This window comes from Coregonus clupeaformis, chromosome 15 (genome assembly GCF_020615455.1).
Source record: "Coregonus clupeaformis isolate EN_2021a chromosome 15, ASM2061545v1, whole genome shotgun sequence".
NCBI classification, from domain to species: domain Eukaryota; kingdom Metazoa; phylum Chordata; class Actinopteri; order Salmoniformes; family Salmonidae; genus Coregonus; species Coregonus clupeaformis.
Genome location: NC_059206.1, coordinates 1,559,982 through 1,704,160, shown reverse-complemented (window position 1 = coordinate 1,704,160; position 144,179 = coordinate 1,559,982). Strand labels below are relative to the sequence as shown.

Sequence of the window (144,179 nt, the reverse complement as noted above, 5' to 3'; positions counted from 1 at the left end):
AAAGCGACTTACAGTCATGTGTGCATACATTTTACATATGGGTGGTTCCAGCCGGAATCAAACTCACAAGCCTTGGCGTTGAAAGCGCCATGCTCTACCAACTGATCTGCACAGGACCAAGTTCTATGTTGGAAAAAGTTGAGTTCTAAGCACTGTGGCCTCAGATGGTCTTTGATCAAAGCTGTTCCATGAAGTCATTCGTTTTTAAAAAGGGCCATTCAGATCAGTCCTGTTATGATTCTATAAGAGGATTAGAACATGCTTGTCCACTTCAGATCTTCTACACACTTCAAAGTGAACAGTAGAACACAGCTCCACCAGTTGTTCTTGTACATTATTCAAAGACCATAGAAACTAGACTAGGCGGGAGTGTGTGTGTGTGTTGTGTGTGTGTAGTGTGTGTAGATGAGTCTTGCCAGCATATCAGATGCCGCTTCTGTTTTTCGTATCATTCTTGTTTTGAGGCTACTTGGCTACCTCATGTATTCAGGCCACCTGTTGTCGAGCTTTGAGTTTGATGTTGTTGTTGTTGTTGTTACTGCAGTAGGCTAGATCAGGGCTGGCTTCCTAGATGTCACCTGTGTGTGTGCGTGTGAATACCTCAGGAGAGAGATCACTCAGGAGGGAGATGGTTCCTGGTCTCCTAGAAACCATGGATGGGTCGGCGTGACCTGGCTGTTGTTGGTTTCATCACCATCATAAGAGCATGGTGGAAGATTCAAGCCATGTTAGTTAAAAGTCATGTTGGTTAAGGGCTTTGTTTTGCCTCCGAAAAATAGGCTATACGAGGAAGACTGCCACAGAAAAACAATCCTCATTCAGCATTTACCCTCAAGCTTCTACTTGGGCGTAAATTAACAGTGTCTACCCCCAAGCCATAAGACTGCTAAATAGTTAGTTAAATAGTTAACCAAATAGCTACCAGGACTATCTGCATTTATCCTTTTTGCATGAACTCATTTGACTCATCACATACGCTGCTGTTACTGTTTATTATCTATCCTGTTGCCTAGTCACTTTACCCCAACCTATAGTTGAAGTCGGAAGTTTACATACACTTAGGTTGGAGTCATTAAAACTCGTTTTTCAACCACTCCACACATTTCTTGTTAACAAACTATAGTTTTGGCAAGTCGGTTAGGACATTTACTTTGTGCACGACACAAGTAATTTTTCCAACAATTGTTTACAGACAGATTATCACAATTCCAGAGGGTCAGAAGTTTACATACACTAAGTTGACTGTGCCTTTAAACAGCTTGGAAAATTCCAGAAAATGATGTCATGGCTTTAGAAGCTTCTGATAGGCTAATTGATATCATTTGAGTCAATTGGAGGTGTACCTGTGGATGTATTTCAAGGCCTAGCTTCAAACTCAGTGCCTCTTTGCTTGACATCATGGGAAAATCAAAAAAAATCTGCCAAGACCTCCGTATTATTTTTGTAGACCTCCACAAGTCTGGTTCATCCTTGGGAGCAATTTCCAAATGCCTGAATGTACCACGTTCATCTGTACAAACAATAGTACGCAAGTATAAACACCATGGGACCACGCAGCCGTCATACCGCTCAGGAAGGAGACATGTTCTGTCTCCTAGAGATGAACATACTTTGGGGTGAAAAGTGCAAATCAATCCCAGAACAACAGCAAAGGACCTTGTGAAGATGCTGGAGGAAACATGTACAAAAGTATCTATATCCACAGTAAAACGAGTCCTATATCGACATAACCTGAAAGGCCGCTCAGCAAGGAAGAAGCCACTGCTCCAAAACCGGCATAAAAAAGCTAGACTACGGTTTGCAACTGCAAATGGGCACAAAGATCATACTTTTTAGAGAAATGTCCTCTGGTCTGATGAAACAAAAATAGAACTGTTTGGCCATAATGACCATTGTTATGTTTGGAGGAAAAAGGGGGACGCTTGCAAGCCGAAGAACACCATCCCAACCGTGGGGTTGCAGCATCATGCTGTGGGGGTGCTTTGCTGCAGGAGGGACTTGTGCACTTCACAAAATAAATGGCATCATGAGGAAGGAAAATTATGTGGATAAATTGAAGCAACATCTCAAGACATTAGTCAGGAAGTTGAAGCTTGGTCGCAAATGGATCTTCCAAATGGACAATGACCCCAAGCATACTTCCAAAGTTGTGGCAAAATGGCTTAAGGACAACAAAGTCAAGGTATTGGAGTGGCCATCACAAAGCCCTGACCTCAATCCTATAGAAAATGTGTGGGCAGAACTGAAAAAGCGTTTGCGAGCAAGGAGGCCTACAAACCTGACTCAGTTACACCAGCTCTGTCAGGAGGAATGGGCCAAAATTCACCCAACTTATTGTGGGAAGCTTGTGGAAGGCTACCCGAAACGCTTGACCTAAGTTAAACAATTTAAAGGCTACCAAATAATAATTGAGTGTATGTAAACTTCTGACCTACTGGGAATGTGATGAAAGAAATAAAAGCTGAAATAAATCATTCTCTCTACTATTATTCTGACATTTCACATTCTTAAAATAAAGTGGTGATCCTAACTGACCTAAGACAGGGAATTTTACTTGGATTAAATGTCAGGAATTGTGAAAAGTTTAAAGGTATTTGGCCAAGGTGTATGTAAACTTCAGACTTCAACTGTATATGTACATATCTACCTCAATGACCTCATACCTTACACATTGACTCGGTACTGGTACCCTGTGTATATAGCGAAGTAATCGTAACTCATTGTGTATTTATTCCTGGTGTTATTATTTTTCTATTATTTCTCAGTTTTCTCTCTGCTATGTTGGCAAGGGCCAGTTAGTAAGCATTTCACTGTTAGTCTACACCTGTTGTTTACGAATCATGTAACAAATAACATGAAGTGACCATTTTGGGGGGGTTCAGTCCCCACCATCTTCGTATTCCATAATGATCCCGTTTGGGACCAGGTCTAAACCCTCACACCTTCCAGGGAGTGGAGGTGAGTTCACCGGTAATAATTCAGTGTCACTCGAGCCGACTGTGTCACAGCGTCACAGCTTAATGATGTGGCAGGCCTGGAGGCTGGAGCAGAGCTGTAACGTCAGTCTGCCACCCTACCCTCTTTCTCACACACACAAGCACATACACACACACGCGCGCACACACGCACACACGCATGCATGCACACAAACACGCTCTCTCTCCCTCTCTCCCACACACTCTCTCACACTCTCTCACACACACAAACACACACACACACATACACACACACAATAGGAAAGCTAGTCTGCCACCCTACCCTCTCACAGACTTCTGTCCCTCAGACCTTAATAAGGACACAGTGTCCGACACACCCTCTGTGAATCACCTAGTTTCTTATCAAACTAAACTAGAAAGAAGGGTTATCTTATTCTTATCAGTTGCAGCTCAATACACTGGTTTTCTACCTCTCAAACACTCCTTCATATTGCCTACCGCTTCCTTTTTCGCATTCAATAGATTTAGTGTTGGGTGGTTATGCTGAAGTGGTTAGTGCCTATCATACTGTTGATAACATACACTACATGATCAAAAGTATGTGGACACCTGCTCGTCCAACATCTCATTCCAAAATCATGGGCATTAATATGGAGTTGGTCCCCCCTTTGCTGCTATAACAACCTCCAACCTTCTGGGAAGGCGTTCCACTACATGTTGGATCATTGCTGCAGGGACTTGCTTCCATTCAGATCATTAGTAATGTTGGGCACTGATGTTAGGCGATTAGGCCTAGCTTGTTCCAATTCATCCCAAAGGTGTTTGATGGGGTTGAGGTCAGGGCTCTGTGCAGGCCAGTCAAGTTCTTCTACTCTGATCTCGACAAACCATTTCTGTATGGACCTCGCTTTGTGCATGGGGGCATTGTTATGCTGAAACAGGAAAGGGCCTTCACTAAACTATTGCCACAAAGTTGGAAGCACAGAATCATCTAGAATGTCATTGTATGCTGTAGCGTTAACATTTCCCTTCACTGGAACTAAGGGGCCTAGCCCGAACCATGAAAAACAGCCCCAGACCATTAGTCCTCCTCCACCAAACTTTCCAGTTGACACTATGCATTGGGGCAGGTGGCGTTCTCTTGGCATTTGCCAACCCAGATTCATCCGTCGGACTGCCAGATGTTGAAGCGTAATTCATCACTCTAGAGAACGCGTTTCCACTGCTCCAGAGTCCAATGGCGGCGAGCTTTACACCACTCCAGCCGACACTTGGCATTGCGCATGGTGATCTTAGGCTTGTGTGCGGCTGCTCAGCCATGGAAACCCATTTCATGAAGCTCCCGACGAACAGTTCTTGTGCTGACGTTGCTTCTAGAGTCATTTTGGAACTCGGTAGTGAGTGTTGCAACCAAGGACAGACAATTTTTACGCGCTACGGACTTCAGCACTCGGTGGTCCCGTTCTGTGAGCTTGTGTGGCTTACTACTTCGTGGCTGAGCCGTTGTTGCTCCTAGATGTTTCCACTTCACAGTAACAACATGTACAGTTGACCCGGGGCAGCTCTAGCATTCAGAAATTTGACCAACTGACTTGTTGGAAAGGTGGCAACCTGTGACGGTGCGACGTTGAAAGTCACTGAGCTCTTCAGAACGGGCCATTCGACTGCCAATATTTGTCTATGGAGATTGCATGGCGGTGTGCTTGATTTTATACACCTGTCAGCAATGGGTGTGGCTGAAATAGCCGATTCCACTAATTTGAACGGGTGTCCACATACTTTTGTATATATAGTGTAAGTGGATTTGTGCTTGTGTCACGACTTCCGCCGAGGCTGCCCCCCCTCCTGGTTCGGGCAGGCTTCGGCGTTCATCGTCACCGGAGTACTAGCTACTGCCGATCCCATTCTCATCACTCCACTTGTCATGTCTTGTCAATCACACACACCTGGTGCTCATTCCCCTAATTACTATGTGTATAAGTGTTCCCTCTGTTCCCCTTGTCTTTGTGAGTGATTGTTTTGTTGTGAGAGCGTGTAGCTCGGTTGAGCTACATTTCACTGTGTCATTGCCAAGGTGGATGTTTTCCCTTGAACAGTTTAGTTTGACGCTTGGGGCGTTTGATTTATGCAAACGGATTAAACTCTGGACTTCGGTATTTTACCTCCTGCGCCTGACTCCTTCTTTCACACCTCGTCACAGCTTGGAGGATTTCCCATTTTATGGTGGAGTTCATTGTGATTCCTCCTTCATAGACAGATTATTATTCATTGAAAATAGCCATGCAAAAACAGCCATTCTGAAATATTAAAGTGTGGTTGCCTTAGTGTTCTTATTGGTCCATTACATTTTCCTTGTTCATGGGTCATTTTCCTTGGTTCAATAGCCTGTATCTGGGGGTCAGTGAGCAGTCAAATAGCTCTGACCTTACAGCCAGCCAGGCCTATGTTGTTGCTCTTCATAATGCTGTGTGTGTGTTCTGTGGCAAAGTATTGTCAACGATCACCAAAGCTCAGTGTACAACTCCTAGCCAGATTAGGGCTGGTCTCTGTGACGTGTTGATGTCCGTTTGTCCGTCCTCAACTTTTCCGCATACGCTATACAGCCGTGTGATTGGCGTCTTTCATGTGGGTATCAGGTTCATTTGTATCCCACCCTTCTCGTCTTCAGAGAGAGGCCTCCACCTTCCCCGATACTAATTATGGAAGGAAACAAAATCCCCCACCTGAAGGAGGGCGAGAGAGAGAGAGCGAGGAAGGAAGCAGAGAGAGGAGAGAGAGAGTGTGATAAAAAGAGCAAGATGGGTAGAGTGAGAGAGGGGGTGAGAAAGTGAGAGATGGAGAAAGTGTGGGGAAAATGAGGGTGAGACAGAAGAATCAATCAACAGAGATTTGTCAAGAGAGTGGGAGAGTTAAGGATAAAGAAGAGAGAAAGCGAGGGATGGCTTGTCTTTGAGTTGTAGCTGAAGAGGCAGTTTGCTCTGCTGGGTGAAATATGGGTGGAGGAGTGGATCATTCCCACAGTCAGAGAGATGAAGGAGGGGTGTATCTCTCCCTCTCGCTCTCTCTATCCCTCTCTTCCTCCATCATTAGCTCTGAAGGGCCTCTCAGAATCCATGAAATGGAGGAAACGTCTGAAAACGAGTGAAAATAATCAAAAGGCTTTAGCGTGAGGAAGAGTAGAAAAGAACCTTTCAGACACACATTTTCTCCACAAGCAAGAGAAAGTGTTGAATCCTTATGCTTGAATTCTCCAGCGTTGCATTATTATGGCTGTTCAGAGAGGGGAGGTAGTAGTAAGTAGGTTATGAATGGTGGCCTTGATGAACAGTCACAGGAATGTGTTGATTGGCTGTCCATCTTCTTCTCCTTTCCTTTGTTCTTCTCAATAGTTAGAAAACCAATGAAAACAATGAATGATTTCACACAGTTAAACCCTGTCCCCCCCTCTCTCTCTCTCTCTCTCTCTCTCTCTCTCTCTCTCTCTCTCTCTCTCGCTCTCTCCTCAGGGCCAGGTGGAGATCCATGCTGTGTTGCAGGTTCCAGATCTGGACCCGGAACCAGAACAGACAGAGTTCTACGTGGTTCTAATAGGTTCCAGGCTATCCCATGTTACTGTAGCTAAGAGAGCGGAGGATGGAGAGTCTCTTTGCTTCACAGTTCCTGGTGAGTCCCACCATCTATAGTGTCCACTGGTCCCAGATCAGTCTGACTGTCTCACACAGAGTTACTGACTGAGGTTAAAACAGAACCCTTAGTTTGATACAGGGTCACTGACTTCCAGTTATCATTAGTTCCTATTTTATTATAATTTCAGGTCAACATAACAGGGATTGTAATAAATCAGTAGATAGCAGCAGTTTGCCTAACCTAATAAAGGCATGTTGCTGTATCACAAGCTTCAGTAGAAATCATATTTGGGAGCAGAAAACTGTTATTGCTGTACAGTGTCCATATTAGGAGAGCGTCAATGTCAGCAGGACTTGTGTCAGTCTCATCGGTAGTTGGCACCGTATTGTTGTCATATTTGATCCTCAGTTGTCTGTTCATCTCCTCTCCTCCACAGGTCACGACCTCCAAGAGACTGCCTCTGTCACAGTGTATCGCCACACAGAGGGTGGAGCCAAGCCCTGTGGAGGTGGGGCCTCCCTGAAGTACGTCCGTGATTTGCCACAGGAAGTGGCCGAGTACCTGCTAGCCAACAGCGACTGTTTGAGTCCCCAGAGCCACCTGGAGGTTCTGAGGAGGGTCTCAGCAGCTCCAGGGGAGGGGGACAGGGAGGGTAACAGGAGCGCTGGTCCAGGAGAGGAGCACTATCTGGGGCAGACAGACCAGGAGGAGGAGGGGGGTAGAGGTGGGAGACCCAGACCTGATCCACAGGTGGAGTGTCGTCTCAGGGAGATGGATGAGAGGATAACCCAGGCCATGGCTAACATGGACTACCCTCCGGAGTGGAGCGGCAAGGCCAGCCAACCTAGAGAAGGTAACCAACCATCCTACTTGGTTAACACAAGTAATACTAGTGCTTACACCCCAAAAAGTATGTAGTGACACCAGTGCTGCTGTGGAAAAGCCCTATGACTAGTGTAGTGGGGTCAGTGAGTTGTGTGTTGTGATGGGTAGAGAATCTGACCCTAAACAGCTTGTTTTGGAGCAGTTCCAGCAAGTGTACTAGCTTTCCCAGATGATTTCCGACACCTTATAACTTGAGACATTTTGTACACATTTCTGCTTCGCCTATAGGCCTATGTCATATACAGTGGCTTGCTAAAGTATTCACCCCCCTTGGTATTTTTCCTATTTTATTGCCTTACAACCTGGAATTAAAATGGATTTTTTGGGGGTTTGTATCATTTGATTTACACAACATGCCTACCACTTTGAAAATGCAAAATATTTAAGACAAAAAAACAGAAAACTTCAGCGTGCATAACTATTCACCCACCCAAAGTCAATACTTTGTAGAGCCAGCTTTTGCAGCAATTACAGCTGCAAGTCTCTTGGGGTATGTCTCTATAAGCTTGGCACATCTAGCCACTGGGATTTTTGCCCAATCTTCAAGGCAAAACTACTCCAGCTCCTTCAAGTTGGATGGGTATGAAAAAAAGAAAAAGTATGCACTCACTAAGTGCATGCACTAAGTTGCTCTGGATAAGAGTGTCTGCTAAATGACTAAAATGTAAAAATGTTCCGCTGGTGTACAGCAATCTTTAAGTCATACCACAGATTCTCGATTGGATTGAGGTCTGGGCTTTGACTATGCCATTCCAAGACATTTAAATGTTTCATTTTACATTTTAGTAATTTAGCAGACGCTCTTATCCAGAGCGACTTACATTTAAAATGGTAGTCATTTAGCAGACACTCTTATCCAGAGTGACTTACAGGAGCAATTAGGGTTAAGTGCCTTGCTCAAGGGCACATCGACAGATTTTTCACCTAGTTGGCTCGGGGATTAGAACCAGCGACCTTTCGGTTACTGGCACAACGCTCTTAACCATTAAGCTACCTGCCGCGACAGAGGCAGTCGTGACCTGTGGAGGAGAGGAGATGAACAGACAACTGAGGATCAAATATGACAACAATACGGTGCCAACTACCGATGAGACTGACACAAGTCCTGCTGACATTGACGCTCTCCTAATATGGACACTGTACAGCAATAACAGTTTTCTGCTCCCAAATATGATTTCTACTGAAGCTTGTGATACAGCAACATGCCTTTATTAGGTTAGGCAAACTGCTGCTATCTACTTATTTATTACTTACAGGAGCAATTAGGGTTAAGTGCTTTGCTCAAGGGCACATCGACAGATTTTTCACCTAGTTGGCTCGGGGATTAGAACCAGCGACCTTTCGGTTACTGGCACAACGCTCTTAACCACTAAGCTTCCCCTTAAACCACTCAAGTGTTGCTTTAGCAGTATGCTTAGGGTCATTGTCCTGCTGGAAGGTGAACCTCCGTCCCAGTCTCAAATCTCTGGAAGACTGAAACAGGTTTCCCTCAAGAATTTCCCTGTATTTAGCGCCATCCATCATTCCTTCAATTCTGACCAGTTTCTCAATCCCTGCCGATGAAAAACATCCCCACAGCATGATGGTGTTCTCGGGGTGATGAGAGGTGTTGGGTTTGCGCTAGACATAGCGTTTTCCTTGATGGCCAAAAAGCTCAATTTTAGTCTCATCTGACCAGAGTACCTTCTTCCATATGTTTGGGGAGTCTCCCACATGCCTTTTGGCGAACACCAAACGTGTTTGCTTATTTTATTCTTTAAGCAATGGCTTTTTTCTGGCCACTCTTCCGTAAAGCCCAGCTCTGTGGAGTGTTCTACAATTCTGAGAGAAAATGTTGCAGTTTTAATTTTAATTTCCTGCAATTCTATGCATTTCGCCATGGAAAATGCTTTGTATTTTTGCTTAAACATAATAAAAAAATCTATACTGCTAAATTAATTGTTTGGGGAATTTTCAATTCTGCCTGAATGTCTAGCTTTTATTTTGGTGATTATTAGTTGTCAAAGATTATATTATTTAAAAAAGATATAGGTCCACTGTCTTTTTCTACATACTTTATATCTGGTTTTAGTCGTTTACGTTTACATAAAGTGTTTTTCCATCCATCCATCTATATACTGTATATATAGAAATCTTTACCCGGCCCACCCAAGGATATCAATGGCAGAAAAATCCCTGCATTTCAGATAGTGACATGTACTGTATTCTGTTGGTAGGTAATGTGAACCAATGGAATGTGTAGAAATGTAGTAAACTGATGCTGGCACTAAGACCACACTCAACAAGCTATATAGGGCCATAAGCCAACAAGAAAATGCTCATCCAGAGGCAGATCTCCTAGTGGCCATTGATTTTAATTCAGGAAAACTTACATCTGTTTGACCTAATTTCTACCAGCATGTCACCTGTGCAACTAGAGGGAAAACAATTCTAGATCACCTTTACTCCACAGAGACGCATACAAAGCTCTCCCTTGCCCTCCATTTGGAAAATCTGACCATAACTCTATCCTCCTGATTCCTGCTTACAAGCAAAAACTCAAAACAGGAAGTACCAGTGACACGCTCAATTTGGAAGTGGTCTGATGAAGCAGACGCTAAGCTATAGGACTGTTTTGCTAGCACAGACTGGAAAATGTTCCGGGATTCATCCAATGGCACTGACGAGTTTTCCACATCAGTCACTGGCTTCATTAATAAGTGCATCGACCGTACGTATATATCCCAAACAGAAGCCATGGATTACAGTCAACATCCGCACTGAGCTAAAGGCTAGAGCTGCCACTTTCAAGGAGCAGGACACTAACCCGGACACTTATAAGAAATCCTGCGACGAACCATCAAACAGGCAAAGCGTCAATACAGGACTAAGATTGAATCCTACTACACCGGCTCTGACACTTGTCGGATGTGGCAGGGCTTGCAAACTCTCACGGATTTCAAAGAAAAACCCAGCAACGAGCTGCCCAGTGACACAAGCCTACCAGACGAGCTAAATGCCATCTATGCTCGCTTTGAGGCAAGCAACACTGAATCATGCGTGAGAGCACCAGCTGTTCCGGAAGACTGTGTGATCACACTCTCCGTAGCTGATGTGAGAAAGACCTTATACCAGGTTAACATTCACAAGGCTGCAGGGCCAGACGCAGTGCTTAATTTCAGCCGGAACATGCAGGAACAGGATCCGGCACCTCTCAGTTTTGGATTGTTAAATTCCGGAACCAATTTGCTCGGATCTGGTACCTCACCTGGCATGACATTTATTTTCACTGTTTTCAATGTAAAAATGTCAATAAAAGTGATCAGTGTTAATTTGAGTTGCCTCCTATGTAATTGTCCTGCCCCTTAACAAACGTAATGTGAAAACGTGCCTGATATTCTAAGAATTGATTTGTGTTGGGCCGGCTTGGGTTTATGGTTTGCGCAACATTTTAGCCTAGAGACCAACGCGTGGCCATTCCTGTGGTGAGAAAGAGAAGAGCGCCTGAATCTCTCACATAACTACATTGAGATTCAATGAAAGGCCTATAATTTAGCCACAGCTTATTTAAAAAGAAATGCCTAGCTGTGGATTGTGTGTAGCCCAATCACAAGGCATAACCTACAGTCGGGAACTCGCCGCAAATCTGTCAGCCAAAAGAGGCCTTTCGCAATATTTCAAATACAAATGGCTCCTGATGAAAAGAGAATACTAATTAGTCTGTAGGCTACCAAAATATTTTATCAATTTCCAAATAGGCCTATTGAGCGAACAGCATTGTTTTACAAAGTAAACCAAGAGAGAGATAGGCTTTTGGCACGAGCGCATCAGCCATCGCCAGTGAGTGAGCTGCGCATCAATGGGTGAATCAGTGAAACTGGAAAGAGTTTTATAATTTCCTCCTCATATTGTACAATATGTGTGTCTCCACAGACCTAGGCCTAGGCTATTGGTGGATTGAAGACAAGGTCGTTTTTATTGATCTCAGATTCTCAGTTTGTCAGTGTCAAAGTAGCCTGTCATTTCGATCATTTGTGCGGTATTAAAAAAGATTCAGTCATGTAAAATGATGTAGAATTGCAAGAAATCTATTTATAAAAGGCTAAACTTTTCTTGGACCCTAAGCTACAAAACAGTTTCCCCCATGTGTGCAACTTCTGCAAGCGCCTCTACACTACTGCTCTATGCCACTACGCAAACGTGATGATAATGCATTGAATGCTTTATTATAAAGGGGATTTTTAAATGTGTTTTGGTACCTCAGAGCCCCCCAGGTCACCCCCCTATCGCGCTCACGTTTTGTTCCAGCACCTCCCGATTTACAAATTAAGCACTGGCCAGACGGATTACCAGGACGCGTACTCAGAGCATGGGCTGACCAGCTGGCAAGTGTCTTCACTGACATTTTCAACCTCTCCCTGACCCAGTCTGTTATACCTACATGTTTCAAGCAGACCATCATAGTCCCTGTGCCCAAGAACGCCAAGGTAACCTGTCTAAATGACTATCGCCCCATAGCGCTCACACCTGTAACCATGAAATGCTTTGAAAGGCTGGTCATGGCTTACATAAACACCATCAACCCAGACACCTTGGATCCATTACAATTCGCATACCGCCCCAACAAATCCACAGATAATGCAATCTCTATTGCACTCCACACTGCCCTTTTCCACTTGGTCAAAAGGAACACCTACGTGAGAATGCTGTTCATTGACTACAACTCAGTGTTCAACACCATAGTGCCATCGAAGCGCATCACTAAGCTAAGGTCTCTGGGACTGAACACCTCCCTCTGCAACTGGATCCTGGACTTCCTGATGGGCCGCCCACAGGTGGTGAGGGTAGGGAACAACACATCCGCCACGCTGACCATCAACACAGGGGCCCGTCAGGGGTGCGTGCTTAGTACCTTCCTGTACTCCCTGTTCACCCACGACTGCGTGGTCGCGCACGACTCCAACACCATCATTAAGTTTACTGATGACACGATGGTGGTAGGCCTGATCACCGATGACGATGAAGACAGCCTATAGGGAAGAGGTCAGAGATCTGGCAGTGTGATGCTAGGACAACAACCTCTCCCTCAATGTCAGTAAGACAAAGGAGCTGGTTGTGGACTACAGGAAACGGAAGGCCGAGCACAACCCCATTCACATCGACGGCGCTGTAGTGGAGGGAGTCTGTCACGATCGTCGAAAGGAGTAGACCAATGCGCAGCGTGGAATGCGAACATACTTTATTATATTCACCACACGAACAAAAACAACAAAACGATACGTGAAGTCCTTGGTAACAAACACTAACCATACACGGAACAAGATCCCACAAAATACCAAATGCACACAAGGCTGCCTAAGTATGGTTCCCAATCAGAGACAACAAGCAACAGCTGATTCTCGTTGCCTCTGATTGAGAACCACCCCGGCCAACATAGAAACACAATGAACTAGATCCTGAACATAGAAACACAAAACATAGACTCTACACACCCTGGCTCAACATAACAGAGTCCCCAGAGCCAGGGCGTGACAGAGTCGAGAGCTTCAAGGTCCTCTGTGTCCACATCACTAAGAGTCTATCATGGTCCAAACACACCAACACATTTGTGAAGAGGGCACGACAACGCCTCAATACATACATTGAGGCGTTGTCATGCCCTCTGTAGCTCAGCTGGTAGAGCACGGCGCTTGTAATGCCAGGGTAGTGGGTTCGATCCCCGGGACCACCCATACACAAAAATGTATGCACGCATGACTGTAAGTCGCTTTGGATAAAAGCGTCTGCTAAATGGCATAATATTATATTATGTTATTATTATACACAATGTTTATATACTGAACAAAAATATAAACGCAACATGCAACAATTTCATTGATTTTACTGAGTTACAGTTCATATGAGGAATAAATAAATTAGGCCCTCAATCTATGGATTTTACATGACTGGGAATACAGATATGCATCTGTTGGTCACAGATACCTTAACAAAAATGGGCTTCACAATGGGCCTCAGGATCTTGTCACTGTATTTTTGTGCATTCAAATTGCCATTGATAAACTGCAATTGTGTTCGATGTCCATAGCTTATGCCTGCCCATACCATAACCCCACCGCCACCATGGGGCACTCTGTTCACAACGTTGACATAAGCAAACCACTTGCCCACACAACAACATATACGTGGTCTGAGGCCTGTTGGACATACTGGCAATTGGCATGCTGACTGCAGGAATGCCAAATTCTCTAAAACGACGTTGGAGGCGGCTTATGGTAGAGAAATAAACATTACATTCTCTGGCAACAGCTCTGGTGGACATTCCTGCAGTCAGCATGCCAATTGCACGCTCCCTCAAAACTTCAGACATCTATGACATTGTGTTGTGTGACAAAACGGCACATTTTAATGTGCCCTTTTATTGTCCCCAGCACAAGGTGCACCTGTGTAATGATCATGCTGTTTATTTCGCTTCTTGATATGCCACACCTGTCAGGTGGATGGATTATCTTGGCAATGGAGAAATGCTCACTAACAGGGATGTAAACAAATTTGTGCACAACATTTGTGAGAAATAAGCTTTTTGTGCGTATGGAACATTTCTGGGATCTTTTATTTCATCTCATGCTGAGGCCTACAAACTCCCCCTCTCCACCTACAGAGATACCCTCAGTGTTGCCAGGTCCAGCTACTTATCCAACATCATCATCAACTCCAATAAGAACTCCCAGACTCTGTTCTCCTCTGTCAACAACCTATTCGTGCCCCTCCAGTCTGGCTTCCACCCCCTCTACATTACTGAAACTGCACTACTCAAAGTTGTCAATGACCTCCTCACCTCTGCTGATGCTGGTGCCCTCAACATCCTGATTCTCCTCGACCAGAGTGCTGCTTTTGACACAGTGAGCCATCAGATCCTCCTCACCAGGCTTGAGGGTCTGGGTGTTGAGGGCACCGCACTCTCCTGGCTACAATCATACCTCACAAACAGGACCCACTAAATCTCCCTCAATGGCCACACCTCAGACTCAGCTGCAGTTATACAGGATGTCCCCCAGGGCTCTGTGCTGGATCCCTTCCTCTTCATCATCTACATCCTCTCACTTGGTCGGATCCTCCGTCACTTCAACCTTGACTTCCAATGCTATGCCGATGACACCCAGATCTACCTCAACACCAAATCCCTCCTCAACCCACCTCTGACCCACATTGAATCCTGCCCCTCTGCAATAATAACATGGATGCAACATAACTTCCTCAAGCTCAACAGTGATAAAGCTGAACTCCTCCTCATTGGCACCAAATCCACCCTCACCAAAGACGACACTATTGTCTCTCCCTTCCCCCGAACGCACAACCTTGGTGTCATTCTGGACTCTACCCTCTCCTTTGACCACCACATAAGACAGACTGTCAAATCCTCAGTCTTGCACCACCGCAACATTGCTCAATTCAAACGAAGCCTACATGCACACAAAACTCATTATCAAGTCTATTTAACTTCATCAAGCTAGTGAAAGCCCGGGATAAGAACATTAGTTGAACCTACTGTGTCTATATCATACTGAGAAGGCAAGGGTGAAGGAGGGGATAGAGAAAGGTCTCCACTCTCTACAGTGTACATACAGACCAAGTTCACCCACAGCTTCTTACATAAGAGTGGTGATTGTGTTTGGTGAATCGTGCCGTTGAATGCTTGCCTGTCTCGTCGGAAAGGTCACGTATTGTCTGTGTGCCTGAGTGTCAGTCCCCATTAGGGGACAGGAATCTCAGTTGGCTCTGTCGCTCTCCTCCCTGTCTTTCCCTCACTCACTCTCTCTCTCTCTCTCTCTCTCTCTCTCTCTCTCTCTCTCTCTCTCTCTCTCTCTCTCTCTCTCTCTCTCTCTCTCGTCCCTCTCGCACCTTCTCAGAGCTTCAAGTTCCTTGGTGTCCACATCACTAAGGAATTATCATGGTCCACACACACCAACACAGTCGTGAAGAAGGCAAGACAACGCCTCTTCCCCCTCAGGACGGTGAATAGAGTCGGCATGGGCCCTCAGATCCTCAAAAAGTTATACAGCTACACCATTGAGAGCATCTTGACTGGCTGCAACACCGCTTGGTATGGCAACTGCTTTGCATCCGACCGCAAGGGGATACAGAGGGTAGTACGTGTGGCCCAGTACATCACTGGGGCTGAGCTCCCTGTCATCCAGGACCTCTATACCAGGCGGTGTCAGAGGAAGGCCCTAAAAATGGTCAAAGACTCCAGCCACCCAAGTCATAGAACGTTCTGTCTGCTACCGCATAGCAAGCGGTACCGATGCACCAAGTCTGGAACCAACAGAACCCTGAACAGCTTCTACCCCAAAGCCATAAGACTGCTAAATAGTTAGTTAAATAGTTAACCAATAGCTACCCGGACTATCTGCATTAACCCTTTTTGCATGAACTCATTTGACTCATCACATACGCTGCTGCTACTGTTTATTATCTATCCTGTTGCCTAGTCACTTTATCCCTACCTATATGTACACATCTACCTCAATTACCTCATACCCCTGCACATTGACTCGGTACTGGTACCCTGTTTATATAGCGAAGTAATCGTTACTCATTGTGTATTTATTCCTTGTGTTATTATTTGTCTGTTATTTTTCTTTTTTTTCTCTCTGTATTGTTTTGATTTGATTATATAAAAACAGAATTTGAAAAGCTTATGCAAATTAGACATTCAATACATCTGATGTCTCTAATATTTTCTCTGTAAATTAGTTAATTTACATTTTCAAAAAATTATTTTAGTTTACTAAACGTTGACCTGCAAGGTACACTACATGACCAAAAGTATGTGGACACCTGCTCATTGAGCATCTCATTCAAAAATGATGGGCATTAATATGGAGTTGGTCCCCCCTTTGCTGCTATAACAGCCTCCACTCTTCTGGGAAGGCTTTCCACCAGATGTTGAAACATTGCTGCGGGGACTTGCTTCCATTCAGCCACGAGCATTAGTGAGTTTGGGCACTGATGTTAGGCGATTAGGCCTGGCTCGCAGTCGGCGTTCCAATTAATCTCAAAGGTGTTCGATGGGGTTGAGGTCAGGGCTCTGTGCAGGCCAGTCAAGTTCTTCCACACCGATCTCGACAAACCATTTCTGTATGGACCTCGCTTTGTGCACAGGGGCATTGTCATGCTGAAACAGGAAAGGGCCTTCCCCAGACTGTTGCCACAAAGTTGGAAGCACAGAATCGTCTAGAACGTGATTGTATGCTGTAGCGTTAAGATTTATTTTCACTGGGACTAAGGGGCCTAGCCCAAACCATGAAAAAAAGCCCCAGACCATTATTCCTCCTCCACCAAACTTTACAGTTGGCACTATGCATTGGGGCAGGTAGAGTTATCCTGGCATCCGCCAAACCCAGATTCGTCCGTCGGACTGCCAGATGTTGAAGCGTAATTCATCACGCCAGAGAACGCATTTCCACTGCTCCAGAGTCCAATGGTGGCGAGCTTTACATCACTCCAGCCAACGCTTGGTATTGCGCATGGTGATCTTAGGCTTGTGTGTGTCTACTCTGCCATGGAAACCCATTTCATGAAGCTCCCAGTGAACAGTTTTTGTGCCTACAGTTCCTGGTCCAGTAATTGGGTCAGGGTTAAGTGGTACATCGTCAAGCATTTGTGGTACAGTAGTGGTAAGTAACCGTGGCAACGAACACGGTGTGAGACAGACATGGAGAGAATGTTCAAGTGTAGGACAGCGATTCAGAATGAAGAGATATGGAGCTATCAGGAAAGAATAGGCTCAATGACCATTGACTGACTATTCCCTCTCTTTTTAAAACCAATTAATTCAGTGTGACAAAGGGGAATAGGAAGGATGTGTGTGTGCTCTGCCCTGCTGGCACCTGGTCCCTCCAACACACTGGCTTTATTAAAACACGCTGAGCAGGTTTAGAGGAATACCTTGTGCTTGTGGTGTGTGTGTGTGCCTCATAGCTAACGTGGTACTTTCACCGACACAGCCCTAAGCTACAAGTCAGTTAAGAATACTCCTCAATGCACAGGAGACATGCGGAAATGCTTATGAGTTGTTATAATAACTAACACCTGTGTGAAGTACCTGACCTGCTTTGTTGGTATGCATTCTACATATAAAGTCTAGACTTCACACAGCATGACACCCACCTGGATTGTGTGCTAGCTACAGTAGGCCTAAATACAGAACCGTCTATGTGCAGTATATATCATTGATATGTGCTAGCTGCATACCATGTACTGTGTTTGTGCAGTCAGAGTGTATTTGCTTACATTCATACCTGACCTGGAGCCATGATAAGTGTGTTTAGGTCTAGAGAGAGATGTGGAGTATGTAATGTATACAGTAAGGATATTGTGTGAAGGATAACAGGTTTAGGGATGTATGGTGGAGATGTTAGAGGCTACAATGTTCTTACATTTTTTTACATTTTAGTCATTTAGCAGACTGACTTACAGTTAGTGAGTGCATACATTTTCATACTGCCCCCCCCGTGGGAAACGGACCCACAACCCTGGCGTTGCAAGCGCCATGCTCTACCAACTGAGCTACAGGGGATTCTTATATGGAGGGCTTGTCACCTCTGTCTGTCTTCATCTATTTTAGGGAACACAGTGTTTAGTTAAGTTTATTAGAATCCCCATTAGGTACTGCACATGCAGAAGCTACTCTTCCTGGTGTCCACATAAAAAGTACAGAACAGTTATAGACAATAACAACATAAGATATTACATTAAATTCTAAATAAAATATATAAATAAAATAAGAGTTATATATAGAAAGACCCCAAGCGACAACAAAAAATAATATTTACACTTTATTCATATATGCAGTGCATTCGGAGAGTATTCAGACCACTTGACTTCTTCCACATTTTGTTACGTTACAGCCTTATTCTAAAATGTATAAAATATGTTTTCCCCCTCATCAATCTACACACAATACCCCATAATGACAAAGCAACAGGTTTTTAGAAATTTTTGCAAATGTATTAAAAATAATAAACTGAAATATTACATTTACGTAAGGATTCAGACCCTTTACTCAGTACTTTGTAGAAGCACCTTTGGCAGCGATTACAGCCTCACATCTTCTTGGGTATGATGCTACAAGCTTGGCACACCTGTATTAGGGGAGTTTCTCCCATTCTTCTGTGCAGATCCTCTCAAGCTCTGTCAGGTTGGTGGGGGAGCGTCGCTGCACAGCTATTTTCAGGTCTCTCCAGATATGTTTGATCGAGTTCAAATACGGCCTCTGGCTGGGCCACTCAAGGACACTAAGAGACTTGTCCCGAAGCCACTCCTGCATTGTCTTTGCTGTGTGCTTAGGGTCGTTATCCTGCTGGAAGGTGAACCTTCGCCCCAGTCTGAGGTCCTGAGCGCTCTGGAGCAGGTTTTCATCAAGGATCTCTCTGTACTTTGCTCCGTTCATCTTTCCCTTGATCCTGACTAGTCTCCCAGTCCCTGCCGCTGAAAAACATCCCCACAGCGTGATGATTCCACCACTATGTTTCACCGTAGGGATGGTGCCAGGTTTCCTCCGGACTTGACGCTTGGCATTCAGGCCAAAGAGTTCAATCTTGTTTTCATCAGACCAGAGAATCTTGTTTCTCATGGTCTGAGAGTCCTTTAGGTGCCTTTAGGCAAACTCCAAGCGGGCTGTCATGTGCCTTTTACTGAGGAGTGGCTTCCGTCTGGCCACTCTACCATAAAGGCCTGATTGGTGGAGTGCTGCAGAGATGGTTGTCCTTCTGGAAGGTTCTCCCACCTCCACAGAGGAACTCTGGATCTCTGTCAGAGTGACCATCGGGTTCTTGGTCACCTCCCTGACCTCCCCCGATTGCTCAGTTTGGCCAGGTGGCCAGCTCTAGGAAGAGACTTGGTGGTTCCAATCTTCTTCCTCTGTGCTCTTGGGGACCTTCAATGCTGCAGACATTTTTTGGTACCCTTCCCCAGATCTGTGCCTCAACACAATCCTGTCTCGGAGCTCTACGGACAATTCCTTCAACCTCATGGCTTGGTTTTTGCTCTGACATGCTCTGTCAACTGTGGGACCTTACATAGACAGGTGTGTGCCCTTCCAAATCATGTGCAATCAATTGAATTTACCACAGGTGGACTCCAATCAAGTTGTAGAAACATCTCATGGATGATCAATGGAAACAGGATGCACCTGAGCTCAATTTCGAGTCTCATAGCAAAGGGTCTGAATACTTATTGAAATAAGGTATTTCTGTTTAATACATTTGCAAAAAATTATAAAAACCTGTTTTTGTTTTGTCATTATGGGTTATTGTGTGTAGATTGATGATAAAAAATAAACATTTCATCAGTTTTAGAATAAGGCTGTAACGTAACAAAATGTGGAAAAAGTCAAGGGGTCTGAATACTTTCCGAATGCACTGTACATATTTATATTCTTATACACAGTACAGTTAAATTAGATCTTTAGAAAGGGGAGGCGCTGTTATACAATGTTTTTTATCTGTTTTTTAAAGCTAATCTTGCTTTTCTCCCGAGTAACCTCAGGTGGCAGAGCATTCCATGATGACATGGCTCTATACATGATTGAGCTACACATTAAATCTGTTTTTGCTTTCAGTTTCTCCTTAACCCTCAACCATGAAAGACTATCATGCATGTTGTTGATGTTAGTTCAGTGGGAGCAGTTAAGGGCAAGGCATGCTGCTTTGTTTTGAGCCAGCTGCAGCTTTGCTAGGTCTTTCTTTGCTGCACCTGACAGTATTACCGGACAGTAATCAAGATGGGACAAGATCAGAGCCTGATCAACTAGTATTGATCTTTGTTTCAAAAACACAGAACATATTTTTATAACAGACATAGCTCTCCCCATCTTCACAACGACTTTGTCAATATGACTTGACAATGATAACTGACCATTCAATGTTACTCCTAGGAGTTCAGCTTCTTCAACTTGTTCAATGGTCACATCCTTTGTGCACAACTCCAGCTGAGGTTTAGGTCTAAGACTCTCTGAGTCAGTGCGGTACAAGTTGAGTGCTCTTCCCTATATGCATGCTGAAAGTCAGTAGTTAACTAGCATTGTATTTGTTCAAACAATTTCCTGTAAGGGTTGGTGTGAGTTGTGACCCAGGTGCGGTGCAGGATAGACAGTAGGCAGTAGGCAGAGATGGTGAAAACAAGGATCTTTACTGGTGGTCCCGAAGCCAGGATACAAAACAATGGACTTAACACAATAAAAGAAAGGTGGAGCAAATAAGTCTCCAAAAACAGGCTGACAGCCAAAATACGAAATAGTAACTACGACTGAAGTAATAAAGAAACAGGGAGAACACTTCTCGAGTACCTGTACATACTTCTCCGATCAGACACTGATTAGTACTGCTGAGCATAGAGAAACTAGCAGAGAGAACTGAACAAGGGAACACAGGGAAGTGAGGGCATAAATACACAGGTGAACAGGTAGACACAGGTTACACCAATAGGATGATGATTAGTCCAGACTGTGAGTAAGGAGGTGCCTAAGGTTGTCGAAGGTTGACACCTAGTGGGTCGCTCCGGAACTGCGACCCCCTCCTGTAACAATTTCCTCCATCAGTTTACCAAGAACAGGCAGCAAACGTATTTGTCGGCTGTTAGAGCCAGCAAAGGGTGCTTTACTATTTTTAGGTAGTGGAATTACTTTAGCCGCCTTCCACGCCTGTGGACACACACTCCATTAGGCATTGGTTAAAGACATAGCAAATAGGGGTGTCAATACAGTCTGCTACCATTCTCAATAGTTTCCCATCTAGGTTGTCTATACCTGGTGGCTTATCATTATTGATGCATAACAATCGTTTTCCCACCTCTTCCACACAAACTTGACCAAATTCAAAACAGCAATCCTTCTCTTTCATTATTAGATCTTCAATAAACAAATATGATGGTTCACTGTTCAATGTTGTCATTTCACTTCTTAGTTTGTCCACTTTATTAGTGAAATAGTCATTCAAATGATTGGCTATATCAAAAGGTTTTGTTATAAATTACCCATCAACTTCAATGAACGATGGCGATGAATTGGGTTTTCTGCTCATAATATCATTTAAGTTGCTCCAAAAGTATTTTTCCACTGTTTTTTTGTCATTGATCTTGCCTGCAATGTTATTAACATTGTCTTCAATTGTATTTTACTCTTTCTCTCTCTCTCTCTCTCTCTCTCTCTCTCTCTCTCTCTCTCTCTCTCTCTCTCTCTCTCTCTCTCTCTGTCTCTCTCTGTCTCTCTCTCTCTCTCTCTCTCTCTCTCTCTCTCTCTGTCTCTCTCTGTCTCTCTCTCTCTCTCTGTCTCTCTCTGTCTCTCTCTGTCTCTCTCTCTCTCTCTGTCTCTCTCTGTCTCTCTCTATCTCTCTCTCTCTCTCTCTCTGTCTCTCTCTGTCTCTCTCTCTCTCTCTCTCTCTCTCTGCTCTCTCTCTCTCTCTCTCTCTCTCTCTGTCTCTCTCTCTGTCTCTCTCTCTCTCTCTGCTCTCTCTCTCTCTCTCTCTCTGCTCTCTCTCTCTCTCTCTCTCTGTCTCTCTCTGTCTCTCTCTCTGTCTCCTCTCTCTCTGTCTCTCTCTCTCTCTTCTCTCTCTCTGTCTCTCTCTCTCTCTCTCTCTCTCTCTGTCTCTCTCTCTCTCTCTCTCTGTTCTCTGCTCTCTCTCTCTCTCTCTCTCTTCTCTCTCTCTCTCTCTCTCTCTCTCTCTCTCTCTCTCTCTCTCTCTCTCTCTCTCTCTCTCTCTCTCTCTCTCTCTGCAGAGCTCCAGCCCAGGGAGGCTCTCCTCCACCTCTCAGTCCGTCTGGGTTTGCTCCATCTCTCCCGCTTCCTGATTGGTCAGCCCAAAGGTCAGAGGGCACTGACCATGCCCAATGAGGAGGGGGACACGCCCCTCCAGCTGGCTCAAAGGAGAGGAGACCACTCCCTCTTTATGGCACTCGCTACGTGAGTCTCCGCCTCTTTTCAAATCAAATCAAATCTAATTTTATTGGCCACATGCGCCGAATACAACAGGTGCAGACATTACAGTGAAATGCTTACTTACAGCCCTTAACCAACAGTGCATTTATTTTTAATAAAAAGTAAAATAAAACAACAACAAAAAAGTGTTGAGAAAAAAAGAGCAGAAGTAAAATAAAATAACAGTAGGGAGGCTATATATACAGGGGGGTACCGGTGCAGAGTCAATGTGCGGGGGCACCGGCTAGTTGAGGTAGTTGAAGTAATATGTGGGTAGAGTTAAAGTGACTATGCATAAATAATTAACAGAGTAGCAGCAGCGTAAAAATATGGGGTGGGGGTAGGGTTGGGGGGGCAGTGCAAATAGTCTGGGTAGCCATGATTAGCTGTTCAGGAGTCTTATGGCTTGGGGGTAGAAGCTGTTGAGAAGTCTTTTGGACCTAGACTTGGCACTCCGGTACCGCTTGCCGTGCGGTAGCAGAGAGAACAGTCTATGACTAGGTTGGCTGGAGTCTTTGACAATTTTGAGGGCCTTCCTCTGACACCGCCTGGTATAGAGGTCCTGGATGGCAGGAAGCTTGGCCCCAGTGATGTACTGGGCCGTACGCACTACCCTCTGTAGTGCCTTGCGGTCAGAGGCCAAGCAGTTGCCATACCAGGCGGTGATGCAACCAGTCAGGATGCTCTCGATGATGCAGCTGCATAATTTTTTGACGATCTGAGGACCCATGCCAAATATTTTCAGTCTCCTGAGGGGGAATAGGCTTTGTCGTGCCCTCTTCACAACTGTCTTGGTGTGTTTGGACCATGATAGTTCGTTGGTGATGTGGACACCAAGGAACTTGAAGCTCTCAACCTGTTCCACTACAGCCCCGTCGATAAGAATGGGGGCGTGCTCAGTACTCTTTTTTTTCCTATAGTCCACAATCATCTCCTTTGTCTTGGTCACGTTGAGGGAGAGGTTGTTATCCTGGCACCACACAGCCAGGTCTCTGACCTCCTCCCTATAGGCTGTCTTATCGTTGTTGGTGATCAGGCCTACCACTGTTGTGTCGTCGGCAAACTTGATGATGGTGTTGGAGTCGTGCCTGGCCATGCAGTCATGGGTGAACAGGGAGTACAGGAGGGACTGAGCACGCACCCCTGAGGGGCCCCCGTGTTGAGGATCAGTGTGGCAGGTGTGTTGTTACCTACCCTTACCACCTGGGGGCGGCCCGTCAGGAAGTCCAGGATCCAGTTGCAGAGGGAGGTGTTTTGTCCCAGGATCCTTAGCTTAGTGATGAGCTTTGAGGGCACTATGGTGTTGAATGCTGAGCTGTAGTCAATGAATAGCATTCTCACGTAGGTGTTCCTCTTGTCCAGGTGGGAAAGGGCAGTGTGGAGTGCAATAGAGATTGCATCATCTGTGGATCTGTTGGGGCGGTATGCAAATTGGAGTGGGTCTAGGGTTTCTGGGATAATGGTGTTGATGTGAGCCATGACCAGCCATGACCAGCCTCTTTTCATCACAAAGATTATATCAACATCATGTTTATGTATTTATTGCCTTTATTTAACCAGGTAACTCATTGAGAACACAGTCTCTTTTACAATAACGACCCAAGAGCAATCATTTGTGTGAGTGATGATTGTTATAAGACTGAAAATGGCCAACCCAATCAGATAACTAATACATACCTTTCCACTTCACTTCCATACAGTCCCCCTGTCCCTCAGAGGTCTCCCCTTATCGGGGTGTCGTGTATATGGGCAGATAGGACCCGTGTACTGAGGGTCTGTCCTGGGTCTGGCTCCCTCTCCCTCTCCCTCACCTTCCTGGGGGGCCCTGAGAGCAGTGTTCTGGGCAACATCCTGGTCCTCAGAGAGAAACTGACGAACCACAACATCCTCAGACAGGTGAGATCAGGGCCTGTATCCAAAGTGTGGTAGTGCTGATCTAGTATCAATTTTGCCTTTAAGATCATATTAAATAAGATTACATGGACATGTGGGGACCTGATCCTAGATCAGCACTCCTACTCTATGCTTTGTGGATTGGGACCCAGAATTCAAAGCAGTGTTCAGTTTTTAGCTCAAGGTATTTTTCTGTTCAGGTGAGTCCAGTGGATTATGGAGGAAAACATTGTGTAGATTTTAAGGAAAAACTAAAGCTGACTTAATTCTCTACTGTAGTACAATGTAATACAACTGTCAGTGTTTGATCTTGCTAATATGTTTTCTAACTAATGCTCACATAGTTTGGCTAGTTCTTGTTCATACCGGTGGATCTTACTTATGCAGTAAATCTGGTATAATTATAGGTTGTAATGTGGATGTTACACACACTGAGTCGTAAACATGATCACAGATAATTGCCCTGTTTCATCAACTAACTGTTGAATGTGGTGGAGGCTGCTGAGGGGAAGATGGCTCATAATAATGGCTGGAACAGAGTAAATGGAATGGCATCAAACAAATGGAAACCATGTGTTTTATGTATTTGATACCATTCCACTAACTCCGCTCCAGCTATTACCATGATTCCGTCCTCCCCAATGAAGTTGCCACCAACCTCCTGTGGTTGAATGACAGATAGCTACCACAGTGACATTAATATGACTGTTGAACGATTAGGTTGCATAATGTTGTTGTAGCAACCTATTGCTGTGTTTTATTGTAATGTTTACAACTATGAACGTTTAAGGACGAACTGTAACTGTGTGTATCTGCTAAAATACTTAGGCCTAAAGGAAGTGGAAATGTAATTTATTCATTCATGTTTTACTGTAATCAAACCTTTATAATATAATGAATACATTGACATTGAAGTTCATAGATTATGTTACCTACAGTATTAGTTTATTATTATTATTAAGAGCATGTTGTCACGGAGCTCCTGTATTTGTCACAGATCTCAGCACTGAGAGGTGATGTTCAGATGGAGGACAGTTACAGAGTGGACGTCCATACAAGTGATGCCAGTGACGGAGGTGAGCGTGAAACACCAAACTCAGGATTGTGACTTTAATCTGGTGATAATAGCCTGTTCCTAGATCTGTTTGTGCTTTTGCCTACTCTATTGTCATTGTCAAGCTAAACATTGGCATGACAATTCCATAAGGAGTTTGGAAGAGAGCAGAAACAGACTGCCACATAGGCTATGGGATGAGCAGTGATGTAGTGGTTCCTGGAGTAGTGGGTATACTCAAATGTTGCCAAACATTTCCCAAACGGCCCGCCCGGCGAAGGAAAGTCACTCTGTGTGAAAAATTATATGAGAAACAGTGACATACACTCTGAATGACCTAAAATGATAAATCCCATATTGGTCTCTCACAGTCAGGCCAACCCAAGCTGTACTGTTCAAGTAGACTAATAGTAGGCCTACTATTGAAACAGATAAATGAGGCTGTCAACTGAGTCAGAAATACACAGGTTTCTAATTTGTCATTTTAGTCATTTAGCAGATGCTTATCTCAGTCACATTAGTCTTCACATTTTTCCTCAATAAAGTAACTATCAGCAAAGTCAGTGCTAGAAATGGGGGGAAAAGTGCAAGTGTTAGTTCACAAAAGGCAACAACAACATTGGATGTTATAAATCCATAACAATGCTTAAACCACATCAGGAGACCACTTTTGAGGTCTGGGAAAAATCTAAGAAATGTAGATTTTTGAGTGTAGTTACCCTTTTAATGGGCACCTAGCTCTGTTGTTTGGTTAGGTGTTTCTGTAGCACATGAGATGGAATTTGCAAACAAATGGCCACTGGATTGATGGAAATATTCATGATATCATAGGTTTTTGGGAAAGCCTTTCCATCTACCAGAAAACGGTTAGGTCTATTATTAGCATCGCTATATTTTTCCTGTTCCTTAATAGTTTGAAACCTGAACATTTATTTCATATTATGAGGCAGGTCTTACCTTGTTTCAAAATAGCCTATAGCCAAAATCCCACCATAGAAACGTGGAGGCAATTATTTTTATGAAGACGTTCTCCTGTTCTAATGGTTTTCTTTCAACTTTCTTTCATTGTTTAGCAGCCAAAGGCATTATCCTAGTCAGATTAGCAACCCATGATAGCTGTTGCATCTTTAGATCTCCGCTCTTTCTAACAGATATTTCAATCTCTGCCCATGAAACCGCTTGCATTTTAGAATGGTGTTTTCCCACAAATTGAATTTTGGAACGTTCGCGCATAGGCCTACCACCGTGTGCACATTGCTGCACCTACAATGTGAATAAATTATATTTTAATCAACATTTTAAGGTAAACATTCTGATCTGTTCCATCAGCCTTATTAATTGATACAGCATATACCTCCACTACACTACTTTGATACGCATCGTGGGGATTAAGAAGTGAGTATACGCAATGCCCACTGAACAATAAGTGGGTATACGGCGTATACCTGCGTATACCCTCCACTATACCACTGGGGATGAGTCTTTTCAGCAAACTCTGTTCAGAGAGTCATGGTCTCAGTCATGGCTCTTTCTTTGGGTCCACAAACAGCACTATTTACTGGTGGACAGGTTCAGTTGCCACAAATAGAATGCAAAGGCCAGGCCATGAACAGTGTTTGCACATAGGACACAGAGAGAAGAGCAGAGTCCAGTCCAAACACACACATGCATGCACCACACCACACAGCACCCAGCCAGTACACAAATGTCAGCAAGTTGCGTGCTACACAGGATACACACTGCACAGGGACAATGAGAGGGAGTCTATATGAGAGCGACTAATGAGGCAAGGGGGAAGAGGAGAGAAAGAGAGAGAGAGAGAGAGAGAGAGAGAGAGAGAGAGAGAGAGAGAGAGAGAGAGAGAGAGAGAGAGAGAGAGAGAGAGAGAGAGAGAGAGAGACAAAGGATAAAGGGAGCGAGAGGATAGAGAGAGAGAGAGAGAGAGAGAGAAGAACGAGAGAGAGGTGAGACAGAGAAGGAGAGGAGAGGAGAGAGAGAGAGAGAGAAAGAGAGAGAGAGGAGACAGAGAAGGAGAGATGAGAGAGAGAGAGGTGAGACAGAGAAGGAGAGATGAGAGAGAGAGGCGGGACAGAGAAGGAGAGATGAGAGAGAGAGAAAGAGAGGAGACAGAGAAGGAGAGATGAAAGAGAGAGAGAGAGAGAGAGAGGGGGGAGACAGAGAATGAGAGAGAGAGAGAGAGAGAGAGAGAGAGAGAGAGAGAGAGAGAGGGGGGGGCCTTCTATGCCATCAAAAGGAACATAAAATTCAACATACCAATTAGGATCTGGCTAAAAATACTTGAATCAGTTATAGAACCCATTGCCCTTTATGGTTGTGAGGTCTGGGGTCCGCTCACCAACCAAGAATTCACAAAATTGAGACTCTGCGTGCAAAAATATCCTCTGTGTACAACGAAAAACACCAAATAATGCATGCAGAGCAGAATTAGGACGATACCCGCTAATTATCAAAATCCAGAAAAGAGCCGTTAAATTCTATAACCACTTAAAAGGAAGTGATTCCCAAACCTTCCATAACAAAGCCATCACCTACAGAGAGATTAACTTGGAGAAGAGTCCCCTAAGTAAGCTGGTCCTGGGGCTCTGTTCACAAACACAAACAGACCCCACAGAGCCCCAGGACAACAACAACAACACGATTAAACCCAACCAAATCATGAGAAAACAAAAAGAGAATTACTTGACACATTGGAAAGAATTAACAAAAAAACTGAGCAAACTAGAATGCTATTTGGCCCTAAACAGAAAGTACACAGTGGCAGAATACCTGAACACTATGACTGACCCAAATTTAAGGAAAGCTTTGACTATGTACAGATTCAGTGAGCATAGCCTTGCAATTGAGAAAGGCAGACCTGGCTCTCAAGAGAAGACAGGCTATGTACACACTGCCCACAAAATGCGGTGGAAACTGAGCTGCACTTCATAACCTCTTGCCAAATGTATGATCAAATTAGAGACACATATTTCCCTCAGATTACAGAGATCCACAAAGAATTAGAAAACAAACCCAATTTTGATAAACTCCCTTATCTACTGGGTGAAAAACCACAGTGTGTCATCACAGCAGCAATATTTGTGACCTGTTGCCACAAGAAAAAGGCAACCAGTGAAGAACAAACACCATTGTAAATACAACCCATATTTATATTTATTTATTTTCCCATTTGTACTTTAACTATTTGCACATTGTTTTGTTACAACACTGTATATATACATAATATGACATTTGAAATGTCTTTATTCTTTTGTAACTTCTGAGTGTAATGTTTACTGTTAATATTTATTGTTTATTTCACTTTTGTTTACTATCTACTTCACTTGCATTGGCAATGTTAACATACGTTTCCCATGCCAATAAAGCCCTTAAATTGAATTGAAATTGAATTGAATTGAGAGAGAGAGAGGGGAGACAGAGAATGAGAGATGAGAGAGAGAGAGAGAGAGAGAGGGGAGACAGAGAAGGAGAGATGCGAGAGAGAGAGAGAGAGAGAGAGAGAGAGAGAGAGAGAGAGAGAGAGAGAGAGAGAGAGAGAGAGAGAGAGAGAGAGAGAGAGAGAGAGAGAGAGAGAGAGAGAGAGAGAGAGGGGAGACAGAGGAGAGATGAGAGAAAGAGAGAAGAGCAGTGAGTACAAGAGACTCAGAGCAGTTGCTGCCGCCTCAAAGACACACACACTGCCGATCTCTCTTGTTTCTGGTAACCATAGCGACGGCAGGCTTGATATCAATGCGTACATAGATAGACAGGAAGTCTATCTCAGTATCGACCTCATCCCCCAGCAGCCCCAGCCAGACTGGAGGGGAACACGATAGATCTATAGATCTGTACTAGGAAACAACCTATCTCTTCCTCATATGTTGCTTTAGCTCTGCTGCTAGTGAAGCAGAGTCAGGCTAGCAGTGATTCCAGCATGTTTACTGGAGAAGTCATCTGTTTCTTCTTGTGGCCAATCACACTGCTTATTTAAAGGGTGTTAGAGGGTGATATAAGAATCATTCTCCTCCTCTGCAGGTCTGGGCAGGGGGCTGCCACTGGGAGACCTCACTCTCGTGGATAGTGTGAGTATATCAGTTTGCTCTTCTTTTCAAATGAAATGACCTGGTACATCAATGAGTTTGATGTGTGTGTGTGTCTGGATCTGTTTTTCTCTGTGTGTGTTGTGTGAGGGTGATGAGAGTAAGTATGCGGTGTGCATGCATTTTTTGCTCTTTCTCTGGGAAAGCTTTTTGCCTTATTGTGTGTGTGTGTGTGTGTTTCATTATGACGATTCGAAGGAGCAGAGCTCCGCTTATGGACTGCCCACATGCATTCACTGCATCCTCTCATATACAGTGAGGGAAAAAAGTATTTGATCCCCTGCTGATTTTGTACTTTTGCCCACTGACAAAGACATGATCAGTCTATAATTTTAATGGTAGGTTTATTTGAACAGTGAGAGACAGAATATCAACAAAAAAACGCATGTCAAAAATTTTATGAATTGATTTGCATTTTAATGAGGGAAATAAGTATTTGACCCCTCTGCAAAACATGACTTAGTACTTGGTTGCAAAACCCTTGTTGGCAATCACAGAGGTCAGACGTTTCTTGTAGCTGGCCACCAGGTTTGCACACATCTCAGGAGGGATTTTGTCCCACTCCTCTTTGCAGATCTTCTCCAAGTCATTAAGGTTTCGAGGCTGACGTTTGGCAACTCGAACCTTCAGCTCCCTCCACAGATTTTCTATGGGATTAAGGTCTGGAGACTGGCTAGGCCACTCCAGGACCTTAATGTGCTTCTTCTTGAGCCACTCCTTTGTTGCCTTGGCCGTGTGTTTTGGGTCATTGTCATGCTGGAATACCCATCCACGACCCATTTTCAATGCCCTGGCTGAGGGAAGGAGGTTCTCACCCAAGATTTGACGGTACGTAGCCCCGTCCATCGTCCCTTTGATGCGGTGAAGTTGTCCTGTCCCCTTAGCAGAAAAACACCCCCAAAGCATAATGTTTCCACCTCCATGTTTGACGGTGTGGATGGTGTTCTTGGGGTCATAGGCAGCATTCCTCCTCCTCCAAACATGGCGAGTTGAGTTGATGCCAAAGAGCTCGATTTTGGTCTCATCTGACCACAACACTTTCACCCAGTTCTCCTCTGAATCATTCAGATGTTCATTGGCAAACTTCAGTCGGGCCTGTATATGTGCTTTCTTGAGCAGGGGGACCTTGTGGGCACTGCAGGATTCCAGTCCTTCACGGCGTAGTGTGTTACCAATTGTTTTCTTGGTGACTATGGTCCCAGCTGTCTTGAGATCATTGACAAGATCCTCCCGTGTAGTTCTGGGCTGATTCCTCACCGTTCTCATGATCATTGCAACTCCACGAGGTGAGATCTTGCATGGGGCCCCAGGCCGAGGGAGATTGACAGTTATTTTGTGTTTCTTCCATTTGCGAATAATCGCACCAACTGTTGTCACCTTCTCACCAAGCTGCTTGGCGATGGTCTTGTAGCCCATTCCAGCCTTGTGTAGGTCTACAATCTTGTCCCTGACATCCTTGGAGAGCTCTTTGGTCTTGTCCATGGTGGAGAGTTTGGAATCTGATTGATTGATTGCTTCTGTGGACAGGTGTCTTTTATACAGGTAACAAACTGAGATTAGGAGCACTCCCTTTAAGAGTGTGCTCCTAATCTCAGCTCGTTACCTGTATAAAAGACACCTGGGAGCCAGAAACCTTTCTGATTGAGAGGGGGTCAAATACTTATTTCCCTCATTAAAATGCAAATCAATTTATAACATTTTCGACATGCGTTCTTCTGGATTTTTTTGTTGTTATTCTGTCTCTCACTGTTCAAATAAACCAACCATTAAAATTATAGACTGATCATTTCTTTGTCAGTGGGCAAACGTACACAATCAGCAGGGGATCAAATACTTTTTTCCCTCACTGTAGCTGTGTGTGGCTATCTGATCTATGTTTATTTTCTGTTTTGTAAAATAGGTTTTTGAAGATCAGCTTGTTCTCTCTCTGGATGATGATGAGGAGCTTCCAACGTTACAAACAGGTACAATCTATTGATCTGTTTATCTCTCTCTCTGTCTCTCTCTGTCTCTCTCTCTCTCTCTCTCTCGCTCTCTCTCTCTCTCTCTCTCTCTTTCTTCTTTATTCTCTCTCTCTCAGTCTCTCTCTCTCTCTCTCTCTCTCTCACACAACTTGAAATTGTGTTTTTTACATTGGATAAAAACAGAGACACAGAGCTACAAAATGGTATATCATACACTGAATTTGAGGAACAATATGAAATTAATTCTGCTTTGACAGTTGATAAACTTGTAACCTCACTTTTGAGAAAATGGCCTTTGAATGTTTTGGTACCTACTGTAGAGCTCTTCTTTGTCTACACCCATTCAACATCGTTCACACCCTCTTAAGCTTTAGCCCCTCCCATCTCTTTAAGGGTTGATCCGAGCATTTTGTCCTTCAACAGCAGTCAAGCACCCAAGCTAACTGGCTAGCGTTGGCTAGCTTGCTAGCTACTTCCAGACACAACAGCTCACTCACCATTTTACTCGCCCTAGCGGAGCTGGTTAGGCTGTTTTTATGTTATCCAGAGCGTTGGTGACTGCAACTGTGCTGCTGGCAACAATTTACGCTTTTTTGCCAACGTTTACTGACACCTGCCATATTCAACGGGTGTTGAGCGTTTGTAAATTCGTCAGTTATTCTGCGCACTGGCACACTCAGACGAGAGTGCTCTGAAATAGTAGATAGCCAGAGCAAATTTACCAGCTACGTCTATCAACAGTTGTCGCAGTGACATTCTATTGTTTAGCTAGCTAGCTAAACAATGAACCATAATCCCAACTCATGACATTACTACCCTGCATGAATCTGCAGGTAGCTAACCAACCAGGTCCAATGTTAGCTAGCTAACATTAGGCTATAACTAGCAAAGCAAATGGCTCTGAGATACGAATAATAAGATCATACACGTAACGTTTGCTAGCGAGCCAGCCAGCTAACATTAGCTAGCTAGCTAACAGTACACTTTAACTTGAAATGAAAACGACTTTCTGTCAAAATTAGAAACTTGTAATATCTGAACATGTAGCTAGCTAGACTATCTTACCCGTACACATCATGGATGGACGCTTCTCCCTATCATGGATGCTATGGTTGCCCTTAGTTTGAAGATGTAATCCGGAGCCAGGTTTTTTCTTCATCTCCTTAGCTATCATACTCTAATTCCACTGATTCCAAAACTCGGTCCTCCAGAAAGTGGAGAGCAACACTTATGCAGTTCTACTACGCAATATATACAGTGGGGAAAAAAAGTATTTAGTCAGCCACCAATTGTGCAAGTTCTCCCACTTAAAAAGATGAGAGAGGCCTGTAATTTTCATCATAGGTACACGTCAACTATGACAGACAAAATGAGAAAGAAAATCCAGAAAATCACATTGTAGGATTTTTTATGAATTTATTTGCAAATTATGGTGGAAAATAAGTATTTGGTCAATAACAAAAGTTTCTCAATACGTTGTTATATAACCTTTGTTGGCAATGACACAGGTCAAACGTTTTCTGTAAGTCTTCACAAGGTTTTCACACACTGTTGCTGGTATTTTGGCCCATTCCTCCATGCAGATCTCCTCTAGAGCAGTGATGTTTTGGGGCTGTCGCTGGGCAACACGGATTTCAACTCCCTCCAAAGATTTTCTATGGGGTTGAGATCTGGAGACTGGCTAAGGCCACTCCAGGACCTTGAAATGCTTCTTACGAAGCCACTCCTTCGTTTCCCGGGCGGTGTGTTTGGGATCATTGTCATGCTGAAAGACCCAGCCATGTTTCATCTTCAATGCCCTTGCTGATGGAAGGAGGTTTTCACTCAAAATCTCACGATACATGGCCCCATTCATTCTTTCCTTTACACGGATCAGTCGTCCTGGTCCTTTGCAGAAAAACAGCCCCAAAGCATGATGTTTCCACCCCCATGCTTCACAGTAGGTATGGTGTTCTTTGGATGCAACTCAGCATTCTTTGTCCTCCAAACACGACGAGTTGAGTTTTTACCAAAAGTTCTATTTTGGTTTCATCTGACCATATGACATTCTCCCAATCCTCTTCTGGATCATCCAAATGCACTCTAGCAAACTTCAGACGGGCCTGGACATGTACTGGCTTAAGCAGGGGGACACGTCTGGCACTGCAGGATTTGAGTCCCTGGCGGCGTAGTGTGTTACTGATGGTAGGCTTTGTTACTTTGGTCCCAGCTCTCTGCAGGTCATTCACTAGGTCCCCCCCGTGTGGTTCTGGGATTTTTGCTCACCGTTCTTGTGATCATTTTGACCCCACGGGGTGAGATCTTGCGTGGAGCCCCCAGATCGAGGGAGATTATCAGTGGTCTTGTATGTCTTCCATTTCCTAATAATTGCTCCCACAGTTGATTTCTTCAAACCAAGCTGCTTACCTATTGCAGATTCAGTCTTCCCAGCCTGGTGCAGGTCTACAATTTTGTTTCTGGTGTCCTTTGACAGCTCTTTGGTCTTGGCCATAGTGGAGTTTGGAGTGTGACTGTTTGAGGTTGTGGACAGGTGTCTTTTATACTGATAACAAGTTCAAACAGGTGCCATTAATACAGGTAACGAGTGGAGGACAGAGGAGCCTCTTAAAGAAGAAGTTACAGGTCTGTGAGAGCCAGAAATCTTGCTTGTTTGTAGGTGACCAAATACTTATTTTCCACCATAATTTGCAAATAAATTCATAAAAAATCCTACAATGTGATTTTGTGGATTATTTTTTCTCAATTTGTCTGTCATAGTTGATGTGTACCTATGATGTAAATTACAGGCCTCTCTCATCTTTTTAAGTGGGAGAACTTGCACAATTGGTGGCTAACTAAATACTTTTTTCCCCCACTGTATATTTTTAAACTGTGTTAGACAGGATTACCTACACATACTGACCAGCTCAAATAGACAGAAGCGTGCTATATGGCAGACAAATCAGAACTCATCTCTCAACATGTCCAGCCCACTCATTATCTCAGCCAATCATGGCTAGCGGGAAGGTTGCTGTCTTTTTCTGTGGCTAAACCAACTAGGCTCGTAATTTAACCATTTTATTCGTATTTACAAATGGCATATACGTTTGTTATTAAGGCACATGAAAGTTCACATGTTCCAGAAGGCATTTCTGCCAAAAAACACATTTAGATTTTTAAAAAAAGTTTACGTTCAAATGGCTCTCCTGTGAAGTAGTGACCCGTAACATACGCCTAGTTTCCTGAAACGAGTCACAATTATAAAAAATATAATATCATCATGGCTGCCTCTCTTTGAAGTTAACTCATGCAATACACCCTTTAGACTTAAGATGCTATGACTTCATCAGAGATCAAATACACTGAGTATACCAAACATTAGGAACACCTTCCTAATATTTAGTTGCTGTTTTGTCCTCAGAACAGCCTCAATTCGTCGGCCCATGTTGACTCCAATTATTCCCAAAGTTGTGTCAAGTTGGCTGGATGTCCTTTGGGTGTTGGACCATTCTTTATACACACGGGAAACTGTTGAGTGTGAAAAGCCCAGTGCGGCTGGCAGCTACTACCATACACCATTCAAAGGCACTTCAATATTTTGTCTTGCCCATTAACCCTCTGAATGGCACACATACACAATCCTTCTTTAACCTGTCTCCTCCCCTTCATCTACACTGATTGAAGTAGATTTAACAAGTGACACCAAGAAGGGATCATAGCTTTTACCTGGATTCACCTGGTCAGTTTATGTCATGGAAAGAGCAGATGTCCTTAATGTTTTTGTACACTCAGTGTATATAAATTCTGATTGATTCACACTATGACAGATCATCAGCCTATGAACTCTATGGGCTTGGAGAGGCACTTCTAACTATCTTACCGCTCTCTCTCTCCCTCTATGCCTGTCTGTCTATTCATGGCTATCATTCTCCTGCCATGATCATGATAGGACCAAACAAAGTCTTAACACATGAACTTCATGACACATAATCACTGTGATGAAGTTAAAGACATCTAAGCCAGTGTTAATACTAATTGTAATTGTTTTGCACTATGGCCTATTTATTGCCTTACCTCCATAACTTGCTACGTTTGCACACACTGTATATATATTTTATATTTTCTGTTGTATTTTTGACTTTATGTTTTGTTTTACCCAATATGTAACTCTGTGTTGTTGTTTTTATCGCACTGCTTTGCTTTATCTTGGCCAGGTCGCAGTTGTAAATGAGAACTTGTTTTCAATTGGCTTACCTGGTTAAATAAAGGTGAAATAAAATAAAATAAATAAAAAGCTGAAGTATTTCAAATGTGCCAGCTAGTGTGCCAGGGGTGGTGTGCTGGTGTGCAGGCTGGTGTGCAGGCTGGTGTGCAGGCTGGTGTGCAGGCTGGTGTGCAGGCTGGTGTGCAGGCTGGTGTGCAGGCTGGTGTGCAGGCTGGTGTGCAGGCTGGTGTGCAGGCTGGTGTGCAGGCAGTTGCCAATAACCTTACTTACAGTCCTTTGCACTATTAAAAAAAGAAAACATGTCTTATTTTTCTCTCTTCTTGACTGGTGACACATCCATTGTTAACTTGCTGACCCTATGATGAAGACTAAGACAGTGATTGTGCAAGTAATTCTGTAACTAGCAAGTATTCTTGGCTTCAAAACAATCACTGTCAGTTTTTCACACAACCAGAACTACACAGCGTTATCTAGTTAGATAAAACTTGGCACAGCTAAAAATGAATAAACTGTAAATGTAAAGCTAACTAGCTATTAGCCAGGAGAAAGCTTATAGTTGCTCACGTTCATTCTAACATATCAAAGTTTATTCACATTCATAGACTTTTTACTTAAACTGACTTTGTTGTTGCCAACAACAATTACTTTCCCCTGTGTGGTGAGTATTGATGGTGCTGCTACACAGGGCTTTTTCTCTCCCTCATACACTGTCACACTGCTATTAACAACTGAGAGTAGAATGAAGCAGTCGTTTTTCAAAATACAATTCTCGCAAATGTATGTATATACACTACCAGTCAAAAGTTTGGACACACCTACTCATTCAAAGGTTTTTCTTTATTTTTTACTATTTTTTACATTGTAGAATAATAGTGAAGACATCACAACTATGAAATAACACATATGGAATCATATAGTAAACAAAAAAATGTTAAACAAATCAAAATATAATTTATATTTGAGATTCTTCAAATAGACACCCTTTGCCTTGATGACAGCTTTGCACACTCTTGGCATTCTCTCAACCAGCTTCACCTGGAATGCTTTTCCAACAGTCTTGAAGGAGTTCCCACATATGCTGAGCACTTGTTGGCTGCTTTTCCTTCACTCTGCGGTCCGACTCATAACAAACCATCTCAATTGGGTTGAGGTCGGGGGATTGTGGAGGCTAGGTCATCTGATGCAGCACTCCATCACTCTCCTTCATGGTAAAATAGCCCTTACACAGCCTGGAGGTGTGTTGGGTCATTGTCCTGTTGAAAAACAAATGATAGTCCCACTAAGCTCAAACCAGATGGGATGGCGTATTGCTGTAGAATGATGTGGTAGCCATGCTGGTTAAGTGTGCCTTGAATTCTAAATAAATCACAGACAGTGTGGCCTGATTCACACAGTCCCCTCTGAACAGTTGATGTTGAGATGGGTCTGTTACTTGAACTCTGTGAAGCATTTATCTGGGCTGCAATTTCTGAGGCTGGTAACTCTAATGAATTTATCCTCTGCAGCAGAGGTAGTTCTGGGTCTTCCATGAGAGCCAGTTTCATCATAGTGCTTGATGGTTTTTGCGACTGCACTTGAAGAAACTTTCAATGTTCTTGAAATGTTCCATATTGACTGACCTTCTGATCTTAAAGTAATGATGGACTGTTGTTTCTCTTTGCTTATTTGAGCTGTTCTTGCCATAATATGGACTTGGTCTTTTACCAAATAGGGCTATCTTCTGTATACCGCCCCCTACCTTGTCACAACACAACTGATTGGCTCAAACGCATTAAGAAGAATTCCATGTATTAACTTTTAAGAAGGCACAACTGTTAATTGAAATGCATTCCAGGTGACTACCTCATGAAGCTGGTTGAGAGAATGCCAAGAGTGTGCAAAGCTGTCATCAAGGCAAAGGGTGACTATTTGAAGAATCTCAAATGTAAAATATATTTTGATTTGTTTAACACTTTTTTGGTTACTACATGATTCTATATGTGTTATTTCATAGTTTTGATGTCTTCACTATTATTCTACAATGTAGAAAATAGTAAAAAAAAAAGAAAAACCCTGGAATAAGTAGGTGTGTCCAAACCTTTCACTGGTACTGTATATATACTGTATATTTTTAAATAATTGTACCTGTCTCTAACATAGGGGGGTCTCCTATGCCCTTGATGATAGTAATTTAACTTTAAGGGGCGTCACTGCAACTGCCAGTGGTGTATAGACTCATCACTCCTGTCCAGAGTTCAATAGTTTAGCTAATGGATTTATTGTGCTCCCTTCACTGCTCAGCAACCAGGGGGATTGTTCTGTCTGTTCACACCATGGTGTCCCTCATAATGACTCAGCCTCATAGAGTCCCAGCCTCTCTCCCCTCCCTAACTAGCCCAGGAATCTGCCCTGTCACTGGGACAAAGGGAGGAATGGGGTCACCACAGACGGGGACCAGTACCCAGTAAAACTCCCCCTAAAATACCCCCCTCTTCCCCTTGTCTCCCTTCTGTCTCTCCCCCTCTTCCCCTCCCCACCCCACCCCCAGCCTCATGGGTTGGACAGTGTACTACGCTCTTAGAAAAAATTGATATCTAGATCCTAAAAGGGTTATTTGGCTGTCCCCATAGGAGAACCCTTTTTGGTTCCAGGTAGAACTATTTTCGGTTCCTCTGTGTAAAGGGTTCTACATGGAACCAAAAAGGGTTCTGCTATGGGGACGGCCGAAGAACCCTTTTAGGTTCTAGATAGCATTTTTTTTCTAAGAGTGTACCTAAACAAAGCTGCCTCCCCCTGTCTCCCCCTTTCTCCCCCCTCTGCCTCCCCCCTACGCCAGCCCTTGGGTTGGACAGACAGTGGACCTCTGTAATTGAAGTGAAAGGAGGAATGTTAACAAGCTCAAATGTCATAGGCCCTACAAAAGCTGACATTTAAGATGATCCTTCCACACGCTGGAACCTCGTGCTCCCTTCTGACAAAACACACACAGACACACATACAGACAGAAACAGAAGTAATTCCTTGAACAAACATATTCACACCACACACAGAGCAGCACACACACACACACACACACACACACACACTATACTTGTGAGGACTTTTTGAGGACCAAAAATGGATTCCCATTCCTAACCTCAACTCCTAATCCTAAACCTAACCCCTAAGCCTAAAATAGCCTTTTTACAAGTGAGGACTGGCAAAATGTCCTCACTTCTCTGAATTTTAGTTGGTTTACTATTCTTGTTAGGGCTTCTTGTACCTTGCAAAAGTATTAATCCCCCTTGGCATTTTTCCTATTTTGTTGCATTACAACCTGTTATTTAAATTGATTTATTTGGATTTCATGTAATGGACATACACAAAATAGTCCAAATTGGTGAAGTGAATTGAAAAAAATAACTTGTTTCAAAAAATTCTAAAAAATAAATAACGGAAAAGGGATGCGTGCATATGTATTCACCCCCTTTGCTATGAAGCCCATAAATAAGATCTGGTGCAACCAATTACCTTCAGAAGTCAAATAATTAGTTAAATAAAGTCCACCTGTGTGCAATCTAAGTGTCACATGATCTGTCACATGATCTCAGTATATATACACCTGTTCTGAAAGGCCCCAGAGTCTGCAACACCACTAAGCAAAGGGCACCACCAAGCAAGCGGCACCATGAAGACCAAGGAGCTCTCCAAACAGGTCAGGGACAAAGTTTTGGAGAAGTACAGATCAGGGTTGGGTTATAAAAAAATATCAGAAACTCTGAACATCCCACGGAGCACCATTAAATCTATTATTAAAAAATGGAAAGAATATGGCACCACAACAAACCTGCCAAGAGAGGGCCGCCCACCAAAACTCACGGACCAGGCAAGGAGGGCATTAATTAGAGAGGCAACAAAGAGACCAGATAACCATGAAGGAGCTGCAAAGCTCCACAGCGGAGATTGGAGTATCTGTCCATAGGACCACTTTAAGCCGTACACTCCACAGAGCTGGGCTTTACGGAAGAGTGGCCAGAAAAAAAAGCCATTGCTTAAAGAAAAAAATAAGCAAACACGTTTGGTGTTCGCCAAAAGGCATGTGGGAGACTCCCCAAACATATGGAAGAAGGTACTCTGGTCAGATGAGAATAAAATTGAGCTTTTTGGCCATCAAGGAAAACACTATGTCTGGCGCAAACCCAACACCACTCATCACCCCGAGAACACCATGTTTTTCATCGGCAGGGGCTGGGAAACTGGTCAGAATTGAAGGAATGATGGATGGCGCTAAATACAGGGAAATTCTTGAGGGAAACCTGTTTCAGTCTTCCAGAGATTTGAGACTGGGACGGAGGTTCACCTTCCAGCAGGACAATGACCCTAAGCATACTGCTAAAGCAACACATTTACATTTACAACACTCGAGTGGTTTAAGGGGAAACATTTAAATGTCTTGGAATGGCCTAGTCAAAGCCCAGACCTCAATCCAATTGAGAATCTGTGGTATGACTTAAAGATTGCTGTACACCAGCGGAACCCATCCAACTTGAAGGAGCTGGAGCAGTTTTGCCTTGAAGAATGGGCAAAAATCCCAGTGGCTATATGTGCCAAGCTTATAGAGACATACCCCAAGAGACTTGCAGCTGTAATTGCTGCAAAAGGTGGCTCTACAAAGTATTGACTTTGGGGGGGTGAATAGTTATGCATGCTCAAGATTTGTGTTTTCTTGTCTTATTTCTTGTTTGTTTCACAATAAAAAATATTTTGCATCTTCAAAGTGGTAGGCATGTTGTGTAAATCAAATGATACAAACCTCAAAAAAATCCATTTTAATTCCAGGATGTAAGGCAACAAAATAGGAAAAATGCCAAGGGGGGTGAATACTTTCGCAAGCCACTGTACATACACACACACACACACACACACACACACACACACACACACACACACACACACACACACACACACACACACACACAAACACACTATACCAGTGAAAAGTCTTGTTGAGGAGGAGGATGCTGAGAGTTTGAGTGGGTTGCCATGGCGATGGGAAATGCTAATTTCCTGTGCATTGTCTGGGGAGATGGCAGTAAGAATGGAGAGTTTGTTGTAAACTCAGTGACTGGAGTCTGGTTCTGCTAGGAGTAGGCTGTAAAACTGCTGCCAGGTCCCCCACACTGCTGGGAGGGTGTGTGTGTGTGTGTGTGCGTGTGTGTGTGTGTGTGTGTGTGTGTGTGTGTGTGTGTGTGTGTGTGTGTGTGTGTGTGTGTGTGTGTGTGTGTGTGTGTGTGTGTGTGTGTGTTTGCGTGTGTGTGTGCATGCGTGCGTGCGTGGGTGAGTTTATTGCATGTGTGCATGTTTATTGTGTGTGTGTGTGTGTTTGGTGGTGATTGGGTTAACTCAACAAGAGCCCTTAGGAAAGGATACAGCACTGTCATCACATCCCATGCTTTCCTCTCTCTCATCTTTGTTCAGCATTTCCTAACAGCACACACACATCCACAGGAATTCAAGGTTGTGGAATTTAGTGGAATTTCCTGTGATAGTTTGTTTGATTCTCTGGCCTTGACCTGTCCCTCTTTGACCACCTGGACACCTGGGACTTTAGGAACACTACAGGACTGGCAAAATGTGGACTCTGACACCTGGGACTGTAGAAACACTATAGGACTGGCAAAACGTGGACTCTGACACCTGGGACTGTAGGAACACTACAGGAGTGGCAAAACGTGGACTCTGACACCTGGGACTTTAGGAACACTACAGGACTGGCAAAATGTGGACTCTGACACCTGGGACTGTAGAAACACTATAGGACTGGCAAAACATGGACTCTGACTCTGTTTCCCCTTTCTATTACTCCTTGCCTTCTTTTCCCAGAATGCACATTCAGAGAAGGACCTCCAAGTCAGGTGAAGAGGGGGGAACAGGCAAGGCATACACTATCCTATTTCTTGAGTATCTTAGACTAGGTACCTTATGAGGAGTGTTAAAACACTGGAAAATAAGGGTTTTCACAGATCACATACTGATTCGGATTGATAGTGGAATTGAGTGTGGTTCTGGTTCTGTTGATGTAAAGTCTGGACTTGTCTGTTGTTATTGGAGATTCACAGAACAGTCATCTGCCAGGGATTCCAGTAGCAGTTTGTTTTTTACAGTTTTCCCCGTTCTGTCTGGAAGTCTCCTGTGCTCACATACCCTTTTATGAAATGCCAGATCTCTTCCTCAGTCTTTCCTAGAATTGGACTAGTGCATGTGCTTCTCTTTTGTGTGTGTGTGTGTGTGAGCCACCCCAGAGGAACGCAGAGACAGTTCTCTCACTCTGCTGCTGCGGTCATTAGCCTCCATGATCAATGGCAGGAGTCAGTGATTTATTGTGTGTGTGTGTGTGTGTGTGTGTGAAATGTATGCACTCACTAACTGTAAGTCGCTCTGGATAAGAGCGTCTGCTAAATGACTAAAATGTAAATGTAAATGTGTGTGTGTGTATGTGTGCATGTGCTTGTTTGGCGTGTCTGTGAGTGCATGCATGTATGTCTGATTACAGACTGGGTATTGGCTTAAAGAGTGTGAGGGGGCTGTGGTATGTTCCTATGGGAGGAGTTGTGATGGGTAAGATGGGGAGGTCCCTTAATGACCTCAGTGTGTGTGTGAGTGAACCATGCTACGCTACCGCTAGAGCTACTGCTACCGCTAACGCTAACGTTACCACAGCAGACCAGAGGGAGGAAATTATGCTAAGCTAATGCTAAAGGCTACCACAGTAGAGCACAGGGAGGAAATGCCTCTGTGATACACAGGATTTCCCTAACATTAACAGGGGCGCGGTTGGCAGCTAACATCAAACACTGGCTGGAGAACACAGAGAACTGTCTCAGGCTTCTCTGGTGTTTTATCTCCTTGAGCAGAAGTATGTTTATGATGATATGTCTATGACAGCAAATATGCTCAAACATTGTGCCAAAATGTTAAGTCACTTCTTTTCAACCGGCGCACAATCAAAAACCCTGATACTAAGACAAAAGACAAAGTGTTAGTTGTATATCTGTATTAAACACCTGAAACTAAACTACAAGACCCATGATTATGTAATAGTTATAATTGACCTAGTCACTGTTGGCATCCCACGGACTAGGCTACCTAAGGGTTAAATGAGAGTAGCGGCTCTCTTCCAAGCTTTGCTTTAACATAACAAACCTCTAAAGGTCAGAAAGGAGTAATTCTGCATCATTCATTCTCTCTCTTCATTTCCCTTTATTCTCCCCCCTCTCTCTCTCTCTCTCTCTCTCTCTCTCTCTCTCTCTCTCTCTCTCTCTCTCTCTCTCTCTCTCTCTCTCTCTCTCTCTCTCTCTTTATTTTCCTCTGTTCTCCAGACTGTTGGCCAGTCATAGACCAGTCAAATGGTTGGCTCACTGACACAGAACAATCAGAGCCCAACCAAGCAGCTGATATATGGGAAATGTGAAATCATGTAGATTCTAGAACTACCACGTCAAAGGAAATTTATGTTTTCCATTGTCGTAACTGCATGCTATGCTATTCTCCTCTGAACTGGTAGATGCTAATTGAATGTTGTTTTGATGATCGAGATTTACTAATCCATCATCAGTCGGTTGGTCTGTTTGTTTTTTGATAAACACCAATTAGTATATTTTTTACCATAATGTAGTTTTCTTAATTAGCACAATTTATTTTGTGGTGGACTTTGCTGGTAATTTTTTGGGCAGTGTTCATTTCACCCTCTGTTTGACTGATGGCTGTCCCCCCACACTCTTGGCTGTAGTTATTCTCAGTGTGTCTGTTGTGTTGTTTTCTCCAGTGAAGTCCCATACGACCCACCCCAGAGGAACCCAGAGACAGTTCTCCCTCTCTGCTGCTGCAGACACATTAGCCTCCATGATCAATGGCAGGAGTCAGCTCTACACAGAGGTACACCACCTTACCATCATACTAACCTGATTGATGATATGGTCTTTGAGTAGATTTATCTATTTCTCTGTTGTTGCTTCTCTTTCTCTCTCTCTCTCTCTCTCTCTCTCTCTCTCTATCTCTCTATATATCTATCTATCTATCTATCTATCTATCTATCTATCTATCTATCTATCTATCTATCTATCTATCTATCTATCTATCTATCTATCTATCTATCTATCTCAGGTGGATGACCTCAGGGCTAAGGTCAGTGTTGCTGGGGTAACGAGGGACAGCTCTGTGACTGACAGCAGGGTGTGGGACACGGTGACCTCAGAGGCCCTGCTCCCAAAGGCCACCTCCACCCCTCTAATTCCCTTGGGACTAGAGGAACAACAATCCACCTCCGTCTCCCCCTCTCCCTCGCCCTCCCCCGCTGACCAAGCCCTCGCCCGACTCAACAGACACTCCCACTCTTACCTAACCAATCAGAGAGGGAGCCCGCCTCTGGAATCCCCTGAGCTCAGGTATCAAACTCCGCCCATTCATCCGACCTCCTGTTACTCAAGGCATTGGGTAACATTTTTAGATCAAGAGAAGATAAAGGTAATTCAAGAGCGTTGAGTAATCATATCAGCATTGTTGACTGAAAGAAACCAAAAGTGCTGTATCACAGTTGTGTGTTATTGTACTTCGATAATAAACTGACGATTACATGTATTGTTAGCTCTTACCAAATCAAATATATTCAGTATGTTCTGATAGTGTGATGCTTTCTCTATGTGGATGTTGTGGTGTATTCAGATAGTCTTGAAACCATACAGTTTGTGCTGTTAATGCACCATATATGACACAAATGGTCATATTTCAGCTGTTGGTTTCAGCACTTAGAGTATGGATAGGAGGTGGCTGCAGTATATTGGGAGGGGCCTTAATGTGGACGTTCCCTCCTCTCTCTCTCCCTGACAGCCCCAGTTTGGTAGCTCTAGTGATGGACAGTGAGGAAGATGAGGAGGGGGTTCTGGTGAAGTCTCCCCTCTCTCCCATCTCTCCCCTGACCTCTGACCCTCGTAGCAGCGGGGATGACACCTCCCCAGACCTCACCTGCACACGCACACACTCCGCGTCCTCAGAAGGCGACCACACCCTTGCAAAGGTACCAGGCTGAAGCCTTCTCCTCAACCCTCACACACAGAGACTCACATAAAGAAATGTCACAGTTTCTCTCCCTTGTCACGAACAGAAGAGGACCCAAGAGCGCAAGTTCAAATTCAGAGTTCTTTATTCAAGGTTACAGGCGGGAAGAGGAGTCCCAGGGGTGTCAGGGGTCTTACAGGGTCCTCCTGTGGGTACCTGTGCTCCGGGGTCACCAAATGTCCGGGGTGTCCAGTCCAAGTGCTTAGTGTGTGTGTTCCCCAGTGATGGAGCGGCGTATCGGGCTGAGGGTGGTGAAACGTCTGGGCACGCCATCTGGTGGTCGGAGACCTGGGGGAACACACACACAACAGCAATATGAATGGCAGGCAGAAGTACAGATCAGGGCTGGGCAAATATCGTGGTGAGAGACAGAAGGCAGAAACGCAGTACCGGAGGGGCTGAAGATCGGAGAGTAGTCGAGGTCCAGAAGGCAGGTTGGGATAGACGGGGCAGAACAAGGAGGCAGGTCAAGAAAGGATCGGGTATCACGAAACAGGAGTCAGAGCGCAGACAGGCAGGTTACTGGTCCGGGGTTTGAAGACGATCTGACAGGGCTTGGCTGAAAAACAGGGCTTGATATACTGGGAGAGGTAGTGGGGAAATGCAGTTCAGCTGGCAGAGTAATTAGAACAGAGTGAGGCAAGGTGAGGATGGTGGAGTGGGAAATGCAGTGCAGCTGGCCAGGTAACAAGAGCAGAGCAGGGCAGGTGGAGCTAGTTAGAGCTGAGTAGAGAGAGGGAGGTGAGCAGAGTGGAAGATAATTGAATGCAATTAATGTTGCTACCAGGGAGAGAGAGTGCTCATGACAGGACCCCCTCCAAGGGACGGCCCCAGAAGTCCCAAGAACAACATCATGCCGGGAGGGTGGAGGGGAGCAGGCGGCGGGTCAGAACTCCTCCGAGCGGTCCGAGTGAATCTCCTCATCCTCAGAAGGAGCTGGAGGGTCACGGTCGGGAGACAGGACAGGCACTGAGACAGGAGCAGGGGCGGGCCGGACGGCTAGGAACCCCTCTTGGACGGCCCCTACGGATTGCAGGCTGATCAGGATGTAGTCGAGGAAGTCAGTGATAAGGGTCCGGTCCACTATCCTCCTGGCCGGGATCCAGGTCCTCTCTCTGGACCATATCCCTCCCAATCAACGAGGTACTGGAGACCCCTACCCTTCGCCTAGAGCGAGCAGCCGCCGGACGGTGAAGACAGGACCGCCATCTACGAGGCGCGGAGGAGGTGGCGCCCGGGAGCTGCAGGGATCAGGGGACTTCATGGACCGGCTTGACCTTGGAGACGTGGAAGGTGGGGTGGACCCGCATGGAAGCGGGCAACTGAAGTCGGACCGCCGTTGGACTGATGACTTCTGCACAGGAAAAGGACCATGAAGCGAGGGGCCAGCTTTCCGTGATACAACCCGCAGCGGCAGATCCAGGGCAGACAGCCAGACCTTCTGACCAACCCGGAAGTAGGTGCTGGGGTCCTCCGTCGGTTGGCACCGACGGCGTAGCTGGTTCCAGACTTCAGGAGCACAGTGCGAGCCTGGGCCCAGGCGGGGCAGCGGCGGGCATACGCAGAGCAGACGGACAGGTGGCATCCGCCTCCTGGCTGGCAAACAGTGGAGGTTGATACCCGTGAGACACACTGAAAGGGGGAGAGCCCGGTGGAGGAACTGGTGAGTGAATTATGGGCATATTCCACCCAGAGCAGGTGTTGAGCCCAGGCCCGGGATTTTGGGAAGCCACACACCTCAGTGCCTTCTCCAGCTCCTGGTTCATGCTCAGTCTGGCCGCTTGACATCGGGTGGAATCCAGACGATAGGCTGGCGGTGGCCCCAAGGAGATGACAGAACTCCTTCCAAAAGGTTGCTGAGAATTGCGGGCCCCGGTCTGACACTATATCCTGGGGTAGGCCATGGATACGAAACACATGTTCCAGGACCACCTGGGAGGTCTCTTTAGCAGAGGGTAGTTTGGGAAGGGGCACGAAGTGGGTCATCTTACTAAAGCGGTCAACAATGGTAAGGATGACTGTGTGTCCGACAGAGGGCGGAAGGCCCGTGAACAAAGTCCAGTGAAACGTGGGACCAGGGCCTTGGGTATGAGAAGGGTTGCAGCAACCTAGCAGGAGGCTGGTTGGGAGTCTTGTTTCGGTTACAAGTGGGACAAGCTCGGATGAATTCTCGGACATCCCTGTCTCATCCCCCGCCACCAGAACCGCTGGCCCGGACCAGATGAAGGGTGCGAGTGATGCCGGGATGACAGGCCAGACGGGATTCGTGCCCCCACTGAATCACAGGTGACCTGAGATTTGCTGGAACAAACAGACGGTTGGGGGCGCTGGTGCTTGGACCTGGCTGGTCCCGAAGAGCCTCCATGACCTGCTTCTCGATCTCCCAGGTGAGGGCCGCTACGGCACAAGTGGCTGGGAAGAATGGGAGCTGTCATGGCGGTGGTCTCGTCCTTCTGAAACATCCGGGGAAAGAGCATCAGTTTGATGTTGCGAGATCCCGGGCGGTAGGAGAGCGTGAAATTGAAGCGCGTAAGAGCAGAGACCACCGCTGTTGACGGGAGTTCAGCCTCCTGGCTGTTTGGATATACTCCAGGTTCTTGTGGTCTGTCCACACTACTAGATGGTTCCTTTGACCTCTAACCAGTGCCGCCATTCTTCAAGGGCGAAGCTTGACAGCCAACAGCTCGCGGTTCCCAATGTCGTAGTTGCCTTCGGCAGGGGTTAGTCGATCGGGAGTAGAAGGCACAGGGTGCATCTTGCCATCCTCAGTTGCTCTTTGAGAAAGCACTGCACCCACTCCCACGTCCGAAGCATCTACCTCCACCACAAACTGCCTTGCTGCATCTGGCATCTGGAGGATGGGAGCAGAAGTGAAACATGTCTTGAGGATGTTGAAGGCCTTATCAGCAGCTGGATGTCCATTGGTACGGTTGTTTAGTGCTGGTTAGCGCCGTGAGGGGTGCAGCCACTGTGCTATAGTTTCTGATGAATCTCTATAAAAAGTTGGCAAAGCCCAGGAACTGTTGCAACTTCTTCCGAGACTCAGGAACTGGCCAGGAAGTGACAGCCGACACCTTCGTGAGATCCATCTGAATGCTGCCTCGGTCACCACATACCCCAGGAATGAAACGGTCTTGGCATGGAACTCGCACTTCTCTGCCTTCACGAAAAGAGAGTTCTCCAGCAGGCGGCGCAGGACCAACCGGACGTGATGCGTGTGTTCTGACAGAGTCTTTGAGAATATTAAAATATCGTCAAGGTACACAAATACGAACGTATTTAGCAATGTCCCTGAGGATATCATTCACTAGGGCTTGAAAAACTGCTGGGGCATTGGTGAGGCCAAGGGCATGACGCAGATATTCATAGTGGCCGGTTGGTGTGTTGAACGCTGTCTTCCATTCGTCTCCCTCCCTCATCCGCACCAGATGGTAGGCATTGCGAAGGTCCAGCTTAGTGAATACAGTGGCTCCCTGCAGCAGTTCGAAGGCAGACGAAAGTAAGGGCAGTGGGTAGCGATTCTTAACCGTGATGTCGTTCAGACCCCCGGTAATCTATGCATGGGACGAAGAGAACCGTCCTTCTTGCCGACAAAGAAGAATCCGCCTCCTGCGGGGGGAAGACGACGGCCCAATTATCCCGGAGGCAAGAGAGTCGTTAATGTAGTCCTCCATGGCCTTTCTTTCCCGGGGCTGACAGTGAATACAGACGACCCTTGGGAGGTGCTGTGCCAGGCAGGAGATCAATCGCGCAGTCATAGGGTCTGTGTGGGGGTAGAGATGTCGCTTGGATTTGTTGAACACCTCTTTCAGGCTGTGGTAACAGGCCGGAACATTGGATATGTCGGAGGTAGCGCTAGATCCTTCCCGGTGAACGGGCAGGGTGGCCCCCTTAAACAGGTCTGCGTGACAATCCTTCCCCACTCACGGACTGTTCCTGTCTCCCAGTCGATGTGGGGGTTGTGAGCTGACGGAGCCACGGGTATCCAAGAATGAGTGGTTGGCCAGGTGAGTGTAGGAGGTGAAACTGGATGGACTCCTGGTGGTTTCCCTGACAGCAGGATTGTCACAGGGGCGAGAGATATGAGTGACAGTGCCAAGATGATGCCCATCCAGGGCTCGGTGCAGGAAGGGTTGTGTCAGTTGATGATGGTTCACGCCCAGTTGCTGTGCAAGCTCAGGGTCCATGATGTTTGCTTCGGCTCCGGAATCCACAAGGGCGGCCAATGTATGAGTCTTGTCAGAAAGCTGAAGGCGGAGATGAAGCAGGGTCTTTCGGATGGAGGGAGACTGAAGGCTTGTTGAGCTCACCCGGATCTCCCTACACCTGTGTGAGCTGCGGCTTTTGCCGGACAAGTAGCGACACGGTGATTCTCGCCACCACAGTAGAGGCAAAGGTTGGAGCTTAGACGGCGCCCGACGCTCCTCGGGAGTCAGAGAGGCACGGCCAATCTCCATGGGCTCAGGCTGATTGAGTTGGCTATGGGACTTGACAGGCAGGGGCTGGACAGAAGCGGTATCGACCCGAGTACGGATGGCAGGTTGACTGAGACGGGCCTTCTCCCTCCTCCGGGTCTGTATACGGCGGTCAATGCGAACGGCAAGGTCAATGGCGGCATCAAGCGTTGAGGGCGGGTCATGGGAAAACAAGCCATCGCCCTTGATATAGTCAGCCAGGCTATGGAGGAAGGCTTGCACCAGTGCCTCTGGGTTAAACGAGCTTTGACTGGCCAGGGTACGAAAGTCAATGGAGAAGTCTGCCACTGTCCGATTGCCCTGACGGATGGTGAGCAGAGCTTGTGACGCTCGGCTGTTGGCGAGCCTAGGTCAAAGACCTTTAACATCTCCTCCTCAAAGGCACTGAAGGAGGCACAGGCTGGGGTTTGTTGTCGAATTCCGCCGTTCACAACCGAGCTCGACCGGTGAGATGTGTGATGACATACCCCACCTTGGCCCTCTGTTGAGAAAGTCCTGGGCTGTAGTGCAAACTGGATTCGGCAGCTGCTCAAGAATGGTCTTACTTGCTTCTGGTTGCCATCAAAACGTTCGGGTTCCCAATCTTGGTTCAGGAGCGGGGGGATCTGGTGGCAGCACTGCCGGGCCTGCAGCATTGGGACCTCCAGCGGAGGGATGAAGGAGTATCGGTGGTACAGGAACAAAAGGACCAGGGGGGGTGCAGGTGGAGTAGCCGGGCTTGAGAGTAGTTGCAGGGCTTGGGCTAGCTGTTGTTGCTGCAGTTGGAACTGTTGTTGCTGCTGGTTGAATAGCTGGAGAAGGGAAGCGATGTCGCCAGCCATCCGATTTATGTCTCCCTCAGAGCGCTTCAGTCGCTGTAGGGCAGTCCTCTCTGGCTCTTCCTCCATGCGTGGTCAGGGAGTGCGCTGGGTCCATGATGGTCGAGATCGTTCTGTCACGAACAGAAGAGGACCCAAGAGCGCAAGTTCAAATTCAGAGTTCTTTATTCAAGGTTACAGGCGGGAAGAGGAGTCCCAGGGGTGTCAGGGGTCTTACAGGGTCCTCCTGTGGGTACCTGTGCTCCGGGGTCACCAAATGTCCGGGGTGTCCAGTCCAAGTGCTTAGTGTGTGTTCCCCAGTGATGGAGCGGCGATCGGGTGAGGGTGGTGAAACGTCTGGGCACGCTCATCTGGTGGTCGGAGACCTGGGGAAACACACACACAACAGCAATAGGAATGGCAGGCAGAAGTACAGATCAGGGCTGGGCAAATATCGTGGTGAGAGACAGAAGGCAGAAACGAGTACCGGAGGGGCTGAAGATCGGAGAGTAGTTCGAGGTCCAGAAGGCAGGTTGGGATAGACGGGGCAGTAGGAACAAGGAGGCAGTCAAGAAAGGATCGGTATCACAAACAGGAGTCAGAGCGCAGACAGGCAGGTTGCCTGGTCCGGGTTTGAAGACGATCTGACAGGGCTTGGCTGAAAAACAGGGCTTGATATACTGGGAGAGGTAGTGGGGAAATGCAGTTCAGCTGGCAGAGTAATTAGAACAGAGTGAGGCAAGGTGAGGATGGTGAGTGGGAAATGCAGTGCAGCTGGCCAGGTAACAAGAGCAGAGCAGGGCAGGTGGAGCTAGTTAGGCTGAGTAGAGAGAGGGAGGTGAGCAGAGTGGAAGATAATTGAATGCAATTAATGTTGCTACCAGGGAGAGAGAGTGCTCATGACACTCCTTCTCCTTTGACAATCTACTGACCAATGTATTAGGGCCAATGTATTAGGACCAATGTATTAGGGACATTGCATTAGGGACAATGTATTAGGGACATTGTATTAGGAACAATGTATTAGGGACATTCTATTAGGGACAATGTATTAGGGCCAATGCATCAGGGACATTGTATTAGGGCCAATCTATTAGGGCCAATGTATCAGGGACATTGTATTAGGGCCAATGTATTAGGGCCAATGTATCAAGGACATTGTATTAGGGCAAATGTATTAGGGCCAATGTATTAAGTCCAATGTATCAGGGACATTGTATTAGGGACAATCTATCAGGGACAATGTATCAGAGACATTGTATTAGGGCCAATGTATCAGGGACATTGTATTAGGCCCAATGTCTTATGGCCAATGTATCAGGGACATTGTATTAAGGCCAATGTATTATGGCCAATGTATCAGGGCCAATGTATTATGGCCAATGTATCAGGGACATTGTATTAGGGACAATGTATTAGGGACAACGTATCAGGGACAATGTATTATGGCCAATGTATCAGAGACATTGTATTAGGCCCAATGTCTTATGGCCAATGTATCAGGGACATTGTATTAGGCCCAATGTCTTATGGCCAATGTATCAGGGACATTGTATTAGGCCCAATGTCTAATGGCCAATGTATCAGAGACATTGTATTAGGCCCAATGTCTTATGGCCAATGTATCAGGGACATTGTATTAGGGCCAATGTATTATGGCCAATGTATCAGGGCCAATGTATTATGGCCAATGTATCAGGGACAATGTATTATGGCCAATGTATCAGGGAGATTGTATTAGGGACAATGTATTAGGACCAATGTATTAAGTCCAATGTATTAGGGACAATCTATTAGGGCCAATGTATCAGGGACATTGTATTAGGGCCAATGTATCAGGGACATTGTATTAGGGCCAATGTCTTATGACCAATGTATCAGGGACATTGCATTAAGGCCAATGTATTATGGCCAATGTATCAGGGACAATGTATTATGGCCAATGTATCAGGGAGATTGTATTATGGCCAATGTATTAGGGACAATGTATCAGGGACAATGTATTATGGCCAATGTATCAGGAACATTGTATTAGGGCCAATCTATTAGGGCCAATGTATCAGGGACAATGTATTAGGGCCAATGTATTAGAGCCAATGTATCAGGGACATTGTATTAGGGCCAGTGTATTAGGGACAATGTATTTGGGCCAATGTATTAAGACCAATGTATTATGGCCAATGTATCAGGGACAATGTATTATGGCCAATGTATCAGGGACAATGTATTAGGGCCAATGTATCAGAGACATTGTATTAGGGACAATGTATTATGGCCAATGTATCAGGGACATTGTATTAGGGTGTTAGGCCTACTGCTGCTAGGTAGCCTCTCTGCTCTCTCCCTCCCTCTGTCTGTCCTTGATTGCAGGAGTGAAGTCTGGTGTGCGGGAGTCAGGTTCCAGCTGCAGCTCATTCACCATAATCACCTCAGCCTTTAAGACCCGGTCAAACTTACCACTCATCGTCAGATCATAGTCAAGACGACACATATTTGGAACCTGACTCCTGCCTCCGCTTCACTCCTGCCACCACCATCCTGCTCTCCACCACGGACCTCTCTTTGGACTCACCACGGACACTAGGACATTACGGTACCACACCTGCCCTGACCTGGATCTGTTACCCTCCCTGTAACCTGGACTTGCTCTTCCCCTATTATTGGAAACCTGGACTATTGAACATTTTAAATAAACCTGTTAAACCTTCTCTGGCTTGGTGTACTTGTCTGCATTTGGGTTCTAATACTGGTAAATCATAACAGTATGATCTGACCATCATGAACCCAGCAGACAGTAGCTTGGATACCACCCCAGAGTGCACTCAAATTTGGACTGCCATAGCCAATCAGGGCATTTTACTTGGCCAACATGATACCCTGTTTAAGACGATTGCTGAGGACAGTCAGGTGCTGCTTAATCAGGTTCAATTACTCACCAATCAAGTGTCTGCCCTGACTACCCCTTCAGCCCAGATCAGAGAGCCTTTTGTTCCTGCTCCAGAGCGCTATGACGGGAACATGGGAACCTGTGGCAATTTTTTTGACTCAATGCTCGTTAGTGTTTGAACAACAGCCCCTCACCTACGCCTCAGAAAGAGCCCGTGTTGCCTACCTTATCAACTCTACTAGCGGTTCCGCTGCGTGCCTGGGGATCCAGCGGTCTGGGAGAGTCAGTCGGACATTTGCAACGCTTACGTTGCCTTCACCGCTGAGATGAGGGGAAGGTTTTGACCACCCGTACGAGGCAAGGAGGCTGCGAAACGGTTGTTTTCTCTTCGGCAGGGGGCTCGCAGTGTGGCGGAGATGGCAGTGGAGTTGCGGACTTTAGCAGCAGTGAGTGGTTGGAATGACGAGGCATTACAAGGAGTGTTCATCAATGCTTTGTCTGAGACTTTAAAAGATGAATTGGTGTCATATGATGAATCGCCTACGCTGGATAATCTTATTTCACTCACCATCAGGTTGGATAATCGGATTCGGAGCCTGCGGGAGAGGAGTGTTAGTTCCAAGCAACCTGTCTGTCATCAACAAACTCCTCCCGCATCTTCCTACGGAGAAAGCCGTGTCTTCCCGAGTCGATACGAGGAGCACTGAACCCGAAGCCATGGAGGTGGGTCGTGCACGGTTGTCCTCAGAGGAGCTGCACGTCGCATTCAGGCTCGGGTCTGCCTGTATTGTGGAGAAGCTGGTCATTTCGTTCCTTCCTGCCCAGTTCGTCCGGGGAAAAGGGCCGCTCATCATTAATGGGAGAAGTTTTGGTGAGCCGAGCAGCGGGATTCTTCCTCTTCTTCCCGCATTCTGCTCCAGGCATCCCTCCAGTGGCAGTTCCAGAATCTCTCTGTTAGTGCGCTGATTGACTCTGGTGCAGACGAAAGCTTTTTGGATAGAGAGTGGGCTCAACAAATGGATTTGGAGACTGTTCCCATGGACTGTCCGCTGCAGGCTAAGGGTCTGAATGGACAATTGTTGACCCATATTACCCATCAGACTGTTCCTGTTTGTCTTAGAGTGTCGGGAAATCATCAGGAGAACATTCAATTCCATATTATCGACTGCCCACAGACCCCTCTGGTCCTTGGTATCCCCTGGCTCATAAGACACAATCCACACATTGATTGGGTGACAGGTAGAATTGTTTCATGGAGCACATTTTGTCATGTGAATTGTTTGTGTTCTGCTCTGACTCCTGCCAGTACTGTGCCTCGACCTCCACTGGAGTCCATGGATCTTTCTAATGTTCCTGACGTGTATCATGACCTGGCATCCGTTTTCTGCAAACACAGAGCTACTTCTCTTCCTCCTCACCGGCCTTACGACTGTGCCATTGACCTCCAGCCAGGAGCCCCGCTCCCCAGCAGTCGCCTGTACAATCTCTCCCGGCCGGAGACGGAGGCTATGGAGAACTACATTCGGGACTCCTTGGCGGCAGGTATTATGCGAGGCTCTTCCTCGTCACCTGTAGGAGAGGGATTCTTTTTGTTGCTAAGAAGGATAAGACCCTCAGACCCTGTATTGATTACCGTGGACTTAACAACATCACCATTAAGAACAAGTATTCTCTGCCTTTGATTAATTCTGCTTTTTCCCCTCCTTCATGGTGCTACCATCTTTACGAAACTGGATCTACTGAAATGCGTATCACCTGAGTGCGCATTCGTAAAGGTGATGAATGGAAGACTGCCTTCAACACACCCCTTGGGACATTTTGAGTATCTGGTTATGCCTTTTGGGTTGTCTAATGCCCCTGCTGTTTTTCAGGCACTAGTCAATGATGTCCTTCGGGACATGTTGAATCGGTTTGTTTTTGTCTATCTGGATGATATCTTGATTTTCTCAGAGTCCTCCCAGGAACATGAACTGCATGTGCGCCAGGTGTTGCAAAGGTTGTTGGAGAACAAACTGTTTGTGAAGATGGAGAAATGTGAATTTCATGTGTCTGAGACCCCTCTTTTTGGGTTACATCATCGCTCAGGGGAGTTGCGGATGGACCCAGCAAGATCTCTGCTGTCACGGACTGGCCAGCCCCCTCTACCCGCAAAACAACTTCAACGATTTCTAGGGTTTGCGAACTTCTATAGGAGGTTCATCAAGGACTACAGCCGCATGCGGCGCCACTCGCTCTCACCTCCATCTCACGACCGTTCGCTTGGAATGAAGGGGGCCGAATCAGCGCTCGAAGAACTGAAACATCGCTTCGCCTCGCGCCCATTCTGATGCAGCCGACCCCCGACCGCCAGTTTGTCGTGGAGGTGGATGCATCCGACACTGGGGTAGGTGCGGTTTGTCACAGCGTTCTCCTGAAGATAACAAACTGCATCCCTGTGCTTTTCTCTCAAGGAAACTTTCTCAGGCAGAGAGGAATTATGATGTTGGCAATCGTGGAACTGCTCGCCGTTAAGCTTGGCTCTCGAGGAGTGGCGACATTGGTTGGAGGGGGCGAACAACCCTTCATCGTTTGGACGGATCATAAGAATCTGGCTTACCTCCAGTCAGCGAAGCAGCTCAACCCCGTCAAGCCAGGTGGGCACTATTTTTTGGGAGATTCAATTTTTCTCTGTCTTACCGTCCTGGGTCACGTAACGTCAAGCCTGACGCCCTGTCTCGTGTTCATTCGGCTGTTGATACTGGTAGTAACCCTGAACCCATTTTGCCTCCTACCTGCAGTATTGCGGTGCGTCACATGTGACATCGAGGGATTGTTAGACAGGCTCAACATCATCAAGCTGACCCTGGGAGGGGTCCTCCTAACCGGATGTTTGTCCCTGAGTCTGCTCGCGCTCCCAGGTACTTCAGTGGCTCACTCGCCTCCCCCTTACCTGTCACCCTGGAGTTTCGCGGACCCTTGACTTTCTGCGACGGAAGTTCTGGTGGGCCACGATGGAGGCGGACACTGAGCCTTCATTGCTGCTTGTACGGTATGTGCACGAAGTAAGAACTCCACCCAGGCCAGCGCTGGTCATCTACGACCTCTACCTATACCCAGCCGGCCCTGGTCGCATATCGCTATGGATTTTGTCACTGGACTTCCCCCTCGTCTGGAAAGACTGTAATTCTTACGGTGATTGATCGCTTTTTCTAAGTTCGCTCATTTTTTGGCCCTACCTAAACTGCCCACTGCCAGAGAGACGGCTGATATTTTGGTTGGAACATGTGTTCCGCTCTCATGGTCTACCCACGGATATTGTCTCTGACAGGGGTCCCCAGTTTGTCTCCCAGGTGTGGAAAGCTTTCTGTAAAGCTTTGGGCATTACATCCAGCCTGTCCTCTGGATATCACCCCCAGACCAACGGGCAAGCCGAGAGAGCGAACCAGGAGATGGAGACCGCTCTTCGCTGTGTCACAGGGTCTAACCCTGGGTCATGGAGCTCCATGCTCCCCTGGGTGGAATATGCTCATAACACCTTGACTAACGCTTCCTCTGGTTTGTCTCTCTTTTCGTGTGCTCTGGGTTATCAACCTCCCTGTTCCCTTCTCAAGAGAGGGAACTGGCGGTACCCTCGGTGCAGTCCCACATGCGCCGCTGCTTCAAGGTCTGGAGGAAGGCCAGGGTAGCTCTGTCCCGAGCTTCGACGTACATGCAGAGGCAAGCCAACCGTCACCGGTCCCAGGCTCCCGGTTACTCTCCTGGTCAAGAGGTATGGCTGAAGTCACGGGACCTTCCATTGAAGGTGGAGTCCAAGAAGATGGCGCCGTTTTATAGGACCGTTCAAGATACTGTCTATTGTTAACCCTGCGCGGTTAAGCTACAGCTTCCTGCCTCCCTACGGGTTCATTCCACCTTTCATGTTTCCCAGATTAAGCCTGTGTCGGTTAGCCCTCTGTGCCCGCCCTCTCGTCCCCTCCTCCGCCCAGGATCGTGGGGTGGGGGTCCGGTCTACACTGTCCGGCGACTTCTGGATGCTCCGCCGGGGTCGTGGGTTTCCAGTACCTGGTGGATTGGGAGGGTTATGGTCCTGAGGAACGCTTCCTGGGTGCCCAGGAGCTTCATTGTGGATCCTGCTCTGGTCCGAGAGTTTCTAGGTTACATCCCGATAGCAAACCTGCACGGCCGCCAGGTGGCGTCCGTGAGAGGGGGTACTGTTAGGCCTACTGCTGCTAGGTAGCTCTCTCTCTGCTCTCTCCCCCTCTGTCTGTCCTTGATTGCAGGAGTAAAGCTCTGGTGTGCGGAGTCAGGGTTCCAGCTGCAGCTCATTCACCATAATCACCTCAGCCTTTAAGACCCGGTCAAACTTACCACTCATCGTCAGATCATAGTCAAGACGACCATATATTTGGAACCTGACTCCTGCCTCCGCTCACCTCCTGCCACCACCATCCTGCTCTCCACTACCGGACCTCTCTTTTGGACTCACCACGGACACTAGGACATTACGGTACCACACCTGCCCTGACCTGGATCCTTGTTACCTCCTGTAACCGGACTGCTCTTCCCTACATATTGGAAACCTGGACTATTGAACATTTTAAATAAACCTGTTAAACCTTCTCTGGCTTGGTGTACTTGTCTGCATTTGGGTTCTAATACTGGTAAATCATAACATAGGGACAATGCATTAGGGCAAATGTATCAGGTACAATGTATCAGGGACAATCTATTAGGGCCAATGTACAACAGATGTATTAGGGCTATAACGGCTATACAGCAGATGTATGACCTGAGTGTTGTATTGTTCCAGGATATGGGCGACCAGAGGATCAGACACCGCTCCTACTCCTACTCCTCCCCCAAGATCAGCCTGCTGCCCCCCAGCTTCTCCCGCAACACCTTAGCCACGCCCGCGACCTCTGACTTCAGCCCAGGTTAGTGTCCGTTGGACCTTTTATACAGTTAATAACCTCCCATTGAGAAACCATTACTGAGAACATTATTACTTCGATTGGAATACAGTTGACAGTGTTTTCTCTGAAAACATGATTATATTGATAGTCTTTGTTCGTCTTTGTATTTTTGGTCCTGTCCTTCCATGCCTGTGTTAGGGCAGCCCAATTCTGATCTTTTGCCCGATATGGTCAAAAGATCGATCTGATTGGTCAAAAGACCAGTTAGTAGCAGGAAAGATCGGAATTGGACTGCCTGTGTAAACGAGCTTATAGTGACCTGGATTGACCCGATCTGAGCTAGTCGTCTCTCTTCACTTGTTTGGTTTGTCATGGGAGTTTGACTGGTACAGTAAGCAGTAGGCCCCTCCCTACCTTAGACTATGCTCAAACCCTACACCCCAACCCGAGCACTCCGTTCTACCACCTCTGGTCTCTTGGCCCAGAGGTGGTCCCACTCAGCCCAGTCCAAGCTCTTCTCTGTCCTGTGACCCCAATGGTGGAACCAGCTTCCCCCTGAAGCTAGGACAGCTGAGTCCCTGCCCGTCTGCGGAAAACATCTGAAACCCTACCTCTTCAAAGAGTATCTTAAATAAGCTGTCTTGTCCTCCACAGAACAGAGAGCATTCAGTCTATCAGAGCAGCCTCTCGATAAAAGGTATGTATCCACTGACCTAATGTGTCTGTCTAAAGTGTGTTTGACATTCTTACAGTTACATTTACATTTTAGTAATTTAGCAGACGCTCTTATCCAGTGCGACTTACAGTTAGTGAGTGCATACATTTTCATACAGTTCCGTACAGTTTCCCCTTAATTCCCAGGCTCTCCAGCCCTCACAATGACTACTTGGTTGGTTGCTGGGCGACCGAGGGCTCTCTCTCTGTTGTGGAGTTCCTGGTTCTCTTTATATCAACATCTTGTTTTGTTTGTTTAACTCCAGGCTTGTCTGTTACAGTGCCAAGGCATGCAGGGCTGTTTTAACCATGTGTCACAGGTGGTGAGGTGACGCATATATATTACAAAAGCTTTAAGCCACCCTTTATCAGTACCCAAAGTGTTGTTGTAGACTAAACTGTAAGCCCATTGTGCTCAGAAAGTGTTTATTTGTCAATGCACATTTTTTCCAGAGAAATGTTAAAATACAGGGCCTGTCCTCAGATGAAGATAGGCTAATGCACTGTAACTTTGTGACACAGTGACTGTAGAAAGATTTACTGTATAGTATCCTTTCAATGAATAGCTCCAACAGAAGAGGGACGGACAAGGAAAAGGGAACCTCTTTACTTCCTGTTCACTATGTCCTTCATTGTGATGAGATGCGTCCAGGAACCTTGCCAACTGCCTTTGTCCTCCTCCATTCATCTGTTGAAATGAAATGGAACACACACAGTCAGTCACAGCTCTATAGCTCCCCTAGAGTATGTTTCTGTGCCTGTCGAGTGTACCAGAGCATATGTGTGTGTTTGTGTATGTAAGAGCTGTGTGAGTGTGCGTGTGCTTGTGCGTGTTAGTGTGTGTGTGTGTTTATGTACTGTATGTATCAGAGCTGTGTGTGTAATGTGTGTGTGTCCGTCCCTAGGGAGTTAAGGTTCCGTAAGCGTGCCCAGTCTGCAGACGACGAGGGCAGCGTTGAGCTGGCAGAGTCCCTTCAACACCTCACCCTCTCAGAGTTCCTCAAAGAGTACGTGGGCATCGCCCCCTTCTGGGCTGGCAGCCCAGGCCCTTCCTTCCTGGGCAGATAGACCTCCAGCCCCTAACCCTACAGTAACTCCCCTGATCTGGAAGCTGACCCTCTAGCCATTAACCCTACAGTAACTTCCCTGATCTGGAAGCCGACCCTCTAGCCATTAACCCTACAGTAACTCCCCTGATCTGGCAGATGACCCTCTAGCCCCTAACCGTACAGTAACTCCCCTGATCTGGAAGATGACCCTCTAGCCCCTAACCGTACAGTAACTCCCCTGATCTGGAAGATGACCCTAGCCATTAACCCTACAGTAACTTCCCTGATCTGGAAGCCAGACCTCTAGCCCCTAACCCTACAGTAACTCCCCTGATCTGGAAGCTGACCCTCTAGCCATTAACCATACGGTAACTCCCCTGATCTGGAAGCCAGCCCTCTAGCCACTAATCCTACAGTAACTCCCCTGATCTGGAAGCTAACCCTCTAGCCATTAACCCTACAGTAACTCCCCTGATCTGGAAGCCAGACCTCTAGCCCCTAACCCTACAGTAACTCCCCTGATCTGGAAGCTGACCCTCTAGCCATTAACCCTACAGTAACTCCCCTAATCTGGAAGCCAGACCTCTAGCCCCTAACCCTACAGTAACTCCCCTGATCTGGAAGCTGACCCTCTAGCCATTAACCCTACAGTAACTCCCCTGATCTGGAAGCCACCCCTCTAGCCCCTAACCCTACAGTAATTTCCCTGATCTGGATGCCGACCCTCTAGCAATTAACCCTACAGTAACTCCCCTGATCTGGAAGCCGACCCTCTAGCCATTAACCCTACAGTAACTCTCCTGATCTGGAAGCCAGCCCTCTAGCCACTAACCATACAGTAACTCCCCTGATCTGGAAGCCAGCCCTCTAGCCACTAACCCTACAGTAACTCCCCTGATCTGGAAGCCAGACCTCTAGCCATTAACCCTACAGTAACTCCCCTGATCTGGAAGCCAGCCCTCTAGCCACTAACCCTACAGTAACCCCCCTGATCTGGAAGCCGACCCTCTAGCCATTAACCCTATAGTAACTCCCCTGATCTGGAAGCCAGCCCTCTAGCCTCTAACCCTACAGTAACTCCATTGATCTGGAAGCCAGACCTCTAGCCCCTAACCCTACAGTAACTTCCTGATCTGGAAGCCGACCCTCTAGCCATTAACCCTACTGTAACTCCCCTGATCTGGAAGCCAGACCTCTAGCCCCTAACCCTACTGTAACTTCCCTGATCTGGAAGCTGACCCTCTAGCCATTAACCCTACTGCAACTCCCCTGATCTGGAAGCCAGCCCTCTAGCCACTAACCCTACAGTAACTCCCCTGATCTGGAAGCGAGACCTCTAGCCGCTAACCCTACAGTAACTCCCGTGATCTGGAAGCCAGACCTCTGGCCACTAACCCTACAGTAACTCTCCTGATCTGGAAGCCAGCCCTCTAGCCTCTAACCCTACAGTAACTCCCCTGATCTGGAAGCGAGACCTCTAGCCACTAACCATACAGTAACTCCCCTGATCTGGAAGCCAGACCTCTAGCCACTAATCCTACAGTAACTCCCCTGATCTGGAAGCCAGCCCTCTATCCACTTACCCTACAGTAACTCCCCTGATCTGGAAGCCAGACCTCTAGCCACTAGCCCTACAGCAACTCCCCTGATCTGGAAGACAGACCTCTAGCCACTAACCCTACAGTAACTCCCCTGATCTGGAAGCCAGACCTCTAGCCACTAATCCTACAGTAACTCCCCTGATCTGGAAGCCAGACCTCTAACCACTAGCCCTACAGTAACTCCCCTGATCTGGAAGCCAGACCTCTAGCCATTAATCCTACAGTAACTCCCCTGATCTGGAAGCCAGACCTCTAGCCACTAACCCTACAGTAACTCCCCTGATCTGGAAGCCAGACTTCTAGCCACTAACCCTACAATAACTCCCCTGATCTGGAAGCCAGACCTCTAGCCACTAGCCCTACAGTAACTCCCCTGATCTGGAAGCCAGACCACTAGCCACTAATCCTACAGTAACTCCCTGATCTGGAAGCCAGACTTCTAGCCACTAACCCTACAGTAACTCCCTGATCTGGAAGCCAGACCTCTAGCCACTAGCCCTACAGTAACTCCCTGATCTGGAAGCCAGACTTCTAGCCACTAACCCTACAATAACTCCCCTGATCTGGAAGCCAGACCTCTAGCCCCTAATCCTACAGTAACTCCCCTGATCTGGAAGCCAGACCTCTAGCCACTAACCCTACAGTAACTCCCCTGATCTGGAAGCCAGACTTCTAGCCACTAACCCTACAGTAACTCCCCTGATCTGGAAGCCAGATCTCTAGCCACTAACCATACAGTAACTCCCCTGATCTGAAAGCCAGACCTCTAACCACTAGCCCTACAGTAACTCACCTGATCTGAAAGCCAGACCTCTAGCCACTAGCCCTACAGTAACTCCCCTTATCTGGAAGCCAGACCTCTAGCCACTAATCCTACAGTAAGTCCCCTGATCTGGAAGCCAGACCTCTAGCCACTAACCCTACAGTAACTCCCCTGATCTGGAAGCCAGACTTCTAGCCACTAACCCTACAATAACTCCCCTGATCTGGAAGACAGACCTCTAGCCACTAGCCCTACAGTAACTCCCCTGATCTGGAAGCCAGACCTCTAGCCACTAATCCTACAGTAACTCCCCTGATCTGGAAGCCAGACCTCTAGCCACTAACCCTATAGTAACTCCCCTGATCTGGAAGCCAGACTTCTAGCCACTAACCCTACAGTAACTCACCTGATCTGGAAGCCAGACCTCAGCCACTAGCCCTACAGTAACTCCCTGATCTGGAAGCCAGACTTCTAGCCACTAACCCTACAGTAACTCCCCTGATCTGGAAGCCAGACTTCTAGCCACTAACCCTACAGTAACTCCCCTGATCTGGAAGCCAGACTTCCGAGCCACTAGCCCTACAGTAACTCCCCTGATTTGGAAGCCAGACTTCTAGCCACTAGCCCTCACAGTAACTCCCCTGATCTGGAAGCCAGACTTCTAGCCACTAGCCCTACAGTAACTCCCCTGATTTGGAAGCCAGACTTCTAGCCACTAGCCCTACAGTAACTCCCTGATCTGGAAGCCAGACTTCTAGCCACTAACCCTACAGTAACTCCCTGATCTGGAAGCCAGACTTCTAGCCACTAATCCTACAGTAACTCCCCTGATCTGGAAGCCAGACCTCTAGCCACTAACCCTACAGTAACTCCCCTGATCTGGAAGCCAGACTTCTAGCCACTAACCCTACAATAACTCCCCTGATCTGGAAGCCAGACCTCTAGCCACTAGCCCTACAGTAACTCCCCTGATCTGGAAGCCAGACCACTAGCCACTAATCCTACAGTAACTCCCCTGATCTGGAAGCCAGACTTCTAGCCACTAACCCTACAGTAACTCCCCTGATCTGGAAGCCAGACCTCTAGCCACTAGCCCTACAGTAACTCCCCTGATCTGGAAGCCAGACTTCTAGCCACTAACCCTACAATAACTCCCCTGATCTGGAAGCCAGACCTCTAGCCCCTAATCCTACAGTAACTCCCCTGATCTGGAAGCCAGACCTCTAGCCACTAACCCTACAGTAACTCCCCTGATCTGGAAGCCAGACTTCTAGCCACTAACCCTACAGTAACTCCCCTGATCTGGAAGCCAGATCTCTAGCCACTAACCATACAGTAACTCCCCTGATCTGAAAGCCAGACCTCTAACCACTAGCCCTACAGTAACTCACCTGATCCGAAAGCCAGACCTCTAGCCACTAGCCCTACAGTAACTCCCCTTATCTGAAGCCAGACCTCTAGCCACTAATCCTACAGTAAGTCCCCTGATCTGGAAGCCAGACCTCTAGCCACTAACCCTACAGTAACTCCCCTGATCTGGAAGCCAGACTTCTAGCCACTAACCCTACAATAACTCCCCTGATCTGGAAGACAGACCTCTAGCCACTAGCCCTACAGTAACTCCCCTGATCTGGAAGCCAGACCTCTAGCCACTAATCCTACAGTAACTCCCCTGATCTGGAAGCCAGACCTCTAGCCACTAACCCTATAGTAACTCCCCTGATCTGGAAGCCAGACTTCTAGCCACTAACCCTACAGTAACTCACCTGATCTGGAAGCCAGACCTCTAGCCACTAGCCCTACAGTAACTCCCCTGATCTGGAAGCCAGACTTCTAGCCACTAACCCTACAGTAACTCCCCTGATCTGGAAGCCAGACTTCTAGCCACTAACCCTACAGTAACTCCCCTGATCTGGAAGCCAGACTTCTAGCCACTAGCCCTACAGTAAGTCCCCTGATCTGGAAGCCAGACTTCTAGCCACTAACCCTACAGTAACTCCCCTGATCTGGAAGCCAGACCTCTAGCCACTAGCCCTACAGTAACTCCCCTGATCTGGAAGCCAGCCCTCTAGCCACTAACCCTACAGTAACTCCCCTGATCTGGAAGCCAGACTTCTAGCCACTAGCCCTACAGTAACTCCCCTGATCTGGAAGCCAGACTTCTAGCCACTAACCCTACAGTAACTCCCCTGATCTGGAAGCCAGACTTCTAGCCACTAACCCTACAGTAACTCCCCTGATCTGGAAGCCAGACCTCTAGCCACTAACCCTACAGTAACTCCCCTGATCTGGAAGCCAGACTTCTAGCCACTAACCCTACAGTAACTCCCCTGATCTGGAAGCCAGACCTCTAGCCCCCTAGCTCCAGCCTCAGTCTAACATCTTCATGCCAACCCTTTTAACCCTAGAGGTCCCCCTCTGTGCATCCTGACATCTAACCTCTACATTTGTGCCCACAATGCACTCTGCCTAGCATGGCATCACCAATAACCTTCAGAGATTACACTTGTATGTTGTTGAAGTCAATGGATTAACCATGTTTGATTAGCGCACATATGCTGCACATGTCTCTAACTGCTACTTTGTAACCCATTCTTAACTCACAGTGATCTTTCACTGAACTCTGACCTCTCAGGGTTAAGTGGTCTATCCTCCCATTATCTGGAATCACACAGAGGATTCTATTGGACCTGACTTTTTGTTTGTTTTTGTCTTGATTCTGTAGTAAACATCTATGGCTTTGTGTTGCATGTGTTCAAGCTGTATTTTGATCCAGCCTGGTATGACAGCCACTGACCGATTGACCTACTAACCAAATACCATGTTTACTAGTATTATTAGTATTACCATTATTACTAGTATTATTATTAGTGCTATTATTATTAATATTATTATTAGTACTAGTATTATTATTATTATTATTATTATTATTATTATTATTAGTAGTAGTAGTAGTAGTAGTAGTATTATCACTATTATTAGTATTATCAATATTATTTGTATTACTAGTATTATTAGTATTATTAGTGTTACTAGTATGCTTTCATAAGTTGTATGCTGTGTTTTCCACCTTTTTGTTTCCTTGTTGATGGAAAGGACGACAATTACGGTACTACTATTAGTAACGACTATAAGTAATCATTAATTTGCTGTTGGTCAGCAAAGATCACCAGGCAGAAAAAAAGATAGATCAGCAAATAGGACTCTAGTATGGATACAGTTTATAAAACCCAACATATGGAAAGTCACATTTGATGAGGATTTGACTTTTCTAACCCTATAAGTCTATGATATGATGCTAACCCAATTGCGCCTGAACAGAATTGAAGAGGAGGAGTGGGACAAGTACAACATCCCCTCCAAGGTGGAGTCAGAGAAATACAAAGTGATTCGTACCTTCAGCTTCCTCAAGAGCAGGATGTCCACCACTCGCAAGAAGAACAAGGTGAGATACCATATAGGCCTGACAGATAATGTACACACTGACTGAGTCACATGTAATCTACACCTCAGTCTAGACCTAATATAATCTACAGCTATAAGGACTGCATGACACACCCAGGAAGTGCTGTAAAACTGATACCATTGACTGTCAGTTATCATGCTGCTATTATCACTTAATTATCTGATACAAAAGCCCATTATCAATAGACTTTTCATCCTTGAAAAGTGCTATATAAATACCATGTATTATTATAATATTATTATTGTAATCATCCCAACCCTTCTCCTTAGTATTCACCTCAGGGTCTGTTCTTCACATGATTACAAAGAGCTGGAAGTGTTTGGGGAAATAACCTTGACCCAAAACACCATTAAAAAACTGTAGCTTCTTTCCTTTCAATCATCAACCCTTTGTTGGTGGATCAGCATGTGGAAACCCCCCTACATTTCCGTCACAGTGGACTTTAAAATGGGCTGAAATAAGGCTTGGATCGTTCACATTTAAACTGATTCAATTGGAGTCAGTGTGCATGTGTGGCTATTTCTGGCTACTTATAGGCTAGCTAGACCGTAGTATCTGTAACCTGACTGGTAGTGCTTAAGGCTAGCTGAGTGTAACCAATGCTTATGGTGTTACAGAGTTACAATTAAATGTTTCTATGCTTTGACAGGTAGTGTCTGAAAGGGTTTGGATGTAGTTACAGTATAATATATGGGTGTGTGTTAACTAGCCTATCCATGACTCTGATGTTCACCCCTGTGAATCTATCCTGGTTCAACAAGGGGAAGGGGAAGGAGAAGGAGAGAGAGAAGGAGAGAGAGAAGGAGAGAGAGAAGGAAGGGAAAGACAAGGACAAACAGCAGAATGGACATCGTTTCTCCACGGGTTCCTGTGCTGGTCCCACCGTCTGTCTGGTCTGTGACAAACCTACTACTGGCAAGGACCTTCTGCACTGCTCCAGTAAGTAATCAGCAGTCACAGTTGAATTATTAGTAATGTATCAGTCAAAACAATCAATCAATGTGTCCCGCAATGCTATAAACATACAAGATATCTCAGTGATCTGCAACTCTGTCACAGAGAATAAAAATAGATCAGATATTTATTGGAAATGTAGCAATACATATCTCAAGATAAATAAAGTGTATATGTATCCATAGGCTTTCTTTGCATTCATAGAGACCAAATAATTTGCAATTGCAAAGATCCACATTTTAGGGGAAGATATCAGAATTCCAATTCATTCATTCATGTAGCTATTCTATTTCCATTCTGGTTGGTTGATATCTCTATTTATGGACCTATCCCTCTCTCCCACAGGTTGTACAGTCATGGTCCATAAGGGTTGTAAGGACTCTGCTCCCCCGTGTCTAAAGGTGAGTTTCAGCCTGTGTGTATGTGTGTGTGTGTGTGTGTGTGTGTGTGTACCTCTGCCCCACAATCACATACATAAACATTGGGGTGTGTTAATGGTAAACTAGTCCAGTGACACATCTACTACTCATTTTTTGCTGTTGAACGAAGAGATCTAGTTGGAATGTTTAATTATCTGGTGTCCTACTAGACTCCTTTTTGTATTTTTTAAAATTAAAACTACAGAAACTTCAGGATAAGTATGCAGTTACCATGGTGAAGAACCGAACGGCATCCCTCCCGCAGAGTGAGTTTTACATCACACAGTTCAAAGGTCATTGATGTCACAGCTCTTAGTTGTCATCCTGTGAAGCACTCAGAGGAAGGAATCCTGAAACAATAACATTCCTCTCTCTTCTCCTTTCCTCTCCTCTCCTCGCTCTCCTTTCATTTCCTTTCCTCTCCTTTCTTCTCCTCTCCTCTCCTCCCCTCTCCTCCCTCGTCCAGACTTCACAGTGCGAGACAGTCCCTCTCCATCTCTGATCTCCACCTCAGCCTCTCTACCTATGATGAGCCAGAGGGACAGGAGAGAAACAGCCTCCCTTCCCAACCCCCTCTCCAGGAGCGTCCCTTCTGCCACAGACAGGTCAGCATTTCTTTCTATCTCTCTCTCTCTCTCTCTCTCTCTCTCTCTCTCTCTCTCTCTCTCTCTCTCTCTCTCTCTCTCTCTCTCTCTCTCTCTCTCTCTCAATTCAGTTACATTTTTCAATTTAAGGGCTTTATTGGCATGAGAAACATATGTTAACAAGTAGATAGTAAACTAAAGTGAAATAAACAATAAAAAATTAACAGTAAACATTACACTCAGAAGTTCCAAAAGAATAAAGACATTTCAAATGTCATATTATGTATATATACAGTGTTGTAACAATGTGCAAATAAATAAACATAAATATGGGTTGTATTTACAATGGTGTTTGTTCTTCACTGGTTGCCCTTTTCTTGTGGCAACAGGTCACAAATATTGCTACTGTGATGGCACACTGTGGTTTTTCACCCAGTAGATAAGGGAGTTTATCAAAATTGTGTTTGTTTTCTTATTCTTTGTGGATCTGTGTAATCTGAGGGAAATATGTGTCTCTAATATGGTCATGGCAGGAGGTTAGGAATTGCAGCTCAGTTTCCACCTCATTTTGTGGGCAGTGTGCACATAGCCTGTCTTCTCTTGAGAGCCAGGTCTGCCTACGGAGGCCTTTCTCAATAGCAAGGCTATGCTCACTGAGTCTGTACATAGTCAAAGCTTTCCTTAAGTTTGGGTCAGTCACAGTGGTCAGGTATTCTGCCACTGTGTATTCTCTGTTTAGGGCCAAATAGCATTCTAGTTTGCTCTGTTTTTTTTGTTAATTCTTTCCAATGTGTCAAGTAATTCTCTTTTTGTTTTCTCATGATTTGGTTGGGTCAAATTGTGTTGTTGTCCTGAGGCTCTGTGGGGTCTGTTTGTGTTTGTGAACAGAGACCCAGGACCAGCTTACTTAGGGGACTATTCTCCAAGTTAATCTCTCTGTAGGTGATGGCTTTGTTATGGAAGGTTTGGGAATCGCTTCCTTTTAAGTGGTTATAGATTTTAATGGCTCTTTTCTTGATTTTGATAATTAGCGGGTATCGGCCTAATTCTGCTCTGCATGCATTATTTGGTGTTTTTTGTTGTACACAGAGGATATTTTCGCAGAATTCTGCATGCAGAGTCTCAATTTGGTGTGTCCCATTTTGTGAATTCTTGGTTGGTGAGCGGACCCCAGACCTCACAATCATAAAGGGCAAAGGGCAATGGGTTCTATAACTGATTCAAGTATTTTTAGCCAGATCCTAATTGGTATGTCGAATTTTATGTTCCTTTTGATGGCATAGAATGCCCTTCTTGCCTTGTCTCTCAGATCGTTCACAGCTTTGTGGAAGTTACCTGTGGCGCTGATGTTTAGGCCGGTGTCTAGATGGAATTTGTATTTGTGGTCCTGACATCTGGACCTTTTTTGGAACACCATTATTTTTTTCTTACTGAGATTCACTGTCAGGGTCCAAGCCTGACAGAATCTGTGCAGAAGATCTAGGTGCTGCTGTAGGCCCTCATTGGTTGGGGACAGAAGCACCAGATCATCTGCAAACAGTAGACATTTGATTTCCGAGTCCAGTAGAGTGAAGCTGGGTGCTACAGACTTTTCTAGTGCCCTAGCCAATTAATTTATATATATGCTGAAGAGGGTGGGTTTCAAGCTGCATCCCTGAGGAAAGAAATGTGTGTGTTTATTGCCAATATTAACTGCACACTTGTTGTTTGTGTACATTGCTTTTATAATGTCATATGTTTTTCCCCCAACACCGCTTTCCATCAATTTGTATAGCAGAAATCAACTAAGCATAAGAAGACTTTGCTTAAGCATAAGAAGACTTTGCTTTTGTTTTGTTTGTTTGTCAATAAGGGTGTGCAGGGTGTATACGTGGTCTGTCCTACGGTATTTTGGTAAGAAGCCAATTTGACCTTTGCTCAGGACATTGTTTTCACTGAGGAAATGTTGGAGTTTGTCTCCACTTTTGTGGATTGGGGTGGTCTGTCCTCGGTTCCAAATATTGGGGAAGATGCCAGAGCTGAAGATGATCTTAAAGAGTTTAAGAATAGCCAATTGGAATTTGTGGTCTGTATGTTTTATCATTTAATTTAGGATACCATCAACACCACATGCCTTTTTGGGTTGGAGGGTTTGTATTTTGTCCTGTAGTTCATTCAATATAATTGGAGAATCCAGTGGGATCTGTTAATATTTAATAGCTGATTCTAAGATTTGTAGTTGATCATGTATATGTTTTTGCTGTTTGTTCTTTGTTCTCAAAAGATTTGAGAAGTGGTTTATCCATTCATATTTTTTAGGATAGGTAGCTCTTTGTGTTGTTGTTGGTTTAGTGTGTTCCAATTTTCCCAGAAGTGGTTATATTCTATGGATTCTTCAATTACATTAAGCAGATTTCTGATTTACTGTTCCTTATTTTTGTCTTAATGTATTTCTGTATTGTTTTAGTGTTTCACCATAGTGAAGGCATAGTCTCAGGTTTTCTGGGTCTCTGTTGATTTTGTCCACCCACACCAGATGCTATCAGGACACGCTGGTTGAAAGATCAAAACGAACTCTGAACCAACTATATTAATTTGGGGACAGGTCGAAAAGCATTAAACATGTATGGCAATTTAGCTAGCTAGCTTGCTGTTGCTAGCTAATTTGTCCTGGGATTCTTTTATTTTTTTTATTTCACCTTTATTTAACCAGGTAAGCCAGTTGAGAACAAGTTCTCATTTACAACTGCGACCTGGCCAAGATAAAGCAAAGCAGTGCGATAAAAACAACAACACAGAGTAACATATGGGGTAAAACAAAACATAAAGTCGAAAATACAACAGAAAATATATATACAGTGTGTGCAAATGTAGCAAGTTATGGAGGTAAGGCAATAAATAGGCTATAGTGCAAAATAATTACAATTAGTATTAACACTGGAATGATAGATGTGCAAGAGATGATGTGCAAATAGAGATACTGGGGTGCAAATGAGCAAAATAAATAACAATATGGGGATGAGGTAGTTGGGTGGGCTAATTTCAGATGGGCTGTGTACAGGATCAGTGATCGGTAAGGTGCTCTGACAACTGATGCTTAAAGTTAGTGAGGGAGATAAGTCTCCAGCTTCAGAGATCTTTGCAATTCGTTCCAGTCATTGGCAGCAGAGAACTGGAAGGAATGGCGGCCAAAGGAGGTGTTGGCTTTGGGGATGACCAGTGAGATATACCTGCTGGAGCGCATACTACGGGTGGGTGTTGCTATGGTGACCAATGAGCTAAGATAAGGCAGGGATTTGCCTAGCAGTGATTTATAGATGGCCTGGAGCCAGTGGGTTTGGCAACGAATATGTAGTGAGGACCAGCCAACAAGAGCGTACAGGTCACAGTGGTGGGTAGTATATGGGGCTTTGGTGACAAAACGGATGGCACTGTGATAGACTACATCCAATTTGCTGAGTAAAGTGTTGGAGGCTATTTTGTAAATGACATCGCTGAAGTCAAGGATCGGTAGGATAGTCAGTTTTACGAGGGCATTTTTGGCAGCATGAGTGAAGGAGGCTTTGTTGCGAAATAGGAAGCCAATTCTAGATTTAACTTTGGATTGGAGATTCTTAATGTGAGTCTGGAAAGAGAGTTTACAGTCTAACCAGACACCTAGGTATTTGTAGTTGTCCACATACTCTAGGTCAGACCCGCCGAGAGTAGTGATTCAAGTCGTGTGGGCGGGTGCCAGCAGCGTTCGATTGAAGAGCATGCATTTAGTTTTACTAGTGTTTAAGAGCAGTTGGAGGCTACTGAAGGAGTGTTGTATGGCATTGAAGCTTGTTTGGAGGTTTGTTAACACAGTGTCCAATGAAGGGCCAGATGTATACAAAATGGTGTCGTCTGCGTAGAGGTGGATCTGAGAGTCACCAGCAGCAAGAGCGACATCATTGATATACAGAGAAAAGAGTCGGCCCAAGAATTGAACCCTGTGGCACCCCCATAGAGACTGCCAGAGGTCCAGACAACAGGCCCTCCGATTTGACACATTGAACTCTATCTGAGAAGTAGTTGGTGAACCAGGCGAGGCAGTCATTTGAGAAACCAAGGCTATTTAGTCTGCCAATAAGAATGCGGTGGTTGACAGTCGAAAGCCTTGGCCAGGTCGATGAAGACGGCTGCACAGTACTGTCTATTATCGATCGCGGTTATAATATCATTTAGGACCTTGAGCGTGGCTGAGGTGCACCCATGACCAGCTCGGAAACCGGATTGCATAGCGGAGAAGGTACGGTGGGATTGGAAATGGTCGGTGATATGTTTGTTAACTTGGCTTTCAAAAACTTTCGAAAGGCAGGGCAGGATGGATATAGGTCTGTAACAGCTTGGATCTAGAGTGTCACCCCCTTTGAAGAGGGGGATGACCACGGCAGCTTTCCAATCTCTGGGGATCTCAGACGTTACGAAAGAGAGGTGTAACAGGCTAGTAATAGGGGTTGCGACAATTTCGGTGGCTAGTTTTAGAAAGAAAGGGTCCAGATTGTCTAGCCCAGATGATTTGTAGGGGTCCAGATTTTGCAGCTCTTTCAGAACATCAGCTGTCTTAATTTGTGTGAAGGAGAAGGGGGGGCATGGGCAAGTTGCAGCGGAGGGTGCAGAGCTGGTGGCCGGGGTAGTGGTATCCAGGTGGAAAGCATGGACAGCCGTAGCAAAATGCTTGTTGAAATTCTCGATTATTGTAGATTTATCGGTGGTGATAGTGTTTCCTAGCCTCAGTGCAGTGGGCAGCTGGGAGGAGGTGCTCTTATTCTCCATGGACTTTACAGTGTCCCAAAAGTTTTTGGAGTTAGTGCTACAGGATGCACATTTCTGTTTGAAAAAGTTAGCCTTTGCTTTCCTAACTGCTTGTGTATGTTGGTTCCTGACTTCCCTGAAAAGTTGCATATCGCGGGGGCTATTTGATGCTATTGCAGTACGCCACAGGATGTTTTTGTGCTGGTCAAGGGCAGTCAAGTCTGAGGAGAATCAGGGGCTATATCTGTTCTTAGTTCTGTATTTTTTGAATGGGGCATGTTTTTTCAAGATTGAGAGGAAATTACTTTTAAAGAACAACCAGGCATCCTCTACTGACGGAATGAGATCTATATCCATCCAGGATACCTGGGCCAGGTCAATTAGGAAGGCCTGCTCGCTAAAGTGTTCTAGGGAGAGTTTGACAGTGATGAGGGGTGGTCGTTTGACCGCGGACCAGTTACGGACGCAGGCAATAAGGCAGTGATCGCTGAGATCCTGGTTGAAGACAGCAGAGGTGTATTTAGAGGGTAAGTTAGTCAGGATGATATCTATGAGGGTACCCATGTTTATGGATTTAGGGTTGTACCTGGTAGGTTCGTTGATAATTTGTGTGAGATTGAGGGCATCTAGTTTGGATTGTAGGACGGCCGGGATGTTAAGCATATCCCAATTTAGGTCACCAAGCAGTACGAACTCTGAGGATAGATGGGGGGCAATCAATTCACATATGGTGTCCAGGGCACAGCTGGGGGCTGAGGGGGGTCTGTAGCAAGCGGCAACAGTGAGAGGCTTATTTCTGGAAAGGTGGATTTTTAGAAGCAGAAGATCAAACTGTTTGGGCATAGACCTGGATAGTATGATAGCTCTGCAGGCTATCTCTACAGTAGATTGCAACTCCACCCCCTTTGGCAGTTCTATTTAGACGGAAAATGTTGTAGTTGGGGATGGACATTTCAGAATTTTTGGTGGCCTTCCTAAGCCAGGATTCAGACACTGCTATAACATCAGGGTTGGCAGAGTGTGCTAACGCAGTGAATAACTCAAACTTAGGAAATAGACTTCTGATGTTAATTGTGAAGAAAACCAAGGCTTTTACGGTTACAGAAGTCAACAAATGATAGCTCCTGGGGAGTAGGAGTGATACTGGAGGCTGCAGGGCCTGGGTTAGCCTCTACATCACCAGAGGAACAGAGGAGGACTAGAATAAGGATACGGCGAAAGGCTTTAAGAACTGGTTTTCTAGTGCATTGGGTACAGAGAATAAAGGGGGCAGATTTCCGGGCGTTGTAGAAAAGATTCAGGGCATTATGTACAGACAAGGATATGGAAGGATATGAGTACAGTGGAGGTAAACCTAAGCGTTGGGTAACAATGAAAGAGATAGCATCACTGGAGGCACCGATTGAGCCGGTCTCGGCGTGTATGGGGGGTGGAACAAAGGAACTATTTGAGGCAGTTTGAGAGGGACTTGGGGTTCTACAGTGAAATTGTATAATAAGAACTAACTGGAACAGCAATAGGCAAGGCATATTGACATGGGAGAGAGGCATAAAGCAATCACAGGTGTTATTAGATAGAGCTAAGACAACAACTGGTAATGGCGATAAAGTTTGGGCTGAGGCTAAACAGAATAAACAGGACAGGGTACTGTGTAAAGGAACAGTCCAGCAGGCATCAGCTGTGCAGCTGAGTGATCATAAGGTCTAGTGAACAGCAATATGTGAGTCCGAGAGCAGTTCAAATTGGTGCTTCAGCACAGCGAGCAGGAAGCACGGTTGTAGTTTGCGTTTGCTAGCGGGCCGGGGGTAGCAGATGGATCTTCGTGGTCGTCGCAACGGGAAGCCTGTTGAAACCACTGACGATTACGTCGGCAGACCAGTCATGATGGATCGGCATGGCTCTGTGTCGACTCTAGGAGGTCACGTCCGGTTGACAGAGAGGTAGATAGCCGGGAGATGTGCTTGACTCAAGGCTAGCTCAAGGCTGATTAGCTAACAACAACGTTCATTTGGTTGCAGCTAGCTAGTTGCGATTATCCAGTGTTAAAGGTCCAGTGATTCCAGCAGAAAATCCGATAGGTTCTGGGTCGATAACTCACTGTGCAGACAGTGCAGACTGGCCGATAATAGTCCAGACTAGAGCTGGCTGTTAGGTAGTGCAGGACACGGACAATGGAGAAAAAGCCGCTAACAGTGGCTAATAGCAAGTAGCTAGTTAGCAGGTTAGCTGGCTACTCCCGTCCGGTAGACAGAGAGGTAGATAGCCGGGGCTAGCTCAAGGCTCAAGGCTAACTGGTGCTACGGGGGCAGTGGTGATTAGCCTACAGCAACATACATTCGACATCCATTCGGTTGCGGCTAGCTAGATCCGGTGTTAAGGTCCAGCGATTCAGTTATTCCGGCAGAAAATCCGATGTTCTGGGTGAAAACCGCTAACCGCTAACGGTGGCTAATAGCAAGTAGCTAGTTAGCTAGTTAGCTAGCTGGCTGGCTAGTTTCAACTGGAGATTCTACATAAAGGTGAGTAAATAATAGAATCCGTTCCACATTGAGTGAGGCGGGTTGCAGGAATGTATATTTAGTAGAAGGATGAAAAGTGTGATAGGGAAATATATACGTAAAATACAAAAAAAAAATACAAAAAAACTGGCTATTTACTTAGACACACAAGAGAACACGACCGCACTGCTACGCTACCTTGGTAAAACTCGATATAAACATTGGGTTGTTATTTTACCTGAAATGCAGAAGGTCCTCTACTCCGACAATTAATCCACAGATAAAAGGGTAAACAGAGTTTGTTTCTAGTAATCTCTCCTCATTCAGGCTTCTTCTTCTTCTTTGGACTTTATATGGCGGTTGGCAACCAACTTTAAGGTGCATTACCACCACCAACTGGACTGGAGTGTGGACCTCAGTTCATCTTTCAATCACCCACGTGGGTATATGCTCCTAAAAACCAATGAGGAGATGGGAGAGGCGGGACTTGCAGTTCTATTTTAGCGCCTGGCTACGCAGACGCTCGTTGACGCACGCGAACAGTGTGGGTGCAATGATTTATTTATTATTTATTTTGCAACGCTCGCACACGCGACGCGGGTGGTGTGGTCAGCATGTTAGGGTTTAGCCTTCTTCATCAAACCATTTGTCATTGTTGTTCATTTTCTTAGGTTGTCTGCTTGAAATTTTTAGATGTGATAGGGAAGCTGAAAGGTCAAATACAGTGCCTTGCAAAAGTATTCATCCCCCTTGGCATTTTTCCTATATTATTGCATTACAACCTGTAATTTAAATGGATTTTAATTTGGATTTCATGTAATGGACATACACAAAATAGTCCAAATTGGTGAAGTGAAATGAAAAAAATAACTTGTTTCAAAAAATTCTAAAAAATAAATAACCGAAAAGTAGTGCATGCATATGTATTCACCCCCTTTGCTATGAAGACCCTAAATAAGATCTGGTGCAACCAATTACCTTCAGAAGTCACATAATTAGTTAAATAAAGTCCACCTGTGTGCAATCTAAGTGTCACTTGATCTGTCACATGATCTCAGTATATATACACCTGTTCTGAAAGGCCCCAGAGTCTGCAACACCACTAAGCAAGGGGCACCACCAAGCAAGCAGCAACATGAAGACCAAGGAGCTCTCCAAACAGGTCAGGGACAAAGTTGTGGAGAAGTACAGATCAGGGTTGGGTTATAAAAAAATATCTGACACTTTGAACATCCCACGGAGCACCATTAAATCCATTTTTAAAAAATGGAAAGAATATGGCACCACAACAAACCTGCCAAGAGAGGGCTGCCCACCAAAACTCACTGACCAGGCAAGGAGGGCATTAATCAGAGAGGCAACAAAGAGACCAAAGATAACCCTGAAGGAGCTGCAAATCTCCACAGTGGAGTATCTGTCCATAGGACTACTTTAAGCCGTACACTCCACAGAGCTGGGCTTATCGAAGAGTGGCCAGAAAAAAGCCATTGCTTAAAGAAAAAAATAAGCAAACACGTTTGGTGTTCGCCAAAGGGCATGTGGGAGACTCTGGTCAGATGAGAATAAAATTGAGCTTTTTGGCCATCAAGGAAAACGCTATGTCTGGCGCAAACCCAACACCTCTCATCACCCCGAGAACACCATCCCCACAGTGAAGTATGGTGGTGGCAGCATCTTGCTGTCGGGATGTTTTTCATCGGCAGGGACTGGGAAACTGGTCAGAATTGAAGGAATGATGGATGGCGCTAAATACAGAGATATTCTTGAGGGAAACCTGTTTCAGTTCCAGAGATTTGAGACTGGGATGGAGGTTTACCTTCCAGCAGGACAATGACCCTAATTATACTGCTAAAACCACTCGAGTGGTTTAAGGGGAAACATTTAAATGTCTTGGAATGGCCTAGTCAAAGCCCAGACCTCAATCCAATTGAGAATCTGTACACCAATGGAACCCATCCAACTTGAAGGAGCTGGAGCAGTTTTGCCTTGAAGAATGGGCAAAAATCCTAGTGGCTAGATGTGCCAAGCTTATAGAGACATACCCCAAGAGACTTGCAGCTGTAATTGCTGCAAAAGGTGTCTCTACAAAGTATTGACTTTGTCTTATTTCTTTCACAATTAAAAATATTTTGCATCTTCAAAGTGGTAGGCATGTTGTGTAAATCAAATGATCCAAACCCCCCAAAAATCCATTTTAATTCCAGGTTGTAAGGCAACAAAATAGAAAAAATGCCAAGGGGGGTGAATACTTTCGCAAGCCACTGTATACAGTTTAGGCTTTCTACTGCCAAGTTTACACCTTCACTATTGCAGTGAAATGTTTTGCCCAGGAGGTTTTGTCTAAAAGGGATTGAATTTGATGTTGCCTAATTGTTTTTTGGTACGTTTCTACACTACTTTCCTTCAATCTATAGCGTTTGTTAATAGTATGCAGTTTGTTCGGCCTCATGATTGAGTATTGCTCTGTTCAAGTAGGCTGTGATTTTTCTGTGATCTGATAGCGATGTCAGTGGGCTGACTGATCTGGGGGCACCTATATGAGTTGTGGCCATGGTTGGTTTGGGTGGGTGGTTTGGGGGGGAGTGGAAGTGCCTGGCGGTACTGTGGTCTGGATGTAGGTCCTCTCGGCGGGGGTCCTCTCGGTGGGGGTCTTCTAGGTGCAGGTCCGTGGGGGCCTTGCAGGTCTGAGAGGGGGGGGAGTGGATGTGCCTGGCGGTACTGTGGTCTGGATGTAGGTCCTCTCGGCGGGGGTCCTCTCGGTGGGGGTCTTCTAGGTGCAGGTCCGTGGGGGCCTTGCAGGTCTGAGAGGGTGTCCGTTGCTCTCTCTCTCTTTCTCTCCATATCTCTCTCTGTCTCTCACTCTCCCTAACTATCTCTCTCTATCTCTCACTCGCTCTCAGTATATTACAGTAAGCTTGTGATTATGATTTTTTGGGATGATACTTACTGTATGTTATTGACATGTTGTCACTGTCCCAGCAGGCTTATCGCGAGTCCAGAGGCGGAGTCTGACAGCAGTTGGTGTCCTGGCCAATCAGAGGAGCTTCTGCAGACCACTGAGTCGTCCACGTCCACTGACTCCTCCCTCGGAGAAGGTACTGCAGGGATGGGAACCCAGAAGAGACAATACAGACAGTCAATGCTGTCCATTTTGTGTCAAACCAGTATCCATTGGAAATGCAGAGGAATGATGATGAACAGGTGTTAGAAAGATATCTATGATTCATATCTTTCTTACATTTTGTCCCTCCTCTCCCCCTGTAGACTGTGTGGACGCCAGTCTCCATAGTGACCTGGATGCTGATGCTCTAGACTACGAGGCTGAGTCTTGGAGTCTGACGGTGGAACACACGTTCTGTAAGAAGCTGGACAAACGGGTAGTCAAGAGACAGGATGTTATCTATGGTGAGAAAACACTGCGTTCATATGTAATGAAACCAGCTGTTTTGTAATACAGTTAGTGAGTTATAAATGAGTTATGAGTGCTGAAATGTTAAGGGCCAGAGCACAGGAAAGTTTATGGTTTGTTATTATGGCATGTCCAATGGATCGGTTGGTCTACCGAGACCTTTGTCATCTTGGAAAGGTGGGTAATTGGACTTGTTTGAGGGGATCAGTTTGAGCAAGGCGAGGTATTGCTAATATGGATCAAATATTGAGTAGTTAGTTGGGATGCAAGATGATTTGTAGATCAGTGATTATGCGCTGGCAGACTGCAATGTAGTCAATCTCAAACATGCACTGTGTGCACAGGAGGTTGGTGGCATATTAATTGTGGAGGACGGGCTTGTGGTAATGGCTGGAGCGGAATAGGTGGAATGGTATCAAATACATAAAACACATGGTTTCCTTGTGTTTGATGCCATTTCATTTGCTCCGTTCCAGCCATTATTATGAGCCTTCCTCCTGTCGTGACGTGACTTACTTTAATGTATGACTGTTATTTATCGAATCACCTAACTATGTTTAATTGTCACTCAGTTAAATTAATCATGTAACAATTAACTCATTAGGAATTTGGGGCACCACGGAAGAAGTTGTTTAACGAGTTACCGTCTCCCGAATTAAACTCTTAGAAGATTTATATGATATATCGATAACAGTCAGTTATTAAATAATTACCTCTTATCAGTATCATTCTGAATGTCGCATAATCCTTGAACCTGCAAGAACCCTAACCTTATTGATGAATCAGCAATAGACAAATTGGCTTAATTATTTATTTACTAACTAACTAAATAATAACACAATACAAACACACACACACATAGGTTATTGATTACTAATGTAATACAATGAAAACAGGTCCCTAGTGGACTGGACTAACAATAGCAGGAATGCTTGGGTACAAGGAGGGTCAGAGTGGAAGGGAGAGACAGAGATTCAAACTATCGTGGTTACTTTGGAGGGAATGCTTAAACCCCATTAAACGCTCATTCGGATTAGAAATGCAACATGTATTTACGTGTAGCTGTCCTCGATAGTTGAGTTGATGATATAGGACTCTGGTTTGCCCACCAGAGATCCCAATGTCCTTGGTAGAGTTTCCACCAACGGAGAAGTCCATAGTGGTGGTTAGAATGGATACTTCAGATGTACCAGTGGTTGTCGGAGAGGGATTGTCCTTCCCAACTCGTGTCTTTAGTGAAAGTTCTCTAGACGACTATACATGCCAGCTGCAGACTGAGATGATAAGGTCTAGTGCATTGACTTCTTCTTCACCTCGTGTAGAGGTTGAGAGTTTCAGAGTTTCTCCATTTCAAACGTGTGGACTAACGTCTCATGTTGTCTGGTCTAACCATTTTGTAACGTGTAGCTTCAGCTTCACACTTCTTGGTCTTGTAGAAATTCAACCATTTGCAACATCCGGCTTATACCGTAGTATGCTTGGTCTTCCTTTGGTAATGGAGTTGTAGTTTTAAACCATTTTGTAACTTTTAGCTCACGCTTCACGTCTGCTGGTCTTGTAGAAATTAAACAATTTGCAACGTTTAGCTCACGCTTCACATCTGCTGGTCTAATGTTAATTTGTTTTTCAAGGCTTTTTATGCACTCGGGGTAAAAGGGGCGCTCCATCATGTTTGTGCTCATCTGGGCGTGGCCACTGACTGAGAACAAATCAACATGGAAAACAATAATCTCATCTAGAATGCTAAAATCACATTCTTATCTTCACAAAATTATTATTATACTTAATCATTCGTTTTTATACAACAATTAGATGCAAACCTCATAACTGGGAGGTGTACACCCCCAGAGATACAGTTATGTTGTTCCACCATCTTTAATGACATCACAACATAGTAACGAATTTGACATGATTGTTCTTTAAGTCCCCACCGACCATTTCCCACATTCTTTTAAGTAGGAATATTGTTTCATTATCCACTTTTGGATGTTGGAGTCTTGGCGGGAAGACTTCCTTTGTCTCACAGGGAAGTTCCCTCTCCCAATACTGCATGGTACGGAAAATAATGTTTCTGCAAGGAAATTACGACCTGTCATAAAACTGGCCCCCAGGAGAGGGGGTATTCAAACCTTTGCCTAGCCGGCATCTTTGATCCTCAGCCCATGAGGGCAAGTCATGACACTCCCTTAAGCAGCCTCCACTGACTATGTGTGTGTCCTCTCAGAGTTGATGCAGACAGAGATGCACCACCTCCAGACACTGAGGATCATGGCCGAGGTGTTCCGGCGAGGGATGAGGGAGGAGGTACAGCTGGATGTGTGCGCCGTGGACCGTGTCTTCCCCTGTCTGGACGAACTCCTCCTCCTCCACCACAACCTCTTCAACGCCATGAGGGAATGCCGCCACAGCTCCGCCCAGCCACACGGGGACAGGAACTACGTCATAGTACGCATCGGAGACATCCTGTTGCAACAGGTGCGCTGTTAAAATAAAGTGCTTTGTAACACTAAAACTAGTGGCAACCTTTTTCATACAGTCATATGGAATCTGTGCAGACAGAATGACCTCATGACCCCTGGAAATAAATGCTGAATCTAAATTACAATGAATCAGTACTTCCACAAAACATGGGTAAATACAGATATTGCTGTTTTTCTGTTGTCTGAAACATTGCCAACGTCCACTCACTCTCTCCTCTACTTCAGTAATTCAACCTCAAGACACATGACTGTGGTGTTTATGTTCTATTTGACTGATTGAGTACGTTGGATATAGATTGACTGTATAACTTCTCATTTCTGGTGCAGTTTTCTGAAGACAATGCAGAGAGGATGAAACAGGTGTATGGGGAGTTCTGCAGCCATCACACTGAGGCAGTCACCTTCTTCAAAGAGTTACAGCAGCATAACAAACGATTTCAGACCTTCATCAAGGTACGTTCGGCGTGTCTGCTTAGAAGACTACTCAAGTCTCAAGATTGAGAAGTTGTCTTGAGGAGTTTTCTGTCTCTACAAGTTATGTCTCGATGTAGGTTATCTTGAGAAGTGGTTATATTGTATATTCCACTTGTGACTAATGATTGATTGTTGATTTTGTGTTTCTATAGCAACAAAGTAATAACTATTTGGTCCGAAGGAGAGAGATCCCAGAATGCATCTTGTTGGTTACCCAGAGGATCACTAAGTACCCTGTTCTGCTGGAGAGGATTCTACAGTACACTCAGGGTCAGTCTGTCTGCCTCTCTTTGCTCTGCTGCCCTCTGCTGTCAGGATCAGATAACATGACCAGGCTAGTTGTATGTTGGACAGGTGGTTTTATCATACAGCTCAGCTATCAGTGAGAATATACAGCAGTTACAGTAACAGGTACAGTCAGAGATGACATGAAAAAGGACAACAATGTGCTGTATTTGAAATATAACTTTCATACTGATTAACCGGTGCCGAAGCTCTCTCTCTCTCTCTATTTCCCTCCCTCCCCTCCCCCCTCTCCCTCCCTCAGAGGACAGTGAGGAGCACAGGGACCTCTCTAGAGCTCTGGTTCAGATCAAGGAAGTGATCGCGGCGGTTGACCTGAGGGTCAGTGAGTTTGAGCAGGATCAGCGGTTACAGGATGTCCTGAACAGAATGGAGAATCGTTGTGTTGCCAAGCTGAAGAACGGGCACACCTTCAGGAAGCAGGATGTTCTAGGGCCAGGCCGGACCCTCAAACACCAGGGCCTGTTACTGTGGAAGACCGCCACTGGACGACTCAAAGGTTTCACACACTGGTCAATCAATCAATCAACCGAACAATCAATCAGTCAATCAATCAATCAATTTCACACTAATGATAATATTGATAATGGATTGCATTGTTTACAACTGTCTTGTGTCATATCTCTGCAGATGTTATGGCTCTCCTTCTGACAGACACACTGATCTTCCTACAGGAGAAAGACCAGAAGTTCATATTCGCTGCTGTGGTATGTCTAGGAAAGGGTCTTGTGACATTTGCTGTTAAAGATGCAGTCCGGGATCTTAAGCACTTACAAATTCATTACATATTTTATGAATTGGAATTCGTAACATATCATACGAATTGCTGGACGTAACATGGCGGTAGGTAGCCTAGCGGGTAAGTGTGTTGGGCCAGTAACTGAAAGGTCACTGGTTTCGAATCACCGAGCCGACTAGGTGAAAAATCTGTTGATGTGCCCTTGAGCAAGGCACTTAAGCCTAGTTGCTCTGGATAAGACATGTCAACCCCTACATCTGTGAGTGTTGGCCCTCTGTTTTCATTGACTTCACTAATACGCTGTCATCCTCCCATTCTGTCTGTCTATGCTCCTCAGGACCAGAAGCCCCCAGTGATCTCTCTCCAGAAGCTGATCGTCAGAGAGGTAGCCAATGAGGAGAGAGGGATGTTTCTGATCAGTGCGTCGGCCGCAGGGCCAGAGATGTACGAGGTCCACACCTCCTCTAAAGACGAACGCAACACCTGGATGAGACTCATCAGAGAGGCTGTAGAGAGGTCAGTCAGGGGAGGGAGGGGTATGGGAGTGTGTGGGTGTGGGGTCTCTTTCTCTCTCTCTCTATCTCTTTCGCTCTGTGTGTGTGTGTGTGTGTGTGTGTGTGTGTGTGTGTGTGTGTGTGTGTGTGTGTGTGTGTGTGTGTGTGTGTGTGTGTGTGTGTGTGTGCCTAACACTGTCTGTCTGTCCAGCTGTCCAGAGGAAGAGGAGGAGAACACTAACGAGTCAGAGGAGGAGAGAAGAGCAGCTGAGGCCAGAGTCCAGAAGATACACAAACTACAGGGTATTTATATCCATTACCTACATATAGCTTGTTTGTCATTTTCCCTTTAGTTCTGTATCTGTTGGTGACTGGCATTACCGCTGCTACTGCGATTTTCTACTGTGATTTCTGAGTGTTGATTATGATTTATTGAATGTATGTGATGCGATTTTGTGGTACCCTTCTGAGTGTTGATTGTGATTTATTGAATGTGTGTGGTGTTATTTTTTCAGAGCCTGAGATATTGTGTGTTGATTGTGATTTTTTGAATGTATGTGGTGTTATTCTGTCAGAGCCTGAGATATTGTGTGTTGATTGTGATTTATTGAATGTATGTGGTGTTATTCTGTCAGAGCCTGAGATATTGTGTTGATTGTGTATTACTGGCTATAAAATGTTTATTGTGTGTTACTACTGTGATGTATTTCTGTTTTGTTGTTGTGTCAGAGAACCTGTACAGTCAGGACCATCAGATCTGATCCAGTCTGGAGGAGAAGCTACAGATATATTAATGATAGTTCATTAATAATAGTTTATTCATGATAGTTTATTAATTTTATTTAACCTTTATTTAAGCAGGGAGTCATACTGAGACCATGGTCTCTTTTGCAGATTGAACACATCAATAAACAGCAATTACACTATACATATCTATATACATATCAATTACAGAACACATGAAAAGCAAACACAAAACATGAAAAGTAAAACACAATCATATGAAACAAACACAAAAAAGGCCCTCTAACATCCGCCTGAACTGCCCTAGAGGCACCAACTCCACCAATTTTTGTTTTGGAGATCATTCCACATGAGAGGCTAAAAAAAACTAAAATCAGATTAACCTAACTCGGTGGAGATTGAAGGGATCTCCAGGGTAAACCATTAATGTGTGTATCTACCAGAGACCCTGTCCAGTCAGGATTATCAGATATGTTCTAGTCTGTTTATTAATGATAGTTTATTAATGATATTGTATTAATGTGTGTATCTACCAGAGACCCTGTCCAGTCAGGATGATCAGATATGTTCTAGTCTGTTTATTAATGATAGTTTATTAATGATAGTGTATTAATGTGTGTATCTACCAGAGACCCTGTCCAGTCAGGATGATCAGATATGCGCCAGTCTGGAGGAGAAGCTACAGATCTATGCTGAGCTGTCTGCCCTGAGGGGCAGGGCCCAGGAACCACACCCTGAGACACGCCTACTGGTCCAGCCACACCCAGAGGAGGTGCCCCAGGCTGCAGTACTGCTTACTGCCGCGCTCAGAGAGGGTGAGACGATACACCTCACTATAAGCCTCACTGACCATCGTGTTGTCCATTTCCTGTTGTAGAGTGTCCAATGTCTTACTCTGTCTGTCTGTCTGTGGGTATCCCCCCCCCCTCTCTCTCCAGCTGCGAACCTGAGGACCACTCTGTCTTCGTGGACCTGTTCCCCCTCCAGCCCCTGCAGCCCTCCCAGGGACCCCCTATCCCACCCTGTGTCCCCAGCCAGCCCTCATACCCCCCTGGACACCCCCTCAGATGGGGAGGTCTCTCTTGGGGACCCTGATACCAGGGATGGGGAGTCAGCCTCCCAGGTCCTCGTACTGCAGTCCCTGACTCAACTCCACACTGGGGACACTAATAATATCAACCTTAAGGTAGGTCTCCTATGCAGGGTTGTCTTAACTATATACCATAGATATTGTAGCGAATTCAGGGGTAACCCGACAGGGCTTTAAGCCAGGTCTCTGTGACTGTCAGTCCAACACTGTAGCCATCACAACAAGAGGTTCAAATACCAATGGGCTTTGCAGTTGTAGCCATAGGCTTGTTGTAGTCTTGAGCTGCTAAAGTGTGTACTATGTTCTGTTTTCATATTGGCCTTGACTTCTCACCTTCCTCCTTCTCTTCTCGTGGTGGCTCAACAATCCCAACAGTTGTTTGAATAATTTAATACCATCTATTAGAATTACATTTCAGCCTTAATGTGATAAATTATTAATATCTTAATAATACAGGAGAAAATCCATTTAGCTCTCAATGGTACCGTCTCATTAAAAATAGATGTAGAGAATAATATCCCAATTTCCTCGGACACGTTTGTACTATCGTTAGCATGTTGATGTGTGCCCTGGCTGTGAGTTAAATGACTGTGATAAGAAAAATAAGTATTGACTGGAAGCTGTGGGGTACTGTAGTGTACATAGTGGGTGCACATACACTTTCAGACCACAAGGTGGCATTATATGTACACTACCACATAGACTCATCAGACAAATGGACTCTACTTAGAAAATGTGCCTTGTGATGAGAGGAGAAGAAACTTCAGTCTCACCATTACATGGAACCGTGACTGGAGTGTAGTGCTGGAGGAAGCCAGTAGCGGCTTATGCAGGTTCGGCCATCTAGGAGAGTGAAACATATTACCGATGTAGGATCGTAATTTCATCACCCTGTTGCAGGAGAATTTGTTGTGTATTTGAGGTAGTGTATTCCACTTTTAAAATTCATACTTTATTTTCACTTATGGAAAATGTTTCAACCCCTACAAAAATGTCCATTAATTATAATCCACTTAATAATTGACATTTCCTGTAGCTGCAGGATTATTTCCTGCTCTAGCAAGCTGGCTCAAATTAAGATCCTACATCTGTAGGAGAGTGAAACCCATCCTCACTCACTAACACTGAAGTACTAGAACCATTACATTTATTTGTATACCGTTTTTTATCTAGGGTTATTATAGAGGGAATGTTATTTGTGGAGGGATGAAGTCATGAGAAGATCCTCATAGATCCTGACTATTAGCTGCTGTTTATCATGTGTGTTAACTGTGGTTGTCTTCCTCAACAACAGGTGGCTCACAGTGTCCAAAGCTTGACCCAGTTACTCTATAGTCTACAGGTGAGCTCATCCCTATGAGAGGTGAATCACACACACACACACACACACACACACACACACACACACACACACACACACACACACACACACACACACACACACAAAGACAGACACACACACACCCTGTGTATCTCATCTTAGTCACTTATTCCATTGGACACACAGACCCAGTGTGATCTCAGCAGGAACAAATACATCCTGTTTTAGTGCCACATTCAGGTTGCTCAAGATGAAGGCTTAGTGTGTGTGTGTGTGTGTGTGTGTGTGTGTGTGTGTGTGTGTGTGTGTGTGTGTGTGTGTGTGTGTGTGTGTGTGTTTGCCTGGCTGCACCACAATTTCTGTAAACAGAGATCCAACAATCAGCTGGATTGTCTGAAGCTTGAAACGCTAGACAGCCAGGCAGTAAGCTGCTGGAGAGAGGAACCCAATTATCCTATTCTTAGTGGGAGAGAGACCAGAGGAGAGAGAGGCTTTTTCCTGCTCTGCACAGCGAACATTTGATGTGTTGATGTAGATAGAGTCTATTCTGTTTGGTGTGTGTACAGTATGAGTTTGTGTTAGTAATGTGAAGCGTGTGCGTGTTTGCGGTGTGTGTGTAGCCTACTGTACATAGTAACATTGCTTGTATGTTGGAATGTGTTTGTATGCAGTCTATATGTGTGTTCTAGGCCTGCTTGGCCCAACAATATGTAGCTCAGCCTTAAAGTACCAGTAAGTACTTGGTTTGCCGTTGACTGTCACAATGTCGACTGACCCATTTTTGGTATTCAAATCACCTGCTTCTATTGCCCCCATTCACCTTGGCTTGGAGCCACTCATGGTCATCGATGGTTGGCCCAGTGTGGACCCATTTGCATGGCCGCGTTGATCCTAGTGAGTGAGTCAGCAGCCAGGCAGCCAGCCAGTTGGCCAGCTAGTCAGCCAGTCAATTAATCAATCAGTCAGTCAGTCAGTCAATGAATCAATCAGTCAGTCAGTCAGTCAGTCAGTCAGCCATCCAGCCAGCTAGTCAGTCAGTCAGCCATCCAGCCGGCCAACCAGTCAATAAGTCAGCCATCCAGCCGGCCAACTAGTCAGCCAGCCAGCTAGTCAGCTAGTCAGCCAGCTAGTCAGTCAGTCAGCCATCCAGCTGACCAACCAGTCAGTCAGCCATCCAGCCGGCCAACCAGTCAGTCTATCAGCCAGCCAGCCAAGTAGTCAGCTAGTCAGACAGCCAGCCAACTAGTCAATGAGTTAGTCAGTCAGTCAGTCAGTCAGTCAATGAGTCAGTCAGTCAGTCAGCCATCCAGCCAGCTAGTCAATCAGTCAGCCATCCAGCTGGCCAACCAGTCAATCAGTCAGCCATCCAGCCGGATAACCAGTCAGCCAGCCAGCCAGCTAGTCAGTCAGCCATCCAGCCGTCCAACCAGTCAGTCAGTCAGCCATCCAGCTGGCCAACCAGTCAGTCAGCCAGCCAGCCAGCCAGGTAGTCAGCTAGCCAGCCAGCCAGCTAGTCAATGAGTTAGACAGTCAGTCAGTCAGTCAATGAGTCAGTCAGCCAGTCAGTCAATGAGTTAGTCAGTCAGTCAATGAGCCAGTCAGCCAATTAGCCAGCCAGTCAGCCAGCCAGCCAGCCAGCCAGCCAGCCAGCCAGGTAGTCAGCTAGTCAGCCAGCCAGCTAGTCAATGAGTTAGACAGTCAGTCAGCTAGTCAGTCAGTCACGTTATCGTCACATATTTGTTTCCCCTCTGCAGGCGGCGGTAACCATCCAAGACAGTTTCTACGAGGTTCAGAAGCTCCTCCTCCATGAGAGTGACCGCCCCTCCCCCCGCTCTCCGAGACCACACACCCCATGTCTCCGTGGCAACGCTCTGCAGGAGCAGGAGAAGCAGCGTAACCTGGAGAAGCGCCGTGAGGAGGTGGCGGCAGCGGTACGGCTGCAGGGCAGGCTGCACCAGGTAGGGATGAGTTAGATTAATCAATTCCAAAATAAGGTAACATTATTGAAAAAGGCAAATTTAAGTGATATTTTATGTGTAGTGTTTTTCTTCTCACTGTAAATAAGTTTTTAAAAATTGTCCATTAAAATAACACCAAATTGATCAGAAATACAGTGTAGACATTGTTAATGTTGTAAATGGCTATTGTAGCTGGAAACGGCTGATTTTTAATGGAATATCTACAGTGAGGGAAAAAAGTATTTGATCCCCTGCTGATTTTGTACGTTTGCCCACTGACAAAGAAATGATCAGTCTATAATTTTAATGGTAGGTTTACTTGAACAGTGAGAGACAGAATAACAACAAAAAAATCCAGAAAAACACATGTCAAAAATGTTAGAAATTGATTTTCATTTTAATGAGGGAAATAAGTATTTGACCCCTCTGCAAAACATGACTTAGTACTTGGTGGCAAAACCCTTGTTGGCAATCACAGAGGTCAGACGTTTCTTGTAGTTGGCCACCAGGTTTGCACACATCTCAGGAGGGATTTTGTCCCACTCCTCTTTGCAGATCTTCTCCAAGTCATTAAGGTTTCGAGGCTGACGTTTGGCAACTCGAACCTTCAGCTCCCTCCACAGATTTTCTATGGGATTAAGGTCTGGAGACTGGCTATGCCACTCCAAGACCTTAATGTGCTTCTTATTGAGCCACTCCTTTGTTGCCTTGGCCATGTGTTTTGGGTCATTGTCATGCTGGAATACCCATCCACAACCCATTTTCAATGCCCTGGCTGAGGGAAGGAGGTTCTCACCCAAGATTTGACGGTACATGGCCCAGGTCCATCGTCCCTTTGATGCGGTGAAGTTGTCCTGTCCCCTTAGCAGAAAAACACCCCCAAAGCATAATGTTTCCACCTCCATGTTTGACGGTGGGGATGGTGTTCTTGGGGTCATAGGCAGCATTCCTCCTCCTCCAAACACAGCGAGTTGAGTTGATGCCAAAGAGCTCCATTTTGGTCTCATCTGACCACAACACTTTCACCCAGGTCTCCTCTGAATCATTAGGATGTTCATTGGCAAACTTCAGACGGGCATGTATATGTGCTTTCTTGAGCAGGGGGGACCTTGCGGGCGCTGCAGGATTTCAGTCCTTCACGGCGTAGTGTGTTACCAATTGTTTTCTTGGTGACTATGGTCCCAGCTGCCTTGAGATCATTGACAAGATCCTCCCGTGTATTTCTGGGCTGATTCCTCACCGTTCTCATGATCATTGCAACTCCACGAGGTGAGATCTTGTATGGAGCCCCAGGCCGAGGGAGATTGACAGTTATTTTGTGTTTCTTCCATTTGCGAATAATCGCACCAACTGTTGTCAACTTCTCACCAAGCTACTTGGCGATGGTTTTGTAGCCCATTCCAGCCTTGTGTAGGTCTACAATCTTGTCCCTGACATCCTTGGAGAGCTCTTTGGTCTTGGCCATGGTGGAGAGTTTGGAATCTGATTGATTGATTGCTTCTGTGGACAGGTGTCTTTTATACAGGTAACAAACTGAGATTAGGAGCACTCCCTTTAAGAGTGTGCTCCTAATCTCAGCTCGTTACCTGTATAAAAGACACCTGGGAGCCAGAAATCTTTCTGATTGAGAGGGGGTCTAATACTTATGTCACGATCGTCGTAAGCAACGGACCAAGGCGCAGCGTGATATGAGTACATCTTTTAATGAGTACTATTACAATACAATAAAACAACAAAACGATACGTGAAGTCCTAAGGTAACAAAACACAAACCTCTCCGGAACAAGATCCCACAAAAGACAAGTGCCAAACAGGCTGCCTAAGTATGGTTCCCAATCAGAGACAACGAGAATCAGCTGCCTCTGATTAGGAACCACCCTGGCCAACATAGAAATACAACGAACTAGACCATGAACATAGAACATTAAACATAGAAACTAACACCCTGGCTCAACATATAAGAGTCCCCAGAGCCAGGGCGTGACAGTACCCCCCAAAGGCACGGACTGCGACGCGCCAACTAAACCCAACAGGGGAGGGGCTGGGTGGGCATTCCGCCTCGGAGGCGGATCCGGCTCCGGGCGTGACCACCACTCTCTAGCTACCCCCCCGTAGCGCCCCTGGTCTGGTCTGGCCCCGCTGGCTGGAGCTGGACTGGACATCGGTGGAGCGGATTGCTTAGGCTCCGATGTGGAGCAGCTGACCAGGCACCGGTGGAACAGGCACGGGCTGTGCCGGACTGACGACGCGCACCAATGACTTGGTGTGGGGAGCAGGAACAGGCCGGGCCGGGCTGGCGACGCGCACCACAGGCTTGGTGCGGGGAGCAGGAACCGGCCGGGGAGCGGGAACGGGTCGGGCCGGACTGGGAACACTGACGACGCGCACCAATGACTTGGTGTGGGGAGCAGGAACAGGCCGGGCCGGGCTGGCGACGCGCACCACAGGCTTGGTGCGGGGAGCAGGAACCGGCCGGGGAGCGGGAACGGGTCGGGCCGGACTGGGAACACGCACCACTAACTTAGTGCGGGGAGTGGGAACGGGTCGGGCCGGACTGGGAACACGCACCACTAACTTAGTGCGGGGAGTGGGAACGGGTCGGGCCGGACTGGGAACACGCACCACTAACTTAGTGCGGGGAGCGGGAACGGGTCGGGCCGGACTGGGAACACACACCACTAACTTAGTGCGGGGAGCGGGAACGGGTCGGGCCGGACTGGGAACACGCACCACTAACTTAGTGCGGGGAGCGGGAACGGGTCGGGCCGGACTGGGAACACGCACCACTAACTTAGTGCGGGGAGCGGGAACGGGTCGGGCCGGACTGGGAACACGCACCACTAACTTAGTGCGGGGAGCAGGAACGGGTCGGGCCGTACTGGGAACACGCACCACTAACTTAGTGCGGGGAGCAGGAACGGGCCTGACCGTACTGGGAACACACACCACTGGCCTTGTGCGGGAATCAGGAATGGGCCGGACCGGACTGGTGACACACACCGCTTGGTGCGAGGAGCGGGACTGGGTTTCCTCATAAACCTCCGCTCCCTCTGCTGCCTACTCAGTTCCTCTCGCCGTGCCTCCACACTCTCCTTCTCCCTCCTGACCAATGGCCCCCGTAACCTGGTGGCCTCCTCTCCTAGTCCACAAACTCGCCCTGTAGCTGCCTCCAGCAGCCCCGTCGTCCATGCCGTGTGCCCCCCCCCAAAAAATGTCTTGGGGTTGCCTCTCGCCTGTCCGACGACGGCCCGGTTGGCGCCGCTTCTCCTCTCCTTCCTGGGCATCCTCCCTCATCGCCCTCCGGTAGCGGACGGCCTCCTCCTCGGTGATCCTCCCCCAACCGAGGAGGACATCCACTAGCGTTACCTCCGGCGTTTGCTCCTGGACACGCTGCTTGGTCCTGTATTGGTGGGATCTTCTGTCACGATCGTCGTAATGAGTGGACCAAGGCGCAGCGTGAAATGCGTACATCTTTTATTGCGTACTTTGCACACTACAACAAAACGAAACGTGAAGTCCTCGGTCATAAACACAAACCTACACGGAACAAGATCCCACAAAAGACAAGTGCCAAACAGGCTGCCTAAGTATGGTTCCCAATCAGAGACAACGAGAATCAGCTGCCTCTGATTGGGAACCACCCTGGCCAACATAGAAATACAACGAACTAGACCATGAACATAGAACATTAAACATAGAAACTAACATCCTGGCTCAACATATAAGTGTCCCCAGAGCCAGGGCGTGACAACTTATTTTCCTCATTAAAATGCAAATCAATTTATAACATTTCTGAAATGCGTTTTTCTGGATTTTTTTGTCGTTATTCTGTCAAAATAAACTAAAATAAACTGTTCAAATAAACCTACCATTAAAATTATAGACTGATCATTTCTTTGTCAGTGGGCAAACGTACAAAATCAGCAGGGGATCAAATACGTTTTTCCTTCATAGGCGTATAGAGGCCCATTATCAGCAACCATCAGTCCTGTGTTCCAATGGCATATTGTGTTTGCTAATCCAAGTTTATCATTTTAAAAGGCTAATTGATCATTAGAAAACCCTTTTGCAATTATGTTAGCACAGCTGAAAACTGTTGTGCTGATTAGTTTTTTCCAACTGCTTACACACGTTTTCAAAACTATGTCTCCTTTTTTCAAAACTCTACACACAATTCCCAAAACTGCACACACAAAATGCAAAATTCCTCACATCTCCTTCAAAATGTAACACTGCATTCAAAATGCCATAAACATGTCAGAATGAAGCATTTGCATCAAATGGCAAACACTTCTTTCATAATAGTACATTTTTGGATATACCATGTAAACACTGTTGTTCTAAATCTAAAGCTCTTTGGTCTTTCATAGGCTTATATCTACATTTCAATACAATGTTCTATAGTGAAAGTAATCTGCTGAGAGGGGTAACAAGTACACTGTAAACACCAATGCAATGTAGAAACAGAAAATATTTATTAGGCCAAACATTACTGTTGTATACAGTAGCATACAACAAAACCATAAACAAATGTAAACCAAAAGTATATTCTTTAGAATACAGTAAAGAACACAATTATGTGTGTGGGGTCCCGAGGGGGCAGTCCAGGAATTGGTAGGGGGGGGGCAGTCACCAGTGCTAAGCGATGCTTCATCTCTTCTCCGGGCTGGGTCTGGCCACTTCGTCCACATCACAAGATACGTTTTCTCTTGCCAAACATCGAGGGAAGTATCTCCTAGCATGGCGTATCCAACCTTGGACAGAGGCAATCTCTATGTCCCCACATGCGTCCTCCATTGCCTGGAGAAGCGGCATGCGGGCATAGGGTTGGCGATCATACACTTTCCAGCGCCAAGCTGAGAATAATTCCTCTATGGGATTTAGAAAAGGTGAATATGGGGGTAGGTACAAAACTACAAATTGTGGATGGGTGGCAAACCAGTTTTGGACCAGAACAGCCCGGTGAAAACTAACATTGTCCCATATAACCACAAATCTAGCAGGCTCCTGATCTGGATCAGGGACAAGCATTGTGTAAATTGCATCCAGAAAAGTGAGCATATGGCCGGTGTTGTACGGACACAGTGTGGCATTGTGATGGAGGACCCCGTTTTGAGTGATGGCAGCACACATAGTTATATTACCCCCACGCTGTCCAGGGACATTGGTAATTGCCCTCTGTCATATTACATTTCTTCCGCGGCGCCTGGTTTGGTGAGGTTGAAGCCAACCTCATCCACATAAAAAAATTAATGGCAAATTACATGGGCATCCATCTCCAATACTCTCTGTAACAGACAAAAGGATATACAGATGAGTAAATATGGTATGTCTGAAGTACTGGAAGTAGTGTTGCAAACATACCTCTACAAAGTCATGTCGCAGATTCTTGACTCTGTCTGAGTTTCTCTCAAATGGCACCTTGTAAAGTTGTTTCATCGTCACTTGGTGCCGTTGGAGGATGCATTGTATGGTTGACAGGCTTACAGCATTGATGTTGTTAAATATGGTGTCATTATTCAAGATATGCTCTCTTATCTCTCGAATCCTAATTGCATTGTTGGCCAAAACCATATTTATAATTGCAGTCTTTTGTACATCTGTAAACAAGCGTCCTCGTCCTCCATGATGTCTTTGCCTTTCCACTCTGTACAGAATTCAAACACAGTATGTGTTCAGCATAGGAACTGTAAACAATGTACAAAAAAAGGTAGTACAGCATGATAACCAACCTCATTCATTCAATGCAGTGCAGTAAATGGATGGCTTAGAGTTACAAATGTTTATGCAATACTATGCAGTCATACATATTTTACTGTACATTACTGTAATGCTAAAATAGTCATTAGATAGTTGCATACCTGTTCTCATTTCTGAAGGTTCGAATTATGGACGCCACTGTAAATCGTCTCAAGTTGGGCTGGACTCTCAGTCCAGCCTCTCTCATGGTCAAACCGTGGTTGATCACATGATCAACAAGTGTTGCCCTAATCTCATCAGAGATGGCTCTCCTTCCTTCTCTTCTTTGCCCTCGTCCTCGTCTTCCTCTTCCTCTTCCAACTCTTCGTCTTTGTCCTCGTTGTTGTCCCCTGCCTCTCCCTCCTACTCCTCTTGCTCTCTGTCAATTGTTGGCATCCATTGTTCAAAACAGGTAATCTGACCTTTGACCTATTTATAGGCCTATACTACAGTAAAGCAGTGATTGGTTAGTGATCAGTTAAGCAATTAGTGTTTGCACATGTGAGGAGTGTGTGTGTGACCTGGTGAATAAGTGTAGCATTTTGATTGGTTGTGTTTGGAAAAGGAAAGCAAGTCACTTCCTGTTAGATTTTTGTGTTTTAGGTAGAGAATTGTGTGTAGTGTTTTGAAAAAAGTTTTTATGCAATTGACAACTGAGTCAAAGGCTGAGAAATAGCTTTTGGTTTTGGAGATTTGGTGTGTAGTTTTGCACTTTGAGTGAGAGGTTTCAAAAATCGTGTGACATGAAAAGATTTTGTGTGTAAGCAGTTGGAAAAAACTGTAAAGAAGCAATAAAACTGGCCTTCTTGAGACTAGTTGAGTATCTGGAGCATCAGTAATTGTGGGTTCGATTACAGGCTCAAAATGGACAGAAACAAATAACTTTCTTCTGAAACTCGTCAGTCTATTCTTGTTCTGAGAAATGAAGGCTATTCCATGCGAGAAATTGCCAAGAAACTGAAGATCTCGTACAACGTTGTGTACTTCTCCCTTCACAGAACAGCGCAAACTGGCTCTAACCAGAATAGAAAGAGGAGTGGGAGGCCCCGGTGCACAACTGAGCAAGAGGACAAATACATTAGAGTGTCTAGTTTGAGAAACAGACGCCTCACATGTCCTCAACTGGCAGCTTCATTAAATAGTACCCGCAAAACACCAATCTCAACGTCAACAGTGAAGAGGCAACTCCAGGATGCTGACCTTCTAGGAAGAGTTGCAAAGAAAAAGCCATATCTCAGACTGGCCAATAAAACCAAAAGATTAAGATAGGCAAAAGAACACAGACACTGGACAGAGGAAGATTGGAAAAAAGTGTTATGGACAGACGAATCGAAGTTTGAGGTGTTCGGATCACAAAGAAGAACATTTGTGAGACGCAGACCAAATGAAAAGATGCTGGAGGAGTGCTTGATGCCATCTGTCAAGCATGGTGGAGGCAATGTGATGGTCTGGGGGTGCTTTGGTGGTGGTAAAGTGGGATATTTGTACAGGGTAAAAGGGATCTTGAAGAAGGAAGGCTATCACTCCATTTTGCAACGCCATGCCATACCCTGTGGACGGCGCTTGATTGGAGCCAATTTCCTCCTACAACAGGACAATGACCCAAAGCACAGCTCCAAACTATGCAATAACTATTTAGGGAAGAAGCAGTCAGCTGGTATTCTGTCTATAATGGAGTGGCCAGCACAGTCACCGGATCTCAACCCTATTGAGCAGTTGTGGGAGCAGCTTGACCGTATGGTACGTAAGAAGTGCCCATCAAGCCAATCCAACTAGTGGGAGGTGCTTCAGGAAGCATGGGGTGAAATCTCTTCAGATAACCTCAAGAAATTGACAACTAGAATGCCAAAGGTCTGCAAGGCTGTAATTGCTGCAAATGGAGGAATCTTTGACGAAAGCAAAGTTTGAAGGACACAATTATTATTTCTATTAAAAATCATTATTTCTAACCTTGTCAATGACTACATTTCCTATGCATTTTGCTATATTTCCTATTCAAACTCATTTCATGTATGTTTTCATGGAAAACAAGGACATTTCTAAGTGACCCCAAACTTTTCAACGGTAGTGTATCTACTATGCACACCCACCTCTTATTATACTTTGCCAATATTTATTTGTAAATTAAACAATTTATTGCGCCCTAAGAACCATCAACTAATGGATTCTGTTTAACCTTTCCCTACCTCCAGGAGAGACAGCGGTGGGAGAGGGAGTGCCAGGCGCGCCACAGCCAACAGGGGGAGCTGGAGAGCAGGCTGGAGGAGAGGGAGAGACAGTGCCACCTGGAGGCTGAGAGGCTGAAGCAGGAGCGGGAGGAGCTGGAGGAGCAGCTGGGGGAGTACCAGCAGAGCCTGGAGAGGCTGAGAGAGAGCCAGAGGAGTGTGGAGAAGGAGAGGGAGAGGCTGGAGACCCAGCAGAACCTGCTGCAGAGCTGGAGACACAGCCGACAGAGGAGCCTGCCTGTCATGGTCATACCGCTGGACCGCTGTCATCAGGTGTGTGTGAAGGGGGGTGAGTGGATGTGTGTGTTTGTGTGTGTGTGTGTGTGGGGGGGAGGGGGGGCATCTCACAGAAGGCATCTCACAGAAGGCCTCCTAGCCTGTAGCTACTATTCACTGCATGAGTGTGAATGGGAGATGCTGAGAGTAAGTATATTGTAAGGGTGTGTATAGCAGTTTGGCATTTATTGTCATGAATCTTGTCCTGCAGGCAGCTCTGCAGAGTGTTCACTAGCTGGCACAGCCACAAAGTTATAAAATCTGATTATAAACTACAGGAGGTTGGTGGCACCAACTTATAAACTACAGAACGGGCTCGTGGTAATGACTGGAGCGGAATCAGTGTAAGGGTATAAAATACATCAAACACATGGTTTCCAGGTTTGTAATGCTATTCCATTTGTGCCGTTCCGGCCACTATTATGTGCCATTCTCCCCTCAGCAGCCTACTGCGTTTTAAACCTAACCCTAACCTTAGCCCTAACCTTAATACACAAAAAAAAAAATGTATGCACGCATGACTGTAAGTCGCTTTGGATAAAAGCGTCTGCTAAATGGCATATTATTATTATTAACCACACTGTTAACCATAATGCCTAACACTAACCTTAAAGTGGAACTGACAGCATTTTAGCAACATAAAATATTATTAGAATCTGTTCATATACACCCCCAGGAAGAATATGACACTTTAAAAAAACTATTCTGACAAGCGAGCACTTAGATATGGTCATTTTCACAACACTTATGCAGTTCTACTACGTGATATATATAAAAAAGCTGCGTTAGAAAGGATTACCTACACATTCTGACCAGCTCATATTATAGACAGAAGCAAGCTACATGGCAGACCAATCCATATTCATCTCTCGGCATGTCCAGGCCACTCATTATATCAGCCAATCATGGCTAGCATGAAGGTTACTGTCTTTTTCCATGGCTAAACCAACTAGGTTTGTAATTTAACAATTTTCTTCGTATTTACAGATGGCATACAAGTTTGTTATTAAGGAACATGAAAGTTCACATGTTCCAGAAGGCATTTCTGCATTTCTGCCCAAAAACATTTAGATAAAAAAAAAAGGTTTACGTTCAAATGACGCTCCTGTGAAGTAGTGACCCGTGACAAACGCCTAGTTTCCTGAAATGAGTCACATTTGCCACACGGGCCTGTCATCATTCACTTTGAACTGGACTGTGTGTTTACAGGCAGTTGCAACAGCGCGACTTTAGATCATTAGAACGCATTTACCAAAAGCCACAAAATACACCGTAATGGATTTCTGCAAAAATGTAAACACCACGGGAGTCCTCTTATATTTGGGAACTTTACAGTCCTATTGATCAAACAACCATGAAAAGGTAGGCTCTCTCTCCCTCAGTTATGCACATCAACAACAACAAGATCAACAACTAATGCTAGCCAGAGCAAGATGAGCTAAAATCTAACGAAGGAACATTAGATAAACCCTCTCAAGCTTTTTCAGTTAGTTGGCCGTCAAAATTGCACTGATAAACAATGGGTAATTGTAGCCTACTCATCCTTCTGCAGCTTGTTTGCCAATGTATGCATGTCCCAACCAAGCACCCAAGCTAACTGGCTAAAGTTGGCTAGCTTGCTAGCTAGCTACTTCCAGACACAAATGAGAGAACATCTCACTCTGACCATTTTACTCGCCGTAGCAGAGATGGTTAGGCTGTTATCTAGCTAGAGCGTTCGTGACTAACTATTACTTTTTTTGCCTACGTTTACTGACACCGGCATATTCAGCGGGTGTTGTGCATTCGTAAATTCATCAGTTATTCTGTGCTCTGGCACACTCAGACGAGAGTGCTCTGAAATCAGAGTAGATAGCCAGAGTGAATTTGCGAACGCAAGAGATATGCTAACTGGATAACTCTGTAATAAATCTGTGGTCCTCTGTAGCTCAATTGGTAGAGCATTGGGCTTGTAACGCCAGGGTAGTGGGTTCGATCCCCGGGACCACCCATACCTAAAAATGTATGCACACATGATTGTAAGTCGCTTTGGATAAAAGCGTCTGCTAAATCACATATTATTATTATTATTATAACAGTTGTTCAAGTTCTTGCTAGCTAACTAAATAAATAGATACGCTAGCCTATTAGCCACGTTATGACTGAATTGTGATCATTGTCCTTGCTAGTTTGATTGTATTGATATTCCCCGCCTTAGTTACATTTGTCTGTTTTTGCCCAAAATATTGAGTTATTGAAACTGAACAGTGCATCCCAAATGGAGGCAGCAAACAATGTACCAGGCCAGCTGTGATTTACAACCTGATAGCAATATTTTTTGGACTACCAAGAAATGTATTGGTGAATTATACACTGCTCAAAAAAAATTAAGGGAACACTTAAACAACACAATGTAACTCCAAGTCAATCACACTTCTGTGAAATCAAACTGTCCACTTAGGAAGCAACACTGATTGACAATACATTTCACATGCTGTTGTGCAAATGGAATAGACAACAGGTGGAAATTATAGGCAATTAGCAAGACACCCCCAATAAAGAAGTGGTTCTGCAGGTGGTGACCACAGACCACTTCTCAGTTCCTATGCTTCCTGGCTGATGTTTTGGTCACTTTTGAATGCTGGCGGTGCTTTCACTCAAGTGGTAGCCTGAGACGGAGTCTACAACCCACACAAGTGGCTCAGGTAGTGCAGCTCATCCAGGATGGCACATCAATGCGAGCTGTGGGAAGAAGGTTTGCTGTGTCTGTCAGCGTAGTGTCCAGAGCATGGAGGCGCTACCAGGAGACAGGCCAGTACATCAGGAGACGTGGAGGAGGCCGTAGGAGGGCAACATCCCAGCAGCAGGACCGCTACCTCCGCCTTTGTGCAAGGAGGAGCAGGAGGAGCACTGCCAGAGCCCTGCAAAATGACCTCCAGCAGGCCACAAATGTGCATGTGTCTGCTCAAACGGTCAGAAACAGACTCCATGAGGGTGGTATGAGGGCCCGACGTCCACAGGTGGGGGTTGTGCTTACAGCCCAACACCGTGCAGGACGTTTGGCATTTGCCAGAGAACACCAAGATTGGCAAATTCGCCACTGGCGCCCTGTGCTCTTCACAGATGAAAGCAGGTTCACACTGAGCACATGTGACAGACGTGACAGGGTGGCATTTCTTTGGGGGGCCGCACAGCCCTCCATGTGCTCGCCAGAGGTAGCCTGACTGCCATTAGGTACCGAGATGAGATCCTCAGACCCCTTGTGAGACCATATGCTGGTGCGGTTGGTCCTGGGTTCCTCCTAATGCAAGACAATGCTAGACCTCATGTGGCTGAAGTGTGTCAGCAGTTCCTGCAAGAGGAAGGCATTGATGCTATGGACTGGCCCGCCCGTTCCCCAGACCTGAATCCAATTGAGCACATCTGGGACATCATGTCTCGCTCCATCCACCAACGCCACGTTGCACCACAGACTGTCCAGGAGTTGGCGGATGCTTTAGTCCAGGTCTGGGAGGAGATCCCTCAGGGGACCATCCGCCACCTCATCAAGAGCATGCCCAGGTGTTGTAGGGAGGTCATACAGGCACGTGGAGGCCACACACACTACTGAGCCTCATTTTGAGTTGTTTTAAGGACATTACATCAAAGTTGGATCAGCCTGTAGTGTGGTTTTCCACTTTAATTTTGAGGGTGACTCCAAATCCAGACCTCCATGGGTTGATAAATTTGATTTCCATTGATAATTTTTGTGTGATTTTGTTGTCAGCACATTCAACTATGTAAAGAAAAAAGTATTTAATAAGATTATTTCATTCATTCAGATCTAGGATGTGTTGTTTAAGTGTTCCCTTTATTTTTTTGAGCAGTGTATTAATCATGCATTGAACTGCATCCATCTATTCTGCCAACAATGCCTTAGTGTACATCATGGAATGTTGAGTCAAATATAACCTATTTTTAGAACCGCTTACGAAGTTGGTTTTGTAGCATAAACTAGGAATTTGATATTTTTGACTGATATTATGATTGTCTGTTTGTTTCATATCTGCAAAGTAGTTAAAACACTGTCAGTTCCACTTTAATTTAAGACCAAAAAGCTAATTTGTTTTCATGAATTTTTACGATATAGCCAATTTTGACTTTGCAGCTGGCCCATCTAGCAGAAATCGCTTAGTTCTGCCTTCAGGGCAAGATTCATGACAAACGTCAACCTGCTTGTGTATATGTGTGTGTGAACCAAGAGCATGTTTCTCCCTGGGTTAGAAGTTCATTATTGAGAAGTGCCTCTCTCTCCCAGGACAAAGTATAGCCAGCAGGCAGAGCTACGGTAGCCCACTCAGTCACACAGAGCAGCTCCATCCAGCCCTTGATATACGACCTGCGGTAATGAGACCAATTTCAGCATCATCTGTCTCAACGCTCAGCAGCTCCGCTCGCTAATAAACAACTTCATGATTGATGATAATTAAACCGCCGAGAATAAAAGCTCCAGCGACAAAATAATTAAAAGCATGCGAACGCCGCAAACCAATCAATCCTATCCAAAGTACTTAAATTATTCATATCGACACTTTGTTTGAAAAGCGAGTAGAGAGAGAGAGAGAGAGAGAGAGAGAGAGAGAGAGAGAGAGGGAGCGACAGAGACAGAGGGAGCAAGGGAGCGACAGAGACAGAGGGAGCAAGGGAGCGACAGAGACAGAGGGAGCAAGGGAGCGACAGAGACAGAGGGAGCAAGGGAGCGACAGAGACAGAGGGAGCAAGGGAGCGACAGAGACAGAGGGAGCAAGGGAGCAAGGGAGCGACAGAGAGAGAGAGAGGGAGCAAGGGAGCAAGGGAGCGACAGAGAGAGAGAGAGGGAGCAAGGGAGCAAGGGAGCGACAGAGAGAGAGAGAGGGAGCAAGGGAGCAAGGGAGCGACAGAGAGAGAGAGAGGGAGCAAGGGAGCAAGGGAGCGACAGAGAGAGAGGGAGCAAGGGAGCAAGGGAGCGACAGAGAGAGAGGAGAGGAGAGGAGAGGGGGAGAGAGAGCGAGGGAGCGACAGAGAGAGAGGAGAGGAGAGGAGAGAAGAGAAAAGGAGAGAGAGGGTGCGAGAGAGTGAGGAGAGAGAGACCGAGAGGAGAGAGAGAGAGTATCAATAGAACAGTGTTCCTATACCCTGCCTTCTGCCTGCCTCTCTACAGGACCTTATGGGGAGGGTGTATGTTAAAACCAACGCCCTCATGAATGTAGACCATTTACCCCCTGGCCTATGCCTCCGTGGGGTTGAGCTTGTGTTGTGAGGTTCAGCAGGTGGGATGATTCAACGCGTAGAGAGTGGAATGGGAGGGGGTTTTCATATCTGTCTCACTCTCCTCCTCTTTCTCTCTCATCTACGTACTTCTCTTCTGTATGCTATGTCCAGGCTAGGTAATATGTTATCCTACCCCATTCATTTGTCAAAGTCTTTCCTACTTGCGTGACAGGAAACAGGAGTTACTGCAGGCTGATCTGTATGGAAACAGTGCAGTCTTAGGCTCTGTTCCAAATGGCACCCTATTCCATATGGTCCCTGGTCAAATGTAGTGCACTACAAAGGGAATAGGGTGCCATTTGGACCCATTAGCATTTCCCTGCTGATCGGTATGGAGGTAGTGTTTAGTGTTACCCTGGTAACATTTAGCCCCAGGCAGAGGGTCAGGGGGTCAGAGACAGATCCGGTGTCCTCTGTCAGATCCTCTTTAATGAGAAGGTCTTTCTGTCAGGAGGATGGGCTTTACAGCACCTTGCCAAGTAGAGGTAGCCCAGCTCCACTGCAGCAGCACTGTTTTTAAATTAAAGGAAAATAATATGAATTGGCATACTGAACAGAAATCCCACCGAAAATATGGTTTTTGATGACAATTCAGTTTCTTTGGCCATGGATAAACTGTGAATAAACCATTATTGTAAACAGCCACTGTGGCTACTTGACTATGCCTGATATGTAGTAATGGTTATACTGTTGCCCATAGCTAACTCTTATCTTAGTGTTATGGTTTCGCTGTATGTTTACGTTATTGCTGTCATCATGGTCGTCCTTCACGCTCAGTGTTCTGTTAAAGTGGCGTTCTTCTCCCATAGGACTCACTTCCTGGTCAGCCTGGCGGCCATCTTGACGACGGCCGCTCAGTGTTTGTCAACGAGGCAGCGTTCACCACGGCAGTGGTGCTCAACAACCGCCACGTGCACCACCACCTGCAGCAGCAGCAGAGAGGGGGGTCCCTGGGGTATGGGGATAACCCTCGAGCCCACAACAGCCTGAACACCCTACTGGCCCGCTCCAGCCACGGACACACACTCCAACCTCTCTCCCTCTCCCAGACCCCCCAACTCCACCTTGACACACACACCCCCCAGGGTTGGGCGGGGGGCACCGGTGTCACCGGGTACCTCTACACACCAACAGGGGGACAGGACTCTGAGCAGACACCCAACGGTAAGACCCAGCTCCAGACCCTCAGGGGGACAGGGCTCTGAGCAGACACCCAACGGTAAGACCCAGCTCCAGACCCTCAGGGGGACAGGGCTCTGAGCAGACACCCAACGGTAAGACCCAGCTCCAGACCCTCAGGGGGACAGGGCTCTGAGCAGACACCCAACGGTAAGACCCAGCTCCAGACCCTCAGGGGGACAGGGCTCTGAGCAGACACCCAACGGTAAGACCCAGCTCCAGACCCTCAGGGGGACAGGGCTCTGAGCAGACACCCAACGGTAAGACCCAGCTCCAGACCCTCAGGGGGACAGGGCTCTGAGCAGACACCCAACGGTAAGACCCAGCTCCAAACAGTTGTGTGAATCCATCTCTGTTACAGAGATTGTGTTTATTCTCTAATTCCAAATACAGGATAATTCCGGCTTTCTCGGCTGAATTTGATTGATAACACACAGAGTGATTTAATGGGATATGGCATTGCCTGACTAAATACCATACAACTAAATGTGGGTTCAACAATATGACAGGCTCTTTTTCTCTCTCTCCCCCCCCCCCCTCCCTCTCTCTCTCCTTCTCCTTCTCTCTTTCTATGATATCACATGATAGCATGAGGCCTAGCTGCTACCTGTGAGAAAGTAAACAACCTCTGTACCCACCACACACACACACCTCCCATTCCTCTCAAGGCTGTTCCCGTTTCGAAGCGATGTGAGGCCTTGCTTGTCCTTCTTTCCCAGTTAATCAGTGTCTCCTGACAAAGAACACCCCACCTCACCCCCCTCATCCCCACCACCACCTCCACCAGCCTAGTCCGGCCCTTCTCGCCTAGGAGTGAGAAAAATAATCGGTGTGTTCTCTATCTATCGAGCACTGGGGGCCGGGTCAACAGCGTGTGAATCACAGCTCAGAGCCCATGGCTGACAGATTGGAGCATTGATCTGAAAAATCTTTACAGAACTCATTACAGCACGACTTGTCATCGGAGGAGCAGGGGATGGAGGGATAGAGGGGAGGGAGGGATGAGAGATGCACATATTCATCTGTATTTCACTGCTGATGTGTCAGCCGACGTCTGTCTGCATCTATATGTCTCACAGGTTTCAACTGTTACACCTCACTGGTTTAATGTACATGTACACTGATCTAAACCAAACATATTATAGGCTACAATGAGGGTCACTTGTTGAATATGCACTAGAATGGATGCTTATATTTTAATAGCCTGTTTAATGGGTATCACTATAGTAACTATCAGTGATACTGGCTGCTGAATTGTTTACTATTATGCGACCGGAGCACGATCTCTCTCCATCGATCGCCTTATTACCTTCTCCTGTTATTGACCACACGTGAGCCGCCGTAGAATCACAGTCTCTTGTTAACAAGACAGAGGGGTGGATACTCTGCACAGATGGGTGGATACCCCCATCTACCACAGGGCCAGATCTTACCTGACATATTATCAACAATGCACCCCTCTGTGGCCCAAGACAGGCCCCATAATGCACTGCTCCTGTCCTGTTAGAGGTGTATGTTATCTGATAGGTCAGCAGGATTCACAGATTGCCTGCGTCCCAAATGGCACCCTATTCCCTATTTAGTTCACTACTTTTGACCATGGTCCATATGGGTCTGGTAGTGCACTTTAAAGGGGATAGGGTTCCATTTGGGATGCAAATGTAGTCTTCCCTCAGGGGGTTCATTTCGCTCCAAACTCCAACACTATGTCTCACCTTCCTACATTCTATGGATGTCTATCCACAATACATAATTCATTACTATTGAATGCACTGTATTTGGTGGTATAGACTACTAGTGCATTCTGGGTCTGTACACGATCCCATGTTACAGAACTCTCATATTCCACACTAGAATATTATCCAGGAAATCAATATCTCACCTTGAAAAATAAAACATATTTGATCCAAAAAATGTCATATTTCAGATGGGAATCCTCCATCCTCCATATCCTGCTCGGAGCTATCAGAAGTCTGATTTCTCACCCTCACCTCCAAGTGAGGACGGTTCTTCCCCCTCACACAGGGCCTTTGGGATTGTTCCCTCTCTCAGGATTTCCATAATGTTTCTCCTGTACAATGACAATGGAAGAAATGGAAGGATGAAATTCCTGAAATTACTTTTGATCCAATCAATCCAATCAGATATTCCCATCTAGCCTAGCTGTTGAATAACTGTGGCCTTTTGAAATTAAGAACTACTGTTCCAGAATATTGAGCTGCTTCTGAAAAGGAATAAGGGATGAAAACTATGAAGATCAGTGCTCACTGTGATGGTATAGTGAGTTACTGTACTGTACCCATAGAAATATAATCTCATTGTAGTTCTGTAGACTGTACCTTAGTTTGAAGATTATCCTGACTCCCTGGCCTTTTAATGAATGACAAACCTCCTGACATTACACTTGGTGTTAAAGTCATTCAACGTATCCCATTAGATGTTATGTCACTGATTTGAAAACGTATTGTGCCTTCAGATCAGTCTGACCCAAGTCCCTGTGAGGAGGGTAGTGACTGGTGAGAGAGTCTTTGTCCTGAGGCTTTATAGTGTAGACCCATCTATCAGAGCCCAGTTAAAGGTCTAAGAGCATGGCTAATAGTGACACACACACACACACACCAGTGGTTAGCTAACAAAGTGCTCACTAATGAATGAAACAGAGTCAGACACATTCCTGTGGGAACACAATGAGGCGATTTGTAAACCACACCATCTATTAACACAGACCCTTACAGCCACACCATCTATTACCACAGACCCTTACAGACCCTTACAGCCACACCATCTATTACCACAGACCCTTACAGCCACACCATCTATTACCACAGACCCCTACAGACCCTTACAGCCACACCATCTATTACCACAGACCCTTACAATCAATTTCAATCAATTTTATTTTATATAGCCCTTCTTACATCAGCTAATATCTCGAAGTGCTGTACAGAAACCCAGCCTAAAACCCCAAACAGCTAGTAATGCAGGTGTAGAAGCACGGTGGCTAGGAAAAACTCCCTAGAAAGGCGAAAGCCTAGGAAGAAACCTAGAGAGGAACCAGGCTATGAGGGGTGGCCAGTCCTCTTCTGGCTGTGCCGGGTGGAGATTATAACAGAACCATGCCAAGATGTTCAAAAATGTTCATAAGTGACAAGCATGGTCAAATAATAATCAGGAATAAATCTCAGTTGGCTTTTTCATAGCCGATCATTAAGAGTTGAAAACAGCAGGTCTGGGACAGGTAGGGGTTCCATAACCGCAGGCAGAACAGTTGAAACTGGAATAGCAGCAAGGCCAGGCGGACTGGGGACAGCAAGGAGTCACCACGGCCGGTAGTCCCGACGTATGGTCCTAGGGCTCAGGTCTCTCAGTTGGCTTTTCATAGCCGATCATTAAAGAGTTGAAAACAGCAGGTCTGGGACAGGTAGGGGTTTCGTAGCCGCAGGCAGAACAGTTGAAACTGGAATAGCAGCAAGGCCCCTTACAGACCCTTACAGCCACACCATCTATTACCACAGACCCCTACAGACCCTTACAGCCACACCATCTATTACCACAGACCCCTACAGACCCTTACAGCCACACCATCTATTACCACAGACCCTTACAGACCCTTACAGCCACACCATCTATTACCACAGACCCTTACAGCCACATTATTTATTACCACAGACACTTACAGCCACACCATCTATTACCACAGACCCTTACAGCCACATTATCTCTTTCCACAGACCCTTACAGCCACACCATCTATTACCACAGACCCTTACAGATCCTCACAGCCCCTCGCAGCCCCTTACAGCCCCTCACAGCCCCTCACAGCCCCTCATAGCCCCTTACAGCCCCTCACAGCCCCTCACAGCCCCTTACAGCCCCTCACAGCCCCTCACAGCCCCTCACAGCCCCTTACAGCCCCTCACAGCCCCTTACAGCCCCTCATAGTCCCTTACAGCCCCTCACAGCCCCTCACAGCCCCTCACAGCCCCTTACAGCCCCTCACAGCCCCTCATAGACCCTTACAGCCCCTCACAGCCCCTCATAGACCATTACAGGCCCTTACAGCCCCTTACAGCCCCTTACAGCCCCTCTCACAGCCCCTCACAGCCCCTCACAGCCCCTTACAGCCCCCTCACAGCCCCTCATAGCCCCTTACAGCCCCTCACAGCCCCTCACAGCCCCTTACAGCCCCTCACAGCCCCTCACAGCCCCTTACAGCCCCTCATAGACCCTTACAGCCCCTCACACACACACACAGACACACACACACACACACACACACACTTTTGTGTGCACATACATGCATACATGCACACAGGCACACTCAGAAATGCACACACACACACCCTCCTTCTTCCTCCTGATGGTCCCGTTTGGGCGTGCATGTGTCCTTCTATCCTAATGATAATGATGACAGTGACAAAATGACAACAGTCGGTTAAACTCTAAAGTCCAAGAGCAAAGATAAGTTACTGATGGCTGAATTGAGCATGTATTATTCATTGACTATCTTGTACTAGGAGGAAACAGCACGTTACTGCCTGCAGCTGTGGTGCTTGACGTACGACCCCCCCCCCCTCATCCCACTTTCTCCTTCGTCTCTCCACCCTTCCCTTCTCATCTCTGGCTCTTGGTGTTTCATTTAAAATGGTTATCGTTCATGTCTGTGAGAGAGATAGTTAATTCTGGTTGTTGGTTTAGTGTACTGTGATTATGAATATCTATGATGAATGTTTTAATATTGATGCATATTCATAAAAACGCAATTTATTTATAACCCATACAGATATAAACACACACCGCTATGTGAGGGAGATGTGGTCGTCGATGGCAACAGTGGCTGGACAATATCAGGGTGTACCCCACCATGGTGACCCCCAACTGGACCTGTCCTCCTTGGTTCCCCTGGAGACGGAGAGTGGGGATGGGGAGGAGGGGGGAGAGGAGAACATTGTGTACCTCTGAGGCTGAACCCCCTGAGTCAAAACCAGGACTTAAAGCTGGAATCCTTCATGGTGAAACTGCCACGTCCGTTTGGGATATTACAACAACAAAGAAGTTACTTCAAACAACAAACACTGTTTTCTTCCCTCGGACATCATTAGACGTGCGATAGAACGAAGGCTCAGAATCACAATATCTAGGCCTATTGTATATCAACCAGGTTTAAAGAAGTAACAGGACTGGCACATACAGTAATCTCTCATGCTTTGTCTCTCTGCACCCCCAGGTCTGTGCCAGGTAACCTCCATATGTGTCGCCAAGTGTTGTCAATGAGAGACACTTTTATAGTGCTACATGTTTATATGTGTCCATATACAGTGGGGAGAACAAGTATTTGATACACTGCCGATTTTGCAGGTTTTCCTACTTACAAAGCATGTAGAGGTCTGTAATTTTTATCATAGGTACACTTCAACTGTGAGAGACAGAATCTAAAACAAAAATCCAGAATATCACATTGTATGATTTTTAAGTAATTAATTTGCATTTTACTGCATGATATAAGTATTTGATACATCAGAAAAGCAGAACTTAAAATTTGGTACAGAAACCTTTGTTTGCAATTACAGAGATCATATGTTTGCTGTAGGTCTTGACCAGGTTTGCACACACTGCAGCAGGGATTTTGGCCCACTCCTCCATTCAGACCTTCTCCAGATCCTTCAGGTTTTGGGGCTGTCGCTGGGCAATACGGACTTTCAGTGGCTAGGCCACTCCAGGACCATGAGATGCTTCTTACGGAGCCACTCCTTAGTTGCCCTGGCTGTGTGTTTCGGGTCGTTGTCATGCTGGAAGACCCAGCCACGACCCATCTTCAATGCTCTTACTGAGGGAAGGAGGTTGTTGGCCAAGATCTCGCGATACATGTCCCCATCCATCCTCCCCTCAATACGGTGCAGTCGTCCTGTCCCCTTTGCAGAAAAGCATCCCCAAAGAATGATGTTTCCACCTCCATGCTTCACGGTTGGGATGGTGTTCTTGGGGTTGTACTCATTCTTCTTCTTCCTCCAAACACGGCGAGTGGAGTTTAGACCAAAAAGCTCTATTTTTGTCTCATCAGACCACATGACCTTCTCCCATTCCTCCTCTGGATCATCCAGATGGTCATTGGCAAACTTCAGACGGGCCTGAACATGCGCTGGCTTGAGCAGGGGGACCTTGCGTGCGCTGCAGGATTTTAATCCATGACGGCGTAGCGTGTTACTAATGGTTTTCTTTGAGACTGTGGTCCCAGCTTTCTTCAGGTCATTGACCAGGTCCTGCCGTGTAGTTCTGGGCTGATTCCTCACCTTCCTCATGATCATTGATGCCCCACGAGGTGAGATCTTGCATGGAGCCCCAGACCGAGGGTGATTGACCGTCATCTTGAACTTCTTCCATTTCCTAATAATTGCGCCAACAGTTGTTGCCTTCTCACCAAGCTGCTTGCCTATTGTCCTGTAGCCCATCCCAGCCTTGTGCAGGTCTACAATTTTATCCCTGATGTCCTTACACAGCTCTCTGGTCTGTTTGTTTGTGTGTGTGGATTGTGTGTCTGTTTGATTGTGTGTGTGGACAGGTGTCTTTTATACAGGTAACGAGTTCAAACAGGTGCAGTTAATACAGGTAATGAGTGGAGAACAGGAGGGCTTCTTAAAGAAAAACTAACAGGTCTGTGAGAGCCGGAATTCTTACTGGTTGGTAGGTGATCAAATACTTATGTCATGCAATAAAATGCAAATTAATTACTTAAAAATTATACAATGTGATTTTCTGGATTTTTATTTTAGATTCCGTCTCTCACAGTTGAAGTGTACCTATGATAAAAATTACAGACCTCTACATGCTTTGTAAGTAGGAAAACCTGCAAAATCGGCAGTGTATCAAATACTTGTTCTCCCCACTGTATGTGCAGTGTGTGTGTGTGTAACTTCATCCTCTGTGTGTGTGTGTGTGTCTGTCTCTCTGTTGAGAGTTCAGCTCCAGGGCTGCCATCGGGCCTGTGTGCCTGAGGTCCTCCAATGACATTTTCCCTGACCAACCCTTATGCCTGCCTTCCCCCTCTCTCCTCACCCCTGTATCAGTCTCAATCTCTCTGTTTCCCCACACTGCCCTAAGTCTGCTTCAGTCTACCTCTCGTTCTCTCCCTTGTCCTCTAAGCCCAATCTCTCCAGCACTATTTATTAGGCTCTCCTGGAATTAAATACTGAGGGTAGTCTTCTCTGTGTTACCACAGCGGGAAAGAGAGAGAGCAGAGAGGGGCTGGTATCACTGTAGAATCAGGCTGAATCTCTCCAGTCACTCTGTGGCTGATTTTCTGGCCAGGAAATAAACAGCTGCTTGCCCATTCATCAGACAAGCTCTATTTAAAAGGTGAGCAGTACGCGGCAAACACATTAGTCATGAAGAATGAGGTGAAGCACCATGGTCAGAAGGGATTTGGTCCCTTGGTTTCTCAGACTGCCTGGCTCTGGCTACACCCGGACAGCATCATTTGTTTTTATCCGAAGGATTTTTGTTTGTTTTGAAAGATAATAAAGGTATTGTGGTTTTAGGAATGATGCAATCTATCAATAATAAAATATAGTACACTGCACTAATCTGCCTATATGAAGTACATATTTTATTAGGGTCAAACGCATATAGTGGTCAAAAACCATTGGACAGAACATTTCAATACTTTCAATGACCTTTGCTTTTAAAGAATGGTTTTAAGTATCCAATCAGGGACAGAGTGCACTGTACATGTGAAGCATACCAAATATGTCCAAATCTGTTCTGTATGATTTTTTATTTTACATCGTTTTCATCGATTTTAATGTTTAAATATTCCTTCCAAGGCACATATTTCATAGCACATTATTTCTTCTAGTGTGTTCAGTAACTTTAAGATTTTGTCTGATGTAAAGTTACTGTACTAATGTATGTGTAGTAGTAGTAATAGTAGTTGGGTAGTCAGCCTGGTATCAGTTTATATCAGTGGAGGCTCCTTAGAGGAGGAAGTGGAGGACTATCCTCCTCAGTGAATTTCATAAAGATAAAAATTGTGAAACATTGAAAAAGTTATCCTTTTTAGATAAAACTGTACTAAATCTATTCACGTCACCAAATAATTGACTAAAACACACTGTTTTGCTATGTAGGTCTACAGTAGCCTCAACAGCACTCTGTAGGGTTTCACCATGGTGTAGCCGTAGGACAGCTAGTTTCCTTCCTCCTCTGAGTACATTGACTTCAATACAAAACGTAGGAGGCTCATGGTTCTCACCCCCTTCCATAGACTTACACAGTAATTATGACAACTTCCGGAGGATTTCCTCCAACCTATCAGAGCTCTTGCAGCATGAACTGACATGTTGTCCACCCAATCAAAGGATCAGAGAATTAATCTAATACTGAAAGCATAAGCTACAGCTAACTAGCACTGCAGTGCATAAAATGTGGCGAGTAGTTGACTCAAAGAGAGAGAAAGACAATAGTTGAACAGTTTTGAACAAATTAATTTCTTCAAAAATGAAGGAGAGCAAGAGAGAGAGAGAGCTAGCTATATTTCTCGTTGCAATTTTTTCACTTTCACTTACTTAGCTAGCGAATGCAGCTAGCTAGTTTAGCCTACTCAAACACCCAGCTCAAACAGAGAGGGGTGCTATGTTAGCTAGCTGGCTATGACTATCCAACACTGGAACTCTTCCAAGTCAAGGTAAGCTTTTGGTTGTACTAATTTATTGCCACCGGGGCCCGCTGGTGTAACTGCTAAACTGCTTTCTGTACACTGTACTGCATGATTGTAGCGCGTTTACTAACGCGTTAGTTCTTGTAGCTATATTGACTAGCTATGATGTTATCTACTATGGTGACAACGATGTAAGCTATGTGTAGCAGTTAGCGGTTATAAAGCGGCTTGGAAAGGTTTTTCACCTGGTGACTGACAGCTGATGTGTTGTGCACTGCAGTCCACAAGTGAAGGGAAAAGGTAAGAGGAGGTGAGGCCATAGATGTGAGAAGGAATACAACAAGCAAAGTAATCATGCTGTTTGTATGTGGCTGCTATGAAAGTGAACTGTGTTTATGTGTGATCAGGGGTGTGTGTATTCATTCCTCAGATTCTGTTGAAAAAAACGTTGCATGAACGGAACGCAACAGGGATAAAAATACCTGAATTTGTCCAATAGAAACACTTGTTTGCAACTGTTGGACTAATGATTACACCCTAGATCAGCTAGATGCAGGCAAGAGTGTGCGGTATTAAATGTATCACTGTCTGTCACCTTGATTACTCAAATCTTTCTCTTGACCTTTACACCTAAACTACGTGACCAAAAGTATGTGGACACCTGCTTGTCGAACATCTCATTCCAAAATCATGATCATTAATATGGAGTTGGTCCACCCTTTGCAGCTATAACAGCCTCCACCCTTCAGGGAAGGCTTTCCACTAGATGTTGGAATATTGCTGCGGAGACTTGCTTCCATTCAGCCACAAGAGCATTAGTGAGGTCAGGCACTGATGTTGGGCGATTAAGCCTGGCTCGCAGTTGGCGTTCCAATTCATGCCAAAGGTGTTCAATGGGGTTGAAGTCAGGGCTCTGTACAGGTCAGTCAAGTTCTTCCACACCGATCTCGACAACCATTTCTGTATGGACCTCAATTTGTGCACGGGTGTATTGTCATGCTGAAACAGGAAAGGGCCTTCCCCAAACTGTTGCCGAAATGTTGGAAGACAGAATCGTCTAGAATGTCATTGTATGCTGTAGTGTTAAGATTACCCTTCACTGGAACTAAGGGGCCTAGCCCAAACCATGAAAAACAGCTTCAGACATTATTCCTCCTCCACCAAACTTTACAGTTGGCACTATGCATTGGGGCAGGTAGCGTTCTCCTGGCATCCGCCAAACCCAGATTCGTCCGTAGAACTGCCAGATGGTGAAGCGTGATTCATCACTACTCCAGAGTCCAATGGCGTCAAGTTTTACACCACTCCAGCCGACGCTTGGCATTGCACATGATGATTTTAGGCTTGTGTGTGGATGCTCGGCCATGGAAACCCATTTCATGAAGCTCCAGATGAACAGTTATTGTGCTGACGTTGCTTCCAGAGGCAGTTTGATTCTCAGTAGTGATTGTTGCTACTGAGGACAGACGATTTGTATGCGCTTCAGCACTCGGTGGTCCCGTTCTGTGAGCTTATGTGGCCTGCCACTTCGTGGCTGAGCCGTTGTTGCTCCCAGGCATTTCCACTTCACAATAACAGCACTTACAGTTGACTGGGGAAGCTCTAGCATGGCAGAAATTTGACGAACTGACTTGTTGGAAAGGTGGCATCCTATGACGGTGCTATGACGGTGCCACGTTGAAAGTCACTGAGCTCTCCAGTAAGGCCATTCTACTGCCAATGCTTGTCTATGGAGATTGCATGTATGTGTGCTCGATTTTATACAGCCTGTATAAACCTGTCAGCAGCGGGTGTGGCTGAAATAGCCAAATCCACTAATTTGGAGGGGTGTCCACATACTTTTGTATATATAGTGTACGTTGTAAACTTTCATTCATAGGCTAGGTTGTGGCAACCTCATGATGGTTATAGGGAAAATTAGAGTATCATATGCAGTAGCCTAAAGCTATCGATGTTACATTGAGCTGGGTGAATGGAATATGAATGACAGTCATCCAATATGCTGTAATAGAAATAAGGCCAAGCTCATAGAAAAAATTTGCGTCCTCCCTCATCTTAAACGGCACCGACCGCCACTGGTTTTATGCATCACATTGTAGTAGTAGTTGGGTAGTCAGCCTGGTATCAGTTTATATGCATCACGTTGTAGTAGAAGTTGGGTAGTCAGCCTGGTGTCAGTTTATATGCATCATATATTGTGATGCGTCACATATTTTTCCTAAAGTGTCAAAATATGATGCATAGCAATGCTATCATGTTGGGGTAGTAGGCTATGGTTGAAAGATGACTGATGGAATTACTCTTCTAAGCACCTAAAATGTAACGTTGCTTTCTACTCAGAGCTCTAACATTACACTTGAATATTCATGTTCTACTTTACTACCAATATGTTATTTTCTTTAATGGCCATTGACGCGTCCTGAAAGTCAGGCTTTAGCTGTCCCACAGCCAACATTAAAAACAAAATAAATATATAAAACAGTAGACCTAAAGGACCATGTAGGGTGAGTCCCAAATAATATTCTATTTCATATACAGTATAGTGCACTATGTTTGACCATGGCCTATGGGGCTCTGGTCAAATGTAGTGATAATATAGAGAATGGGTTGCCATTTAGAAGTCAGCCGTAGTATCCAGTTATACACCAGGGTAGTGTAATAGGTAGCTTCATCTACATAAAACACCACAATGGTTATGTGGTACATTAAATTACTTTTATGTGTATATTTCAGTGCCTTCATTTATTTATTGTAGATTGATATAGTTGTTTTACATACTCTTTGTTGGGTTATGTTGTAATATAAATGGATTTGTATTTTGAGAGCAGCTGTATATCTTATCACTGTGTAACTGTTATGCATTAAACTTAATCATAACAATGACATATGGTTATTCACATTTTATCTTGTTTACATGGTTTCTCTGTATTAGATCACTAGGAATATGAATATGAAAAATGTGTAATTTGTATATGGTTGATGTTTTTATTGTTTTCATACAGCTGCAGACATTGCCTACCAATGGGACACTAAATATGTTTATAATCTGAATGAAGCAATGGAGGGTAAAACCATAGAAATGCATGGATAATTCATTCTAATTCTATGGGTAAACCAACCAAACTGTCAACCCTTTCAATGCAGTATAACACTACCTCATGTTGACTTGACTGAGAGAGTTCTGTATTACCAGTCAGTGGTTTGAATGTGCCTGATATATGAATCTGTTATGAGGATAGACGGTGTTCAGATGGCCCAGTCATCCTCTACACAGACACGTACAGACACCTTGATGAATGGACACAGGTGCCAGAGGAGACCGGGGAGAAGCCAGCAGGTGAATGAAAGTCATCGCTTCACTAACTGGCTCACTCTTAGGTTATGAAATGCCTGCCTGTCTGCCTTAACATAAATAAGATACACAACAACTTTCTGCCTTTCTATCTCTCTCTCTCTCTCTCTCTCTCTCTCTCTCTCTGTCTCTCTCTCTCTCTCTCTCTCTCTGTATCTCACTCGCTGTGTCTCTCTCGCTCTGTTCTCTCGGTCTCTCTCTGTCTCTCTCTCTCTCTGTATCTCACTCGCTGTGTCTCTCTCGCTCTCGCTCTGTTCTCTCTGTCTCTCTCTCTCTCTCTCTCTCTCTCTCTCTATCTCTCTCTCTCTCTGTTCTCTCTCTCGCTGTCCTCCAGGTAGCTCCTGTAGTGTTTCTCCTGATTCCATTGTTCTTATTTCCCCATAGCCAGGTCTGCCGCTCAAACTGAGATTTGCCTCTGCACTATCCGCTTTGGAGTCTCTGGTGGCATTCCTAGTCTAATTGGATTTGAGAGTGTGTACATGTTAGCGCGGATGTGCGTGCTTGCATGCGTGTGTGTGTCTGTGCGTGTGTGTGTGTGTGTTTGTGTGTCATAGGGGTTTTGTACTGTGTCAGTATGTTGGAGCTTGAGCAGAAAATGGTAGGAGCATGACAATAAAAATCTTCCTGTGTTTCTGTAACCAAGTTTCCATCTACAGTTTTCATGCAAGTCAAGTCATACCGTTTAGAAAGAAATCACGACAGCTGTGATGGAAACAAGAAGTTTCGGTACAATTTCATAAATGCCGACAGATCATTTGTTCATTCGACATGGTGGGATCTTTTTGTGTCTGTAAAATTAATTATGTGAGAAATTATGGTGGAAATGCCTTTATGAGCAAAAACTGATATAATAACCATCATATTAAAGTAAACTTGGAGTCACGCGATGAAATGGTGTGTGGTCCTCCCACTATGACTCTGGAAACCATGTAGTTTATTAGGCTACAGATGAAATAAGTTATAATGAACTTCACAGGGAGGTGAAAGTGTATGATGATGATGCTCTTTTCCAATAAATATCGAGGGTCTTATTCTGGTGAATATGATGATCGATGTTTGACTGCCGTTTTACAAATACAAATATTCTCGCTCTTATCAATAATAATCTCATCATGTAGACTAGCCTACCGCACAGCCTACCCACACTGTATCTGCCAGCTGTTGGCTAGAGCGCAGGTACCAAGACCAGAGTAGGCACATTTGCTATTTAACGCAACAGTTTTTGTGACAAAACTATCGTAAGAGTTGAAAATGCAATGGAAACACATTGAACTTTAGATTTTTATTCGGTACATGAAAACTTAAGCGAAAAATTACATTTTGTGTGCACTACGTCATCACACACTGATATTTTCTTTATGCATATTTTAGAATATTTGCATTAAAATCTGTCGCCAATTGGATGGAAACCTAGCTTGTGTGACTCTTCAGAACTCTCACAAAGGGACTTGCTTCCGGGTGTTACCAAGGAAACCTTGCAGGAGCTGCCAAAGGCAGTGAAACGGGAACAGATATTGGAGCACTGTGTAAGTGTGCGTGTGTAAATGTATGTGTGCACTGACATGAGCTTCTTTGTGACAATAATGAGTGTGTATGTGTGTGTTCACTAGAGCAACACTCAGGTCTGACTATTGATGAACCCTCAGTTGGGGACTGACACACACACACACACACACACACACAATGGAAGTATCAAAAGGAATACATTGTTGGCTGGTACTGTACATAATGTGGACTGGCCTCTCCTTGCCTCATCCTCCCTGTGTGTTTTATCATTAAGTTACAGAGAGTAACTCCGGTGCAGTAAGTATGGCCTCTCCTTGCCTCGTCCTCTCTGTGTGTTTTATCATTAAGTTACAGAGAGTAACTCTGGTGCAGTAAGTATGGCCTCTCCTTGCCTCGTCCTCTCTGTGTGTTTTATCATTAAGTTACAGAGAGTAACTCCGGTGCAGTAAGTATGGCCTCTCCTTGCCTCGTCCTCTCTGTGTGTTTTATCATTAAGTTACAGAGAGTAACTCCGGTGCAGTAAGTATGGCCTCTCCTTGCCTCGTCCTCTCTGTGTGTTTTATCATTAAGTTACAGAGAGTAACTCCGGTACAGTAAGTATGGCCTCTCCTTGACTCGTCCTCTCTGTGTGTTTTATCATTAAGTTACAGAGAGTAACTCCGGTGCAGTAAGTATGGCCTCTCCTTGCCTCGTCCTCTCTGTGTGTTTTATCATTAAGTTACAGAGAGTAACTCCGGTGCAGTAAGTATGGCCTCTCCTTGCCTCGTCCTCTCTGTGTGTTTTATCATTAAGTTACAGAGAGTAACTCCGGTGCAGTAAGTATGGCCTCTCCTTGCCTCGTCCTCTCTGTTTATTTTATCATTAAGTTACAGAGAGTAACTCCGGTGCAGTAAGTATGGCCTCTCCTTGCCTCGTCCTCTCTGTGTGTTTTATCATTAAGTTACAGAGAGTAACTCCGGTGCAGTAAGTATGGCCTCTCCTTGCCTCGTCCTCTCTGTGTGTTTTATCATTAAGTTACAGAGAGTAACTCCGGTGCAGTAAGTATGGCCTCTCCTTGCCTCGTCCTCTCTGTGTATTTTATCATTAAGTTACAGAGAGTAACTCCAGTGCAGTAAGTATGGCCTCTCCTTGCCTCGTCCTCTCTGTGTGTTTTATCATTAAGTTACAGAGAGTAACTCCGGTGCAGTAAGTATGGCCTCTCCTTGCCTCGTCCTCTCTGTGTGTTTTATCATTAAGTTACAGAGAGTAACTCCGGTACAGTAAGTATGGCCTCTCCTTGCCTCGTCCTCTCTGTGTGTTTTATCATTAAGTTACAGAGAGTAACTCCGGTGCAGTAAGTATGGCCTCTCCTTGCCTCGTCCTCTCTGTGTGTTACAGACTCTTCAAAAGGTGACAGCTACACAGAGAGGAGGAGAACGATAAAGACAGGAAATAATAACCCTGCCGAGTCATCTGCCGCAGAGGAACGTGGAGAGGAGTGTGCGTGTGCGTGCGTTTGTTTGCGTGCGTGCTCTGTGTGTGTGTGTGTGTGTGGAGAGTGCAGAGTGCTTAGGCCCTACCCATGGGGAAAATGTAATGATTTCTGTGGGCGTATGGAATAAACCTGTCCATCCCAAATATAAATAACAACTATTAAAACACATCCGGGCGAGGAGGGCTTTTATGAGAGAAACCAACACTATACAGCACAGCGTATTGGATTCCTCTTCAGCTGAAATATGGTGACTGACTAGCCTCAGTATATCTACAGTCTAGTCTGTTTGGCACCAATATGAGCTTTAAGGGGACAAAGTTACTTTAACTACTTTTTTCTTGTTTATTTTTTTTATTTTGTTTTAAAACTCCCACAAACTCGTTTTCCCCGGGCGTTAGGGCTGGGGTGGCGTGCCAGGGTTAGATGAGGAATGGTAGAAAGGTTGGGATTTTGAGCGGGATGGTTGCCATTGCTTAGATTTACAGAAGCATTACCTTTTATGCAGTCGTTGGGGCTAGAGGAGTAACTTCCTAATGAAGAAGTGAAAATAGAATGTTGCTCTATGTGTTGTACCTAATCACATTCATGTCATTTGAAAGAAACATTCATCAAGTTGTATTCATGACAGGTGCCTATTGTGATTGTATATGTATGTCTAATGACAAGCAGTCAATATTTGTAAGTGTTGAATTAGATTTTAATTGCAAATCTAGTAATAATATTATAACATAATAATAAGTGCTTGAGATCGCTCAGGGAGTGATGCTCACCCTCTCATCTTGACCTTTGACCCCCTTTAAACACACACATATTTTCCCCAGCTGCATCAAGGCGGAGTGCATGCAGCGATGTTTACCCAGAAACACACTGTAATTACGTTCACATTTGGTGGCTTTGATGTCATAAAGGACAGAAGCCTCAAAGCTATGGCATGTCACGCCAAATACTGTTACAGATCCCAACAGATCCCTGAGGGATCACCCTTTTCACACACACACACACACACACACACACACTGTTCCCTCCAACTCCCCACTCTTTCATATCAGATGACCCGTCCAACTCTCAACGTTGTGGTAAGTTTCCATACTCGACGTCATCACAGCATTTAAGGTTTACATGCATGACAGATGGATTCATTTAGAAGCTTTCAACCAGGATTAGTTTGAAAGAGGGAAACATGATACGCCAAAGCTTAATCCATCGAGCGTCAATTTGCCATGTGAAGGGTTAGAAGGGTGTCCCTGGCTGTGCTGAGTTACATGTTGTGTTGCGTGCAAATCTACATGTGAAAGCCGAAGACTTGAGCAGACACAAAAGCATGTTACCGCTTGCTGCTCTCTGACAGAAAGATCAACCTTCAAAAGACAATAACAGAGAAAATGTTTATCTTTTTAATAGATGAAGAGTTTGTTAATCCCTCTTATTGATTAGGATGACAAGATGTTTTTGAGGCTTTGAGGTGAATGGATAATCAACAGACAGAGACGTGTGGAACGCCTGAGGATGTACCCTGGGTTTGGTTTGGTTTGCTGTGACATGCCTCACTGCAAATTACTGACATGTACCTGTAAACACTCCCAGCTTCTTTATCCTCCTTTCTCCCTACACTCTTAGAAAAAAAGGTGCTATCTAGAACCAAAAGGGTTCTTCGGCTGTCCCCATAGGAGAACCCTTTGAAGAACCCCTTTTGGTTCCAGATAGAACCCTTTTGGTTCCAGGTAGAACCTTTTCCACAGAGGGTTCTACATGGAATCCAAAAAAGTTATACCTGGAACCAAAAAGGGTTATCTTATGGGGACAGCCACAGAACCCTTTTGGAACCCTTTTTTCTAAGAGTATACTCCCTCCTTCCTCACACCTTCTGCTCTTTGCCATTTTGTCTATCCTTGTCTCTCTCTCCCTCCCTCCATCCCTCCATCCACCTCCCTCCCCCTCTTCTCCACCTGTGAGGTGTCCAGGCTCTAAGTCTTTCTGATCCTCTGGAGCCTCAGCATCAGCATCACCCCAGCCAGTCAGAGATGTGATCTCTTCCATCATCACCACCACCCCAGCCAGTCAGAGCTGTGATCTCTTCCATCATCACCACCACCCCAGCCAGTCAGAGCTGTGACCTCTTCCATCATCACCACCACCCCAGCCAGTCAGAGCTGTGACCTCTTCCATCATCACCACCACCCCAGCCAGTCAGAGCTGTGACCTCTTCCATCATCACCACCACCCAAGCCAGTCAGAAATGTGACCTCTTCCATCATCACCACCACCCCAGACAGTCAGAAATGTGACCTCTTCCATCATCACCACCATCCCGGCCAGTCAGAGCTGTGAGCTCTCCCATCATCACCACCATCCCAGCCAGTCAGAGCTGTGATCTCTCCCATCATCACCACCATCCCGGCCAGTCAGAGCTGTGATCTCTCCCATCATCACCACCATCCCAGCCAGTCAGAGCTGTGACCTCTTCTATCATCAGCACCACCCCAGCCAGTCAGAGCTGTGATCTCTCCCAGCACCAGCCTGTCTGTCACGTCGCTCTCAACCTTAACGATGCCCTACGTTGCAGGGAATTAACCAATGGTTGACATTATGGAGCTCAGAGAGAGCGGGTCTATCTGTTCTCTATATGCCAGTCTACAGGGGAATTCAAAAGCATCCGCCTCAGTATTCATGGGGTTGGGGTATGTGTATACCCTATAGAAATAAAATGATACTTCTATGGTTTTGTGGTCCCACTGCTGTGATCGCGCGGGGTAGTTTTTAGACATCCCCAAAGGCGTGTTGATTATTAAAACTAGGGTTGCAAAATTCTGGAAACTTTCAATAAATTCCCTTGTTTTCCCGAAGTCCCGGTTGGATGGTTCCCGGAATAGGGAGGGAATAAGCAGGAACTCTGGAATCCTCCAACCAGGATTTCTGGAAAACCAGGGAATTCATTGAAAGTTTTTGCAACCCTAGTTAAAACATCACTGTGTGTGTTTTTAAGCCCTCAGCACCACCAGAAATAACAGTCAGTGTAACAAGCAGCTTGCTAGGATACTCAGCCGTACAGCATCGGTTTGATACCAGGCGGAGGATAAGCGTCCTCTTTCACTAGTTGACCAGGGACAGAGTGACAGTTCATCGTCCGCGAATGGAGTATCTTCTCTGATGACATGATGTTTCTGTAGTTTTTCCCCTTGGAGCATTACTCCCTGTCCCACACCTGTCATCAGCCCTGTCATAACCCACTCTTATCACTGTGTGCCTATGGTCCCACAGTGCCAGTGTGGGTGTGTGTGTCTGTTCATGTGAGAAAGAGAGAGAGAGACCAGGAGAGAGTGTACATTGCAGCACAGAATTTCCATGGACAGCAGCAGAAGGGGAGGTGGTGTGTGTCATTGTGAGTCTGTGTGGTGGTGATGGAAATTAGCATTAGATCATTGACTGCCTCAAGGTCAGCTTGTTTAAAATAGCTCACAAAGGGGGTGGCAGGATCAAAGAGAGAGTGTGTGTGTGTGTGTGTGTGTGCGTGTGTGCGTGCATGCTTTCGTCCATACACGTGCGCCTGTGACTGTCAGCACAGAGGGGTTTCCCTTTTGAAAGGGTATTTTAATTGGAGGGTTGGTGTGTGTGAGCTGAGATGAGAGGGGTTCCAGGGTGATCTGTTGATGCAGGCAGAACAAAAAGACTAGCTGTCAGCACAGAGTGTGTGGGGTGTGGGTGAGGGGTGTGTGTGTGTGACATGCCTGCCTGTGAGGCTGTGATGAGGTGTGTATGCCCGTGGTGGCTGCTGGGAGGTGATATCGGAGGACGGGCTCATTCTAATGGCTGGATATGGAAACCATGTGTTTGATGCCTTTCTATCAATTCCATTCCAGCCACTACGAGGAGACTGTCCCCTGATATCTCCGGACACCAGCCTCCTCTGGTGTGTGTGAGAGGGGAGTGGGGAAGCTCTATGTGCTCTTCACTGTGATCCTGCACCGTGACAGAGGGGTCATCCTCCACAATAGACACACTCATTAGACTGACTCATCCACCTGCATCTCTGAAGAGCCCTCATTTTGAAGCTTTATCCCCCCTAAATTACAGTGGGCTGGGGTGTGTGTATGGGTGAGGTGTGTGTGTGTGTGTGCTCAATGAAAGGCTGAGGGAGATTGAGCCTCTTCTGAGCGCAGAGGACCCCATGGACCAGAAGTGGGCATCTATTAGCTCAGGTAGGAAACATCAGGACTGGTTCGATGAGAACTCTGACACCATCACAACCTAACTGAACAATATGCACAAAGCTCACAGGGCTACTCTCAACAGCCCCACATCTGCTAGCCTCCGCAAGAAATGGCGTGCGTCGCGCAAAGAAGTGCAAACAACCTTGCGTGCTCTGCAGAACGAATGGTGGACGAAATCCAAATGTATGCAGACAAAACAACATGCACAATTTCTACAACTCAACTAAAGCTATCTATGGCTCTAGAAGTCGCTCCATCACCCCCCTGAAAACAGCTGATGGTCTGACTCTCTTGAAGGACCAAAACCACATCCTGATGAGGTGGGCTGACCACTTTGAAGCACTACTCAATCAGCACTCTACTACAGACCACTCCATCCTGGAAGAACTGCCTGTCCGTCCACCCATTCAAGACCTCAACCATTCGCCAACCTTCCAGCTATCCGTTCCCTTAAGAACAACAAGACTCCTGGCGCTGACAGCATCCCGGCAGAGCTACTTAAGAAGGGCGGTTACTTCTGCACCAGAACGCTCCACCAGTACATCACTGAGGTTTGGGACCAGGAGATCGTCCCCCAACAGTGGCGGGATGCAAACATTGTCACCATTAATAAGAACAAGGGTGACAAGTCCATCTGTGGCAACAGCCGGGGGATTTTCCTTCTGGCTGTTGCGAGCAAGGTCCTGGCCAAGGTGATGCTACACAGGCTGGTGAACAAAATCACAGAGGAACTGCTGCCAGAGTCACAATGCGGCTTCAGAAAGAACAGGAGTACGGTTGACATGATATCCACGGCACGGCAACTCCAGGAGAAGTGCCGTGAACAACATCAGGACCTTTTCATGGCCTTTGTCGACCTCTCCAAGGCCTTCGACACTGTGAGCAGAGAACTACTATGTGGCATTCTATTTGGCTGTCCAGACAAATTTGTCAATATCCTTTGCCAATTCCATGATGGGATGAAGGCTCTGGTGGACATAGGAGGGCAGGAGTCAGTGCCCTTTGGAGTAAGCATCGGCGTGAGGCAGGGGTGTGTGCTGGCACCTGTACTCTTTAACATCTTCCTCCTATGTGTCACCCAGCTTCTCCACAAGGAGCTTGAGGACAGCAGCGGGGTTGTGGTGGACTTCAGGCTGGATGGAAACCGATTCAACATCAGGAGGCTCCAAGCAACCACCAAGGTTTTGACGGAACGGGTTCTTAAGCTGCAGTATGCTGATGACTGTGCTCTCGTGGCCCACACTCGGGAAGACCTTCAGTCCGTCCTTGGAGCGGCTGTGAGGGTCTATAGCAGGACGGGACTGTCTATCAACACCACCAAGACAGAGGTGGTCTGCCAATGGAGATCCAGTCCTCCACCCACCATGCCTGTCTTCACCATTGAACACAAATCACTGGCAACAGTCCCGTCCTTCAAATACCTGGGCAGCATCCTCTCGGAGGACTGCAGCATCAACCTTGAAATTCAAAATAGGATCAAGCAAGCATCAGCTGCCTTCGGGAAACTCAGACGCAGGGTATTTCAAAACAGGGATCTCCACCTCCACACCAAAGTCACCGTCTATCAAGCCTTCTGCATCACCACACTTCTTTACAGCTGTGAAGCCTGGGTCACTTACAGTCACCACAACAAGCAGCTCGAGCGATTTTATTTGCCACATGCGCCGAATACAACAGGTGTAGACATTACCGTGAAATGCTTACTTACAGCCCTTAACCAACAATGCATTTTTTTATTTATAAAAAAGTAAAATAAAACAACAACAACAAAAAAGTGTTGAGAAAAAAAGAGCAGAAGTAAAATAAAATAACAGTAGGGAGGCTATATACAGGGGGGTACCGGTTCAGAGTCAATGTGCGGGGGCACCGGCTAGTTGAGGGAGTTGAGGTAATATGTAAATGTGGGTAGAGTTAAAGTGACTATGCATTAATAATTAACAGAGTAGCAGCAGCGTAAAAAGATGGGGTGTGGGTGGGCAGTGCAAATAGTCCGGGTAGCCATGATTAGCTGTTCAGGAGTCTTATGGCTTGGGGGTAGAAGCTGTTGAGAAGCCTTTTGGAACTAGAGTTGGCGCTCCGGTACCACTTGCCGTGCGGTAGCAGAGAGAACAGTCTATGACTAGGGTGGCTGGAGTCTTTGACAATTTTGAGGGCCTTCCTCTGACACCGCCTGGTATAGAGGTCCTGGATGGCAGGAAGCTTGGCCCCAGTGATGTACTGGTCCGTACGCACTACCCTCTGTAGTGCCTTGCGGTCAGAGGCCGAGCAGTTGCCATACCAGGCGGTGATGCAACCAGTCAGGATGCTCTCGATGGTGCAACCATGCCTGCCCCCGCCAACACAGACTGCATATGCCCCACCTGCAATAAAGTTTGTGGATCTCGGATTGGACTCTACAGTCACCAATTACTTCACTGTTAACTCAGAAGTGGAAGTCATCATCGGATACGATGGACTACCAGCTCAGTGTGTGTGTGCGTGTGTGTTTGTATGCATGAACAGGTTTGTGTGTGATCGAGTACATGTATTCACATGTGTGACCCTATCCGTTTCACAAGTTTCAGTGCTCTCCCCCCTTGGTCTTTTCCCTATTAGCAGGGTTGGGTGTCTACCAACGGCATCCCAGGTGGTATCAGTCAGCTTGCGTGTTGTGTCACAGTGCTGGCCCTCTTAGCTGAGAGCCCACTCGCTGGCTGAAAACAAGGTCAGTCCACACACCTCCATCCACCTCTACACACACACAGTTGGAGTTAGGGTTAGTGTTGGCGTTGGAGTTAGAGTGTTAGGGTTGGAGCTAGGGTTAGTGCCAGTGGATAGTTAGATGAAGAGTTTGTAGATAACTTAGTTGAACATCTAAAGTAAACCATCTATACGGGGCTAGCCACTACTACCTTTATTAGTATTTAATATACCGGTATCAAGAAAACACTTAAAAACACATAGGACCACAGGGAAATCAGACAGAGCTCAGTCTTGTTCCTGACAGCATAATTGTATTTACTTTTATTTAATCAGGGGAGCCCATTTGAGACCAATGTCTCATTTGGAATGGTGCCCTGAGGACAGAAATTCCATCAATAAACAACAAAAGATAAAGAGAAACTACAAGACAGCTATAAACACATGACATACAGTTATTACAAGTTTTAATAGTCCATTGAAACAATTGCACACTTCAGTGAACTCATTTAACAACAGAGTTTTAAAATTCCCTATCAGCACCAGGGAATCCAGGTGTGATTTGTTTTGTAAGGTATTCCATAACTGTGGTGCGTTAAAACTATAGGCGGATTTACCTAACTTTGTGGAGACAAGTGGGACCTCAAGAGTTAACCAACCATGTGAATGGGTTTGGTATCTCATGTTTTTCTATTTTAACAGGGAAGTGAGGTATGTTGGAAGCTTGTGGAGCAGAGCTTTGTAAACAAGAAGGGAGTAATGAAGTAATCTACGGGATATTAGTGAGGTCCAGCCAACCTTCTGATACAGGATGCGGTGATGAGTATTAAAACTGTCGCCTGTAATAAAGCGGTTCTATGGTAGACGGCATCCATTGATTTAAGAGTAGTGGCTGCTGCAGTCTGGTAAATGGTGACACCATAGTCAAGAACTGGCAGGAAAGTTGACTGCACAATCTGCTTTGTGCTGTTCATGGAAAGGCAAGATCTATTTCTAAAAAAGAAATAGAAATCTTGCTTTTTAACTAGCTCAACAGTATGTTTTTTAAACGTTAGATCTTTATCAATCCAAACACCCAGATATTTATAGGTGCGAACCTGCTCGATGAGAGAGCAATCCAATGAGTAAATACTGTATGTAGCCCATCTGAGAATTTTTTTGAGAACAACATATATTTAGTTTTGCCCGCATTAAATATAAGTTTTAAATCAACAAGGGTCTTCTGTAATGCAACAAAATCAGACCGCAGCTCTAACATTGCTTGGTCAACAGTCGGTGCAATGGCATACATAACCGTACCGTCTGCATACAGATGAATATTACATGATTTAATACATAGACCAATATTATTTATATAAATAGTAAAGAGAACAGGTCCCAATACCGACCCCTGCGGTACACCATTCGTAATATATTGAGGAAACTGGACTTGACAACATCAGAAAGCACACATTGTATCCTCTCTGTCAGATAGCTCTTAAACCCTTTCCAAGACTTATTGTCCAAGCCAATTTCAGACAGTTTTTAAATTAGTAGTGAATGGTGAATGGTGTTGAATGCCTTGGAAATGTCTATAAATAGGGCAGCACAATGTTTTTTTATGATCTATGCAATTTAACACATCATCTAAAACAAGCATGGTGGCTGAAACAGTGCTACAGTGGGGAAAAAAAGTATTTAGTCAGCCACCAATTGTGCAAGTTCTCCCACTTAAAAAGATGAGAGAGGCCTGTAATTTTCATCATAGGTACACGTCAACTATGACAGACAAAATGAGAAAAAAAAATCCTGAAAATCACATTGTAGGATTTGTAATGAATTTATTTGCAAATTATGGTGGAAAATAAGTTTCTCAATACTTTGTTATATACCCTTTGTTGGCAATGACACAGGTCAAACGTTTTCTGTAAGTCTTCACAAGGTTTTCACACACTGTTGCTGGTATTTTGGCCCATTCCCCCATGCAGATCTCCTCTAGAGCAGTGATGTTTTGGGGCTGTCGCTGGACAACACAGACTTTCAACTCCCTCCAAAGATTTTCTATGGGGTTGAGATCTGGAGACTGGCTAGGCCACTCCAGGACCTTGAAATGCTTCTTACGAAGCCACTCCTTCGTTGCCCGGGCGGTGTGTTTGGGATTGTCATGCTGAAAGACCCAGCCACGTTTCATCTTCAATGCCCTTGCTGATGGAAGGAGGTTTTCACTCAAAATCTCACGATACATGGCCCCATTCATTCTTTCCTTTACACGGATCAGTCGTCCTGGTCCCTTTGCAGATAAACAACCCCAAAGCATGATGTTTCTACCCCCATGCTTCACAGTAGGTATGGTGTTCTTTGGATGCAACTCAGCATTCTTTGTCCTCCAAACAAGACGAGTTGAGTTTTTACCAAAAAGTTATATTTTGGTTTCATCTGACCATATGACATTCTCCCAATCCTCTTCTGGATCATCCAAATGCACTCTAGCAAACTTCAGACGGGCCTGGACATGTACTGGCTTAAGCAGGGGGACACGTCTGGCACTGCAGGATTTGAGTCCCTGGCGGCGTAGTGTGTTACTGATGGTAGGCTTTGTAACTTTGGTCCCAGCTCTCTGCAGGTCATTCACTAGGTCCCCCCGTGTGGTTCTGGGATTTTTGCTCACCGTTCTTGTGATCATTTTGACCCCACGGGGTGAGATCTTGCGTGGAGCCCCAGATCGAGGGAGATTATCAGTGGTCTTGTATGTCTTCCATTTCCTAATAATTGCTCCCACCGTTGATTTCTTCAAACCAAGCTGCTTACCTATTGCAGATTCAGTCTTCCCAGCCTGGTGCAGGTCTACAATTTTGTTTCTGGTGTCCTTTGACAGCTCTTTGGTCTTGGCCATAGTGGAGTTTGGAGTGTAACTGTTTGAGGTTGTGGACAGGTGTCTTTTATACTGATAACAAGTTCAAACAGGTGCCATTAATACAGGTAACGAGTGGAGGACAGAGGAGCCTCTTAAAGACGAAGTTACAGGTCTGTGAGAGCCAGAAATCTTGCTTGTTTGTAGGTGACCAAATACTTATTTTCCACCATAATTTGCAAATAAATTCATAAAAAATCCTACAATGTGATTTTCTGGATTTTTTTTCTTCTCATTTTGTCTGTCATAGTTGACGTGTACCTATGATGAAAATTACAGGCCTCTCTCATCTTTTTAAGTGGGAGAACTTGCACAATTGGTGGCTGACTAAATACTTTTTTCCCCCACTGTATGTCCAGATCCAAAACCAGACTGGTGCATATTTAGAATAGAGTGACAAGTTAAAAACGTTCTTAGGTGGGAGATGGTCAGGGATTCTAGTACCTTGGCTAGTCAAGATAATTTGGAGACTGGGCGGTAATTATCTAAATCAGAAGGATCTCTGCCTTTATGTACGCTTTCCAAATCTTAGGGATAACACCCGTAGCAATTGTCAAGTTAAAAATACAGGTTTAAGGTTTAACAATGAGTGGGGCTGTCACGTCTTCCTCCGAAGCTGCCTCCTCTCCTTGTTCGGGCAGGCTTCGGCGTTCGTCGTCACCGGCCTTCTAGCCACTGCCGCTCCTCATCTCATCATTCCATTTGTTTTGTCTTGTTTATTACACACACCTGGTTCATATCCCCTCATCAGTACCTGTATAAGTGTTCCCTCTGCCCCCTTGTCTTTGTGTCCGATTTTTTATTGTGGAGGTTAGTTTAGCTCGGTGGAGCTCCTTGTATTTTGTATCGCCGGGATATTTCACCTGTGTGCCTTGTTGTTTCCCAGTGCGCCTGATTACGCACTGGAGTGTTTGACGCATTGCTGCGTACCGCTGTGCCTTCGGAATAAACCCTTTTATTCTGTGATTTACCCTCCTGCGCCTGACTCCTTTCAAATCACTCACCACAGGGGCAGAGAGCTGTAGTAAGAAGGGGTCAAGTGAATCAGCCCCTATGGATTTTTTTACATCGATCTTTAGCAAGGCACTTATTACATCGTAGACATCAAATGGTTGAAATGAAAATAAAAGTATGTGAGTCTGTTAGAGCATCATTTTCTACAATCTGTTCTGAGGTGACTAATGGACTCCCTCTTTCAGAGACTATCCTTTTAAACAGGTGGCCAGCTGAAGCAAAATGGTTATTAAAAGCACTACACATTTCCAACGAGGGAGGGTGGAGTTTTATTTAAAAGATCTGACCACTTTCCAGAAGTTAGCTGGATTGCCACCACTCTCCGATACACCATTCAAGTAATATGTTGATTTTGCTTTTCTAACCAGAGATAGACATCTATTTCTCCAATGTCTGAAGGACTGCCAATCAGACGTAGAATCAGTCAGTCTAGCCTTAGCCCAAGCTACATTTATTTTCTGTCATTTCTCAGTCAATTAATGCGTGAACCAAGGATTCAATTTTTCTTTTATCCTTAGCCTTTTGTACGGCACATGTTTATCTGCAACAGAGAAAAACAGGGAAATAAAACAATTAAGGGCCTGATCCGAGTCAGTGATAGTTGACACAACCCACCAGTCACTCAACCCGAGTTCAAACAAAACATATATTCTAATTAAAATTCCTATAATTTCACTTTGTAATAATGCATCAGCGAGATTTAGGTAATTTAACATCTCATATGCAGGCAATGGGACAATGGCCACTGAACTCATTAGCAAACATCCCATTGGCTGTAAACTTATGAGGGGAATTTGTTAGAATAATATCTAAATATCTTAAAATTGGGGTGAGTTGGTTTAGTTATCAACTGAGTTAGATTTAGCTCTGTACAAATATCTTTCAGTCCGTCAGACACTGGCATCAACCAATTCAGATTAAGATCACCCACTATTAATTATTAGGATTTAGCATAGTTAGACAACAGGTCAGACAATTTGCTAAGAGCACATAAGGAGGCAGATGGAGGGCGATAAACTCCCACTAACATTAGTTGGGCATTATTTCCAAGGCCCACATTTAGGACAAGACATTCAAATTGCTTGGGGACAGAAGTGGTAATACACACAGCAACATTCAAGTTGTTCTTTATGAATATGGCGACACCCCCACCTCGGCCAGCTCTGTCAGATCTTTAAACATTATGTCCATTCAAAGACACATCATAGTCTGGCACAAACTTTTTTAACCAAGTCTCAGTAGTGATCAAAATGTCCACGTTAGTTTGAGAAACCAGAATTACAACTTCTGACATTTATATGAATCAGTCCAAGTCCACAGCTGCAGGATTTCAGATCAGTCTCTAACACAAACATGCTATGATCAGAAGGTAACCCTCTATATGAAATAGCCATGGGGTTGGCTTTTAATGTATAGATACAAGATTACTTAGAACAGTGCCATTTGGTCTATGCCTCAAACAAGGACGTGGATTAGTACTCAATAAGGGTTACCTGTTTCGGCCAAGGACTGATATCTTTTACTTTTTTAGTACAGTACCTTTTCAATGTTAGCAGAACATCCAAGCTGATCTCCTGTTCGTGTGCAGGCCATCCCTTTTTAGGAATTGTGGTCACTCCCAAAACAGATCGAAGTCCATATGGGAAGTCCATATTGCTCCTAGATTATGTCCAGGAAAAACGGGCTCTAGTTTCTCCCCCAATAATCTTGCATCAATAAACAGCTGTTAGCCTTGGCCTGCACTGCTCAGGGGGTCAGAAGGATACACCTCGTTTGTTGTCTTTCCCACATCCAGTTCCCACCCTGAGGAAAGGAAACATATTCACACTTCCTGTATGTGTGTGAATGACAATGTTCTCTCATTCAGTAACACTGTTTATATTAGGGTGGGAGATGCAGTACACTCTCAGAAAAAAGGGTTCCAAAAGGGTTCTTCGGCTGTCCCTGTGGGAGAACCCTTTAAAGAACCCTTTGGGTTCCAGGTAGAACCCTTTTGGGTTCCATGTATAACCCTCTGTGAAAAGAGTTTACATTGAACTGGAAAAGGTTCTACCTGGAACCAGAAGGGTTCTACCTGGAACCCAAAAGGTACCTCAAAGGGTTATCCCACAGGGACAGCCGAATAATCATTTTAGGTTTAAAAAAAGTTTAAGCTCATTTGCTACATTTGTATACAATTTAAACACTTTAAAATACTATTTGGAGAACAGCAAAAACAAGCCAAAATGACCCCAGCCATTATCCCCTTGGCTGCTGTAGGTTCATTCACCTCAGTCAATCTACAAACACATAGCCTATTAGCTATACAATTGTAATGAAATATGAGACATGATTCACACTGATACAATATGATTATACATTTTTTAAATGCATTTTAATGTAGGCCTATAGAGAAGATAGGCCATGTGGAGATGTTCATATTGACACATATCTCCTTTAAAAAAAATCCTAACTTGTTTGATTAGATTAGTACAGATTTTCTCAGGGGACCCCACATGGGTCCCCGACCCCAAGTTTCAGAACCACTGTACAACCTCTCTCTCTGCTTGTTTGCTTGCATCCTCTCTATCTGTCTCCTCTGCTTCCTCCTGTATGCATTGCAGCCTGCCTCAGCCTCACCACTGAGCACCACATCACTGTCTGTCCCAGTAGCCTACTCTCTGTAAAGCAAAGTTAGTATGAGAACTTAATGGAGTATTTTCTGCTCCTGCTGAGGTAGGCTCCATTTATCGTTAGCTTCATACTTCATCCTTTTAGCTGGCTAAGTAATACTAGCCAGAGCCCTTCAACTTGACAGCAATAGAAGTCTCTGACGGCATCTATAGCCACCTGACTGATTGACATATCTATAAGCGTTACTATTTACAAGTTGTGCACTCATTCTCAGAGAGTCGGTTGTTGTTTGTTTGGGGGAAGCGCAGTGTTGTAAAGTACTTAAGTAAAATTACTTGAAAGTACAGTGAGGGAAAAAAGTATTTGATCCCCTGCTGATTTTGTACGTTTGCCCACTGACAAAGAAATGATCAGTCTATAATTTTAAAGGTAGGTTTATTTGAACAGTGAGAGACAGAATAACAACAACAAAATCCAGAAAAACGCATGTCAAAAATGTTATGAATTGATTTGCATTTTAATGAGGGAAATAAGTATTTGACCCCCTCTCAATCAGAAAGATTTCTGGCTCTCAGGTGTCTTTTATACAGGTAACGAGCTGAGATTAGGAGCACACTCTTAAAGGGAATGTTACTAATCTCAGCTTGTTACCTGTATAAAAGACACCTGTCCACAGAAGCAATCAATCAATCAGATTCCAAACTCTCCACCATGGCCAAGACCAAAGAGCAATCCGAGGATGTCAGGGACAAGATTGTAGACCTACACAAGGCTGGAATGGGCTACAAGAACATCGCCAAGCAGCTTGGTGAGAAGGTGACAACAGTTGGTGCGATTATTCGCAAATGGAAGAAACACAAACTAACTGTCAATCTCCCTCGGCCTGGGGCTCCATGCAAGATCTCACCTAGTGGAGTTGCAATAATCATGAGAACGGTGAGGAATCAGCCCAGAACTACACGGGAGGATCTTGTCAATGATCTCAAGGCAGCTGGGACCATAGTCACCAAGAAAACAATTGGTAACACACTACGCCGTGAAGGACTGAAATCCTGCAGCGCCCGCAAGGTCCCCTGCTCAAGAAAGCACATATACAGGGCCGTCTGAAGTTTGCCAATGAACATCTGAATGATTCAGAGGAGAACTGGGTGAAAGTGTTGTGGTCAGATGAGACCAAAATCGAGCTCTTTGGCATCAACTCAACTCGCCATGTTTGGAGGAGGAGGAATGCTGCCTATGACCCCAAGAACACCATCCCCACCGTCAAACATGGAGGTGGAAACATTATGCTTTGGGGGTGGTTTTCTGCTAAGGGGACAGGACAACTTCACCGCATCAAAAGGACGATGGACGACGCCATGTACCGTCAAATCTTGGGTGAGAACCTCCTTCCCTCAGCCAGGGCATTGAAAATGGGTCGTGGATGGGTATTCCAGCATGACAATGACCCAAAACACACGGCCAAGGCAACAAAGGAGTGGCTCAAGAACAAGCACATTAAGGTCCTGGAGTGGCCTAGCCAGTCTCCAGACCTTAATCCCATAGAAAATCTGTGGAGGGAGCTGAAGGTTTGAGTTGCCAAACGTCAGGCTCGAAACCTTAATGACTTGGAGAAGATCTGCAAAGAGGAGTGGGACAAAATCCTTTCTGAGATGTGTGCAAACCTGGTGGCCAACTACAAGAAATGTCTGACCACTGTGATTGCCAACAAGGGTTTTGCCACCAAGTACTAAGTCATGTTTTGCAGAGGGGTCAAATACTTATTTCCCTCATTAAAATGCAAATCAATTTATAACATTTTTGACATGTGTTTTTCTGGATTTATTTGTTGTTATTCTGTCTGTCACTGTTCAAAATAAATAAAATTATAGACTGATCATGTCTTTGTCAGTGGGCAAACGTACAAAATCAGCTGGGGATCAAATACTTTTTTCCCTCACTGTACTACTTAAGTAGTTTTTTGGGGTATCTGTACTTTACTTTACTATTTATATTTTTGACAACTTTTACTTTTACTTCACTACATTCACTACATGATGTACTTTTTATTCCATACATTTTCCCTGACACCCAAAAGTACTCGTTACATTTTGAATACTTAGCAGGACAGGAAACTATTCTAATTCACACACTTATCAAGAGAACATCCCTGGTTATCCCTACTGCCTCTGATCTGGTTGACTCACTAAACACATGCTTCGTTTGTAAATGATGTCTGAGTGTTGGAGCGTGCCCCTGGCTATCCGTAAATGAAAAAAACAAGAAAATGGTGCTGTCTGGTTTGCGCACACCACCCACCGCTTCCAAGTATACCACTTGCTAATGTTCAATCTTTGGATAACAAAGTCGACGAGCTCAGGGCAAGGATTTGTAACATACTTTGTTTCACGGAAACATGGCTCTCTGGGGATATTCTTTTGAAATCGGTCCAGCCAAATGGGTTCTCAGTTCATCGCGCAGACAGAAATAAATATCTCTCCGGGAAGCAGAAGGGCGGACGTGTGTGTTTCATGATTAACGACTCATGGTGTAATTGCAGTAACATACAGGAACTCAAGTCCTTTTGTTCACCCGACCTAGAATACCTCACAATCAAATGCCGACCGTATTATATCCCAATATGATTTTCTTTGGTGATAGTCATGGCCATGTATATCCCCCCTCAAGCCGATACCACGATGGCCCTCAAAGAACATCACTGGACTTTATGCAAACTGGAAACCACATATCCTGAGGCTGCATTTATTGTAGCCAGGGATTTTAACAAAGCAAATTTGATGACTAGGCTGTCGAAGTTCTATAAACATATTGACTGTTGTACTCGGGCTGCTAAAATCCTCGACCATTGCTATTTGAACTTCCGGGATGGTTATAAGGCGACTCCATTTTGCTCCTCCCTTCCAATAGGCAGAAACTCAAACCGGAAGTACCCATGCTAAGGACTATTCAACACTGGTCTGACCAATCGGAATCCACGCTTCAAGATTGTTTTGATCACGCGGACTGGGATATGTTCCGGGTAGCTTGCGAAAATAATTTAGACTAATACACTGAAACGGTGACTGAGTTTATCAGGAAGTGTATAGGAGATGTTTTGCAAACTTTGACTATTAAAACCTACCCTAACCAGAAACCGTGGATAGATGGCAGCATTCACGCAAAATTGAAAGCGCGAACCACCGCATTTAACCATGGCAAGGTGACTGGGAATATGGCAGAATACAAACAGTGTAGCTACTCACTCCGCAAGGCAATTAAACTGGCAAAACATCAGCATAGAGACAAAGTGGAGTCGCAATTCAGCGGCTCAGACACGAGACGTATGTGGCAGGGTCTACAGACAATCACAAACTACAAAAGGAAAACCAGCCATGTTGCCGACACCGATGTCTCGCTTCCAGACAAGCTAAACTCCTTCTTCGCCCGCTTTGAGGATAACACAGTGCCACCGACGCGGGCCACTACTATGTACTGTGGGCTCTCCTTCTCCGTAGCAGACGTGAGTAAGACATTTAAACATGTTAACCCCCGCAAGGCTACCGGCCCAGACGGCATCCCTAGCCGCGTCCTCAGCGCATGCGCAGACAAGCTGGCTGGTGTGTTTATGGACATATTCAATCTCTCCCTATCCCAGTCTGCTGTCCCCACATGCTTCAAGATGACCACCATTGTTCCTGTACCCAAGAAAGCAAAGGTAACTGATCTAAATGACTATCGCCCTGTAGCACTCACCTCTGTCATCATGAAGTGCTTTGAGAGACTAGTCAAGGATCATATCACCTCTACCTACCTGTCACCCTAGACCCACTTCAATTTGCTTACCGTCCCAATAGATCCAGAGATGATGCAATCACCATCACACTGCACACTGCCCTATCCCATCTGGACAAGAGGAATACCTATGTAAGAATGCTGTTCATTGACTATAGCTCAGCATTCAACACCATAGCACCCTCCAAGCTCATCATTAAGCTCAAGGCCCTGGGTCTGAACCCCGCCCTGTGCAACTGGGTCCTGGACTTCCTGACGGGCCGCCCCCAGGTGGTGAAGGTAGGAATCAACATCTCCACTTCGCTGATCCTCAACACAGGGGCCCCACAAGGGTGCATGCTCAGCCCCCTCCTGTACTCCCTGTTCACCCATGACTGCGTGGCCAAGCACGTCTCCAACTCAATCATCAGGTTTGCAGACGACACAATAGTAGTAGGCTTGATTACCAGCAATGACGAGACAGCCTACAGGGAGGAGGTGAGGGCTCTGGGAGTGTGGTGCCAGAAAAATAACCTCTCACTCAACGTCAACAAAACATACAGTGGGGAAAAAAAGTATTTAGTCAGCCACCAATTGTGCAAGTTCTCCCACTTAAAAAGATGAGAGAGGCCTGTAATTTTCATCATAGGTACACGTCAACTATGACAGACAAAATGAGATTTTTTTTCTCCAGAAAATCACATTGTAGGATTTTTATTGAATTTATTTGCAAATTATGGTGGAAAATAAGGAATTTGGTCAATAACAGAAGTTTCTCAATACTTTGTTATATACCCTTTGTTGGCAATGACACAGGTCAAACGTTTTCTGTAAGTCTTCACAAGGTTTTCACACACTGTTGCTGGTATTTTGGCCCATTCCTCCATGCAGATCTCCTCTAGAGCAGTGATGTTTTGGGGCTGTCGCTGGGCAACACAGACTTTCAACTCCCTCCAAAGATGTTCTATGGGATTGAGATCTGGAGACTGGCTAGGCCACTCCAGGACCTTGAAATGCTTCTTAAGAAGCCACTCCTTTGTTGCCCGGGCAGTGTGTTTGGGATCATTGTCATGCTGAAAGACCCAGCCACGTTTCATCTTCAATGCCCTTGCTGATGGAAGGAGGTTTTCACTCAAAATCTCACGATACATGGCCCCATTCATTCTTTCCTTTACACGGATCAGTCGTCCTGGTCCCTTTGCAGAAAAACAGCCCCAAAGCATGATGTTTCTACCCCCATGCTTCACAGTAGGTATGGTGTTCTTTGGATGCAACTCAGCATTCTTTGTCCTCCAAACATGACGAGTTGAGTTTTTACCAAAAAGTTATATTTTGGTTTCATCTGACCATATGACATTCCTCCCAATCCTCTTCTGGATCATCCAAATGCACTCTAGCAAACTTCAGATGGGCCTGGACATGTACTGGCTTAAGCAGGGGGACACGTCTGGCACTGCAGGATTTGAGTCCCTGGCGGCGTAGTGTGTTACTGATGGTAGGCTTTGTTACTTTGGTCCCAGCTCTCTGCAGGTCATTCACTAGGTCCCCCCGTGTGGTTCTGGGATTTTTGCTCACCATTCTTGTGATAATTTTGACCCCATGTGGTGAGATCTTGCGTGGAGCCCCAGATCGAGGGAGATTATCAGTGGTCTTGTATGTCTTCCATTTCCTAATAATTGCTCCCACCGTTGATTTCTTCAAACCAAGCTGCTTACCTATTGCAGATTCAGTCTTCCCAGCCTGGTGCAGGTCTACAATTTTATTTCTGGTGTCCTTTGACAGCTCTTTGGTCTTGGCCATAGTGGAGTTTGGAGTGTGACTGTTTGAGGTTGTGGACAGGTGTCTTTTATACTGATAACAAGTTCAAACAGGTGCCATTAATACAGGTAACGAGTGGAGGACAGAGGAGCCTCTTAAAGAAGAAGTTACAGGTCTGTGAGAGCCAGATATCTTGCTTGTTTGTAGGTGACCAAATACTTATTTTCCACCATAATTTGCAAATAAATTCATAAAAAATCCTACAATGTTCTGGATTTTTTTTTCTCAATTTGTCTGTCATAGTTGACGTGTTCCTATGATGAAAATTACAGACCTCTCTCATCTTTTTAAGTGGGAGAACTTGCACAATTGGTGGCTGACTAAAAACTTTTTTTCCCCACTGTAGGAGATGATCGTGGACTTCAGGAAACAGCATAGGGTGCACCCCCCTATCCACGTCGACTGGACCGCAGTGGAGAAGGTGGAAAGCTTCAAGTTCCTTAGCGTACACATCACTGACAAACTGAAATGGTCCACTCACACAGACAGTGTGGTGAAGAAGGCGCAACAGAGCCTCTTCAACCGCAGGAGGCTGAAGAAATCTGGCTTGGCACCTAAAACACTCACAAACTTTTACACATGCACAATTGAAAGCATCCTGTCGGGCTGTATCACCACATGGTACGGCAACTGCACTGTCCGCAACCGCAGGGCTCTCCAGAGGGCAAACTACCCACCCTCCAGGATACGGCAGGTAGCTTAGTGGTTAAGAGCGTTGTTCCAGCAACCGAAAGGTCGCTGGTTCTAATCCCCGAGCCGACTAGGTGAAAAATCTGTCGATGTGCCCTTGAGCAAGGCACTTAACCCTAATTGCTCATGTAAGTCGCTCTGGATAAGAGCGTCTGCTAAATGACTAAAATGTAAAATGATACCTACAGCACCCGATGTCACAGGAAGGCCAAAAAGAACATTAAGGACATCAACCACCCGAGCCACTGCCTGTTCACTCCGCTATCATCCAGAAGGCGAGGTCATTACAGTTGCATCAAAGCTGGGACAGAGAGAATGAAAAACAGCTTCTATGTCAAGGCCATCAGACTGTTAAATAGCCATCACTAGCACATTAGAGGCTGCTGCTGCCTATTGAAATCACTGGCCACTTTAAGAAATGGAACACCAGTCACTTTTATAATGTTTACATATCTTGCATTACTCATCTCATACGTATATACTGTATTCTATTATATCTTAGTCCATGCCGCTCTGTCATTGCTTGTCCATATATGTATATATTCTTAAATTCCATTCCTTACTTAGATTTGTGTGTATTGGGTATATGTTGTGAAATTGTTAGATATTACTTGTTAGATATTACTGCACTGTCGGAGATAGAAGCACAAGCATTTCGCTACACCCGCAATAACATCTGCTAAACACGTGTATGTGACAAATAAAATTTGATTTGATTTGATTTATATGGAATTTTTTATACTTTTACTTTTGATTCTTAAGTATATTTTAGCAATTACATTTACTTTTGATACTTAAAACCAAATACTTTGAGACTTTTACTCAAGTAGGATTTTACTGGGTGACTTTCACTTTTACTTGAGTCCTTTTCTATTAAGGTATCTTTACTTTTACTCAAGTATGACAATTGGAAACTTTTTCCACCACTGTGCAAGCGAACATAACGAACAAACCACTGTTAATGATTCCACTCGTTCGCAAAGAGGCAGGCACGATTAGAACTCAGTCAGATCAAGAATATAAGCTTTCTGAGCTTTGATCAACATTGGGAGCAGTATTTAGATGTTGACCCGTAATTGATCTTCTTTATTGTGCACCAAATATATCTTTTGGTAAAGAAATAATAATAATTCAAATGAGAAAAAATTACAGAGGTCCGGACCATCATCCTCATCTGTAGTTATGGCCATGAGTAGCATGCTACTGAGAATGAAGTAGAGCATTCAACATTCTAAGTGGTACGCTAGTGTAGATATTAGAGCATAACCATATGCTATGCAAGTAGATATTCCTCATCAAGAATGTATTCATCTGTACTGTAAAACAATATAAACGCAACATGCAACACTTCAATGATTTTACTGAGTTACTGTTCATACAAGGAAATCAGTCAATTTAAATAAATTAATCAGGCCCTAATCTATGGATTTCACATGACTGGGCAGGGGCGCAGCCATGGGTGGGCCTGGGAGGGCATAGCCCACCCACTTGGGAGCCAGGCCCACCCACTGGGGAGGTTTTCCCCCAAAAAGGGCTTTAATACAGACACAAATACTCCTCAGTTTCATCAACTGTCCGGGTGGCTTGTCTCAGATGATCCCTTCGGTGAAGAAGCCAGATCTGAAAGTCCTGGGCGGGCGTGGTTACACATGGTCTGCGGTTGTGAGGCCGGTTTGGAAGTATTGCCAAATTCTCTAAGACGACGTTGTAGGCCGCTTATGGTAGAGAAATGAACATTGAATTCTCTGGCAACAGCTCTGGTGGAGATTCCTTCAGTCAGCATGCCAACTGCACAGTCCCTCATAACTTGAGACATCTGTGGCATTGTGTTGTGTGACAAAATGCTAGTTTTAGAGTAGCCTTTTATTGTCCCCAGCACAAGGTGCACCTGTGTAATGATCATGCCATTTAATCAGCTTCTTGATATGCCACACCTGTCAGGTGGATGGATTATCTTGGCAAAGGAGAATTGCTCACTAAAAGGGATGTTATCAAATTTGTGCACAAAATTTGAGAGAAATACGATTTTTATGTGTCTGGACATTTCAGGGATCTTTTATTTCAGCTCACGAAGCATGGGTCCAACATTTTACATGTTGCATTTATATTTTTGTTCAGTATATATTGATGTAGTCATGCAACCATTTAGTGAGGCATCATCACCCTTGTACTGTATAGTCACATGTCAGAGCCACTGTACAGACCTTTCTACAGCCTCCTCCTCCTCTTGCTGTTGCTGATGTAGCTATTGTAGCAGCCTGAAATGGTGACAAATCGCACCTCATTTAAATGCAATGAGTTTATGTCCTTTCGCTAGCACTCTGCAATTTACTATCTCATTAGAAATCACATCCCACCTTCTGTTGGTGCCAGGCAGCTAAATCACCCTCTGAGTGGGGGAGAGGCAGAGGGAGGGAGGGAGGGATGGAAGGAGGAAGGGGAGAGCTGATATGTTTGAATTGATACTCTCATCGCTACGTTGCAAAATGGGTCGTAAAATATTTAGTCGCTTGGCATTTGCAATGCAAACACAAATATAATAAAATGTTATTTGTCACATGCTTCGTAAACAACAGGTGTAGACTAACAGTGAAATGCTTACTAACTGGCCCTTCACAACAATGCAGAGAGAAAATAATAGAAAAATAATAACACGAGGAATAAATACACAATGAGTTACGATAACTTAGCTATATACACAGGGTACCAGTACCGAGTCAATGTGCAGGGGTATGAGATAATTGAGGTAGATATGTACATATAGGCCGGGATAAAGTGACTAGGCAACAGGATAGATAATAAACAGTAACAGCAGCATATGTGATGAGTCAAAAGAGTTAGTGCAAAAAAGGGGTCAATGCAGATAGTTAAATAGTTTACCAACTACCCGGACTAACTATTTAGCATTCTAATGGCTTGGAGGTAGAAGCTGTTCAGTTTCCTGTTGGTTCCAGACCTTCTGCATCGGTACCGTTTGCTGTGCTGTAGCAGAGAGAACAGTCTATGACTTGGGTGCCTGGAGTCTTTGAAAATGCTTAGGGCCATCCTCTGACACCGCCTGGTATAGAGGTCCTGGATGGCAGGGAGCTCGACCCCAGTGATGTACTGAGCCGTACGCACTACCCTCTGTAGTTGCCATACCAAGCGTTGATACAGCCAGTCAAGATGCTCTCAATGGTGCAGCTGTATAACTTTTTGAGGATCTGAGGGCCCATGCCGAATCTTTTAAGCCTCCTGAGGGGGAAAGGCTTTGTCATGCCTTCTTCACGACTATGCTGGTGTGTGGACCATGTTAATTCCTTAGTGATGTGGACACCGAGGAACTTGAAGCTCTTGACCCGCTCCACTACAGCCACGTCGATGTGGATGGGGGCATGCTCGACCATCCGATTCTTGTAGTCCACGATCAACTATTTTGTCTTGCTGACGTTGAAGGAGAGGTTGTTGTCCTGGCACCACACTGCCAGGTCTCTGAACTCCTCCCTATAGGCTGTCCTCATCGTCGTCGGTGATCAGACCTACCACTGTGGTGTCGTCACCAAACTTAATGATGGTGTTGGAGTCCTGTGCCGCAATGCAGTCGTGGGTAAACAGGGAATACAGGAGGGGACTAAGCATGTACTCCTGAAGGGCCCCCGTATTGAGGGTCAGCTTTGTGTTTGTGTTGTTGCCTACCCTCACCAACTGGGAACAGCTGGTGCTCTTATGCATGGTTCAGTGCTGCTTGCCTCGAAGCGAGCGTAGAACGAATTTAGCTAATCTGGTAGGCTTGCATCACTGGGCAGCTCGCGTCTGGGTTTCCCTTGGAGTGGGCAGGCCTTCCCCCCCCTTCTGGCACCCAGGTGGCGACACGCATCTTTGCGTGCCTGGCAGATATCTCAGCTTGGATGTCGGCCCACCACCTCAAGCACAACCTCGACAAGGTGGAGCTGCTTTTCCTCCCAGGGAAGGCCTGCCCACTCCAAGACCTCTCCATCATGGTTGACAACTCCACGGTGTCCCCCTCCCAGAGTGCAAAGAACCTTGGCGTGACCCTGGACAACACCCTGTCTTTCCCTGAAAACATCAAAGCAGTGAATCGCTCATGCAGGTTCATGCTCTCCAACATCCTTAGAGTATGACACTACCTCACACTGGAAGCGGCGCAGGTCCTAATCCAGGCTGCAGCCCGCCTGGTGTTCAACCTTCCCAAGTTCCCCCATGTCACCCTGCTCCTCCGCACTCTCCACTGGCTTCCAGTCGAAGCTCGCATCCACTACAAGACCATTGTACTTGCCTACGGAGCAGCAAGAGGAACTGCCCCTCCCTACCTTCAGGCAATGCTCAAACCCTACACCACATCCCGAGCACTCCGTTCTGCCACCTCTGGCCTCTTGGCTCCCATTCAGCCCAGTCCAAGCTCTTCTCTGTCCTGACACCCCAATGGTGGAACCAGCTTGCCCCTGAAGCTTCAAATCAAATCAAATCAAATCTTATTTGTCACATACACGTGTTTAGCAGATGTTATAGCAGGTGTAGCGAAATGCTTGTGCTTCTAGCTCTGACAGTGCAGTGATATCTAACAAGTAATATCTAACAATTTCACAACATATACCCAATAACACAAAACTAGGAAGGAATGGGATTTAAGAATATTCACATATATGGACAAGCAATGACAGAGCGGCATTGACTAAGATACAGTACAATATTATGGAATAGAATGCAGTATATACATATGAGATGAGTAGTGCAAGATATGTAAACATTATTAAAGTGACTAGTGTTCCATTTCTTAAAGTGGTCACTGATTTCAATAGGCAGCAGCAGCCTCTAATGTGCTAGTGATGGCTATTTAACAGTCTGATGCCCTTGAGATAGAAGCTGTTTTTCATTCTCTCGGTCCCAGCTTTGATACACCTGTACTGACCTCGCCTTCTGGATGATAGCGGAGTGAACAGGCAGTGGCTCGGGTGGTTGATGTCCTTGATGATCTTTTTGGCCTTCCTGTGACATCGGGTGCTGTATGTGTCTTGGAGGGCAGGTTGTTTGCCCCCGGTAATGCGTTTGGCAGACCGCACCACCCTCTGGAGAGCCCTGCGGTTGTGGGCGGTGCAGTTGCCGTACCAGGCGGTGATACAGCTCGACAGGATGCTCTCAATTGTGCATCTGTAAAAGTTTGTGAGGGTTTTAGGTGCTAAGCTGAATTTCTTCAGCCTCCTGAGGTTGAAGAGGCTCTGTTGCGCCTTCTTTACCACACTGTCTGCGAGTGTGGACCATTTCAGTTCGACAGGAGAGTCCCTGCCCATCTTCCGAAAACATCTGAAACCCTACCTCTTGAAAGAGTATCTTAAATAATCCCACAGCACCCCCCCTCGCACCACCTCCTGTGTCTGTCTGTCTGTCTGTCTGTGTGTGTCTGTGTCTGTGCCTGTGTGTGCATGTGTGTCTCTGTGTGTCTGTGTGTGTCTGTGTCTGTGTCTGTGTGCTTTGCTTGTGCACGTGTCCATGTCTTTCGTGTTTGTTTCTCTTTGCGTGCTATTTTCTCAGACCACTAAAACCCCCACTACAGAAAGTGGAAAAGACATACCATAGTAGGTCTCCCCTTTAACCCCTCTCCTCGCAAAAAATCCTGCGCTCATGGCAACACAGTACATAAACAACAACAGAAGCTATGCTCTCCCCTCTCTCCTCCCTCTTTCCCCCAGCTAGATGATGATGGAGGGTTTTTATCCTCCCTGCTAGAGGAGGACACTCCCATGTTTATGTCTGAGGAACGTCATGTCACACCTCTACAGTAATGATAGGGAGAACACTCCCCAAATCTCCCTATCACCAAGTACCCCTATATCACCAAGCACCTACACTGAGCTTAGAAACAGACCCAAACGTTGACAGAGTCCCAAGTCAAAATTGTGTTTGCCTGTTACAGGTCCAGGAGAAGTGCATGCTCTCATGCAGAATCCATTGCCTCAATGTTACTGACTTTATGTTACTCATTTACCCAATGCAAATTATGATGTACTCAAAGCCAATGCAAAGTAGAATCTCACATTACCAAAACATTCACCTAGTCTGTCCCTCTGGAATGTCGCCATACTGTCAGCCCAACTCAGAGCTGATGTGATGACTCAGAAGCCTGAATAACCTCTAAGGCTTTAGTATTACTTATTTACCAATGCAAAGTATGATGTCCCAAGCCAATGCAAAGTGTATTTGGAACTAGCTGAGGAGAATCATGTCAGAAAAACAGCCACCTTGTCCTACCAGCCCTCACAGTCTCATGTCAGAATTAGACGTTCATCCATGTTTCTCAAATGTCAAATTTCATAGTTGTTCCAAGCGTCACATTTTAAAGTGTTAAAGGTTAAGGTTAACTCCACATTTTTAAGGTTAGGGTTAAGTTCAGGCATTAACTCAAAATTCTTAAGGTTGGGCACTAACTCCGAATGGTTAAGGTAAGGGTTAAAAAATATCAAAACTTTATATCGCTGGATTTGAACATGCAACCTTTAGAATCAGAGGCAGATGCTAATGCCCTAGCAAAACCTAAACCTACTTGAAGGTAACAGCGCTCACTGTTGCCCCTAGTGGCTGGTTTCCACGTCATCTCCTAATGTCCTCAGACATGGATGGTCGTCGAATACTGACTTGTATCATGGGTGACCTGGCTGACCTAGTCGATATTTCTCATGCCTTGTTATACAATCCACCTCAGACCTGTTGTGTTGACTCAGAAGGCTGAGTCCCCTTCATTTCCTTGCTGAGACTGTTACTGCCTGATGGGAAAATGCTGCTTCAAAACAGAAAGAGAGAGAGAGAGAGAGAGAGAGAGAGAGAGAGAGAGAGAGAGAGAGAGAGAGAGAGAGAGAGAGAGAGACAGGGAGCAAGGGAGAGAGAGAGACAGGGAGCAAGGGAGCGACAGAGACAGGGAGCAAGGGAGCGACAGAGACAGGGAGCAAGGGAGCGACAGAGACAGGGTGCAAGGGATCGACAGAGACAGGGAGCAAGGGAGCGACAGAGACAGGGAGCGACAGAGACAGGGAGCAAGGGAGCGACAGAGACAGGGAGCAAGGGAGCGACAGAGACAGGGAGCAAGGGAGTGACAGAGACAGGGAGCAAGGGAGCGACAGAGACAGGGATCAAGGGAGCGACAGAGACAGGGAGCAAGGGTGCGACAGAGACAGGGAGCAAGGGAGCGACAGAGACAGGGAGCAAGGGAGCGACAGAGACAGGGAGCGACAGAGACAGGGAGCAAGGGAGCGACAGAGACAGGGAGCAAGGGAGCGACAGAGACAGGGAGCAAGGGAGC

At 45.5% G+C, this 144,179-nt stretch overlaps 3 protein-coding genes across 3 annotated transcripts in view; all 3 read left to right on the top strand.

Moving 5' to 3' along the window:
• Nucleotides 1-25,402, top strand: part of LOC121583127 — a 40,535-nt gene extending 15,133 nt beyond the window's left edge. The window contains exons 3-9 of the mRNA XM_045225344.1: nucleotides 6,443-6,599; nucleotides 7,000-7,416; nucleotides 14,088-14,360; nucleotides 14,451-14,786; nucleotides 22,239-22,386; nucleotides 24,102-24,297; nucleotides 25,292-25,402. Of these exons, the coding sequence (XP_045081279.1) occupies nucleotides 6,443-6,599; nucleotides 7,000-7,416; nucleotides 14,088-14,360; nucleotides 14,451-14,786; nucleotides 22,239-22,386; nucleotides 24,102-24,297; nucleotides 25,292-25,402 (1,638 nt within the window). The remainder of the gene's footprint in view (nucleotides 1-6,442; nucleotides 6,600-6,999; nucleotides 7,417-14,087; nucleotides 14,361-14,450; nucleotides 14,787-22,238; nucleotides 22,387-24,101; nucleotides 24,298-25,291) is intronic.
• A 3,946-nt stretch (nucleotides 25,403-29,348) lies between these two features.
• Nucleotides 29,349-59,518, top strand: LOC121583128. Its single transcript, XM_041899335.2, has 8 exons — nucleotides 29,349-29,427; nucleotides 31,346-31,409; nucleotides 43,397-43,506; nucleotides 43,735-44,015; nucleotides 44,458-44,644; nucleotides 57,634-57,757; nucleotides 58,391-58,433; nucleotides 59,356-59,518. Exons 3-8 carry the CDS (start codon nucleotides 43,474-43,476, stop codon nucleotides 59,516-59,518), a joined length of 831 nt encoding a protein of 276 aa, XP_041755269.2. The 5' UTR covers nucleotides 29,349-29,427; nucleotides 31,346-31,409; nucleotides 43,397-43,473.
• A 5,640-nt stretch (nucleotides 59,519-65,158) lies between these two features.
• LOC121582157 (rho guanine nucleotide exchange factor 28-like) lies at nucleotides 65,159-107,591 on the top strand. The gene is made up of 21 exons (XM_041897779.2): nucleotides 65,159-65,308; nucleotides 66,091-66,268; nucleotides 66,629-66,684; nucleotides 66,908-66,968; nucleotides 67,169-67,307; nucleotides 77,525-77,637; nucleotides 77,807-77,947; nucleotides 80,176-80,426; nucleotides 80,759-80,884; nucleotides 81,058-81,175; nucleotides 81,453-81,707; nucleotides 81,839-81,915; nucleotides 82,285-82,463; nucleotides 82,653-82,744; nucleotides 83,815-84,000; nucleotides 84,124-84,371; nucleotides 85,570-85,617; nucleotides 87,351-87,554; nucleotides 95,486-95,791; nucleotides 101,872-102,226; nucleotides 107,025-107,591. The coding sequence occupies exons 1-21, from the start codon at nucleotides 65,159-65,161 to the stop codon at nucleotides 107,201-107,203; spliced, it is 3,462 nt and encodes a 1,153-aa protein (XP_041753713.2). The 3' UTR covers nucleotides 107,204-107,591.
• The last annotated feature ends 36,588 nt before the right edge of the window (nucleotides 107,592-144,179 follow it).

Bases quoted from the DNA above. Each gene is read 5' to 3' on its own strand.
- LOC121583128 (XM_041899335.2), top strand. From the start codon at position 43,474: ATGATCAATGGCAGGAGTCAGCTCTACACAGAG. The intron at 44,016-44,457 runs GTATCAAACTCC...TCTCCCTGACAG, and splicing joins CTGGAATCCCCTGAGCTCAG to CCCCAGTTTGGTAGCTCTAG. The intron at 58,434-59,355 runs GTATGTATCCAC...GTCCGTCCCTAG, and splicing joins GAGCAGCCTCTCGATAAAAG to GGAGTTAAGGTTCCGTAAGC.
- LOC121582157 (XM_041897779.2), top strand. From the start codon at position 65,159: ATGCTAACCCAATTGCGCCTGAACAGAATTGAAGAGGAGGAGTGGGAC. The intron at 77,948-80,175 runs GTGAGAAAACAC...GTGTCCTCTCAG, and splicing joins GAGACAGGATGTTATCTATG to AGTTGATGCAGACAGAGATG. The intron at 81,708-81,838 runs GTTTCACACACT...ATATCTCTGCAG, and splicing joins CGCCACTGGACGACTCAAAG to ATGTTATGGCTCTCCTTCTG.